At 40.8% G+C, this 144,179-nt stretch overlaps 1 protein-coding gene, 1 long non-coding RNA gene and 1 pseudogene across 4 annotated transcripts; 1 reads left to right on the forward strand and 2 right to left on the reverse strand.

Annotated features, from left to right (window-relative positions):
• Window positions 1–19,757: 19,757 nt before the first annotated feature.
• On the reverse strand, window positions 19,758–31,237 carry LOC147357345 (uncharacterized). Its single transcript, XR_015141432.1, has 2 exons — window positions 31,127–31,237; window positions 19,758–20,336 (listed from the first exon to the last, which is right to left on the reverse strand). It is a non-coding gene; the product is annotated as an uncharacterized LOC147357345 (long non-coding RNA).
• Window positions 30,941–111,103, forward strand: SESN3 (sestrin 3). 2 transcript variants are annotated; one of them, XM_086338284.1, is made up of 10 exons: window positions 30,941–31,263; window positions 86,336–86,401; window positions 89,748–89,945; window positions 91,657–91,839; window positions 94,449–94,685; window positions 95,283–95,457; window positions 99,933–100,051; window positions 100,878–101,068; window positions 103,922–104,066; window positions 106,319–111,103. In XM_086338284.1, the coding sequence occupies exons 3-10, from the start codon at window positions 89,838–89,840 to the stop codon at window positions 106,403–106,405; spliced, it is 1,245 nt and encodes a 414-aa protein (XP_086194410.1). In that variant the 5' UTR covers window positions 30,941–31,263; window positions 86,336–86,401; window positions 89,748–89,837; the 3' UTR covers window positions 106,406–111,103. The 2 variants fall into 2 exon arrangements, with proteins under 2 accessions (XP_086194410.1, XP_086194409.1); XM_086338283.1 differs by lacking the exon at window positions 30,941–31,263 and adding an exon at window positions 32,871–33,045.
• On the reverse strand, window positions 47,281–52,449 carry LOC147357347 (rRNA-processing protein FCF1 homolog pseudogene; annotated as a pseudogene). Its single transcript, XR_015141431.1, has one exon. The product of XR_015141431.1 is annotated as an rRNA-processing protein FCF1 homolog pseudogene (transcript).
• Window positions 111,104–144,179: the final 33,076 nt, after the last annotated feature.

Genomic DNA, 144,179 nt, shown 5'->3' on the forward strand with positions numbered 1-144,179 from the left:
TACATCTGTAATTAACCTATTCCCAAATAAGATTGCATTCTGAAGTACTGGGGGTTAGGATTTCAACATATTTTCAACATATTTGGAGGAGGAAGACAGGATTTAACCTATAACCCCATATCAAATTGTTCTGACACAAACTGGCACTCAGAATAAACTGGCTTCCCTGCACTGGAATACAGGGAAAGATTTGCTTTCACTGTGTGCATGTGTACAGAGGTTCAGTCAATCAAAAACAGGCAAGTCTGGACTTTTGGTTAAAGCATAGCTGCAATTTTACCCATTTCTAACTTCTCTTGCTTGGATTTGAAATGACTGTAATAGCAGAGAAAGGTCAAGGAGAGCTCACATTTCTGTTTCACTGGTTCCCGATTCAGTATCTCCACTCAACTGTTCAGAGATGGACTGATCTTTCCCAAATCTCTGAGCTTCACCCACCAGCTATCAGTTTCCCTCTCTGTAAAGTGGGAAGAAGGTGTCTTCTCATTACCTTCTCTGTGGTGCAATAAACCTCGAGGGAACAGAAAATCTACAGCATTTTATCTTAGACAGCAAATGCATTTTTCAAGACAAAGGCCCTGTGGAAATAATAGAATGTTACCATTTCTGTAGTCTTCTTGACTGCTGACTAAAGAGGAACCAAAGAGTCTAAAATAGCTGATTTAGTCTCGCCCAGGAAATACATCCCCCACCCGGACTTCCTCCTGCCTTCTCCTCCAGGCATCACAGCTGCTCTGACCTCTAACCTGCCCTGGGGTTTTCATACCCCCTGAGACTCCCAATCTGTCCAAGTCCGCAGAAATCTTTTCTAAACTCCTTTTGGCACCAGGAGCATGTACCCTTCAGGGATACCAGATGAAGAAGGGAATGAACAGGATGGGGTCAGTTACTTGACAGTGTTATCTTTCTTGCCAAGAGTGTCAGGCCTTACTAGAAGTATTAAAAAGCCTACTGAATTCATCTCAAGGCTTCCAAAAAGTGAAACTTAGATCACACTAAAGCCACCTTCATTTGGAGTTTGGGGTCATTCAAACAGAGCCTGGACTGAAATTTAATTTCACCCTAGCCATAAGGATTTGCTGAGCAAATTAATGCTAGAGTGTAAACAAGGCTTCCCAAGTAAGCCTGAGCCTGTAAAGAACGACCTGCTTTCAAGGCTTGGAAACAATCCTTTTTCATGCTAATTACCATCCCTCGGGTATTTGTGAAAGCCAGTCCCTCTGGGATTTCTATTTGCCAACAAGTTGTTTATTTCCAGTGTAAAGGGAGCAGTGGGTCTATGAATTATTGAGTAGCTACAATGTGCTTGCCTGTGCTCAGTGCGAGATTGTTTCTCTTCACTGCCATCCTTGGAGCTAGGCCTTGCCCCAGTCTGCACCTGTGGAAGGGCGCTTTGGCCCTCGGGGGCAGAGCTGGTAAGTCCTGGAACTGGGATTCAACCTTGCATGAGCCTGATCCCCAGAACCCATGTGCCTTCCTCCAGCAGCACCACCCTTTGGACATGTTAGGTCTGCCTTTCTCTAAAATATATTTCCCAAGTCAGTCTTCTCAATATTTCAGAATGGCTTGCCCCTAATTAGCCCTAATTAGCTAGCTTTTGTAAACTCTTTCTTCATCTCAGTAATGAGGGAAAAAAGAAGAGGCATTCATCCAAGAAGCAGCTGTGGAAGGCGGTTGCGGCAGGTCTGGGCTTATAAATCCTAGTCCATTCTCCTTCCTGAGACCGATGACTCTGAAAGGAGACAAGGTGAAAAATCACTCCTTCTTGGTTACATATATTTTGCTTTAGGGAAGATGTTTCCTCCACCCACAGGAGAGAGTCCTCTGGCCTTAGGACAGAGTTAGTGTAGACCGTCCCCGCACAGGGCATGCTGGGTAGGTGAGGAGCCTGCTTGGAAAGTGTAAGAAAGAGACTGTGATGCTGGGTGGGGAGGTTTAACCTTCTGAGCCCTTTTCCAGGACTACTGTCACTGTCTACTAAGGTCAAAAAAACTAACAAAATGCCAGGAGATAACCGCATGTTCTCAGCAGTACCACAAAGCTCAACCCTCCCCAGGGTGAGTGCATTTCTGCAAATCACCTCATCACCTTCCCACTTATGCTTATTTTTAAAGCATACACAAACACATTTCAGTGCAATTAGAGAACTGGAGCTTTTGACCCAGAAATGAAACAGCTGTTGACTTCCAGACTGCTTGTCATTGGAGAGGAGACTTGAAACCTAAGAAGCAAGCTCAAGCTCTGTAAGGTATTTACCTGTATATATAGCTCAAGGGCCAAGAGCCGCCCCGCAGCACATAATGCATGAAATGAAGCAGGTTTCAAACAATTATAAGGCATGCCATAGAAATCAAGCCTTTAAAATATTTATTAATTCTGAAATTTTAATTGCCGAAAATACTCGCAGGAAAACATAGCTATGACTCTTATATGACCCAGAGGACTGGCCGTTTGGATGCGAATAATCTTAACGGCCTGCACCCCCACTGGTACCCTTTCAGCTGAGGGGCCATTCCGTCTCAGCTTCAAGTGCACAGGAAGTGCAAACAGCCTCTGCGCTTCAGACCTGAGGTTGCTTTGCTAGGAGACCGTTGAGCAGAACTCCAGCTCGCTCTGATTCATGCCGCCTCCTGATTGGCGGGCCTCCGGCCGCTGACGTCATCCTGTTGCTGGGTGGAAAACTTCTGCCGCACCGCCCTCAACGCTGACTTGGAGGGGACGGTGTACCCAGCGTGAAATCAGATTACAGCTCAAACGGAATTAGAAGAGCTCCTTTTTGTGCGATCGTTCCAGCTCCCTTAGGCCTCTTAGACGATAGCGTGCTTCCCCATGCCCCGCCATCTCGCCACCTCTTTTGTGTGGCGCTGTCTCCTCCAGGCCACCCAACCCCCAGCACCCTCTAGAACACCGTTTTCCTTTGAGTGTAGGTGGAAGGTGTCTTAAACATCTCCCAGTTGAAGCTGGCTTTCTGACTGGTTTCCCTTTATCAACAGATTTGAAGTATGTCCTTACTCGCTATAATGATTGTGAAGTAGTGCTTTGGACTTTCTATAATAAACCCTTTCTAGTTTTCATTTTTTCTCCTAGTATTCTGTGAGGCACAGATAACCGAGGGAAATGAAGGCTCACTTGTCTCCTGCCCTTTACAGTTTGCAAAGCCCCTTTTATGTACATCGTCTACTTGTCCATCAGGCAACATGAATGAGGTACTGTTGTGCCTGTGTGCGTGCTCAATTGTGTCTGATTCTTTGCGACCCTTTGGATTGCAGCCCATCAGACTCCTCTGTCCAAGTAATTTTTTAGGCAAGAGTACTGGAGTGGATTGCGATATCCTCCTCCAGGGGATCTTCCCCACCTAGGGATGGAACCAGCGTCTCCCGTACCTCCTGCATTGCAGGCAGCTTATTCACCCACTCAGCCATTGGGTTCTATGACTTCCTCTATTTGAAAGATTAGGAAACAAGCCTCCAAATATTAAATTCTTTGTCAGCTACATGGCCCATCTATGCAAGGTGGAGACTCAAACCCAGACTTTCAGATCCTTGTTTCTAGTTCTTCCCACTCAGACATAGCCTCTTTTGGCCCTGGGAATTTAAGCGGGTTGCAAAAGCCAGTGCAGAGTAAGGGGCTAAAACCAGTGCCAGGACCCAGCCATCCCCTCTCTTCATACAGGGCCTTTTCTCCTAGACCTCTTGCTAGCTCTCAAGAGTTTGCCTTAAAGATGTTCTTAGATACACTTTATTTTAGAAATCTCTAAGCTTTCACAGGCTTTTACTTATTAAGTGCAGCTTTGAAGGGGAAAAAAATAGAAGACTAATAATTTAGATGCACATTTGCATACATTACATAAGGCTTCTATAAGGGGTAAGATTCTCTAGTTGCAGTCTTATTTTAACTTTTAATAGAATGACTTTGACAGAGCAGAAATAGCAGGCTTAGTACCCAGCTCAGGCACTTAGATGTCACAGACGCTTTTGCCCTGACAAGTGGGGCTCTTCCTCATCTCGAAAGAGACACTGGACTTCTCTTGTCCCTCTCCAGCTGGGATGATTAATTGCCCTTTGCTTGGCTTTCAGTTTGCCTGGCACAGATTTCTCTTTCATCTCATTCATTGCTCCAAAACCTTCTTTCTTCAACTTTTCATACACGTTTGAAATAGTTCAGCTTCCCCCACTTACTTTTACATAAGCAGACCAGTAAAACATGGAGTCCTGCCATGGAGCTAAACCACCTCTGATTTGCTCAGGTGAAAATTCTGCCTCACCCATCCTTATTTTTCAGTGAGAGTGAATCCTTCAACAAAAGACAGATGAAAATGTTGGAGGAGGGAATTGTAGGGGTGAGGGGCACAGATGACTCAGACGTGAAAGTGTAGGTTTTTAATCTTCTCTCTTGATCTTTGTGGCTGCAGCGTCCAAATACATGGCACGAGGACTTACGTTTCACAATTGACACAGCTGATTTCATGGACTTTGCGTGCTTCCATCATTTTCCCAAGAGTTGCCTTCTTTCCCTTTGGGGACACTGTGGGGCTGTGTGTCCTCCATCTTCCTGTCTCTCGCTTGCTGTGTATGACTGATACACACACGTCACTCTCGATTTCAGCATAATGCTCTCTCAGAAACTATTCGTTTCACACTGCTCACATGTTCACGCTTTCACTGACTGTGGAGGTACAAAACTATTGATTTTTGTCTTGGTGTGTTATTTTAAGGTAACGAATAATTTTTCATATTGAAAAAATAGCATTTCACTCTTACGGACTCTCCAGAGTGAACCAAGACAGTTCTTAGATCCAGATCCCCCCTCTCTGTTCCATGAACACATCACACCTTCACTACTGCTGTCCTTTTGCCCCAAATGTATGTCTTTAAAAATGCACAGTTAAGACTCAGCAAATGTTGGGGCGGCGGGGGTGGGGAATGCTATGGCTACAGAGCTAGTTATATGGTAAAGCTAAAATGTGATTCCAACCTCACTTAATTATTCAACGAAAAATTTCTCAATGAAGTAATACATTGTTGTTGTTGTTCAGTAGCCCAGTCGTGTCCGACTCTTTGCAACACCATGAACTGCAGCATACTAGGGTTCCCTGTTTCCTCACCATGTCCTGCAGTTTTCCCAAGTTCGTGTTCATTGCATTGGTGATGTCATCTGGCCATCGCATCCTCTGACACCCTCTTCTCCTTCTGCTCTCAATCTTTCCCAGCATCAGGGACTTTTCCAATGAGTCTCCTGTGCACATCAGGTGACCAGAATATTGGAGCTTCAGCTTCAGCATCAGTCCTTCCAGTGAATATTCAGGGTTGATCTCCCTCAAGATTGACTGCTTTGATCTCCTTGCTCTCCAAGGGACTTTCAGAAGTCTTCTCCAGCACCACAATTTAAGGCATCAATTCTTTGGCGTTCTGCCTTGTTTACAGTCCAGCTCTCACAGCCATACCTGACCGCTGGGAAGATCATAGCCTTGACTATACAGACCTTTGTCAGCAAAGTAATGTCTCTGCTTTTCAACAAACTGTCTAGGTTTGTCGTCACTTTACTGCCAAGAAGCAATCGTCTTCTGATTTCACGGCTGCAGTCACTGTGCACAGTGATTTTGAAGCCCAAGAAGAGGAAATCTCTCACTACTTCTGCCTTTTCCCCCTCTATCTGCCGTGCAGTAATGGGGCCAGATGCCATGATCTTAGCTTTTTTAATATTTAGTCTTAAGACAGCTCTTTCACTCTCCTCCTTCACTCTCGTCAGGAGGCTCTTAGTTCCTCTAAATACTATGGCCACATAGCTAGTTATATGGTGGTTAACGCTAAAATGTGATTCACTTAATTATTCAATGAATATTTTCTTGATGAAGTGTAATACATTAATGTAAGTTAAAGATTTATATTATATCCATTCAGTTCCAGAGCTTTGAACATGAAAGTCCTCTCTTGGGATCCTAGGAGTTAGAGTCATCCCCTCCCCCTTCCCCCACTCCTCCCATCCCCACTCAGCCTTTCAGTCTCTGTTGGGAGAATCGTTTTGCACAGAAAGTGACAGAATCAGGTCCACAAGTATAATGCTCCAAGCTAGACATTCTTAAAGGGCACTTCTGGCACAGTATTCTAACCTCTATGGGCCCTTTGCAGAATTGTGTGTGCTGGGTTAAGACTCTGGGCCCTGGAATTAAGCCTCATTCAGACCTCAGCTCTCCACACACCAGGAGCCTGGGAGGAGGGACAGAAACCAATATAAATGAGTATAGGCAATTTCAGTTCAGTTCAGTCGCTCAGTCGTGTCCAACTGTTTGCGACCTCATGAACTGCAGCATGCCAGGCCTCCCTGTCCATCACCAACTCCCAGAGTCCACCCAAACCCATGTCCATTGAGTCAGTGATGCCATCCAACCATTTCATCCTCTGTGATCCCCTTCTCCTCTTGCCCTCAATCGTTCCCAGCATCAGGATTTTTTCAGATGAGTCAGCTCTTCACATCAGGTGGCCAAAGTATTGGAGTTTCGGGTTCAACATCAGTCCTTCCAACGAACCCCAGGACTGATCTCCTTTAGGATGGACTGGTTGGATCTCCTTGCAGTCCAAGGGACTCTCAAGAGTCTCCTCCAACACCACAGTTCAAAAGCATCAATTCTTAGGCACTCAGCTTTCTTTATAATCCAACTTGCACATCCATACATGACTACTGGAAAAACTATAGCCTTGACTAGATGGACCTTTGTTGACAAAGTGATGTCTCTGCTTTTTAATATGCTGTCTAGGTTGGTCATAACTTTCCTTCCAAGGAGTAAGCGTCTTTTAATTTCATGGCTGCAATCACCATCTGCAGTGATTTTGGAGCCCCCAAAAATAATGTCTGACACTGTTTCCACTGTTTCCCCATCTATTTGCCATAAAGTGATGGGACTGGATGCCATGATCTTACTTTTCTGAATGTTGAGCTTTAAGCCAACTTTTCACTCTCCGCTTTCACTTTCATCAAGAGGCTCTTTAGTTCTTCTTCACTTTCTGCCATAAGGGTGGTACAGCTGCATATCTGAGGTTATTGATATTTCTCTCAGCAAGCTTGTGCTTCCTCTAGCCCAGTGTTTCTCATGATGGACTCTGAATATACGTTAAATAAGCAGGGTGACAATATACAGCCTTGATGTACTCCTTTTCCTATTTGGAACCAGTCTGTTGTACCATGTCCAGTTCTAACTGTTGCTTCCTGACCTGCATATAGGTTTCTCAAGAGGCAGGTCAGGTGGTCTGGTATTCCCATCTCTTTCAGAATTTTCCACAGTTTATTGTGATCCACACAGTCAAAGGCTTTGGCATAGTCAATAAAGCAGAAGTAGATGTTCTGCTGGAACTCTCTTGCTTTTTCGATGATCCAGCAGATGTTGGCAATTTGATCTCTGGTTCCTCTGCCTTGTCTAAAACCAGCTTGAACTTCTGGAAGTTCATGGTTCACATATTGCTGAAGCCTGGCTTGGAGAATTTTGAGCATTACTTTACTAGCATGTGAGATGAGTGCAATTGTGCAGTAGTTTGAGCATTCTTTGGCATTGCCTTTCTTTGGGATTGGAATGAAAACTGACCTTTTTCAGCCCTGTGGCCACTGCTGAGTTTTCCAAATTTGCTGACATATTACGTGCAGCACTTTCACAGCATCATCTTGCAGGATTTGAAATAGCTCAGCTGGAATTCCATCATGTCCCCTAGCTTTGTTTGTAATGATGTCTCCTAAGGCCCCCTTGACTTCACAGTCCAGGATGTCTGGCTGTAGGTGAGTGATCACACCATTGTGATTATCTTGGTCATGAAGATCTTTGTTGTACAGTTCTTCTGTGTATTCTTGCCACCTCTTCTTAATATCTTCTGCTTCTGTTAGGTCCCTACCATTTCTTGGAATACAGAATGAAGCAGGGCAAAGAATAATAGAGTTTTGCCAAGAGAACGCACTGGTCATAGCAAACACCCTCTTCCAACAACACAAGAGAAGACTCTACACATGGACATCACCAGATGGTCAGCTCCAAAATCAGATTGATTATATTGTTTGCAGCCAAAGATGGAGAAGCTCTATACAGTCAGCAAAAACAAGACTGGGAGGTGATTGTGGCTCAGACCATGAACTCTTTATTGCCAAATTCAGACTGAAATTGAAGACAGTGGGGAAAACCACTAGACCATTCAGGTATGACCTAAATCAAATCCCTTATGACTATACAGTGGAAGTGAGAAATAGATTTAAGGGACTAGATCTGATAGACAGAGTGCCTGATGAACTATGGATGGAGGTTTGTGACATTATACAGGAGACAGGAATCAAGACCGTCCCCAAGAAAAAGAAATGCAAAAAAGCAAAATGGCTGTCTGAGCAGGCCTTACAAATAGCTGTGAAAAGAAGAGATGTGAAAAACAAAGGCGAAAAGGAAAGATAAACCTATTTGAATGCAGAGTTCCAAAGAATAGCAAGGAGAGATAAGAAAGTCTTCCTCAGTGATCAATGCAAAGAAATAGAGGAAAACAATAGAATGGGTAAGACTAGAGTTAGGCAATTTAATCTCCCCCATTTGTGTCATTTTTTTAAAATAATAAATCAAGGATAGTCATATACATACCTCTTATAAATAAGGATTAAATATATTGCAGAAGTGGGATGTGGAATATAGAAAATTCCCAGTAAAAGTTACCAAGTATTTATTTTTAATTTTTATACCATTTTTAAAGTTTAAAGATTATACCCTGTTTACAGTTATTACAAAATATTGCCTATATTCTCCATACAGCTTTGTAGCTTATCTTAGACCTAATGGTTTGTACCCCCTTCTCCCCACTGGTAACCACTAGTTTGTTCTCTATATCTGTGAGTCTGCTTCTTTCTTGTGAGTGTGTTTTATTTTTCAGGCTCCATGTGTAAGTGATATCATACAGTATTTTGTCTTTTTCTGTCTGACTTATCTCACTTAGCATAATGCCCTCTAAGTCCATCCATGTTGCTGCAAATGGCAAAATTTCATTCTTTTTTATGTCTGAGTAATATTCCATTGAGTGTGTACATGTATATATATATACACACATATCTCCATTCTTTATCCATTCATCTGTTGATTGACATTAGGTTACTTTCATATCTTGGCTATTGTAAACAGTGCTGTTATGAACACTGGTATGCATGTATCTTTTTAAATTAGTTTTTTGGATTTTATTTTGGGCTGGGGGGAGAGTATATACCCAGGAGATGAACTGCTGGATCGTATGGTAGTTCTATTTTTAGTTTTCTGAGACACCTCCGTACTTTTTTCCATAGTGGCTGTACCAATATACCTTCCCAACAATAGCTTGCCAGGTATTTTTGTCAAACTGACAGAAATTCAGACACAAGAAGAAAACAATCAAGGTATTAATGAAAACAAATTTCAAAAATGAGTTATCTGTAGTACCCCATGGTTAAAAAACACAAATGGAAATTCCCTAGTGGTCCAGTGGTTAGGATTCAGTGTTCTTGCTGCCAGGCCCTGGGTTTGATCTGTAGTTAGGAAACTAAGGTCTCTCAAGTTGTGCAGCATGGCCATGTAGGGATAATATGAAAAACTAGAAAGATGTCGACATGATTAACATCAAAAAGAAGGATTTTTTGGATTGTTGTTATTAATGACTTTTGCCAAATGAAACCATGGCTGTTATTATATTTGGTATATCCATTAAGCAGAGTTCTATTGGCAAAATCCAGCCAATATATTGGGCACCATACGGTATTTTTTTCCTAGAGTCTTCCTGTCTTGTGGCTAGAGGTAAGTGTATTCTTTATAAGAATGCCTAGTACTTGTGAATACTCATATCATGATATGTGTGACATTGCATTTTCATTTGTTACCTATCTGACTCTCAGTATGGGACTGACATACCCTGGCCATGAAACTGGGAGATCAATTATGTGTAGAAGTGGTTACACATCTCTTCTCTCCAGATTTCACTGCATCACTTGCAGAATCTCTAGGATAAGCTGAAGACACTAAAAACTTTTATGTAATATCAAGAAATGTTCCAGAAAGCAAAGGGTATGATACTGTGGTGCCAACTCTGGGGAATCAATGTGAGGCCTTGTTACTGACCCAACTAGAGCTAAGCTGGCCACAGACCTGGGAAAGGTCTCAAGGGCTAAACTCTATATTTCAATCCTTGAAATGTATCAAATAGCCTAGCTGTTTCTGCAAATTCATAAAATATTTTATGCAGGCTAAGTCACTGAATAAAGTGTATATTGAGTGCCCGCCATATGCAATAATACACTGTGCTCAGTGTTGGGAATAGAGTGATGAGTAAAATAGCCCCATAATGATGGTCAGAGAGGTAACAAAATTAAAATGCAATGTTACAAATACTGTAACACTGGTATTCACCAATGCTGTGGGTTCCCATAAAGAGTGCATTTATCTCTAGCTACAAGACAAAGAGACTCTTCCCAGGGGGAGAAAAAAATACTATATGGAGCCCAAGATGTATTGATCAACTAATCAATAATCACTCAGAAAGGAAACTCTATTATGACCATGTTAAGAAGCTTAAGGGCCCTCTGACATCTGTAACCAATTTTTAGCATAGGATCTTAAGTTTGTTTGTTTTTTTAAGGATATGTTCATCAGATCTGCATGTGGCATAAAGTTGGGAGAGAGAGCTGAAAAATTGATGACTGAAGCAGGATTTAAAACGGTATCACAGTTTGGGAAGATGGCCTGAAATCAAGAAAAATGTAAAATTTTGTCTAAAAAGTACATAAGAACAGAAAGAGGGAAAGCTGTCTCAGAAGCAGCCTATGTGGAAAGACCTGGGGAATGATTAACCAGAAGTTCTTCTTAGTTTGACTTTAAGCTTCTTTAATAAAGCAAAATATCATTACTAAACTGTGGTATCCTTGAGGGCAGGAATCATATCTCAAATATTGAATAGCCCTCCCTTGCCTCACATAGGGCTAACATAGAGTGCGTGCTCCATAAAGCTTTCTTAAGTGGGGTCAAAACTGAAGAAGCCCAAAGCAATAGGCTTCGTTAACCAAGGGGCTTTGGTCAGACCATTAGGGTAAGTATCAACTCTCCTCGTACATATCACCTCTTGATACTGCTCTGGGCTTTCTCCTCCAGATTTCTTCTGGCAGTGAAAATCAGACTTATCTGCGTGATTGAGCAGCTGACCTGATCCCCCCTGACTTCCAGCCTCACCTCCCAGGACCCTCCTTCTTCCTCATGTGCTGCCCCAGCTCTTTCCTCCAAGGCCCTGGCATCCCTTCCAGCCTGAACACATGCTGGCCTCTGTTGGGAGACTTCTCCCCAACCCCTCACACGAACCCATGTTCTACTTGCTCCTCCTGGTTCACCATGACTTGTCACTGAAACCTACATGGGGAAACCTCCCCTGAGCCCTGAGCCCAGGGTGTGTCTCAGTTCCTGATATGTCTCCTTGCTGATACTTACCATCACCATGCGGTGTTAATGAGGGCAAGGATCTCAGCTGCTTTGTGTCTTCACCACTGAATTCCCAGTACCCGGACCAGTGTGTTTCAAGCTTGAGTGTGTCTGTGAGTGAATGTCCTGAGGGATCTTGCTAAGCTGCAAATCATTATCCAGTAGGTCTAGGGTGGTGCCTGAGAATCTGCTTTTCTTCCAAGGGATGCTGATGCTATGGGTCCTCTAACCCACTTTGGGTAGCCAAGTCCTACCACACTGCTTGCCCATGTGTCCTCCCTGCTTGTAGTACACCGACTTCTTTCCATCCTCACAGTTGTTGCCTTATTGGAATCCTTTCTCATCTCTTATCCAGATGATCTGATCTCCCAGCTGCTCTTCCTGCCTCAGTTTCCTGGAGGTCCGACACCTGGGTCATACAGCTTCAAAACATCTTTCTATGGATGATTTATAAACCCAATCATGTTGTCTGTCTTCAGATTCCTTGTCACCTTGTAGGGAAAAAAATCCAAGCTCCTAAGTATGGCTTTCAAGGCTCTACCCTGCCTAGTTTTCTGGCCCTAACTCTTTTGCAGCGTGCTCTCACACCCCACACTCCTGCTCTATCAAAGCCTTTGCAGTTCCTGGAGCTCACTAGGCTGTTTCATTCTTCCCTACCTTTGCTCAGGCTGCTGACTCTCCCTACAAGACCATCCCCCAACTCCATCTGCCTATCACATGTCCACATGCACACTCTGACTTACTTCCCCCAGGTGGGAAGCATTTCCAAGGATTCCCCTCTCCAAGGAGGACTGGCAGCTCCCTCATTTTGTTACCAAGTCCAAGCTCATACTGCTCACAGCACAACAGGCCAACAAATCGAGAGACAAGTCGTTGGGACAAGAAATCAGGACTTCATTCAGAAAGTCGGCAGGCCAAGGAGATGGTGGACTAGCGTCCCAAAGAACCATCTTTCCTGAGTTAAATTCAGGATTCCTTAATACTAGAATGGATGGGGTAAAGTCCTGGGTCTGGATGTGTTCATTTCTTCCTTCCTGTGGCCATTTGCAGGTGGGCCTGGTCAGGAAGCTTCCTGTGGGCTAAACAAAGGTATTATAGATTAGTGCTCATTACATAGGAGGCAGGGGTCCTACATGTGGGTCATTATATATGCTTTAAACTATAGGCAACATCCCTTTACTGATTGTGTGCACACATGCTAAGTTGCTTCAGTTGTGTCTGACTCTGTGTGGCCCTGTGCACTGTAGCCCACCAGGCTCCTCTATCTGTAGGATTCTCCAGTCAAGAATACTGGAGTGTGTTTCCATGCCCTCCTCCGGGAGATCTTCCTGACCCAGGGATCGAACACAAGTCTCTTACATCTCCTGTATTGGCAGGCGGGTTCTTTACCACTAGTACCACCTGGGAAGCCCTTCTTTAGTGAGTAACTTGTAGCAAAAGCAATAGAGTACAAAGGTTAAAATAGTTTACTCTTCCCTATTACAATTTGGGTTTCACTTAGCTCCCTATCTTATTTACAAGGCAACCTCCTCTTTCTAGGGGCTTCCCAGGTGAAGTTAGTGGTAAAGAATCTGCCTGCCAATGAAGGAGACATAAGATACTTGGGTTTGATCCCTGGGTCAAGAGAATCCCACAGACAGAGGAACCTGGTGGGCTACAGTCCCTAGGGTTGCAAAGAGTCAGACAATATTGAAGCGACTTAGCACCCATGCATGCACTCCTCTTTCTGGGTGGTGAGTCCTTTGAGCACACTACTGTCCCTCATTCACTGTTACCCTCACACCTGGCACACAGTTGACACTTAAGTCATGTGTAAAATATATGAATGGGTGGTGTCATGCTTTGCTCCAGATGCTATATTTTAAGGGGGAGTCTTTGACACACTGGAGTCCTTCTAAGGAAGGGACTCCAGCGTTGGTCCAGAGTCCCTGTGACATGAGAAACAATTCAAAGGAAAATCTAAACATACATCCTAAAGATGTGGCCGCACATAGTAGGTGCTCAACAACTATTTACTGAATGAGTGAACAATGAGTCATAATAGCTCTCTTCATATGGAGCTTTCAGGTAGAAGAGAGTATACATGCATCTTGAGTCACCTGTAGGTCCAGAGGCTCCAGCATTATATCTAAGGCAGAGGTTTCCATCCAAGAAAATAATGAATTTCCTAACAAGACCAAGATGTAGCAAGTTGCACTTCCTTGGTGAGCCATCTAAAGGATTATCTTTCTTTTACAAAGATAAAAACAAATAACACAACAGAGTCTCTGGACCAAGTTAGAGTTACTTTTGTGGCAAATGACAGGAAAAAAGTTAAGTTGTGGATGTGTGTGTTAGTCACTCAGTCATGTCCAACTCTGTGATCCCATGGACTGTGGCCTGCCAGGCTCCTCTGTCCATGGGACTGTGTAGGCAAGAACACTGGAGTGGGTTGCCATTCCTGTTTCCAGGGGATCTTCCCCACCCAGGGATTGAACCCAGGTCTCCCACATTGTGGGCAGATTCTTTACCATCTGAGCCACCAGGGAAGCTAAGTTGTGGGTAGTTTATTGTCTCCAGTAATGTCATCAGGACTCTCTATCCCCCGCGATCTCCCTTTCCCTTGCTCTTCCCACCCCGCCAGTTTCTCCTGTGTCGGCTTCAGCGTAGAGGACCTCAGAACTCCACTCACTTCTCACCAGAGCAAAGACAGGACATGCTCCGCTGACGGGACCAGCTGGGATCGTGAGTGAACAAAGCCCAGTGGCCCCGGGAAGGCGGCTCTCTGCTGCACAGAGGAGCACCTACCAGTGTAGGACCCCACGTGCCTGAGGGGGAGAACAGGACAGGACTGAGCATGAAGCAGGGCCGATTTCCAAGGCTAACACTGGCTAAAAGTTACCTGAAGGCAAAATAAGAGCCGGAGGACAAAAATAGCACTTAGCCACCACAGCCTGAGCTTACTGTGCATACTAGAACTTGTAACTGCATTCACTATTACATTCACCCCTAATGTAAACTCAGCTGACAACCACCGGTTGAGCATTTCAACCCATATTTTACTAACCTGAAAAGATGTCACTATTCACATAACATAGACTAGAAGATTTTCTTTATTCGTTTCTCAAAAAAAAAAAAAGTTGTTGTTGTATTGAAGATAGGTTGAGGGGGAAAACCGTCCTCATAAAACCTATAATCTCGCAGAGAAAGCAGCCAAGTAAAACAACAATCAAAAAGCAGGTGACAAGCCCTTTAAGAAAACAACCCATCTCCATCTTGTTATATGGAGAGAGAAAAAGATACAGGGAAAGTTTCATCACACTCCTTCATGACCAAACATCAGTTTCCTTTGGTAACACAACCGGCTGCTTCTCTGGATTAGGATATAAATTGGCAGAAAGTTTATTTTGGCCAAAGTCATCTCAGTGTTTCCCTGGCATGGCAGCCGAAGAAAAGGGATCCAAGTGCTTGGAGCGCTCAGTTTCAAAGCTGGAAAAACTCAGGGATGGTAACATCACAGACACTGGAAATCAGCACCTTCAGGGCACAGAAAACAACAGATCACTTCATGTGTAATAAGCCACTCCTATCAGTGGCTGGGTCTATAACAAAAATTTTTTTAAAGGAGAAAGTAAGGAGATAGCCAATGTCCTGATTCCCACACCATTTAATCCCTTGTGCCACCCATACTTCACACTTGGTTGTCAGTTTCACTTACCTTTCTCAGGCTGATGTTTTGAACTTCTATCATGATCCCACAAAGTGTATGACCTCTCAGATGTCACCTTGGCTGTGGACATCCTTTTCCCTATCCGTAGTGACGTGGCATACAAATCGTCCTTCAGAATCTGCTGTGGCTGAAAGGTTTGGGCAGTAACTCTTTTCTCAGGCAGAGAATAACAACGCTTTCTTTTACTTGCTGCTGAGGCCTTGATGACACATTTCAGGTAATTTAGGTCTTGAGTGATGACAGTGGTCACTGAATTACAAAGCTCATCAGAAGGCTGATCTCTGCTTCTCACCTCGCTTTTAAAACTTTTCCTGTGGCTTATTAAAACCTTAGTTGCCATTGTTAAGTAGCGCACTCTACTTACACTGAGTTAAGGGATATCTGTTAAAAAAAAAAAACTGCTCTGAATTACTCTGTTATCCTTTTTTGCAGGAGGCACAGATGTGCTCCACTCAGGTGATCGAAGAGGCAAAGGGTTCCACTGTAATTACTGGCCTACAATGTGGACCCAGCTGGGCTGACATTTTAATTTCTGTCTCTTTTGTGGCTTCCATTATCCTGGGGGCCAAGGTATGAACGTGTCTGGAATCACAATTTGTGGAAAGTTTGTAAAATTCTGGAACGGGGCCAGGACCATTCAGGGCTTGGGATGGATTTCTTGGAGTCTCTCCAAATGTATGGCTTGTCCATTAGTGCTATGTGGCCAGACTTGAGTCTAGAATAGATAGTTAAGGCAAAATTATGCTTACTGCCCTGGTTGTACAATGGAAGGAAACCGAGGTGAGCGGTCTGGAGAGGGTTGCTTCAGTGCTTTAGAAGGCTGGTTCCACAGAGAAATGCTTCCTGGGTGTAGAAAGGCTTTAGGGTGTTCAGAAAGCAGTTATTATATAAATATAAAAGATGGATAACAGGGAAAATAATGGCTAAGAATGAAAAGGCTCTGGTTTCCAGAAGATGTTCTGTCTCCCAAAAAGAAAGTAGTTCTGTATAATGAATAAAAGCCTGGCACCCTGGTTCAGCCTGGGTAGGTGTCCCAGCTTCACCAGTTATCAGCTTAGAGAAAGTTATCAGTCTTTGAGAAAGTTAACTTCTCAGAAAAGCATCAGGCTTGCGAAGTTAGGGTTAAATGAGAAAATACATATAAAATGTATAGCATAATGCCTGACATACAGAAAGGGTTACTTCAAGCCTCATAAGGAAACAATCTAAAATGTTAGAATCCAGTAGCTTACAAGGTTTTGGGGGGGCGGTCTCAAACTGCCTTGGGAATTGGATGAAAACTATGGATCCTTGTTCCTCAAGGGAAGAAATATATAAAATTTTTGTACACAGTTTAAGGAATTCAAATACACAGAAGACTACAACCATAGACTTCAGGTTATTTCAGGTTTTTTTCCTTCTAGGGCTAGACTTATTCCCCTGAGAGAGAATAAAGACATCAGTTTTATTTATTTTTTTATGATTTTTGATCATTTATAATTATAGTCTCTCAACTTTTTAGAACTGGAGGGAATTTTACCTAGTATAAACACCGCTCCCACTCCTTTTTTAGGAAATAGCAATACTAAGGTCCTAGGAAAATTTGGTGTTTCAAATAAGCGGGGAAATCTATCAATTTCATATTTTTATAATTAAAAAGTTTACCTTTCTTTTTATCAACTGTCTTTCATGTTCAAGATGCTCCTTAAAATTTATTATATTTCTCCCCCATTTTCAGTCCTGTTCTCTGAAAGATATTTACAGACCTCAGAAGTTCATGTTCATTCAAAGCCCATGATACATACAAAGATCTTTTTCTCCTTTGTGTATATTAGTTAGCATATTAAAATCTGCCCTGCCATACTCATTTGATATTGCACTATTTAATGCAGCAGAGCCTTGCTGCAATGCAGTACTAGAGTACTACAGTAATAATTTCATCAGGCAGGAATTCAAATTAACAAAGACTTATCCGGACGGGCTCGGGGACAGGCTCCATTCTGTGTGCCTGGAATGAAGAGAAGCCAGACAGAAATGTGTGCTCTCAGGGTGCTTACAGTCTATGACAAATGCCCTTTGCTTTTGGGAGTATTTGGCTGGAGTTGAGATTCTGTTCTTGGACAGGACCAAAGACAACCTGGAAGGTTACAGTTATGTGAATTCCAACCGTGCCTCCAACACTGTTCCTCAAGAAAAAACAATAGCCGACTCAGCACAGGCAGCATAAAACACAGGATGGCCAAAATGTGCCTGGGCAAAATCCCACCGTTCCTTCCCCCTGGCCAGAGCATGAATCACTTCAGTTGGCAAACAGGCCATGCTTAGACAAGTCATCGCAAGGCTTCCCACTACAAAAATACTATAAGCTCTTCTACTTTGCTTCCAGGATACTTTGGGTAACTTTTGAGGGCAATGTGAAAAGGGGGGCAAAAGCCCTGGGGTTGGCCGTTTGCTCTAGCGAAAAGGGGCCAGGAAGCAGGGCTGATGATGGAGAAAAAAGCCAGATGAAATTAAAGGGATGGGACACAGGCACAGGAAAATCAGAAGTAAGTCAGATAAGTGACACACCAAAGGCGTTGTTGTTAAAAGGCTCTGAGAAATCATAATTGTCTTGTTGCATGTGTTTCTGGAGAAGCAGAGGTGACTCGAGGTTGGTAAAGCTGACATGTCATTGGGATCCTTGGGCTCTGAGAAATCAACCTGATCTCACTCAGAAATAGGGTCGAATGATGTCAGTGAAGCCCTGAAGACAAAGACCTAATAGAACAATGCTGAGACGGTGCTGAGCTGGCTCAGGAATCCACAGGTGGGGCTGGAGCCGCTCTTCACCCCACGTCCTTGTCCAGCCTTGGGGGTCACATGGCTGGACTTCACCCTGAAGCTCTTTAGGGCAGCCCCAGGGCTATAAGCCCCTGCACACCCCCAAGCATCTGCCTTCCCTTTTTTTCCATCTAGAAAAATCTTACTGTTCCTCGTAATCTTCCACATCTGGAACCTTATGTTTGCCTGGCTAAATATACTCCTCCGTTCTTTGAAAACAAAAAGGGAAGTAAACTCTTCTTGATGTTCTCAGGAGGATCCAACTCAGACTCGGCTTCAGGCCCTTTCCACCTGAGATGTCCCTGTCCAAGCAACAAAGAGCTATAGTGAAAAAGCAAAAATTATGTTTATGATATCCGAGGAAGGTGAAATCAACCTAAATGAGCTACATCATCCAAGAGAACACACTCATTTTGTCATGACATGGTACTGTGGTGACTTCTTTCATAGGTGCTCCTATTTTGCAAGCCACAATATTTTTGGCAGATGAATTGCTTATCTCTTCTCCCAGTGAATGCTTTGATAGACAACAGTATAAATATCCTGTAGTCTGGGTCCTTGGTTTTGTAAACAGCCAGGAAATAAATAAGGCATTTTGCCTGATGACCAAGGCAGACTCATAAATAGACTTCTATAAACAGAGGGCAATTGTAAAAGGCAAAGATGAAAGAATCCATGGCTTGGTCCATGCTTTATATATCCTCCCCATTTACACTTCCCAGAAGACCCTCTTAGCCCAGACCTATATTTTAAAAAAACCCAGACCTATTTATAGTATGGTTAGCTTCTTACTAGAGTCATACAAAATACATCAGGCATGTTATCTTTTGTGATATTGTCTATATTCCTAAAGGTAGTTAGTTGCCTCTTGTAGAGCAAAACTGAGATCATCAGCTATTGGCTAGCAGGCAAAAGTCTTGATGGCAAGAGCCAGGGCACTCTATCTCAGGATTCCAGCTCTTAAATGGGAATAATACTTCCTTTTCATTAGCTGACAAGCTGCAGCTCATCAGTCAAAAGCTTAAGGAATGATTATTACTCACTAGCTCTAGCTTTTTGCCTTTCCATACTCTAGGAAAAAGAATTTTGAGGGAATTACCAGGCGGGCCAGGAGTTAGAACTCCTCAATTCCACTACAGAGGGCTTGGGTTCAATTCCTGGTTGGGGAAATAAGATCCCACAAGCTGCACAGCATGGCCAAAAAAGAAAAAAAAGAGAGTTTGTTGACAGTAGGACACATAAAGGCATATATTCATGTGTGTGGATGCACTGCTATTGTTGTCTAATCACTCAGTCACGTCTGATTCTTTGCAACCACCGTGGACTGCAGCCCGCCACACTCCGCTGTCATGGGATTTCCCAGGCAAGAACACTGGAGTGGGGTGCCGCTTCCTACTCCAGTGTGGTTACATATACCTCACGTATGAGCCCAAGTCCCAGAGAAGATGGTCTTTCTTCATCTAGAGAGAGGTTAGAATGTTGTCATTTAATTGTTGTCATTTAATTTCTCCTGACACTTAGATTCTTCATTTTTCAACAGGATCTCTGACACAGAATTCTCTATCTTACAGTGGGACTGAACAGACTAATAGAAGACCAAAATGTACTTTGCAAACACAATTTCAGTAAAAATGCTTGATGATCCACCTTGCATATTACCAAGTACTTGAGCCCTTTTAAATCAAATACAGTGGTAAATGACACCAAGGAGCCCAAAACATTAAAATTCAAATAAATTTCAATTGCAGTTGAATTCAAATAAATTTCAATTGCAGTTGAACAAATATATTATTGCTGCATGAAAAGTTTTAAAAGTAATAATAATAGGTAATATTTATTGAGTGGTCATAACAGGAGGGACACTGTTCTATGCACTTTACATAAATTTTTTCATTTAATCCTCAAAAAACTCTACAAAGTAATTACTAAAAAAATGAAATTTGAAGGGCTTTTCAACAGTGACTAGATTATATAATATTAAGATAGAAAAAAAGTTTTCAATTTCTCCCTTACAGAGCTCTTAGGTAACACATTTCAGGTCATAGCTGAAGTTCCACTTGTATAATGTATTTCCATTTGTTTCCATTCCTAGGCGTTCCAGTTCCCCCAAGACATGGGAGTCTCTTGATGTTTGGGTCTTCTTGGAGAAAGAAAATGCAAAGTGACAGGTTTCAAATAGACAGAAACAACAGTAGAGTTGTTGCATCAACAGCACGTCCAGCACAACCACAGTCCTTCTGGGATGGCCCTGGGTGGGGCAACACCACTTCCTTTAATTCCCCATCCACAACATTTCCAAAGGTGTGGCAAAGAGGATCCTCACTGGTCGGGTGAAGCATCTCCTTTATTTTCCAAGATCTTGGCAAATCCTAAGAACTATTGTACCTGCAGGAGAGAGAATGGGTTCAAGGGTGGCTGAGTTTAGAACAAACCCAATATAAGTGAGAGAGAAAGAGAGAGGGAGAGGAGGAAAGAGAGAATGGAGGAAAAACGGGAGGAGAGGAAGGAGGAGGGGAAAGGAGGAGGGGGAAGGAGGGGAAGAAGTGGTGGAAAAGGGGAGGGAAGAAAAGAGGAGGGAGAAGAGGGAAGGAGGAGGAGGAAGGGAGAGGGAAGAGGGAGGAGGGAGAAGGATGTGGAGGGAAGAGGAAAAGAGGGAGAGAGAGACACTTAGAAAAGGAAGAAAAAGTAGTGGCTTCCGCAGACACAAAGCGTGTGAGGAACAGTAATGGAAAATCAAGACTATTCCAGATTTATCACGGCTACCTGAGTTAAGCTTGAGCTCCCGAAGCTAGCGATTGGCCCTACAGAAACAGATTGCTTGTTCAGACATATTTCTCATCTGGCAAGTTGAGTCAAATGAAAATATTTATACCTGTTCATAGTTACATACCTGGTCCTCTTCATTATCTCATAAAGACCACCATAGTGATTTTTAACTTTGCAAATTGACCCAAAGCTGCCCTTATTTACTTTATCTTTTTCTTCACCACTTAATTCTTTGGAAATGTTCAGAGACATTTAACTCCCATTTCTGTTTGTTTTTACTTTAAAAAAAAAATCCTTTTTGGTTCAAGAACTCTAAAAAAAATCATTAAACTGGGCCAGCAGGCATGAGGTCTGAACGAAGGATATGAGTAGAAAGAGAGAAAGCCTTTATCTCTCAAAGTTTTCTTCATGGGTGGTTGCTCAGGTAGACATTTCGGAATCACACTGATGTTAAACTTGGAGAGAAGCAGTTTAGGTAATAGATTACTGATCTTCATTCTCCAACTGGAGGCACAAAAGGTCCTAAAAATTTGAAAGCAGACTTTCTTAATGAAATGTTACACTGGAAGATTTTTTTCTATGTGAAAAAAAGCAAAATGGGGTTTTCTGGCTCGGTGCATTCTAGTTCTTTCTTTTGAATGTCAGACTTTCACATCCATTTGCTAATGAGAACTAAGAGTAATACTTCATATTTGTAAGTGCTTGACATGCAAGGGAAGAAAGAGATGGTTTCAATCAATCTCTTTTGATTGAAAGAAACAGGCACACTCAAGTTACTTCACAAAATTAATGGTGGAAAGAGATTTAGATGGGGGAAGGGGTGGAGTGGAGTGGGGGTGGATCATCACAAGGATACATGGCAGGGACCAGAACTGGAAATAGCCAAGATTGAAGGCACCTCCAAGTGTCTTAAGTGTCTTCGCTTTCTTTCTGTGCATTGCCTCCATCCTTCTTGTCCAACCTGCTTCCTCAACCTTTACTATCTGTTCTGCCCTTCATAATTTTCGGTTCCTTTTGGTTCATGGCATCCTCTCAAAATCTGACTTTGCTGCCAGCTGGCTTGGTGTTTTAGTTTCCAATTGCCGAATTTCCCAGAAAGGGAACTGATTGGCCCAGATCATCATTTTAAGCTAGTCCATCCAGATGGTTGGCCAGGTCACAGAATGGCTATTTTCCACCAAGTGCCTACTCCTTGGTCTACTCATGTGAGACAGGGAGCAAACACATAATACAGAGCATCACTGTTTAGAATGAGCCCACAGAAAGGAAGATTTCCTTAAAGGAGGATCTGGATGGGCCAGGCTGAGATAAAAACCTCTAGTTCACCAGCAGATTACATGGAAACCAGTTCATTCATCTTTGTTAGACGAGCTAGTTTCAACCAGTCACAATGGGGTTGGACCATCCTTGACACAGCATATAAGAGGAACAAGGGTAACTTCTTTCATCTCCCCTCTCCTTCAACTTCAGTATATACACCATTTTACCTCCATGACTAACCACTTGCCTAGGGATCATCAGACTTAAATATCAAAAACATTTGGAATTTCAGCATTTAGAGTGTCAACAAAAGGAATTTTCGAATCCCAGGATCATTCAATTGTTTTATTTTAGAGTAACATGCCAATGGGCAATACAATATTAGAAGAGAGAATAATGCATATTGTTTTTTCTACTCCCCTAGCATTGATTTCAATAGTAATCCAGCTACCAGAAATGCCCGCACTGTATTTGGTGGACATTGGGAGACCTAAGTCAGCAGACCTCATAGTTTGATAACCTATCACAGAGAATTATTTCAAAGAATAATTACAATATTCTGACTGTACAATGCAAAGATAGGATTGCATAATACTATCTATAAATATGGGCTATAATACTGGCATTAAGCAAATCTGGGTTCAAATCTCAAATGTCTAGTAATAACTCTGACCAAACTTTTAATCCCTATAAATTGCTTGTGAAAATGAAGATAACAATAGCCATTCATGGGCATTTTGTAAATATTAGGTAAGACAATATATAAAGGATATTGTGAAATGACTGGTACACAGTAAGCACCCAGTAAATGGTAGTGGTTGCTTCTATTACTATATCTATTATGATTATAGTATCATTACAGTGGGTGTTCTGGGAATTAGAAAATACAGATTAGAGATAGGAGGATTGCTTTCAAATACTTCAGAGTCTTAAGAGAGATAAAATAGATGTACCTCTTAGAAATGGTGCCTACATTTAACTTGCACATACAGGGATGGAACTCAGCATGGGGGTGGGCTAAGTGAGAAATATCAAGCATGAAATGATGTTAAATGATATTCTTTAATTAGGAAAAAGAAGTCAAATAAGGATAGTCCCTCATAAAAGAGAAAGGAGGCTTGCTCTCAGTATTAAAGTTTATTTGAAAGTCAGTGTTAGTCGCTCAGTCATGTCCAACTCTTTGCGACCCCATGGACTATAGCCCACTAGGCTCCTCTGTCCATGGGATTCTCCAGGCAAGAATGCTGGAGTGGGTTGCCATTCCCTTCTCCAGGGGATCTTCCTGACCCAGGGATCAAACCTGGGTCTCCTACCAGGTCTCAGCATGCAGGCAGATTCTTTACCATCTGAGCCACCAGGGAAGCCCGAGGTTTGTTTACTGTAATGTAAAAACTCAGGATTAATAGGAGTTTTATAATTGTAACGGGAACTACATTAAAAGAGGAACTGAAACATCAAGATGTGAGTTGCAGATGGAAAGGACCCACTGGCTGGCATACATGGTAGTCACTGTCATAAACTGTGGACAGTCCACTACTTGGGTTTGCATTTTACTTCCTCAGGGAAGCCCGGATTATGTTAGATTCCCATGCTGTATGTTTCCTTCCTGTGTTTCCCCTACTATAATAATCATTACAGGGACTTCCCAGGCAGTCCAGTGGTTAAGAACCCAAGCTTCCACTTCAGGGGGCACCTGATTGATCCCTGGTTGGGGAATTAAGGTCCAACATGCCACACCGTGTGGCCAAAAATAAAAATACTTACTACATATTGGTGTTACTTGTTTGAAGTCCCTCTTCTCTGGAAGATTATCTGTTATGTAAGACCCCGACTCTCATGTTCCCTAACTAACCAAGAGCCTGGTACTTGTACTCCACAGACGCACGTTGAGCAAATGAACGCATGAACACAGGAGTGAATTTCCATCACTACCACTAAGAGGCGTACAGTTACTCAAAGGAGCTTTCTAAATTCTTTGCTAATAATTCTCTTACCCTCTGTTCTCCATTTTCTATTTATCTTCTACATCAGTGCAGAGATTATACATTAGTCTCTCTATTAAATTGTAAACTTATCTTTTGTTATTTTTTTAATCACCAGGACTTACTACTTGCTCAATATCCAATAAATAAATGAGTGAATAAAAGACTATCTGGACAGCATGTATTTCGAAGCATAGTCTTCCAAAATGCTTCTAGCTTTCCAAAATCTTATGAGACGCTGTTGTGATTCCAAGCTGGCAGCTCATGTAGGAATGCCAACACTTTATCTTTGAAATTGCTGTTTGTTGTTACCATTTATATAATTATTGAAAGTTGCTTCTTGCTACCAAGGCAAATTTTACCTTTGCATGAAAATCATTTTACAATTTTAAGACAACTTGGGAACTTTTGTTGGTAAAAATGTATCTACTTTCTAGTTAACAAACTCTAATACATCCAATTATTTCATCCAACAAGCTTTTTCAAGCACTTCCTCTTAGGTTCCAAGTACTTGACATATTCAGATGAATAAAGGCTCATCCTTGAAGACGCTCAAAATCTGTATGTAACTGTCACTTTCAGAAGAGATGAAAATTGAAGTGTAGGCTGTTCCCTTCTTAGGGTCCCTTCAACTATGTGTTGATTTCCTGCAAATTCTTCACAATAGAATAAATACTGTTATATGTTATCTAAGACACTTGAGTCTAAAAATTATAACTCTTCTATACTCCAATTAACAGGATCCTTCCAAACTCCCTTACTCTAATGTGGATTTTTGTTTTATTCACCCACTTTCCTTTTTAACACCCAGACAACTAGCATATTCCACAATGATCTCTCTTTAAAATACATAAAATTATTTCTCTGTCTTAGTTTCCTCACATCTGTAAGAAAGATATTAAGAACTAGGGTGAGTACAAATAGATTAATTAAAAAAAAAAAAAGGAATAGACTCACAGAAGAAATAAGGGAACAAAGAAAACCCGGGCAACTTTGGGGATTTTTTGAGACTAGAGCTGCTTTTACTTTCTCCCTGCCTACTTGCAGATATTCTCCTGCTTCTCCTGTCTTAGTAATCCTGCTTGCACTAGATTCTCATGGAAATTGTAAGACAAAACAAATTCACAGAATTTTAGAGCTTGACTAGGTCTTTGTGATTCTCAGATATGAATTAACCACAAATTTAATGACATTTAAACCTTAGTGTCCATCACTAGCACTGGCCCCTTCCAAGGCTCTTTGGAGAGGCCAGAGAAATGTGTCCACATCGTCATTAATTAAATTTTTTAAAACAAGCTATTAACCATTATTGGTAAGGACCACACAAACTCTTTGTACTCAAGTTACCTCTTTCAAACTCTCCCTCCTGCCAGAGAAATTGGGAAGCCATGGGTATATTTGTTATTCTAGGTAAGGGGAAGTTGAGATGGAGGTACCTTTAGCTTGTGTTTAGTGGGTTATATATATAGAAAGAGATAATAGTCATTTCAGGTGTGGTTGTTGGTTTTGAGTTGTCCCAATGTAAGAATGGATTCTAGGAATATTTCTACTGCCACCAGGCCAATTCACATGCATCATGTCACAAAGATGTAGGTTGGAAAATGTTTATGATGCATAAGTGTTCTAGGGCACTAGACTAGAGAAAAAAATGAATCATCCTTCTATTTTCTCCATAGAAGATAATATTGCAAAAATCATTCTCATATGAAAAGGAAATGAAAATATACAGCCAAAAATATGGAGGGGAAAAAAGTAATATAGGGTTGTGTCAGGTAGTTGATTGATAGTTTTGTTATTTATTTGGATTTTATGATGTTTATAGTATTTTCAGCTTTTTAAAGTTTATTGATTCCATTTATTAATTTTAAATAAGTATTCACTTTCATAAATAATTTTGCATCCATAGTTTCATATTTTTTTCTTAAGGAAAGTCTCCATATTTCATAAGTTTCAATTTTCCTATAATCTGGATTGGCCCTGACCCCACTTAATGACCCTTCCACATTTAACAGAAAAGGAAGCTGAGGCCCCAGATCACTTAGTTTACAGCACTACTAAACTAAACCTTAGGTCTTCTGACTTTCTGTCCATTGCTACTTCTACAATACGTTACCTTACTTTTGAGAAGTACCTTGAAAATCATTTCGCTATTTGGCAAAACCAATACAATATTGTAAAGTTTAAACATAAAATAAAATAAAAAGAAAATCAAAGATCTTCACAGAAAAACAAAGAGGAAAATAAAAAAGATCTCCTGACCACAGTATACAATAAGAGTAAATCTTCATATAGCATTTCTTATATGCAAGACATTGTCTTACAGCGCTTTACATATAACTCCTTTAATCCTCAAAACAGCTGTCTATAACTAAGCCAATATTAATATCTTCTTTTTAGATGACAAAGATTAAGACATAGAAAAGTTAGGTAACTAGACCAATGTCAGAGCATAACATCCTTTGTATTGTGGCAGCTAGCAGCAAACACTTTTTGAGGGCTTGCAAGGTTCTAGTCACTTCCTGAACACTACGGTGCATTGTCTCATTCAGTCTTCACAATCACCCTTTGAGAAAGTACCATTATTACTCAATGTCACAGATGAGGAAACTGAAGCCTAGAGACAGTAAGTGACTTGCCCAAGGACATATATCTAGTAAGGGTCCAAGTCAGCGCTCAAATCCGTATCTGACTCCAAAGCCCCAGCTCTTAGTCCCCACATGATAATGCTTATCAAAGAAAACACTCTCATGGGCCTCCTACTATTGCCACGTTCCCCTTGGTCCCTTTCTCCTAAAGCTACAATTTGAATGGGAATTTAGACAGAGTTAGAATAAGGAATAAGGTTACCAGTGTAAAGGACATAATAGTCCCTTCTTAGACAACTGTCCTTCCCCTTGTGTGTATACACACACACACACACACACACGTATGTGTCAGAGTACCAATGTGTATACACACACACACACGTATGTGTCAGAGTACCAGAGTATTCTTTTTTAAATTTATTTTTAATTAAGGTATAATTGATATACATATCGTGATATCCTTTTTGTGAATTTGTATATTTGATATTATTTATTTTCACTAAAAGTATTCCCACAAATATCCAATTATAGAATTTTGACTGAACAGATTGTTATACATACAAATGTTAAAATATTATACAACCATTATTCTGTTTTTGTTTAAAATCCACTATTTTGAGACGTAACTTACACACAGTTAACTGCATAATAAAACTGTACAGTTTATTGCATTTTGACAGTTATGTACACCCATGAAAGTATTAGCACAATCAAGATACATATCATTTCCACAACCAGCAAAAGATTCCTCAGGCCACTTTGCAATCCATCCCTTATTTACTATCACCCAGGCAACTGCATATCATGATATTCTTTACATTGGATCCTTTTCCTCAACTTCTGCTATAGCCAAGAGATGACATGTTTCTTTTTAACTCATGTTCTATGATAAAGTTAAGAGGATCAGTCAGTAGATTAGTAATTTGAGTGCCGGAGAAAGTTCTGAGATGGCAAATCCTTACAAAGGTCAAGAAGACAATGTATATAAAGTGGCAAAATGGAACCCCAGAAGAGTGACAGAGACGTTGGTAAACCTGAAAATGCATGTCCAAATGCAGATAACAGGTGCTGGGTTCCAGCAGATGGTGGCCATATACCAGTACACATCCAGTGTAACCAGATCTAACCATTTTCAAGAGACACCAGAAATCTAGACTTGTTGGTGGGTGGGGGTGCGGGTGGCGGCAAAAATCTCCTACATCAAGTGTTTTTAAGTAATTCAATGTTAAAAAGAACTGTGCTGGCTAACATTTGCAGGCCAAACAATGATAAACCCAGATCTGTAGGCCTCTCCTTTGCAATCTGCTTTCTACAGGGTTTAATGCAGGAAACTCTGGAAGGGGAAGTTAGAAGAGAAAGCTGGCAGAAATCGGGATCTTGCTGGAATATTTGTTCCTTGGAAAATGAGCTTCGGTAAGAATAATTTTCCTGGTGGAGGTGGGCGATGGAGAGGGTGGGAGGGGAAGCGGCGCTCAAGCAGAGCCCCTTTTGGATCACATCTTCTTAATTCCTCCTTCGGAGTAGTACTGACTGGTCTTAGGCCCTAGGAAAAATTAGCAGGAATCTAATTAACAGCTCAAAGGGAGCAATCAATTTACAATTGTGTGAAGTGCAAATTCCTTTGTGCACAAAACAAATTACAGTATTTGCAAATTTGTAAATAATGCAGTACTTGCCCTGCAATCCAAGGCTTTGGGTGCCCCCAGGGGAAAGACGAAGAAGTCTGAGAAGGCAAAATATTAGAAAATGACCTATTGTCTCCAGAACTGGAATTTTTAAAATATCTTCAGTAATTTATTTTTTCAATTGAATCCTTATTTAGGAACTATAAAGGGGCCCAGTTCTTAGGTCAGTAGAATGAGAATATCTAGAGAAGTAAACAATTTCAAGTCCAAAAGTCACAGCATGTTATTAACACAGTATCTTCTTTCAAAAGTGCTGAACATAAAAATGTGCCCAACCCTCTCTCCCTATACCCTTGGTTTGTGGTAAGAGCTTTCATTTTATAAGAGAGATAGCAAGCCTCAGTCATGATCATGATGTTCAGTGTCAAGAAAGACTTGGTGACAGGTAAGGACATGAATCCAATCTCTGCTTTGCAGCAATAGTCATTCTGAACCATTCAATTCACAGATATGTGTTGGGATCCTTTTGTAAGATCCGGTAGCTATTATTAGAGATTAAAAAGAGATGACCTAGACTTACAGTATATTGAGGAAAATCAGAGTGAAAACTCCATATTTTCTCCAAGATTTTTAAAACATTTCTCTTAAAATGGGTTGAGCTAGGAGCTGGAAGTGAATAAGTGAATGCAGTCCATTCCCTGCCCTACAGGCGTTCACAGTCTAATGAGAAAATAGAATCTGAACCAGTCATATCAGTATTCAGTTTGATGCTAAGGAAAAAGTATAGGAAAGGATGCTTTGACAAATGCTTAATCTACCAAGAAATCTCTCCCCTCTATGCTTATTCGTTGAGTGTGTGAGTGCGCACGTGTGCACTCAAATTGCGTCCAACTCTTCAGGACCCATGGACTGTAGACCATCAGGCTCCTCTATCTATGGGATTTCCCAGGCAAGAATACTGGAGTGGGTTGCCATTTGCTGCTCCAGGGGATCTTCCTGACCCAGAGATTGAACCTGGGTCTCCCCCATTGGCAGGCAGGTTCTTTACCACTGAGCCACCTGGGAAGCCCTCTTATGGTGAGTTGAGTGCAAATTGGTTAAATCTTTTCACAAAACCTTTTAGTACATTATATCAAGAGTCTTAAAACATATTCACATCCTTCTGGTTAGAAATTTCATATCTAGGAATCAAAGATGCTGCCAGAAACTTACATGTAAGGAAGTTTATCAGATTATTATTTATAATCATGAGAAATGGGAAATAATCTACATGTTCCATGATGGAGTAATGGTTAAATGATTTATGGTACATCCAAGCCATGTGATTTTATGTACGACTAGGGGAAAAAAAGGTCACACTTGAAAAAATAGTTCAAAACAAGCAAAAATTATTTTTAAACAGTGTAAAATGTTTAACGAAGTATCATTCTCTATTGGTAAATAAAACCTTAAGAAAGGAATGCTCAATATTGGTTGTTAATTTTCACCGCTGTCTTACTTTCCTGAAGTTCTTTCTTGTTTTAGACAACCAGACAACAAAAGGGGTGGGGTTTTTCCTTGCTCTGAACGAAGTTCAAAGAATGGGCTTTTGTTTCCTTCTCTGTAACTAACATGAGGTCAAAGATTTGCAAGTCACTTATTTTCTAAGTCACAGTCTCCTAGTATCCAGGCTGGCTGGGAAAGAAAAAGAGGCCAGGTAAGGGATGGAAAAGAAAGGAAGAGTCCAGAAGCTGAACATTACCCAGAGAGCTGAGAAGAAGGATGATAGAATTGAGGGTGTGAGAACCGGAGGAAAGGACGGTCATTGTGTATTGAGAATGAGTTACTGGATTGGAAAGTTCAGAGGTGGGACACAAACACATATATTGTGGCTCAATAGAAGAAATATTACACATACATGGTGATTCAATAAGAGAAATGTTACATGGTTGACTGCCAAATAAATGACAGTGTAGACAATTAATTTTATAAAATTTTGGAGGAGAGGGGCATCATTTGGTCACATACATGTACATGACCATGGATCAATGAAGAGATTTTTCTAAAACCTCCTTTTAGCAATCTCTGTTAGAAGGTATAATTGTATGAAGCTGGCCTCTCTTTTCCTGCCTCTCTGGGTTATTGAATAACTTAAGGGACTTCACTGTGAAAGAATTTTAGCTATTAAATAAAAGGAAAGGATATAAAAAGTATATGATAGAAAATAATTTGAAGCTAAAATATTGTTTGAGAAAATTCAATCTCTGCACAAAAATTCATTTCATCCTTTAATTTCAACTTGCCTTTAAAATGTATTCACATAAAATCTGCTTTCCAAGCCAGGAATATAACTCAAGAAATGTACCACTAAATGGGGACACATATGTGTTTCAGTTCTTAGGACAACTGTGCCTTCCTAACTTTCTCCCTGGATTTCTTGGTTCTCTGCATTGAAGTGTATGTAAGTCATTTCTCCCTCTGCGGAATCTTCTTTTTTAGTTTCTTCTAACAGAATGTCATACACCTTCCCCACGCCATTGCTCTCCTAGGCTGTATAAATCCACACAACACCAAGAGAACTTTAGCTATCACTAAACTTTAGCTATCATTTAACTTTAGTTAAATGGATCAACACATTTACCCCACCACATCATTTAGACCCTTTGGGGATTTTCCAGTCTATTTTAATCTATTTAAACCTGACACTGGCAGATTTCCATTTCCTTTGTTCCTTGTGTAGACTTGGTTTATGCTCGTTGGTCTCTAAAAGGGACAGAGAGGGGGCAGCTGTCGAAAAATGAGGAGACTGGCAGTTTTAACCACAGAATTTGGTCTGATAGCTTTGATATGCTAAACTTGCTAGCTCCTCCAAGTGTACCTTTCTGATTTTGCATCACAACACCACACTGAATCCCTAAGGCAACCAGGGTAGTTTTTTAAATTAAAAAAGAAAGGAAAGAAAAGAAAGAAATGCAAACCAGTGAAATCATTCGTGTAAATCATCTCCACAGATTCATTCTGCCAACTGCAGGCCTTCACGGATCCTCGTACGCTAGCGACCTTTAAGAAAAGCAGAAGCCGAGAATACTGATCGCGTTCTCCAGCCCGAAAACAGGTGATGTCATAACGCACAGTCTTATGTGGTTTCAGCCAGGGCTGGGTGGGGAGCTGGGGTTCCAGTGTGCACGGAACTCGGCTCCAGTGGGCAGAGCAATCTCTGGGGCCCGGAGTACGCCGGGGAGCGTCCGGCACCAACCAGGCTCTCGCTCGGCACCTGCCTTTGTTCTCACAGGGGAGCAGGTTTCGGGGTGTCTCACGTCGGAACCCGCCTTCAACCAGCATGAGCGCGGCTAGCCCCTCCGGAGACCTTACTCTCCCACTTGTCCGTCCCCCCCACACCCTGCCAGCCTGAGTTTCCCCCAGTTACATCTGCTTTCTCTCCCCAGAACGTGAACACCAAAATCCTGAATTCATTTGTAGCTTTGCAAGAGGCAGGTCTAGCCCAAGAGCTTTAAATGGCAATTTGTTCTCTGAAGCTTCGTTCCCAGGCAGGGCTCCGAGCTCTGCGTTTATCTAACCAGCCGCCCCAGAAGGACTTTGGGGTGGAAGACAAACCCGTCTCTTTGGCCTTGTCGAGCTGGACAAATAAAAGAATTTTCGTTGCTGAGAGACTACGACGAGAAGGGGCTTTAGATGGAGGAGGAAACCGCTAACCCACAGGTTTTGAGTCTTTTGTTTCCCTCTAACCGACTAATGGTGTAAATGTACTTAGACATCTATCCCCCACCCGCTGCCGAAGCTTTAGGTAACTGGTCTTTTGCAAAACAAGGATAAGCGATGCATAAAGTTCTTTGCGATCCTTGGCTGTCAACTGCTACAGGACTGCAGTCTTCTTTCCAGCTAAGATTCTGGGTAAGAAAGAGAAAGCCTAACCACTGCCCTGGTGGATCGGTATGAACGTTTTAGCTCCCCCCACCCCCACCGTCTTTCTCAAGAAATCGGGAAACATTTAGTTGAATCTTAGACCCTCTAGCGAACTCTAGCTCCCAGCTATTTATCTCATCCCCTCCCCATTTCTGCAGGGACCTAGCGCAGGGGCTGTGTCTGGCCTTAGGGGAGGGGCTGGGTTTCACGGGGTTATTTGCATGTGACACACCCTCTTCCCCCTATTGGCGGAGCGGCACAAACTCGGTTCCCTCCCACCCGGCTACCGAACTAACCCGCCGTCTCCCTGCAGTTCAGAGCCTCGGAGACAAACTTAACTTGCCCGGAGATTCGAGGCGTCCTCGGCGCCTGTGATTGGCCGGTGCCACGCCCAGCCGACAGCAGCCGCTCATTGGCTGCAGGCTGGCGCCGGGGGGCGTGGCCGGGGCGGCCCGATTGGCGGGAGGGGGCGGTGCCGGGGCGCGGAGGTGGTGAAGGCGCTGAGGCGGCGGGGGCGGGGCCGCGCGGAGGCGCTGAGGCGCTGCGGCGGCGGCGGCGGTGGCGGCGGCGGCGGCGGCGGCGGCTGGTCCTGGCCGGGCGGGGGCGGGGGTCTGCGGGATGGGGGCGGGCGGGACGACGCGCCGCTGAGGAGCCGCCGCCGCCGTCTCCGCCGTCGCTCCGGCAGCCGCCGCGGGGGTCGCTGCGGGCAGCCGCCCGCTCTCCGGCCGTCGCCCCCCCGTCCCGTCCTCCCGCCCCGAGGAGGCTGAGGCTAGAAGCGCGGCCTGCGGGGCGTGTGTAGGGGACAGTCTGGGCCCCGCAGCGGCGCGGGCGGCCGCAGTGACAGCCCGGCCCCGGCCCGCCGCCCGCCCGCGGTGCCCGCGCGCCCGCAGCCGCGATGAACCGCGGCGGCAGCAGTCCGTCGGCCGCCGCCAGCTACCTGCTCTGTACCAACTGCCGGAAAGTGCTGCGGAAGGTACGGGCTCGGCCCGGGGCCATCCCCGAGGGGCGCTTCCTGCCCGCGGCGGCCGAGGGACCCCGGGGCCTCTCCGCCGGACCCCCAGAAGGGGGCCTGAGCCGCGAACGGAGGCTCTAGCCTGCTGGGCTTTTGATTCCTGCCGGGGCAGCGCTTGGCCCCCGGGGCTGGGGGCTTGGGGGACGGCGGTTTGGGGGTGCTTACAGTCTGTCCCTCCGTTCACCTAGCTACCTTGCCTCCCCTCCCCCCCCCCATTCCCGCTCCTCGGGCGGAGGGGTGACGGACCTGTTCGGTCCTCCTCCCGGTGTTCTGGGTGCAAGTCGGTGTGAAATCAGAACTGGTCTGGTCCAGAGGAACCTGGCTTCCTCTCGGCTGCGCCTAACTCCTGCGGGTGTTGTTTTTATTTATTTCGGTTTTACTTCTGCACGCTCTACCCGAATACTCTTCTCTTTTTTTAACCTTCTTTTTGATGGTCGTCTTGTGGCTCCGGGTCGATCCCGAAAGAAACTGGTAAAGCAGCTTGAACTTTATGCCCATGGGAACCGCTGTTCGACGTTACGGTTCCTCAGGCTGGGACTGGGGGAGGTGGAGACGAGGGTGGACGTGAATTGTCCCTTTTTAGCGCTTACCACCCCCCCCATCCCCCGTTCTCCCCCAACCCCCGCACCCCGGTGTTGATCCAGAAAAATCAGACGCGCAGTTTATTACTTCCCAGAGTGATTGAGAGAAAGTTTACTCCAGTTTTGTTTAGCTCACTTGGTTTAATCGCTCCGTTAAGGGTTGGGGCGGGGGCGGGGGCGGGGGGTGCAGTATGAAAAGACGTCGCTTTAGACCGAGAAAAGCTTTTAATCAGACTTTAACAGCCGCCATTGGGTTATATTATAATTAGCTTATTCTTCTCGAGACTATTTTTACATTTCATTAAGTGGAAACAGTAGTTGAGGTGCTTCTGTTTGTCCAGTACAAATGAATTAAAATTGCTGAGCTGTGCAAATGCGTCGGGACTGAAAGGCTAAGATGAATACGGCACCGTTTTTAGTCAATTTCTTTAACTACAGTTCAATTGAGATTGTTCTTTCTATATTAAAAAAAAGAAAGAAACATGTAAGTAAGCAAGCTCAAATATTTGCGCTCTTTGTCCAAAAACTGTTTTTCTTCCTCTGTGGGTCAGGCCAAGTGCCAATCAAAGTTGTTTTTCAAGCCTCTTTTCCCTGCAGTAGAGCCGCTGCTTTTTTTCTCCCCAGTTTTATTTGAGAGCATGAAGAAAGCAAAGGGATTGCATATTTAAAGTTAATCAAACAGTTAAATGTGCCTTAAATTGTGTTTATCGGGTATGTTTTTCTTGAAACAGATTTTTATTAAATGTGCATGTTGAGTATGTGCAGTTATTTTTTTCCATAAACTCTGGGATCAAATTACAGTTGATACTTGCTCAGCTCATTGTAGGGCAGCTTGTGAGAAATGTAAAGGATCAGAAGTGCAGAGCAGCTTAGTTGAATGTTAACTCTTTCATTTCTGGGCCAGATGTCATCTGAACTTAGCTTTTTTAAAAATGATGATGATGATGATTTTCCAGCTTTAAAAGTGATGTTATGTCTTTAATATGAAAAAAAAAAAGTTTTTTGAGACACACAAAAAACAGCTTTTTTTTTTTTAACTGAATAAGGTGGGGGGGGGGAGGGAAGACCTGTATTAACTTGGAATTTTTTTTTTTTTAATGATTCTGGCAATTTGGTAGACTAATAAAATGTTTGGAGGTAGTATTAAATTTCAAAATCTGTTTTTCTTTTGAGAGAAACAAGGCTATGATCCATGACATTTTGCTACCTTTCAAGACATCTTTTTATCTTTCTCTTGTGAACATCGTTCAGTCGCGTCTGACTCTTTGCAACTCTTTGTGAACTATACAGTCTATTGAATTCTCTAGGCCAGAATATTGAAGTGGGTAGCCTTTTGCCTTCTCCAAGGGATCTTCCCAACCCAGGGATCGAACCGGGGTCTCTTGCATTGCAGAGGGATTCTTTAGCTTTTAAGAAATTATTTCTTTTTACCTAGAAGGAAAACATCCTTCTATTATTAAAAGAAAGAATATATGGAAAATGAATATTCACCATTTTCATATCTTATAATTGCTGTGCACATCTATGCCAATTTCCAGTTTTTAGTAACTCTAAGGTATTTAATATTGATTCATGCAGTAGGATGAAATAACTTTAGATGGAAATGGGATTGTTTGAGCCAGTTATGACATGACTTGGCAACATTTGTAGCTTTTTAAGAGTGCCTTAAGTGCTCTTAAAAGATATCAAGTGTTTAGCATTTTAAATTCTTTATCATTCTAAAAATAGCATGTAAGACTTTTCTAATAAAGAAATGGGCTTTTTTTTTTTGATAGAAAGTATATAACTCTAAGCAAAATTCATCTGTAACTCTCAAAATGGGATTATCTGGATTTATCTTGTGTTTTCCACTTAATATTAAGTGTTCAGTAATAACCATGTGAGTCACAGCATTTTGAATTTTAGTTCAGTGTAGTTCATGATGGAAGAATGAAACTCATGCATACCCAGTGTGAATTACTCTTTACTGTATAATCCTCACTAATGATGGGGAAAGAGTCACTTTTATTTATGTAGCATGAGGCCTTTTTGTCTAAGTGGCTTAATTTGTTGCCATGTATTGATTTTGAGGGGGAACTTAAAAAAGAACTGGATTCTCCATCAAAGTAAATGATTTGGTTCAACCCAATATCTGAAAATTGAATTCTTTGTTTTATGAGAATCACATTTATTCTTATAAGTACCTTTATAATTTTGATTCAGTATCTTCCAAAAAAAGAGAGACTTCTTCAAGTATTGCATATACCTAATTTGGTAACCTTAGGTCAGTGGGAAGAATGGAGAGGTAAACCAGATAGGTAAAGAAATGAAGAAACAAAACTCTCTTCAAATCTATAACTCCTAATTGTTCTGACTTGCTCTGTTATCAATGAAATAATTCAATAAAGTTTTTGATAAAAAAGGAAATGCTTCTATTTACTTTGAAAAAGTTGATGAGTTCCGAAGTGTATATGTTTTGCTTGAAGAAATTCCACTGACAACTAGATAACATTTCAAAGTGGCGTGCCAATCTACATTAAGAAAGGTAGGTAACTGTCAACCCACACATCCTCCAGTAAATAAAAGGGGATATATGACAATGTATTTTGAGTGTTGAGCAGTTAGTGCTACTGAAGTGAATAAAACTCTGCACATTATGTTAAAAGGGTTTAACATTTTAAAATGCTTAATATGTTTAGGTAGTTCCAGTGATTTTTGTTGTTGGATATTGTACTTTTTCCACTTTGCTTATATATCCATTTATTTTTGACAATTTTTTGATAGTTTTATGAGTGAAGAGACTGGGAAAATAAAATGAGAAATATTAGTTTAAGCCATATGAACCTTATTTTTATAGTCAAAATTGTCAGTTAATGGCAGTTTTATATGGTTCAACCAAAAGAGTGGTATTGCTTTGACTGTGAAATAGTAATCATACTTATTAATCAGGTTTCTTATATACATTTTTTGGATTGTCAAAGTAGGTTTTAGTTTTATCTCAAAATGAGCCAAGTGGAGAGCAAGCAAGTGAATTTATGACAGCAAGTCATTATGCAGTGGTTTTCAGACTGCTTTTTATGGAGCCCTATGATGCTTCAGTGGGAGAAGGCAATGACACCCCACTCTAGTACTCTTGCCTGTAAAGTCCCATGGACGGAGAAGCCTGGTAGGCTGCAGTCCATGGGGTCTCGAAGAGTCAGACAGGACTCAGCGACTTCCCTTTCACTTTTCACTTTCATGCATTGGAGAAGGAAATGGCAACCCACTCCAGTGTTCTTGCCTGGAGAATTCCAAGGACGGTGGAGCCTGGTGGGCTGCCGTCAATGGGGTCGCACAGAGTCGGACACAACTGAAGCAACTTAGCAGCAGCAGCAGCATGATGCTTCAGTATTCGAAAATGTTTGAGTTGGATTAAATTTTAAGTACAAAATTACAGCTACCCAAGATCATTCATTACAAGACTACTCTTGTGCAGGCCTTGACACATTTGTTCTGTTCACTTTGTACATGTATTTGAACACTTTTGCTAATAAGACATTGATGAGAAAGACTCTCATTGATTATGAAGGCACAGGCCTTTAGAAAAACCTTCCTCTACATATCTGCTCATGATCAATTTTCTTTTGTGAGAACACAAACTTATTATCAGTAGTTGTTAGTTTATAATTAAACACTTATAAAAGCCCTTTAGTGTATTTATGTGTCTCACAGTTCAGGTTCAATATAAGATTTCATTTATAAAAGGGATGGTACTGCTTCCACAGCCTCTCCACCACCAGATAAATTGTTGTTGTTTAGTCATTAAGTCGTGTCCTGCTCTTTGCAACCCTTTGTAGCCCACCAGGCTCCTCTGTCTATGGGATTTCCCAGGCAAGAATACTGGAGTGCGTTGATTGACATTTTCTTCTCCAGGGGATCTTCTCGACCCAGGGATCAAACCCAGGTCTTCTGCTTGGCAGGTGGACTCTACTACAGAGCCACCAGGGAAGACCCCACCAAATAAATTGCTAAAATATAACTACAAATATAGTAACACTGGAAGTCACAAGATATGCTCATCCTTAGGTCTCTGACAGGTCTGTGAGTATTGGGTAACTTAGTTAACTTCTTGGAGTCTAGTTTTCTCTGGAAAATGTAGATCCTTTCTACTTGCCTTGCTGTTTGCTGCATAGCTAGAGAGAGGTAATGTGTGTTAAAGTACTTTGTAAACCATAAGGTACAACTACGAATATAAGAAGGACAAGCCTATGTGTTTTCCCTATTCCTAGAGTAGGACCTTTGTATGTTTTGGCAATATATATCAATACATACTGAGTAATTTGGTTAGTCTTCACTTTTCTGTCTTATCTAATTATTGTCTGCAAATGAGAGGTAATGACATTATGCTTTTAATTAGGGTGATCAACTACTAATTTTTATTTGCATATTTATATTTGTATTCTACCCCTCCCTTTCCTTAAATGATTAATGTGTTTCTGGTATTTCAAATTTAAAAATTGCCTTTTGGACACTTCAGCAGATGAGGGAAATTGGTATTTGATTTGAAAAGACTTAAGAGTTAAGGAAGATTGTGCTTACTAGAATTTGGGGCAAATCTAGGATAAAGCAAAGAATGGTTAACTTTTAATTTAGGAGAAGAGCTAGGGAAATAAAATGCATTAACCTTTTTCTCCCCATGTCTTTATCTTCTTTTTCCCCTTTGAACGGACTGGATTATAACTTACGTTTGTGTAGACCTTGGCTTCCCTAGTAGCTCAGTTGGTAAAGAATCCGCCTGCAATGCAGGAGACCCCAGTTCAATTCCTGGGTCGGGAAGATCTCCTGGAGAAGGGATAATCTACCCGCTCCAGTATTCTTGGACTTCCCTTGTGGCTCAGCTGCTAAAGAATCTGCCTGCAATGCAGGAGACCTGGGTTTGATCCCTGGGCTGGAAAGATCCCCTGGAGAAGGGAAAGGCTACCCACCCCAGTATTCTGCCCTGGATAATGCCATGGACACGACTGAGAGACTTTCACTTTTCACAATTTTTACAGTGCTTTCACATTATCAGTTGGTTCTCACAAACTGAGAAAATTTAAGAGGAATGGACTCTGTCATGCAACTAGTATAAAGTCCATTTAATTTTTAATATGCCTCTAATAAAACTACGTTCGAATTGTCCCCTGCAGTATTGATGCTATCAGGGAACGTCCATCCCAGCTCTGCCAGCTTTAGCATCTGTGGAATGCTTAAAGTCCTGAAACTCTCCAGGTAATAATAGTCAGAAATTTGACTTTTAGCCACTCTTTGAAGCATGACTGCAGATCAACTGGAGGGGAAGGAGAAGAGTTAGTTGGCTATTTTTATTATCTCTTTAACTGTTGTTTGGTTAATTCTTGAATGATATAAAGCAGCAAATCTCAAATACAGTCTTCAGACCTTGGGAGTATCCAGAACCATTTCAGAGGGTCTGGGAAGTCAAAACTTTTTTTATGATCTTGTGTGTATGTGTGTGTGTGTGCGTGTGCGTGCACACGTGCATGCATGTGTACGCTCAGTTGATCAGTCATTTCTGACTCTGTGGCCCCATGGACTGTAGCCCATCAGACTCCTCTGTCCATGGGATTTTCCAGGCAAGAATACTGGAGCAGGTTGCCATTTACTACTCCAGCAGATCTTCCCAACTCAGGGATTGAACATGTCTGTTGCGTCTTTTGCATTGGCAGGTGGATTATTTACTACTAGTACCCCCTGGGAGGCCCTTTTATGATCATACAAGACTTTATAGCTTTTTTTCACTGTGTAAAAGCAATGGATGTAAAACTGTACTGGCCCCTTAGAATAAGTAAAGGTAGTGGCACCCAACAGTAATCACTGTTAAATTTTGTTAAACCCTGATCCTTGAGTGATGAGAAGTATACTAGGTGTTTTTACTGCACAGCGGTCTAGGATTTGTGTAGTTGTTTCAGTTGCAGGCCAAACTAGCCACTTTTAAAATGAACCCCATTTTTACTTAACACCTGTCAGGCTGACTTTAGTTTTTCAAAATCGTGCATGGGTAAAAGATCCATTCAAAGTACAAGATAGACAAATGAATTTTAAGATAGGAAGTTAAGTTTACTGGTTGGGGTTAAGAGTCCACATTGCAGCTAACCTTTCAGAAGTTCTGCTTGTCGAGTTTTGGTGTAGTATCAAAGCAGAACATTCACAATTATCTTTTGCATCATCCAACTACATATCTGTGTGAGACAAGATTTTCCTTACATACCTTCAATCAAAACCTATCACAACAGATTGAATGTAGAAGAGATATGAAATCTAGCTGTCTTATTTTAAATAGACATTGAAGAGATTTGCAAAAATGTTTTTTAAGGTGTTTTTAAGTGTGGAGGAGTTCCAAGACCAAAACTTTTGAGAACTGCTGAGTCAGTTCCTGGCAGCAACATATGATGCATATGCATGTAATTCTCTGGAGTGACTATGGGAGAAATAAAAGGCTAATACCACTGGCAGAAAGCATAGATAAACCCAACCCAGCCATCTCTGTTCTATGTGGGACTCACTTCCAGATGCTGCCTAGCACTTGTCAGTGATACACTAGAAGCTTCTCTAATACCACAGTACAGATGGTCCTTGATTGAGGACGGTTCAGTACAGTTTTTGTGGTGCAAAGGTGATTGGAAAAAAACTGGAAAAGATTGAATGCAGAAGGACAAGGGGGTGGCAGAGGATGAGAAGGTTAGATAGCATACTGACTCAATGGACATGAATCTGAGCAAACTCCTTGTGATAGTGGAGGACAGGAGTCTGGAAAGCTGCAGTCCATGGGGTCACAAAGATTTGGATAGGACTTAGTGACTGACCAGCAACAAAATGTGGTAGACTTTCAGTAGAAACTGTATCTTTGAATTTTGAGCTTTGATCTTTTCTTGAGATAGCCATATGTTTTATGATGCACTGAGTGGAGTTCCAGGTCTGCCATGTGATCATAAACTAACCAACTCACTGTGCAACGTTTTCAGACCCATACAGCCATTCTGTTTTTCACCTGCAGTACAGTGTCTGATAAATTACGTGAGATATTTAACACTATTATAAAACAGGCTTTGTGTTAGCTGATTTTGCCCAACTGTAGACTCAGATGATTGTTCTAAGCACATTGAAGATAGGCTAGGTATATTAAATGCATTTTTGACTTATAATATTTTTCAACTTGCAGTGAGTTTATTGGGATGTATCCCAATAAATGGAGTAAAAGCTTAGACTAGCTAGAGATGATCTTTCTCTAAGTTTTGTGAGCATCCTTTTACCTGGTAGAAACCAAAGATGGACAAAAACAAAGTTCTTTGGCTCTAAAGAAATGTTCTGCTTAGTATTTACTATGCAACAAGCAAAGAATGGTCAGATCCAAAGATAATGGCCATTGTGCTCTAATTGGTCGGTTTTTGGCTGGAGAGGAAATAAAGGCCCTGAGTAGCAAGGTTAGCCTACTTTTCTTGAAAGCCGAGAAGTGTGGGAGAAGCAATACAGAAGAAGGGAAAAGAATCAGAAGAAAGAGGTGTATCAGTGTAGACAACTGATAACTAGATTGCTTCAATAAAGAAAAAGAAAACCACTACAGTAATAGGAGATAGGACAGCTCTAAATGTGGAAGTCCCTAAATATTGCAGCCTGCTAAGGTATAGTGCATTTTCTATTTAGGGTGTGGGTGTGGGGGTGTGATTGGGCGGTTGGTTTACACTGTACACAAAGCTATGGCAGCTGTAATTCAGTGTGGTCTTGAAGGCATGGGCGTGAGGATCTACCTGATTAGATCTGGTAAGGCCTACAAATGATTACCAGTAGCTGACCTGTCCCTTTTAGGCATCACTGTGGTGGGAGTAGGGATAGAAGGAGGAGGTGGAATTCATAATATATAATACATACATTGCCAAACCAAGACATTTAGTCCTGTGTTGCATAACAGTTACCTTAAATCTATAAGTAGCTGCATTATAAACTATTTGAAAATATCTGTCCTGTCCCATCTAAGGGCTTCCCAGGTGGCACAGTGGTAAAGAATCTGCCTGCCAGTGCAGGAGATGTGAGTTCAACCCCTGGGTTGGGAAAATGCCCAGGAGTAGGAAATGGCAACCCACCCCAGTCTTCTTGCCTGGAGAATTCCATAGACAGAGGAGCCTGGCGGGCTATAGTCCATAAGTTACAAAGAATTGAACACAGCTGAACAACTGGGCACACACACACACATACCATCTAAACCTACAATTAACATGTAGAATTTCTATTTGTTGCTCAAAAGTTTTCTTCAAAACTCTTGTGACATCTCCAAAAAGTCTTTCCTAATCTTCAAATTCTTTTTTTCTTCTGTGGTCTGGACTGCCATGCTGCTCAAGTATACTGCATTTGTTGTATTTTGTGTGTGTGTATATATATATATATGTATATTTCCTCTACTGGGTTGCCTCTTATTTGTGATATAGTTATTGGAAAGCTTGTTTTTAGCAAATATTGGCAGTACATTTATATTGGATACAGTATAATCTAAGAAAATGACAATTATTTTTCTCATTTTCCAGGATATGTCTATTCTTTGTAGCCATACTTTGCCCTCTTTATTAATAAGGTTTATCTGAACACTTTGAGAATTTTAATAACAGAAGTTGAAATTTTCTATTTGTTGCTCAAAAGTTTTCTTCAAAACTCTTGTGACATCTCCACTTTGAGAAGTTGTGACCATGGTCATTTTTGTGACCATGAGAATGTTTCTATTAAATATCATACCCCTTTTTGGAGGGAGTCAGGATGTTAATTCACTAAGAGGATCAGGACACAGCCCTTAGGGACTGGTTCTTCTCAGAAATGTGAAATGGTGATTGCTTTGATGAGGACACATCCCGCACCTCCTGGAGTCAGCTGGAGCTCTCTCAGAGAAGGCTGTTTTAGAGGTATGATCTTAAAACCTCAAGCTTCACAGCAAGTCTTCTCCTGGGGTTTGTTTCACTGGATAATTCTGGCTAAGCCTTTCCCTCTCCTACCACCCTCCCCACCAGGAGTCTTTTACTTTGGGATATTCCAGAGTTGGCTGTGATCTCTTCATCCAGCAGGCAGTCCCTTGGCAACTGTGAACCAGAGACTTGTTTTTGGCCTGGACTACCCTTTAGCTAGCCTTTGCTTTTTAGATCCTCCCAGAAGTCGTTTGTTGGTCTATGGAACAAAATATTGACTGCCACTTAAGGAGCACATGAATATTACAGGTTATTCAACAGTGGGTTGAAACACCTTGAATTTTGCTGCTCAAAGTTAGTAAGGAATGACAGGCATTTTGCCTATGTTTCACAAAGAATGTATTGAACATATCCTGTGTATAACAAGTATGGCCATAAAACTGGCTGACTAGAGCCATATTATTTCTTGTAACAGGGATTTCTTAAAGTATAGCTTTGAACTACTTGTACTAGAGGTATATGTTTTCATTTCTAGATTTATATTTTATTTTTGCATCTTCCTATGTTGCGAAGATGGAACTTGGCACTTAAATATCTGTTTCTTTATATGCAGAATTTAAAAGGTCAAATTTACCTCACTAGGAACTAAAACCAGATTTTGTGGAAGATTATGATAATTACCTGAGACTGTAACTCTTAGTTTTGAAATATATTTTTAATATCAACAACAATAATAGCTTCTATTGAATCTCTCGTATGTGCAGTGGACTGTGCTAAGTCTTTAAGCCCTACGTGTGTATTACAGTTAATTGTCACAACAAACCCATAAAGAATTATTACTCATACGTTATGGATGAAGAAACTGGAACTCAGAGAACCTTGGTTACTTGCTTAAGATCATAGTACCAATAAGTGGCAGGCTCAGGATTTGAAACCAGTCTGACTCCAAAACCTGGCTTTTATACACCTATAAACCCTGTATTCCCTTATCCTCCACATGTTTTCCTTATCTACAAGACTCAGAAAATGTAAAAATTAACAAAACTTAATAGAACTTGGTTACTAAGAGATTACTAGGAGTGAGTTCAAGTTCGGATATTTTCTACTTTAATTTTACATGAAAAATGTAAATTTTTCTCTATAAGGTTAAATTGAGGTCAAACAGTTTTGACCTATCTACTTTGCTATTTTATCTATGTAAATCTGTTGTTAATCGTGTGACCATTCTTTCCTAATCCCAGGATATATTTTTCCTAATTTCCTACCAAACTTTGATCCACTCCTTTTGCCAACCAGCCATTCATTAGTTCACTAATACTGATTCATTCAATACTGCTACGATGTCTGTGACAAAAGATGCTGTCTAGGAGCATTTTGAGCTTAAGTATTGTATCTCTTAAAGAGGACCTCTAAGAAACTGTCTCACTTTTTGGTAAACTTTTTGCAGTAAAGAGTTAATCTACAGAGATAAGTAGCATGAACGTTTATTCCTGCTATTCATTTTGGCTTTTTGTGTTAAGGAAAAAATGATGATTATAAAAAAAGCAAAGAAACCCTAGGACTTTATCCTTCCCCTACCATTATCCCTACAATACTGTGTCTCCAGAAGAATTTTTTAGTTTTACAAAGGGTTTATGTTAGGGAGGGGGGTATGTGGGAAGATGTGGTTTTGCTATTTCTTAGTTGACACTCTGAGAATTTTCCATAGAAACACAGTAAGATATCTAATTTAGTTCCAGAGGACTATTAATATAACTAGTATATTCAATAGGCTTTTACTGTTGAGGCAAGAAACCTAACCACTAGAGGTAACATCGTTTCCAGGGAAAAAAATACATTGTGAAATCTAAGTAAATGCTTCACAGGAGCTATCTTTCCTAATTTGTGTGCTTAACACCAAGAAGGTTAATGATTTAGTATGTTGACTCTGAGGATATTTTTGGCTATTGGTTGTTGTGTCTCATAAGAAAGCTGTGTTAATGCAGTTTTATCCAACATTCAAGTAACAGTTGATGGGAGGGATAAAAATTGGGTGATAATCAGAGTGTTGAGATAACCAAGGGCCACCATCAAGCTTGCCCATTTTTACTCACTTTGTACTCAGTCAGACTGGACCAGAATGGTTCATTACAAGCTGGGTGGCATATGCTGGCATATGGTATGGCATATCACTACCTGCTGCTGCTGCTAAGTCACTTCCGACCCTGTGCGACCCCATAGATGGCAGCCCACCAGACTCCCCCATCCCTGGGATTCTCCAGGCAAGAACACTGGAGTGGGTTGCCATTTCCTTCTCCAATACGTGAAAGTGAAAAGTGAAAGTGAAGTCCCTCAGTCGTCTGACCCTCAGCGACCCCATGGACTGAAGCCTTCCAGGCTCCTCCGTCCATGGGATTTTCCAGGCAAGAGTACTGGAGTGGGGTGCCATTGCATTCTCCTATCACTACCTACTGATGTCTTTAAAGTAATATAAATGAAACAAATAATTTTAACTCCCAAGAAAGTTTCCTTTTTATTTGCGATTAGGAGTGTAATATGTGTATCTTAATTCTTTTGGTGTAAACAAAGAAAACAAATTACGCCAGCAAATTTACTCCACTCAGAAAGAATTAAAAAATCAGTAAGCTATAGGTATCTTAGCACTAAACTCCAAGTAGTGTTCAAATTCTTTTATCAAAGCTTTTTTGTTTAATATATTACTTGAAATTAATGAATTCTCAGCTGAAGTGTGGAATCCTATTTATAGGATTGTGTTATAGTTTTTTTTTAAATATGACAATATAGTTAATAATCTTGTGATATATTATTTTATATTGTATAGCTATTAAAATGACTACAAGGTCCTGGTTCTAATATTCTTTATGCAAATATTGAGTACTCAAAGTTAACATGAACTTATAAACATTTTTTTGACTATGCAAGAGAACTATTTAGTATTCAGTGCCGTTAAAATGAGGGAAAATATTTATTTTGGCAAATAACAATGTAGAAACAATTGTCCTTTTTTGGTTAAAATGTATGGATTGCCATTTTACACTTATTCTAGGTCTCACTGATATTACTGTTTAATGGCTTCCATATTCTTAAGCAGGCAAGATATATAAAAGCTGTAAACATTTAGAAACCATTCACATACTTTGTGAATATCTTTCATGTATTTGTTCATTCAAAAGACATTAAGTTTGCTTGCCTCTTAGACACAGAAAAAGCACAAAGGGAGCACATGAGGGTTCTTGCCTAAGCAGTGTGATCATTTGCGTCAAACCTCTGGATCTCACAAAGACATCCTCAAGATTATGCCCCTTACTTGGTAGATAGTATAGATCAGGGTTTGGCAACTTTTTCTACAAAGAGGTGGGTAGTAAGCACTGGAGGCTTGCTGGTCTAGAGTAAGGCCTACATAGCTCTCTTTGTGACAGCTACTCAGATCTGCCTCTGCACTGTGAAACCAACCATAGACATGACTGAGAATGAATGGATGTGACTTTATTCCAATACAGCTTTATTTAGGGGTCTTGAAATTTTTATTTTATATAATTTTGACATTGTAAACCTTCTTTTGACTTTTTTCCCAATTATTTACAAATATAAACCTCATGCTTAGCACTCAAGCAGTAGAGGGGGAGAGGGGGCTTCTCTGATAGCTCAGTTGATAAAGAATCCCCCTGCAATGCAGGAGACCCCAGTTTGATTCCTGGGTCAGAAGATCCACTGGAGAAGGAATAGGCTACCCACTCCAGTATTCTTGGGCTTCCCTTTTGGCTCAGCGGATAAAGAATCCACCTGCAATGCAGGAGACCTGGGTTCAATCTCTGGGTTGGGAATAACCCCTGGAAAGGCTACCTACTCCAGTATTCTGGCCTGGAGAATTCCATGGACTGTACAATCCATGGGGTCACAAAGAGTCGGACATGACTAAGTGACTTTCACTTCACACATAGTAGCAAAACAGATGGCAGGCCAGATTTAGGCAGCAGTTAGGAGTTTGCTGACCTCTTGGTATAGAGTTAGTACACGGAATTTTTGCATCACTTCGTTAGGTGACCTTTCTGAATTGTGCTTTGCTTACTATTAAAATATCAATAGTAATAGGACCTATTAAAGTATTTTTCTATGTATTCTATCATAGGTCTACTTTCACTGGTGTACAAAATTAATCAGAAGCCAACTATGTTATAAGCACTACCATTTGTAAAATCATGTAACTGGGATGACCTGCCTATTTAGTACCTAGAAAGATAGCATGTAATTTGGATGGATCCACATCTGTAGATATTGAATATACTTGAAAGCATATTTGTCAGGTCAGTTGGCATCTGTCAACAGTGCTGTGTACCTGTTTTAAAGTTGTCACACCTTGTTTGAATTCAGTGCAAGTGCTCTTATATATTACAGAGGCTTAAATCTTAATTTTAGGTACATTTCAAGAGTTTTCCAAAATCTAATATGAGTTGTTTGGATTGATATGTCTTAATGCATAACTAATTAAGAATCTCTTTTTGTGCTGGTCAGAAAACCCGTGTTAGGATCTCAGAGCTCTGTTAACTCTTACTATCTTTGAGGTCTCACATAAAGAGCGTATATGGTAACTCCATAGACGTTCCTTACGACTACAAACTGGCAGTACAGTTTTTTTTTTTTTTTTAACATTAAAAAGTATATTTAACTGTAACTCAGCTCATTATAGAGCAAGTGGGTGAGTGCAATAGTAATTCACACTATAGCATGTTTAATGAACTTGCAAAAGAGAAAACAGGTCAAAGGAAGGTGGACAAAGTTTCCCTTTTCATTAGAACCGAGGGGCTCCGTAATCATCTGGCATCCGCTCAATGTTGTACCTATGGTTAGAAATGTACATGATGGGAACTCCAGGGATCTTCCGGATTCTTCGTTTAAGGTCCCGGTCAACTGTGGCCACAATGTAACACTTGTGCTGAGTTACTCTTTGTACTAAGCAGTCATCTGCATAGGTTCCTTTGTGTGTACACAGTAATCGTTCAAATCTTGGATCCTTGGCAATCCTTAAAGCCACTCTATATTTCTGCCCCAATTTCTCAATTTCAGCCATTACGCAGTCAGTTATACAAGGGATACACTTGGCATACAGACAGTCCATCATTGACTGCACTAAGTCCAGTTTGGCCTTAATGGAAAAGTTGATAAAGTTGGTATCGACCAGGATGTGGTAAGGTGGGCCCAGCTGTGTGTTATATTGGAAGAATAAGCAGGAAGGGTGTTGGGGGACTTCTCTTTCCTTGAGTGCACTGGGATCTTTCTTTTCTTTCTTTTTCGGTTTTAATCTATCCTTTTCTTTAAGCCTCTGATCTCTGAGACTAAGCATTCGCTTCATGGTCGCATACTTCCGTGTTTTCTTTTGCTTCCCCATGTTCACGCCGCGCTCTTGTTTCTTCCGGAATCACCGGCGGCGCGGCTCGTTTACTAGCTGTAAAACTAGTTTTTATAGTAAATAATTAAATATAAAAATATAAAAACTGTAGTTTTTATAGTAAATAATTTTAAAGTGTTGACCTCATTGTCTTATTCCATTAAAGTCCTGATTCCCTACCTACCTTCCACAAACATGCACAGAGTGACACTTGAGAAAAATACATGGTCCATAGCTGACAAGGGTGGTATCTGAGTGCAGTGATACCTGAATGTTGGTGTTGGAGGCTGTGTGAGGGGAGGATGATTCTGTCAAAACAGAACCCTTCTATGGTGAGTGGAAGTGATGACTGTCAATAATTTAAGCATGGAAAATCATTAGCTATTCAGAATACTTATTATGGAGATGAACTTAAAAAAATTTTCACACTGAGCATTTGATCAGTGAATATAGTATTGACACCATTTATCCAAATCACACATTTTAGAAGCATCAGTATGTGATGTTTTCCGTGGTTGAGATCTATTGATACCCACGGCAATGACCCAGCCAGTGTCGTGGGCAAGATTCAAACCCTGGTCAGTCAATCAGAGTTTTCATTGAAATGATGATTGGTAATGTGTCCTTCACACTTTTAGTAATGTGTCCTTCAAACTAAATCTGATAGAGAGTTCTCTTGACCAGCCCTTGTTACAATTGCTTGGTTATGATTATATACAGGAGAATTAAATTACATAACCCATGTATTGATATAAAATGATCATTCTGATTCTTTTATCTTATGAAGTAATCCTGAATCTTATGCACTTGATTAAAAAAAAAAACAAATTTCCGTAATGTCTAAGCAGCCATTAATGGAAAATATTTTACTTTTAATTGATGTTAAACTTCTAATGGTAAGTACATGACGTCTATATGTTTTTCTGTTTCTTCCTTTATTAATGGTCTGTACTAAAGATTCTGCAGGGAATGTATTTGCCACAATGGTGAATGGAAAGAACTGAAAATTAATGACTACCTGGATGATAGCTTCATTTAACTTCAGATATTTATAGAAGCTGTTTCTTACTGAGAAACTGAGGATCCTGCCACCAGTGTGCTATAGGGTGTTGCGTCTTTTAGAGTGCCAGTAAAATTTGAATCTTATGTGGCAGTGTGCATTTAGTAACTTTAGCTTTTAACAAACCACTGTGTTACCTTTTCTGAAAGGTACTCTAATGTCATAAAAATGAAGTAATTTGTCCTCTAGAACTCCGGACTTGTCCATCACTTTTTTTGTTCAGTGACAGGTATGCTTTTCATGACCATAAAAAAGGAGAGGAGCACATTGTTACTATAAAAAGGTCTTTTCTTTTTATTCTATCTTTATAGTCATTTTAATGCATTTTAGTGTTTATGGGTAATTAACTGTCTGACAGAGCTGTAGAGCACGTGAAAACTAAAATATAAAGTGCTGTCCAAGGCATTATTAGAGATGGGTAAAGCATGTGGTACATTGAAGGATAACCAAAGTAGCAACAAACCCAAACCTAGATTATCTCCTAAGTGCTGCTGCTGCTACTAAGTCACTGCAGTTGTGTCCGACTCTGTGTCCGACATAGACTGTGTCTGTGTCTGTCGTCTGTGTCTGATCCCACAGACGGCGGCCCGCCAGGCTCCCCCGTCCCTGGGATTCTCCAGACAAGAACACTGGGGTGGGTTGCCAACTAGATAAACCCAAATGCCAACAGTAACAGTGTCACAGAAGGAACAAGTCCGTTTTCATATTAATTGTGCCTGCCTCAGTGTCTCTGTCTATATCCATGATGTCTTTCATTACATTAAAATGAGACACAAAGAAAAATATATATATATAATGTGTTGTCAGTTGTGGATCAATCAATCCAAGATCAAAGATTTCTAAAATGAAGATGTAAATCAGTGGAAAAGTTACACTGGACTCACAGAAACTCAATACACATACATTTTTCTGGAACCTATGTAATTGGCATAATTGGCTTGCAGTTATTTCTAAGAAAAATTTACATTCAAGTACTAAGTTCCTCTGCATGATTTAATAGTAGATACTTGTTTTTCTAGGATTCACAGGGAACACAAGCTATTTATTGCTGGTCAGGGGTTTATTTTCCTGAATGTCACTGTAACCTCACAGCAGTTATCCAGCCACTAGATAGCAATTTTTAGGAATTAACATAGTCTTGATTGAATGAATAGCCTCTCCAAATTGCTGTGATTAACTGTTTTTCCCCAGGGACTGAAGATGTTGTTCTATTTAAAATAGTTCATTTGGGGAAAGATTGAAGTATTTTATTAATAAGGAATAACTTCTCTAGTCTGAGAAGTTTGTTTAAGGTCTATGACAATGGTTCTTAAAGGGTGATCTTGGAACCAGCAGTATCAGCATCACCTGGGACTTTTGTTAGAAATACAGATTCTTGGACCCCATCCCAGACCTGCTGAATTAGAAATTCTGGAGGAGGGACCCATCAATCTGGATTTGAATAAGACCCTCAGGTGATCATGAAGCACTCTTGGACTGAAAATTGCTAATCTAGGATTAATAACTAAATACTTCTGCAAATTAAAATTTATATATCCATTTTATGTTCAGTATGTGTTATCAATTATTTGAGAAATATCATAAAAGGAAGAAATTGTTTCCAATTAAGTCAATACTAAATCTCTACTTTTTAGAGATAATAATGATAAGTACCAGCTCGAAAATCAGTAAGATTTCTTTTGCCTTTTTAAAAAATATAGATTTCAGACTTTTAGGTACAATATTCTCTCACCTTGAGAAAAATATATCATTATATTGTTGCCAGATACTGAATTCTAAGAAAAAAAAAGATGGATTTTGTAAACTTGTTTATGACTGAAATCAAGTGAAAATATCTCTTGGAATCCCTCCTCTACATAAAAATAAGTGTTTTAGTGCTAACATTGGTAGACTCTGATGGGTTTTACCATCTTCGGTTACTTTTATTTCAAGGAAGATTGATGTTTTATTTTCATGGAAAATAAAATTATCTTGAATGTCTTTTCTTAAATAGAAGGAAAAATGACTATATTTGTCTCCAAGACAGATTTAAAATAGGCACATTTTTTTAATAGTTTTGAGTCTCTTAGACAAGATTAAATATGTATATGAATTATGAATATATATATTTTTTTACTTGTAAACTGGTAGCTTACTCTTCAATTACAAATGGGATGTCTGGAAGCCTGAAAATTAAAGCAAACTTAAGGAATTATACATGGGCCCTAGCTAGATGAAAAGAATAAAAAAGATTACCCTTTGAAAAGGAAAGATCATTTCAGTTAGTTGCAGTTCTATCTAGGATAGTGAATATAAGAAATTTTATTTTGCTATCTGGTTGCATCTAATTTTGAGGAAATGGAGTTTTCCTCATACTTTCTCTGCTTTTAGTACTAAAATTTAACCTGTGTTGATCTTACTCAGGAAGAGTAATGGACCATATTAAATTGTCCCTTCCTACCCCACTCCCAAATTTCTCTATGCTGCCTGCCCAAGAAGCATTTTTACTGACTTAATTCTCAACCATGGAGAGTGATGCTTTTTTATTGACCACTTTTTTATCCTCCTTCTGTGAGGAAAGGACTAATATAGTACCTTAAATAGAACTGTCTCCATGGCAATGGCCAGTCAGCTTTTGACTCTGAGACTTATATAAAAGGAAATTTTAAAAGGCATTTTCATGGTCTAAAATAGCAGTACAGCAAAAGTAAGGTATGAGAATATTTCCTGTCAGTTCTTGCATGACTGATTAAGCTAACATATCTTTTTTTCACATAGCACTTTTTGTCTGAATATTTCAAATGCTATAGAATGATTCCTTCACTTAATTAATGAATGATAATCATTATCTTCAGATTAATAGAAAATTTGAGGAGCTGAGGTCCAAGATTAGAATTGGGACCCTGAGAGAAAAAATTTGCCTAGGACTGGCTGTAATTTTATTCTCATAAGGAATAAAAATACTGACTAAATTATGAGCCATTCTTGATTATATTTAAACCGAATTATCTCTGGAACACTGGAAGCAATGACAAGATTAAAAACAAAAGTTTAACAAATTATGCGATTTTTTTTTCTAACCAGTTCCTACAATTTGGGATTTTGGGGTTACTTCTCTTGTTAAAGACACCCTTGGCAACTTGCCACCCTTGTTACCTCTTGTGTCCACACCCACTGAAGAGGAAAAGCCCTATAGTTCTCACCACTAGGCCACCTAGCCTTCAGGAAATGTCGGTCAGTGTGCGGTGTATTAGAGGCTAAGGAAAAAGACCACATTATCCTTTGTAATCTTTTGTCCTTTACTATATTCATTTCCTCCTTGAGTAAGCCTTATCTAACTATGGGATTAATTTCCAGCTGAATCATCTCTCAAAAGTTCAGTTCAGTGGCTCAGTCATGTCAGACTCTGTGACCCCATGGACTGCAGCACGCCAGGCTTCCTGATCCATCACCAACTCCCAGAATGTGCTCAAACTCATGTCCATCGAGTCGCTGATGCCATCCAACCATCTCATCCTCTGTTGTCCCCTTCTCCTCCTGCCTTCAATCTTTCCAAGCATCAGAGTATCTTCCATTGAGTTGGCTCTTCGCATCAGGTGGCCAAAGTATTCGAACTTCAGCATCAGTCCTTCCAAAGAATATTCAGGACTGATTTTCTTTAGGATTGCCTGGTTTGATCTCCTTGCAGTCCAAGGGACTCTCAAGAGTCTCCTCCAACACCACAGTTCAAAAGTATCAATTCTTTGGCACTCACTCTTCTTTATGGTCCAACTCTCACATCCATACATAACTGCTGGAAAAACCATACCTTTGATTGTATGGATCTTTGTCGGCAAAGTAATGTTTTGCCGGGGACCAGCCCCGGCTGATCCAGGGTACTCGAAGGAGAGACGGCGTCGGCGAGGGTCAGGATACGATAGTTTCAATTAGATATTAATTAGAGATATAAAGAGTAATAGAATAAGGATAGCTCAGTAGGAAAATTCAGTGGAGAAAAGAGGCTGAGTAGCTTGGTTTACGCGGGGGACCAATAAAACTTCAAGACAAGAAGCTTGCACCACTTACGTAGGCCGCAGGCGTCCTTCCGTTCTCCCGAGGGAGAGGAGACACTGAGGCCTCCCCGGTCGGATCTTAGAAGCCCAGGCAAAATTAGTAAGCTTGGTGGGTTCCACGCTCCAGATGGAGACTCAGCCAGAAGGAGAGAGAGACATGGGGAGACCAGTATTTTGAGAAACTGATCCCAATTCTTTATTTTCCAGAGTCTGTTTTTATACACTAAGATGTTATACAAAAGTCACGTGGGGACAGCAGTCCTGACTTTTATTAAAGTCAGGTGCTTCACACAAATGTATACAGAGGTCTTAGGGGTGTTACATCATCTTCTGGCCAGGGGGGCCTGCTGACAATTTACGACCCTCTCCTTGTGACAGCGGTCAGTCAATCAGGACACTTATTTCTCCAGGGCTGATTATTCTCAAAACAGACGCCACCCAAGTAAAGTTACACTCCTACAGGGTGAGGGTGTAGTGGGTTTTAGTTAAGGAAAGAATTTACTTAGCCTAAGGTCTAACGTGATTAATATCAAAGGTCAATTCTATGTATTCATTAATGTGTGTAAGGGCAGGGGATATGGAGACTTAGCAACAAACATTGGCCAACAAATGAAAAACCCTTCACCAACACAATTTCTAATTAGCCCATTATACTTATACTAATAGTTTTCTAACTTTTCTAAGGAACCTGTTTTTAGAAGGTTTAAAGCATCTCGTGCCTCTCACGGTTGGGAGGCTGTGAGCAATCACATGTGGCCGGACGAGCCTGTCAGGCAGGCCAGAGAACCTTCAGAGGAGTTTGTAGGTTAAAACACTCTTGTCACACCCAAGAGTTTTTATTGACTGGAGCTCTAGGTTAACTCCTTCTCCGAAAGAGGTGGTGGGGGACAGCCCCCCGTAAAGTCAGAGGTGTAGGTAAGAGCACAAAGTAGTAAAGTAGGCAGGCTCTGGTTATGGGGGTAGACGCTCGAGGATTTCCAGGGGGACTCCTGAGGCTCGATCCCGCCTTTGCGTATGTCGAGCCTCCTTCCTCATGACCTTTGCCATGGGCGGAGTACCTCACTCTGGCCCCCAACAATGTTTCTGCTTTTTAATACGTTGTTTAGGTTGGTTATAGCTTTTCTTCCAAGGAGCAAGCATCTTTTAATTTCAGTCACCATCTGCAGTGATTTTGGAGCCCAAGAAAATAAAGTCTGTCACGTTTCCATGGTTTCCCCATTTCTTTGTTATGAAGTGATGGGACTGGATGCCATGACGTTTGTTTTTTGAATGTTGAGTTTTAGGCCAGCTTTTTCACTCTCCTCTTTGACTTTCATCAAGAAGTTCTTTATTTCCTCTTCACTTTCTGTCATAAGGGTGGTGTCATCTGCATATCTGAGCTTGTTGACATTTCTCCCAGCAATCTTGATTCCAGCTTGTGCTTCATCCAGTCTGGCATTTGACATGGTGTACTCTGCACATAAGTTAAACAAGCAGGGTGACAATATACAGCCTTGACTACTCCTTTCCCAACTTGGAATCAGTCTGTTGTTACATGTCCAGTTCTAACTTGCTACTTGACCTGCATACAGATGTCTCAGGAGGCAAGTCAGGTAGTCTTGTATTTCCATTTCAATGAAGCAGAAGTAGATGTTTTTTTGGAACTCTCTTGCTTTTTCGATGATCCAATGGTTGTTGGCAATTGCTCTCTGATTCCTCTGCCTTTTCTAAATCCAGCTTGAAATCTGGAAGTTCTCTGTTCTCATATTGTTGAAGCCTGGCTTGGAGAATTTTGAGCATTGCTTTGCTAGCATGTGAGATGAGTGCAGTTGTGTGGTAGTTGGAACATTCTTTGGCTTTGCCTTTCTTTGGGATTGAAATGAAAACTGACCTTTTCCAGTCCTGTGACCACAGCTGTGTTTTCCCAATTTGCTGGCATATTGAGTGCAGCACTTTCACAGCATCATCATTTTGGAGTTGAAATAGCTTAGCTGGAATTCCATCACCTCTACTAGCTTGTTCGTAGTGATGCATCCTAAGCCCCACTTGACTTTGCACTCCTGGATGTCTGACTTTAGGTGAGTGATCACACCATTGGGGTTATCTGGTCATAAGATCTTTTTTTGCATACAGGTTTCTTTTTTGTAGGATATCATCAGTAAATACTTAATACTCTGATGTTATTATTAAGAAGGGAGTTGATTAAAATCGGTGGCATAAGTACCATGGAATAGTGGACAACGCTTAGGATGTGTTGACATGAACTGATGTCCATAATAGATTACTGAGTGGAAAAGACCTTTTTAAATGATATTAAGTTTTTTTTTTAATTTTTTAAAATGTAAAAAGATAATACAGAAGGATTGACTCCAAAATAAATAGTATTTATTTCTGGGTAGTGAGGTTACTGAAGCTTATTTTACCGTATCTTTCTCTTCATTACCTTTTGTTCCCTTTAACAATATGTATTTCACAAAAATATTAAGAGCTCTTAGCATTTTGAAATAATAGACTAGAACAAATTAAGGGAAGGATAGTACAGAGAGCAAGTCCAAGTGAGATGGAAAATTGAAGATGCTTTGAGGTGAAAACAGAAGTTCATGGATTTAATAGATATCCACAGAAGCTAAGCAAACTGATCACATGGACCACAACCTTGTTTAACTCAATGAAACTATGAGCCATGCCATGTAGGGCCACCCAAGATGGATGAGTCATGGTGGAGAGTTCTGACAAAATGTGGTCCGCTGGAGAAGGGAATGGCAAACCACTTCAATATTCTTGCCTTGAGAACTCCGTGAACAGTATAAAAAGGCAAAAAGATAGGACACTGAAAGATGAACTCCCCAGGTGGGTAGGTGCCCAATATGCTATTGGAGATCAGTGGAGAAATAACTCCAGAAAGAATGAAGAGATGGAGCCAAAGCAAAAACAACACCCAGTTATGGATGTGACTGGTGATGGAAGTAAAGTCCAGTGCTATAAAAAGCAATATTGCATAGGAGCCTGAAATGTTAGGTCCATGAATCAAGGCAAGTTGGAAGTGATCAAGCAGGAGATGGCAAGAGTGAATGTCGACATTTTAGGAATCAGTGAACTAAAATGGAGTTGGAATCAGTGAACGAAAATGAACTAAAATGGACTGGAATGGGTGAATTTAACTCAGATGACCATTACATCTACTACTGTGGGCAAGAATCCCTTAGAAGAAATGGAGTAGCCATCATAGTAAACAAGAGTCCAAAATACAGTACTTGGATGCAATCTCAAAAATGACAGAATGATCTCTGTTCATTTCTAAGGCAAACCATTCGGTATCAAAAGTAATCCAAGTCTATGCCACAACCAGTAATGCTGAAGAAGCTGAAATTGAATGGTTCTATGAAAACCTACAAGACCTTCTAGAACTAACACCCAAAAAAAGATGTCCTTTTCATTATAGGGGACTGGAATGCAAAGTAGGAAGTTAAGAGATACCTGGAGTAACAGGCAAAGTAGGCCTTGGAGTACAAAACTAAGCAGGTTGAAGGCTAACAGAGTTTTGCCCAGAGATCACACTCTTCATAACAAACACCCTTTTTGAACAACCTAAGTGAAGACTCTACACATGGACATCACCAGATGGTCAATACTGAAATCAGATTGATCATATTCTTTGCAGCCTAAGATGGAGAAGCTCTATATAGTCAGCAAAAACAAGGCTGGGAGCTGACGGTAGCTCATATGAACTCCTTATTGCCAAATTCAGACTTAAATCATAGAAAGTAGGGAAAACCACTAGACCATTCAGGTATGACCTAAATCAAATACCTTGGAGAAGGCAATAGCAACCCACTCCAGTACTCTTGCCTGAAAAATCCCATGGATGGAGGAGCCTGGTAGGCTGCAGTCCATTGGGTTGCTAAGAGTCAGACACAACTGAGTGACTTCACTTTCTCTTTTCACTTTCATGCATTGGAGAAGGAAATGGCAACCCACTCCAGTGTTCTTGCATGGAGAATCCCAGGGAGGGGGCAGCCTGGTGGGCTGCCGTCTGCGGGGCTGCACAGAGTCGGACACAACTGAAAAGACTTAGCAGCAGCAGTAGCAGCAGCAAATAACCTTACAATTATACAGCGAAAGTGACAAATAGAGTCAAGGGATTAGATCTGATAGACAGTGACTGAAAAACTATGGACGGAGGTTAATGACATTGTACAAGAGGCAGTGATCAAGACCATCCCCAAGAAAAAGAAATGCAAAAAGGCAAAATGGTTGTCTGAGGAGGCCTTACAAATAGCTGAAAAAAGAAGAGAAGCTGAAGGCAAGGAAAAGGAAAGATATACGCATTTGAATGCAGAGTTCCAAAGAATAGCAAGAAGAGGTAAGACAGCCTTCCTCAGTGATCAGTGCAAAGATATAGAGCAATATAATAGAATGGGAAAGACTAGAGATCTCTTCAAGAAAATTAGAGATACCAAGGGAACTTTTCATGCAAAGATGGGAACAATAAAGGACAGAAATGGTATGGACCTAACAGAAGCAGAAGATATTAAGAAGAGGTGGCAAGAATACACAGAAGAACTATACAAAAAAGATCTCCATGACCCAGATAACCATGATGGTGTGATCACTCACCTAGAGCCGGACATCCTGGAATGCAAATTCAAGTGGGCTTTAGGAAGCATCACTATGAACAAAGCTAGTGGAGGTGATGGAATTCCAGGTGAGCTATTTCAAATCCTATAAGATGATGCTGTGAAAGTGCTGCACTCAATATGCTAGGAAATTTGGAAAAATTTGTGGCCACAGGACTGGAAAAGGTCAGTTTTCATTTCAATCCCAAAGAAAGGTAATGCCAAAGAATGTGCAGACTACTGCACAATTGCACTCATCTCACACACTAGCACAGTAATGCTCAAAATTCTCCAAGCCAGGCTTCAACAGTACGTGAACCATGAACTTCCAAATGTTCAAGGTGATTTCAGAAAAGGCAGAGGAACCAGAGATCAAATTGCCAACATCCGTTGGATCGTCGGAAAAGCAAGAGAGTTCCAGAAAAACATCTTCTGCTTTATTGACTACCCCACAGACTTTGACTGTTTGGATCCAACAAACTGTGAAATATTCTTAAAGAGATGGGAAGACCAGCCCACCTGACGTGCCTTCTGAGAAATCTGTATGTAGGTCAAGAAGCAACATTTAGAGTTATACCAGTTATCATTCCAAATGGAATAACAGACTGGCTCCAAATCAGGAAAGGAGTACGTCAAGGCTGTATATTGTCATCTTGCTTATTTAACTTATGTGCAGAGTACATCATGTGAAATGCCAGACTGGATGAAGCACAAGCTGGAATCAAGATTGCTGGGAGAAATATCAATAACTTCAGATATGCAGATGACACCACCCTTAATGGCAGAAAGTGGAGAAGAACTAAAGAGCCTTTTGATGAAAGTGAAAGAGGAGAGTGAATAAGTTGGCTTAAAACTCAACATTCAGAAAACTAAGATCATGACATCCAGTCCCATCACTTCATGGCAAACAGATGGGGAAACACTGGAAACCATGAGAGACTTTATTTTCTTAGGCTCCAAAATCACTGCAGTTGGTGACTGAAATTAAAAGACGCTTGATCCTTGGAAGAAAAGCTGTGACCAACCTAGACAGCATATTAAAAAGCAGAGACATTACTTTGCCAACAAAAGTCCATCAGCCAAAGCTATGGTTTTTCCAGTAGTCATGTATGGATGTGCAAGTTGGACTATAAAGAAAGCTGAGCACCGAAGAATTGATGCTTTTGAACTGTGGTGTTGGAGGAGACTCTTGAGAGTCCCTTGGACTGCAGGGAGATCCAACGAGTCAATCCTAAAGGAAATCAGTCCTGAATGTTCATTGGAAGGTTCTTCATTGAAGTTGAAACTCCAATACTTTGGCCACCTGATGCAAAGAACTGACTCATTTGAAAAGACCCTGATGCTGGAAAATATTGAAGGTGGGAGGAGAAGCGGATGACAGAGGATGAGATGGTTGGATGCCATCACTGACTTGATGAACATGAATTTGTTTACACTCTAGGAGTTGCTGATGGACAGGGAAGCCTGGTGTACTACAGTCCATGGCATCCCAGAGTCAGACACAAATGAGTTACTGAACTAATAGAAGCTATGGATAGATTGCTGAGGGAAAAATAAGGTGTGTAGGTGGCTCATGTTGACTAAAAGAGATGTACCACTTGAGAGTTGTGAGTTAAGTTTTTTTGCTGCAAAATGAGGACTGCAGCCTGGGAGGCAGAGTCTCAGATAGCTCTGAGAGACTGCTCCAAAATGGCAGTGGGGAAAGTCTGTATATAAGGTTTTGGTGAAAGGGGAGTTCAATACCATGAAGCACTTATTTTACAAAAGGTTTTTTGTTAGTCATGAGGATCTGATGTCACCATGAAGAGTTTTAGTGCTTCTCTAGATTTGAGGAGATGCAAGGATTGAAATCATAAAATGTGTTCCTAAAAACATCCAACTATCTAAAGACTTGTCCCACCAGATTCCCTGGAACACAGAATGCCTCACTCCACCCTGATCTCCCTCAGGGGTTGTTGAAGGTCAACAGCTATAGCAGCATGGGGTTCAGTCTCCATGGCAGATGGCAAATGCCCTTACAGTTCAGTCATTGGCAACACTCTTGGTAAGTGCCAATTTGAAGTTGACACTAACGAGTGCTCAGATATGTAGACACAGATATATACAATCTGGAAATGAATGACAGTATTGTAGCTATCTCTATACAGTATTCCTTTATGTTATAGCAGTCATTTCAGAATTTTCTTTTTTATGTAGTTACTAATATTTAATCAGAAAACTACTTTTTCTCTTTAATTTAGAATTCAAAAGATAGCTACAACTGTATTCTGCTTTTGTATACTGTATGGTAGATGAGACTTGTATAATTTTCAGAAATGTGTGAAATCTGTAATTTGAACATTATATATTCATCTAGATGTGTTTTCAATTAGGACCTGAAGATAAGAAAAGTTAATTAATTTGTGAAGTAATTTAATTTATAGCTTAATGAGTATTTATATATTTATTTAATAGTATTTAATTAGTACTTATGTTTTAGGGCATTTGAAGAATACAAAAGTATACAGAATATGAACTAGATTTTGGAGAACTTACTGTGTGGTTGGAAAGGAAGACCTTTACTAAATTATTATGAAGGCAGGTAAAAATAGAAAATATGTATGCTTTTGGTTTTTTTATAAATTTTCATAGATTATTATTTATCTTATTATTTATGAAGGCATGAATAAAACTTCAGTTACCCAAATATGCTAGTGTATGGCCAAGAAGGTTAGTCAAGTATTAAATATCAAATACTTGTTCTTACTTTTAAGGTGGAGTGATGTGATCTTGATGACTTTCTACATTTTTAATTATTTTAATTCTTGAAAATGATCATCTTATTATAGAGTATAATCAATTATTTTGTAAATGAGTATTTCTCACTTAAGTAGCTTTGTTTTATTTTCCATTTTTAATTTGTTTTTTTGTTGAGCAAAATACTGAACTAAGGGACTACTGTGAGTCAATTGATAGCTTTCTAAATCCAGTCTATTCTATAAATCTTTTCTTTAACTTAATATTTAAACTCTTTGGCTAGTTACACTGAACTTTGTGAACTCAGTGTTGCATAATTATAATAGCAAGCACATATATAATAGATAATATGACACTGTTTTAAGAGCTTGACAGGTATTAGCTCATATAGTATTTTTACTACCTGTTTCAATAGCCTCCTATTCATGCCATTAGTGAGGAAGGGATTCCTAGCTTTAGGTCATGGGGATCACCAAAGAAACAACACTCAAAACTAGACAGATGAGATCAACAGCTTATTAGTTATGTATACCACAGCCCAGGGAAAGAAAAAATTGAATGTCTTACAGGCCATATGGAGGTTGTATTCAGGAGTGAGCAATCAGGGGCTGTGGGAGGGAGAGTTTGTAGTATCAAGAGAGTGAGCTACCTCCTGGTTCCTGTGGGAATCTGTGCATGTCTTGCTTGAATAATTCCATGGGCTGGTAGGGAACTGAAACCTGCTACTCTGGGATCAGCAGGAATTGCACCTGATCCATTTGATAAGAAGGGTTATTTGGCTAAGAGACCTTATCTTCATGAGCAAAGTGAGGAGAAGAACTTGCAAATTGGGCCATTTGAGGTCTTCCTGAAGACTCTTGAGTGTCCCTTGGACTACAAGGAGATCCAACCAGTCCATCCTAAAGGAAATCAGTCCTGAATATTCATTGGAAGCTCTGATGCTGAAGCTGAAACTCCAGTACTTTGGCCATCTGATACAAAGAACTGACTCATTGAAAAAGACCCTAGTGCTGGGGAAGATTGATGGCAGGAGGAGAAGGGGATGACAGAGGATGAGATGGTTGGATGGCATCACCAACTTGATGGACAGGAGTTTGAGTAAGCTCTGGAAGTTGGTGATGGACAGGGAAGCCTAGCATGCTGCAGTCCATGAGATTGCAAAGAGTTGGACATGACTGAGTGACAGAACTGAACTGATTTCATCGTATGCCTAAGGAGCACATAATATTGAGCCTTAATTTTAGGCTTTACACCATATGACCCTATGAGGTAGGTAGAATTATTTACCCCATTTCTTAGATGAGAATAGCAGGTACACAAGCTAACCTGCTTAACACTATGATGACCACACTTCCAACTATTCCTTATATATTCGCTTTCCCTCAATGTAGATAGAAATTCTCAATATCCAGAAATAAAAGGAAGGCATATAGAAATTCAGTGGGTCACCCCCATGTCTATCTCATAAACAGAAACGAACTGCTTTCACATTTGTTTGTTTACTAGTTGTAAAGGAGTTTTCATCTCTGTGTCATGATTTTTGTTTTTCTTTATAAATGTATAAAGTCTGAAATTAAGTAAATATGTTTTCATTTCTTGATTGAGAGTTGCTGGACACAGTCATTATCAAGAGAGGTAATAGATTTGATTTTATATTTCTAGGGCCTTTAAAGGAGAAGGCAATGGCACCCCACTCCAGTACTCTTGCCTGGAAAATCCCATGGATGGAGGAGCCTGGTGGGCTGCAGTCCATGGGGCTGCTAAGAGTCAGACACGACTGAGTGACTTCACTTTCACTTTTCACTTTCATGCCCTGGAGAAGGAAATGGCAACCCACTCCAGTGGTCTAGCCTGGAGAATCCCAGGGACGGTGGAGCCTGGTGGGCTGCCGTCTGTGGGGTCGCACAGATTCAGACAGGACTGAAGTGACTTAGCAGCAGCAGCAGCAGGATCTTTAAAAGCAGAAGAAATACTGAGATTATTTGGATTTTATTCTGTCTAGCATGAGAGGGAACAGTCACTGATCTAGTGTTTGTATGAGTAACTTAACTATACTTCTTAAAAATAACTTTTGATCAATAGAAATTTTACTGGGTTACAACTTTGGAATTTGAAAATCCTATTTGTCATTATTTCTTTTTTAACTTTTTATTTTATATTGGAGTATAGCTGATTAACCACCCCACTCCAGTACTCTTGCTTGGAAAATCCCATGGACAGAGGAGCCTGGAAGGCTGTAGTCCATGGGGTCACTGAGGGTGGGACATGACTGAGCTACTTCACTTTCACTTTTCACTTTCATGCACTGGAGAAGGAAATGGCAACCCACTCTAGTGTTCTTGCCTGGAGAATCCCAGGGACGGGGGAGCTTGGTGGGCTGCCATCTATGGGGTCGCACAGAGTCAGACATGACTGAAGCGACTTAGCAGCAGCAGCAGCAGCATAGCCAATTAACAATATTGTGACAGTTTCAGGTAGACAGCAGAGGGACTCAGCCATACACATACATGTATCCATTCTCCCCCAAACTCGATTTGTCATTATTTTTTTAACAAACATACTTTAACTATGCAACGGGAAGTAGTTGATGGTTATCTGCAATTTATATCCTATTTTATCACTCTAATAATATCAGAATATTTCAATTTTCTGGATAAAATTGGATATATTTTTCTAGATTTGGTCTTCAAGTAATGCAAATCAAATTATAAACTGCCTGAATTGAATCTAGTTTTGTTTTTACTTTTTTTTGGTACGACCAAATCTTTGATATAAGGAAGATGCTGCTGCTGCTGCTAAGTCACTTCAGCCATGTCCAACTCTGTGCGACCCCATAGACGGCAGCCCACCAGGCTCCCCCATCCCTGGGATTCTCCAGGCAAGAACACTGGAGTGGGTTGCCATTTCCTTCTCCAAGGCATGAAAGTGAAAAGTGAAAGTGAAGTCACTCAGTCGTGTCTGACTCTTAGCAGCCCCATGGAGTGCAGCCCACCAGGCTCCTCCGTCCATGGGATTTTCCAGGCAAGAGTACTGGAATGGGGTGCCATTGCCTTCTCCGATAAGGAAGATAAGTATATATTTATAGAGTATTACTTATCGGGAACTGTCTGACAATCAAAAACAGAAATTGCACGTTTCAGTTTTTCATTGCCTTCCCCTTGTCTGTGAACATTGTCAAATTAACTTTTGGAAAAAATAAAAACAATTTCACATCTACTTATTAAATAGTATTGAGTCATCTGGTCCACAGGAATAATAAACTTTTTTAGTCTTCCTTTCTGTCTTAATGAGAGCTGTGCCTCATTGATGTAGTGTCAGAGTGCAACGTGCTGTTAGTTCTACTGTAACACATCAATTTGTTCCAATTGATGTATCAGGGAATAATTTGAGCATGATGGTTAATTTTGCATTTGCTTATGGGCAGTTCCATCAGAAATGTTCAGTGAATTCAGAAAACCACACTCAGCTGACCTGAGCTGCCTAGGAATACCCTAAACACATGTTGCTCAAACCTTCACCCTCCAGGTCTGGTGTCACAGCTTTCCATCCAATTTCAGATCATCCTCCTCCTTACTGCTTTGTAACTCCCAACCCACTTCCACAAACAACCTTCAGATCTTTTTCAAGGTAATGTGCCATATTTATTTTAATCCTTATGTCATTTTTAGCAATTTAACATGTATGAAACTTTTTATAGCATTTTTATTAGGTTCCTTTTTTAAAATGTAAAACTGATGCAGTTTTTAAAGTATTGTGCCCTTAACTTCATTTTCCCTGTAAGCTGATAGTTTTATTGCATGATTTTGCACTGCTGCTGCTAAGTCGCTTCCGTCGTGTCCGACTCTGTGCGACCCCATAGACGGCAGCCCACTAGGCTCCTCTGTCCCTGGGATTCTCCAGGCAAGAATACTGGAGTGGGTTGCCATTTCCTTCTCCAATGCATGAAAGTGAAAAGTGAAAGTGAAGTCGCTCAGTCGTGCCCGACTCTTAGCGACCCCATGAACTGGAGCCTACCAGGCTCCTCCATCCATGGGATTTTCCAGGCAAGAGTACTGGAGTGGAGTGCCATTGCCTTCTCCAATGATTTTGCACAGTTCAGTGAAATTTTTAGGGGCACATATATTGTGATGCAGCAGAATGACTATAATTGAAAAGGTTATCCTTTTTTTTTCTTTCCAAATTACCCTTGGCTTTTAGTTAATTCATTGTGATAGTGTGATTAATTTAGTAAATTTACTAATTATAGATGTGATAAATTGCATATAGAAATTCAGTAGACTTTTTAAAATAATTGGACCATTGGAGATCACAGATGCCTTTAAAATATGTCACCTGTGAGGGGCCCAGAGGGAACTGTCATGAACCCATCAACCAAATTAAAGGCTAAAAGCATAATTTATTATTATAACATTATGAAAATATATGTTTGGGGTAAAAAGAAATTTAAAAATTATAAAAAATCATGATCTCTAGTACATTTGTTTTTATCCATCTGCATATATAATAAGCCTAGAAAACCATATTGGAAGGATAGAAATCACTATGTTAGCAGTAGTAGTAGTTTTAGTATGATAAAATTATGAGGAACTTTTGTTTGCTCTCTGTATTTTTTTTTCCATCATGAGTAAAAGTGTTAATAAAAAGTTTAATCCAAGAAAGAAAAACTACAGAGGTGGGGAGAGCACACAAAATGGGGGGGTATTGTACTAACAATAGTGTAATGTGTTTCTTCATGAGGCTCTTAAGGAGGACACGGTCCATAATGGGGGAAATTAGTAACCCTTGCCAGGAATTCTATCCGAAACTTAAATATAGGGCTACTTTTCATTTTGTGCCCACTATATTCTTGACACATTACTAGATTTTTTCCTTTGTACCTTATCTCATTTAATCCTCATAGCATGTAAAGTTGAGATTCCATCCCCACTTGACCAAAGAATAAATCAAGGCTTGAAGAGGTTATTTACCTGCTGCCTTGGGTGCTGCACTATTACCATTATAATGCATTACTTTTTCCTCTGAGGACAAGTGTATTTTTGAAACACTTGTTTGAAACTCATTGCCTTAAAATGTTGTAAAACATTGCCACTCAAGACTCATGAATCCATATTTCATGTTTTGCCACAATAAGAATAAATACTGCCTCAGTGTTTATCTGTGAAATTGAACTGGGGCCTCTGTTCCATATAGCATTCTTATTTGATATTTTCATATTTTTCTCTGAGAAATCAAGTAATAACATTAACTAAATATAAAAGAAATTGTTGACTATCAGAAATGCAGCTGTCCTTTGGTACCTTGAAATTGTTTAAAAATACTTGCCAACTAAATTGTACTGATTAGATAATCATATTTGTCTATTCAAATGTTATTGAAAATAATTGTATTCGCATGGGTAAATGTCTTAGCTTTGTTAAGTTCACTTCCACTCAAGCATAACATAAAATCACCATTTGATTCTTCTTTAAATCCTCTAAAAGCTATCTTTGTGACTAGTTTATTGATTTAGACATATACTTTGTCATATGGACTTAATCCTTAGATCTTGTAATCACTTATATAATTGTCCTGAAGAAACTTAAGTGTTGTTCCCACTTCTTGTACACTCCTCTTAGACAAAAGATAGTTTGGAGCATGACTAGGAAAACTAAAATTCTTTGCTTTTACAAAGTAAAATTACACTTCAAAGAGCTAACACTAAAAACTCATGAGGAAGACCTGCAGCTTCAACCTTTACATTCATAGGCTTCTTTTTGGAACCTCGCTGCCATACTTGGAGGAAGCAAATGCTGCCCAAGTGGAGAGGAAGCAAGACACCCATTAGACAACCAGCATTTGAGTGAGACATCTTGACCTGTCAGCCAACATGCTGAAAGTCGTATACATGTTTGGCATAGCAATGGTTGTTTGACTCTTCTTTTATACGAGAAAGGGGCTTTCCAGGTGGCTCAGTGGTAAAGAATCTGCCTGCCAAGCAGGAGACGTGGGTTTGACCCCTGGGTTGGGAAGATCCCCTGGAGAAGGAAATAGCAACCCACTCTAGTATTCTTGCCTGGGAAATCCCATGGACAGAGGAAACAGATGGGCTACAGTCCATGGGGTTGCAAAGAGTTGGACATGTCTTAGCAAATAAACAGCAGCAAAAGCATAGAAGAGAAAAATCCTGTATCTTTTGGTGACTGTGTTCCAGGGAAGAAACAGCTAAAGACCTCTTAAGATTGTGTAAATTCCCTAAAAATACATTAGGGAAAATTAAAATTCATGAATATACACAGGCCTGTGCTGTGCTGTGCTGAATCGCTCAGTCGTGTCTGACTCTCTGCGACCCCATAGACTGTAGTCCACCATGTTTCTCTGTCCATGGGGATTCTCCAGGCAAGAAGACTGGAGTGGGTTGCCATGTGCTTTGCCAGAGGATCTTCCCAACCCAGGGATCAAACCCAGGTCTCCTGCATTGCAGGCTGATTCTTTACTGTCTGAGCCACCGGGGAAGCCCAAGAATACTGGAGTGGGTAGCTTATCCCTTATCCCTTCTTCCAGGGGACCCTTAATCCCCCATGCCCAGAATCAAACCAGGGTCTCCTGCATTACAGGTGGATTCTTTACCAGCTCAGCTACCAGGGATGCCCCATAGACAGGCCTAGTAATTCTTAATGCCAAAGCCAAAACTCTGTAATACGTTGTTAAGTAGAATTATATGAGAACAACAAGTCAACAAATCCATGTATTATTTTGTGATGAATTTGAAAAATTATTTATGATATATAAAAGTATAAATCTTATGAGGATTACTTACAAGACTACTTTCATCATTCACACAAAGGAGTTTATCATGATCCCTTGATTTATTTGGCCAGGAAAAAAAAAAAAAAATGAGAGAAAGAAGAAAACCTTTAAGCAACATGGATCCTGACAAGAAATGGATCTTTTCTTCTTTAGCTTTTTTAGAGTATGGTATGTTTTCTTAACTGGATCATTGAAAAGAATCTTCGATATACTTAAAGTCATTCTGTTATAAAGATGTATACATTATATAGTATATATCTATAGGTTATCTTGGCTTATAATGTTTTACCAAAAACTCTTTCTCAGTTGATTAATAGACTATAAGAAAAATGGTTACTTTTAAAACAGTATTTGTTTTAAACTAGTGAAAGCAATGGGAAAGCAATTTTAAAGCAAATTGGTTGTTTTTCTTCTGAAAACTTTCTACCAGCTTTTAGAACCTGTCACCACATTGTGATTAACCAGAAAATGTTAATGCAAAAAGGCCCTTAGAGATCATCTTTCTCATTTTTTGTTTTTCAAATGAGAAAATTGATGCCCCAGAAACTGGTCAAGGTCTCTCAGTGCTTGAGAAGGGAAAAGAACTCAGGGTTTTTGTACTGTTTTCATTGTATCACCTAGCCTATACCATTCCGTTACATATCTGTTTATTATTGTTAGAAGTTTATATGCCTAATTTCACCAGCTAGTTTGTAAGTTTCTTTGGGGCAGCTTTTATACTTTGTATATTCCTAAAAGAGCTATTGCATAAACTGTTTAACAATGAACAGTTCAGTTAGTGCATATTGATTGGGTGGGTGGTTGATTTGAATATGTGTTTTTAACTTAGAATGCTTAGTGCAGTGTTCTGGTTCCCATTAAATATCATTTCAGTGCTTAAAAATTGGTAATACTTAAATTATATGAATGATTGTTATTTATTTCAAGGTAACTAGAAGACTGAACCCAGTCTGCTAATACTGACACCTTAAGTACAGGCCATCCTTAGTTAAAATAAGTGAAGTTAGTTCAGATAGAATAAGAAAGGACAAAAAGTTGCATGGATAACATCAGTATATAAGCCAGCTTGTAAAATGGGAGGAGCTATCAGGAGAATGACAAATTAAGGAAAGTCTTTGATTATTAGAAAATGATTATTTTCACAGGTCTCAACTGTAGCATAATTATAGCTCTTTGAAATGGCAGCCCACTCCAGTATTCTTGTCTGGAAAATCCCATGGAGGGAGGAGCCTGGTAGGCTACAGTCAGTCCATGGGGTTGCAAAGAGCTGGACACAACTGAGTGACTTCACTTTCTTTTCCATCAGAAACTACGTTATGAGAATTTTGTTGCCAAAACAAATTCAAAACCTTGGATGTTGTAAAATAATCCTATTCGTTTATAATATGTATGTGTGTATGGTGTGTTTTTTAGGACAAGAATGAGTCCAGCATGCCAAGAAACAGTTTTTAAGGAGGTGGTTGTCCAAAAATTATTGCTTGCTATAATTAAATATGTAATAGACTCAGTAATATAGAAAAATTGTGATCAACCAACATTTATTGAGCACCTGATTTGAATTAATTATTCAAGTTAATTAAAATGAAACACTTCTTTCATAATCAAATTGGTGACAGAGAAGATAAAGATATGTAAGGATATGACGAGGTATCTGTATAAGTGAGAACCTGAAGAGAGACAATTTACAGGATTTGAATGACTCAGTATGGTGAATGTAGGAACTCAGTTGGGTCTTATGAGACGAATGAGCTGTAACATTGTAATAAATATGAAGAAGGGATGTGGTAATTCCACTTGGGGGTTCCAAGGATGTAGGAGCAGAAGTCCAGGAGTTGTGGGGAGTCAGCAGATCAGTGTAGGTGAAGTGAAGTGCTCATGTCAGAAATACTTGGAAAACAAACATGGGAAAGCTCGGTATGAGCCAAAATGTTGAAAACCTTCCTTTCTTGCTTTTACTGTACTTATGCCCTCCCATCCCCCATCATAGCTGGTGATAAATCATAGCCCAGAATGGAGTAGTGATGATGGAAATGGAAAGCATATTAGAGTCACGGAGAGAAATTTTGTGAACAGGAAGTAAAGAACCTGATGTGAAGTTGTTGTTAGATATTAGGATGTTATTCATGATAGGAAATTTGGGACTTTAGATACAGATTAAAAGAATGAAACTCTTGACTCTTGGCAGCAATTTCATCTCCCTGAACCCCATATCCTTCCATACATCTACCTCATAAGCATATATCCCTAGATTATTAGAATCAACCTAAATCCAAGCTGCCTCAGTCTCTCGATTTCTTTAATACCAGCTGGTGTCACCATTGTGCATCATCCATTCATCCAGTGCCGAATTCTGTGATGCATCTTAGATGTCTCTCACTACCCTCATGGTCAGTCAATTCCATTTATTCTATCTCCTAAGTAACTCTCAACCTAATTCCTTTTTTTAAATTTATACTGCTTAGCTACATTGAATCTTTTTCCTAGAACATACAGTACAGTAGAACATTGATTTCCTTCAGCCTCCCCCATCCCAGTCCATTCTCTAACTGATGTCAGAAATGCATTCTCAAAAGATAAATATCCTTTTGATGTTGTCTATCATTTCTATGAAGTCAAAACTCTTTAGTATGACATTCATGATGTGACTCTTGCCTATGTATCAATCTTAGCCCCTAAGACAGTTTCAGGGATTATGTAGAACCAGCATATAGTTCCCCAAATGTGTCATGTCTTTGTATTTTCTATTCCTTTTGCCTGGGATGTTGTACTCTTCCAGACCTAGCCATTCTTTTCTAAGTAACCTGGCAGATTTTTATTTCTTCCTAAAGAATTATACTATCTGGAGGGCAATTTTGCTTCATCCCCTTGCAGACTTAGGTTTTCCTATCCTGTTCAACTCCATTAAAGGTCCTCACAGGTTTTTTAACTGTGCATCCAAATGTATTTACCTCATGTTTTCTTGATGTCAGTGCCTATGCTTTATTTATCTTTACACTTCCAATTTTTAGCCCAAGAACTTCCAGATAACAAATTTTTAAAAAAGGAAAAAAAAATCTGTTGAATGCATTAATAGTTCTTCTTTATAAAAGTTGCAATGTTTAATCTTAGTAAGGTTTAAAATATACTTAACACATTTTTTTCTTCAAACTCATGAAGTACTAAAATTTTATTGTAATAGATGCCATTTATTAAATGCCTATTTCATATCAGGGACTTTGCTATGCACCTTTAAAAAAAACTATAGTGAAAAATGTCCAGCTACACAAAATCAAAAAGAACAGTGTAATGAGCCTCCAAAACCCATCATCAAATTCAGTATTGACAAGATCTTGCCACTCTTTATCAATCTTGTGAATCGAATATGGCTGAAGTGACCAAGCACGCACGTTGTTGTCATTGTTGCTGAAGTAATTTAAAATTCTTTTCCTTCTACCCCTACATATGTCAGTATGCATCTCTAAAATATAGACACATTCTTGTATAGCTACAATGCCAGTGTCACACCTAACAAACTTAGCAATTATTGCTTGAAATCATCTAATTCCTCATCTTATTCAATTTCCTCCCAACTGTTTAGTGTCTTTTTAGAGGTAACTTTTTCTGAATTAGGTTCGCCATTCCATTTGGTAGTTAGGTCTTTTAAGTCTCTCTTAGGAGTTGTTCCTCCAATTGCTTTTTGTTTTTCAGGCCCTTAACTGGTTGTTGTCAGCTGTCCTCTAGAATATTTCATAACCTGGATCATTTTCTATGCTTGTTGTCCTCATGTTGTCATTTAATTTGTTCCTCTAACCTTCTGTTTCCTATCAATTTGAAGTTGGGGCTAAATGCTTGATTAAATGGGCTTCCCTTGTGGCTCAGCTGGTAGAGAATCCACCTGCAATGCAGGAGACCTGGGTTTGATCCCTGGGTTGAGAAGATCCCCTGGACAAGGGAAAGGCTACCCACTCCCGTATTCTGACCTGGACACTTCCATGGACTGTATAGTCCATGGGGTTGCAAAGAGTCTGACATAACTGATCATGTTCAAATTATTTTTGTATATAGACATTTTCTTCATCCTATTTTATGGTTGTATTGATGGATTAGAGCCCTAGTAGTGCGACTGAGTGACTTCACTTTCACTTTTCACTTTCATGCATTGGAGAGTCAGACATGACTGAAGCGACTTAGCAGCAGCAGTAGCAGTGAGACTTAAGGGTCAAAGGGCAGATTCGTGTGTAATTTTTCTAGACATTGTCAAATCCCTATCCAGAAGGTGTTTAATTTTGCATTCCCACAGTTTTTGAGAGTACCTGTTTCCCTGTAGTATTGTCAAAAAATATGTTGCCTACCTTGGATTTTTGCCAATCTGGTGTGTGAAATATAACATTTGCTTTTCTTTTTATGAGTTGTTTCTTCTGTTAATTGCCCATTCCTTGTTCGTTTTTTGATTTGGTTGTTGGTTATTCCCTTTTAATTTTCAGGAGCTCCTAATATATTAGCCATTGTGTGTTAAATTGCAACATTTGCCTTCTGATTTTTATATTTTTGTATCATACAGAAAATTTTTTTAAAGTGTGTGTATGTATATGTGTAGTTGAATTATCAATTGTTTGTTGTTTCTGGATTTTGAGTCATAATTAGTGAAGTTCCATTTGTTGTCTATTTATGTGCTAATACAGCACATAAATAAAATATTATGTTTTACTATATGGTAAGGCTAGCACCCCTCCTATGTTGCTCTTACAGGGTCTTCTTGATCATTCATGCTTAATTGTTTTATAATTAAGTTTATTTTACAAATAAAGAAATGAACACTTCCATAGAAGTTCTATGGCCATGGCAGTATGGAGAAAAGTAAAAAAAATAATAATTGTTCGTAATGATTCCTTCATACCTTGTCTTCATATGAAAGTTAATTGTAGCAATCTTTTTGCAACTGAAACTTGTTTCAGAAGGATACATAATTAGAAGGAAGAGAGGCAGAGTATATTGGAAACATTCATTTCAATAAGTGCTTCCCAAAGTGTGGCTGTGGAACTCGGGCTAAATGTTTAGCACAAAACAAAGCAGTGGCCTTCTACTGACATAGTAATCATTATTTTCCTCACTGCTCTGTATTCACAGTAAAAAAAAAAAAAAAAGTTGGTTTCACTGAAGAATATCCTTGTTAAAACAGTAAAAATTAGGCATTTTATTAAATCTTGACCATGAAATGCTTAATCATTTTCAAAATGGGGAGTATATACATAAAGATCTTCTCCATGCCAAAGTATGGTGGTTGTCTTGAGAAAATGCAGCTGTGTGACTGAGTTGTGAGCCAAACTAGTCTCTTTTTATTGAACACTATTTTATATGAAAAAATGACTGACTGATAGTTATGGTTATTCAGATGGGTATTTGGCAGACATTTCTACAAAAATAAACAAAGTGAATCCATCACTTCCAGGAAAACAACCAATAGGATTTACTGCCAAAATAAAATTTGGACTTTGAGGAGAAAACAGTTTTGGAAAACTGGTATCCTCTACCCATGAGCTTGTCCATTTCTCAAAGCTTAAAGATTTTTCTGATATGAACAGTGGTGACATTAACGTATTTTATTTTAAATAATATATTCAATGTATGAACATTTGGAAAGCCTGCCAAAGTCAGTGATCCAATATTTTCTTTTTTTTTAATATAAATTTATTTAATTAGAGGCTAATTACTTTATTGTAGTGGTTTTGCCATACATTGACATGAATCCGCTATGGTATACATGTGTTCCCCATCCTGAACCGCCCCCCCCCCACCTCCCTGATCCAATATTTTCTAAATGGCTAATCAGATCAGATCAGTCGCTCAGTCGTGTCCGACTCTTTGCGACCCCATGAATCGCAGCACGCCAGGCCTCCCTGTCCCTCACCAACTCCCGGATCGATCTCTTTAAAGTATAAGATAAACCAATGGATTTTAATGTAACAAAGTAAGATGATTACTGATGTGGTTTCAGATTCCACATTCCAACAAACTTAAAAGCTACTGTTTGTCAAGTCTTAATGTAGTATCATATCATATCCAAAATTATCTTAAAAGGTTATTAAAATACTTTTGTGAAGCTGAGTCTTCTTCATGCTATAAAACATATAGAAAGAGATTGAATATAGAATTAGATGTAAGAATCCAGTTGTCTTTAATTAAGCCAGATATTTGTGCAAATGTTTAATTATGTTACTCAGTAAAATTTTTGTTTTGATTTGGAAATTATAGTTTCAAAAAATTCATTTCTGTTAATATATAATGGATTTATTCTATTTTTATTCTTAAATGAATTAAGTATTTACATTTTTCTTTGATTTAATTTCTAGTATAATAATTACTGATAGATATCACTCACATTGGGCTTCCCTGGTGGCTCAGTGGTAAAGAATATACCTGCCAATGCAGGAAACACAGGTTCGATCCCTGGGTCAGGAAGATCCCCTGGAGAAAGAAGTGGCAACCCACCTCCAGTACTCTTGCCTGGGAAATCCCATAGACAGAGGAGCCTGGCAGGCTACAATTGATGGGGTTGCAAAAACAGTCAGACAAAAGTTAGCATCTACAACAAAACAAGAAAAAAAATCACATTAATAAAAGCTTTGGGGATCAATAATTTTTGGAATATAAAGAGTTTCTAATATCAAAAATTTTGTGAACCATCTATGTACATGAGCATAATAAGTCATGTTTTAATTTTGATTACAATGGGTTTTAAGTTTACCTGTATACATTAAAACACAGCTTTAATGTTTTTTTACAATTTCTCTAAGCTGAACAAGTGACCTTTATTTTGTTAATCATTGTGTTTTGAAAAAACTGGAAACTATCATGTCATTCTGTTTCATTAGAATAACTTAGAAGACCTTTTGATTTTGTTACAACTTGGGTAGTAGATGCTAAGTACAGAGGTTTGACTTAAAGCCCTACTTTTCTTTCATACACCAGGTAGCTACATTCACAGCATATTTTTTTATTTCTCTAAAAGGCTATCAGCCATATACTGAGTAATATTAGAATGTTCTGTAACTGTTGTTCAGTCGTATTGGACTCTTTCCACAGCCCCAGGGACTGCAGCATACCAGGCTTCCCTGTCCTTCACCATCTCACAGAGTTTGCTCAAATTCATGTCCATTGAGTCAGTGATGGCATCCAACCATCTCATTCTCTGTTGCCCCCTTCTCCTCTTGCCCTCAATCTTTCCCAGCATCAGGGTCTTTTCTAATGAGTTGGCTCTTTGCATCAAGTAGTCAAAGTATTGGAGCTTCAGCATCAGTCCTTCCAGTGAACATTCAGGGTTGATTTCCTTTAGGATGGACTAGTTTGATCTCTTTACTGTCCAAGGGACTCTGTAACTGTAATTGTTTCTAATAGGAATCTTGATTTCAAAAGTTTCCATTTTTTATTTCTTTTAATCTAATTGGGACATAATTTTAATAGGTAAAACTTTCTAAAATTAAAGCCAAGTTTTTACTACCGCACAATAAACCTCAGTGAAGTCGCTCAGTCGTGTCCGAGTCTTTGCGGCCCCATGGACTGTATTTTCCAGGCAAGAGTACTGGAGTGGGTTGCCATTTCCTTCTCCAGGGGATCTTCCCAACCCAGGGATCGAACCCTGGTCTCCCACATCACAGGCAGACGCTTTAACCTCTGAGCTACCAGCAAAACCTACACAATAGACAACATTAAAAACTGTATAAAAGTAAAGCAGTTCTTAATACTTCATGGGGAGCAATTTTATAATCAGTGGTAGAAAAGTGTATTATCTATATGTTATTAGGGAAGCACTGAATTAAGTAGTTATTATGGACTTTGTCTCAGGTGCAGAGTTTTCTGTACCTGAGAGAAATCTCATTTTCGGGGTACTTAGCCCAAAATTTTAATATATTCAACAAGTACATTTTGTCATTCTGCATCTCTAAAGAAAGTGTTTAACACTTAAAAGGTTGTATAGGAGCCTTTGTTGCTCAAGATCAGTGTCAAGGCATGAAGTATCATTACTGATTTTTAAGAAGGTAGCACAAAGTACAGGAAATTGCATGTACTGCTTGTTTTAATAACACTAGAAGATAAACAGAGAAAAGTGAATATTTGTCACATAGGGAACCCAGATGATACAAGGAAGGTCATAGATTGATGTCTAGGACTGTGGTTATTAATTTAATTTATTGGTATGTCTCAATAAGAGTACAGAGAACTGCCTCAAGTCCACAGGATACTCTTCCCCATTGAAGGAAGGAAAAGGGATGGAAGAGCCTGTACCAGACTTCTGTCTCCTCAGTTCAACTCATCATATGCATGAGGTCTACTCTTTTCATGTTGCTGTGCTATAAAGGTACAGATACTGTGTTAGAAATTGATCCTGCTGTTTAAGGTATTTATGGTCTGAAGAAAGTGATAAGATAATGATATACTTCAGTAGCTCTAAGAGAGAGAAAAACTAAATAGAATTGTGAACCTTAAGAAGAATCATTTTAATTTCCTAGAAGAACTTGGGAGTTGGTGTGAGTGGAGGAAGACCAAAGGAGTTGGTGTTTGAGCTGGGTCTTAAAGGAAGACATCAAAAAGGCAGGACAGCGCCTGGAAATACTGGTTCAAATGTCTAAATTCTGCACAACACAGAAAAGATCTGCCACGTTAGAACTCCCAAGTTTTCGTTGACAAGTGAATCTAGCTTGATTTATGCTACTCTGTGGTGTATTACATGGAAAGTGGGAAAGTAGGTGTGCTCATTGCTGCTTATTACCTCTGGATGGCACTGGACTTGAACTTGACTTTAGGTTTACTGTTTAAAGGAGTAGCTAATGTGGCCTTATGTGAATCTTTAAAAAATGGAACTGAAGTTTACCTGACACCATACTCCATACTAAAGTTGATGTACTCCAAAATGAACAAGGTACTGTCCCAGTCCACTCGCACCTGACAGTTTACTAGGGGGAAGAAGGAGGTAGAGAAGCTGACAAGTGCACTCCTTTTAGTGGGAATGTTTTGAGATTGGAAGTTAGAAATCTTAATTAGTGTGTGTTGTTGAAGAAAGCTGAAATTGATGCTCTTAGTTACAAGATCTTTTTTGCAGTGTTCCTCAAATGATCGTACCCAGCGGTAGAGCTCTTGCAGAAAGGGCTTGGTTGCTTTAGTTTTAAGAGCTCAGTTAAAAAGGGGAACCAAAGTCTCAGACCTTTAGAAGGCAACAGGATTCCCCACTTATGAAGGGGAATTTTCAGTGCTCTTTGGATCCTCAGCGAATATTTGCCACACCCTGTGTTCGGGGCTGGGCTCCTGATGCTCCTGGGGTCCCTATTACACTCAGGCTCCAAGGACTAGAAGAGATGTTGTGTAATTTGCAAGATTCTTGCCTCTGATGGTATTACAATTTTCTGCTTCCCAATCTTCTATCACTAAATGACCTTAGGTCTCAGTTACTTATTACAATACATATTTTAATTGTATTGATGGTCAATTCATATTTTAATCTAGAGTAAGAGAAGTAATAATTTTATAATCTTTTAGGCCATTTTGGAATAATGGGAAATAATGTATATTCAGGTAATGGCAGACATTTAAATATGAGTTTACTATAAAATTACACATCTATGACAAACTAATTTAAAACCCATGCTTTTCTCATTTAGGGATAGAGAGTTTTTAGAACATCTCTGTGTTCCTTTCCATTTGTCCGTTCCTTCTGAAATGTGTAATGTCATCAATTTCTATAAACCCAGTCTTTATTTCTGTAATTGTCTGCCAGGAAATAAGATGACATCAGTATTATTTCAAAGCGTTGAGCCACCTTCCCATCTCTGTCCTTTTTGCAGTGGTTTCTGCCAAAATGGAACATCTAAAAAGGAGAGGAGAGTCAACAACTGTAATTTACTGTTTGTATTGATAATTTCAGTTACTTTTCTTACAGTCACACTTAAAATGTTTGTTTGAGCATGCTTTTTATACTTAAGATATTTTGTCATTGCAGTGTGTTAAATTTTTTTGAAGCTATTAAACTATCTTCTAAGGAAGCCCTTAAAAATCTTCAAAAATTGAGGGATTAGTATGTTCAGTGGAATCAAAAATTTCTGCTTTGCCAGAATTGTTTATATGTTAAACACATTTTTTTAACCTCTTCAAGTGTCTATATGTAAAGTTAATTACACACATTATTCTCAGTATTATTCTCTCCTATAAATATAAATTCAAGAATAGATAGAATTTGTATGTTTTTCTTTTACATTTTAATGGATAGAATTTGTGGTTTGGTTTTCTTTTCTTTTTTTTTTTGCTTTTCCATTTTTTAATGAAATATACTCAAGAAGAAAAATGTAAAAATTAAATTGAATAATTTATTTTAAAGATACTTAGTAGCTTAAAATGCAGCAATTAGTTCTCTTTAACAGTTAGCCTCTTAGGGGCAAGTAATTTGCTGATTACCTCTGCTGCTGCTGCTGCTGCTGCTATGTCGCTTCACTTGTGTCCGACTCTGTGCGATCCCATAGACAGCAGCCACCAGGCTCCCCCATCCCTGGAATTCGCCAGGCATGAACACTGGAGTGGGTAGCCATTTCCTTCTCCAATGCATGAAAGTGAAAAGTGAAAGTGAAGTCACTCAGTCATGTCCGACTCTTAGCAACCCCATGGACTGCAGCCTACCAGGCTCCTCCATTCATGGGATTTTCCAGGCAAGAGTACTAGAGTGGGGTGCCACTGCCTTCTCTGGTTGATTACCTCTAAAGACTCATAATTTTAAGAATTTGTAACTTTCACATATCTTAATTTTCTAGTGGGATTAATTTACATAAAGTGATCTAGTAAATTACCTAACAGAAAAGTGTCAGAATAAGCAATTTTTAAAATACAATTCATCTTTATGCTTTTGGTCTTTTGTTTTCCAGTAGATAATTACTTAATAGGCATAATTTCAGCTGATGAATTTCAAGCATAACTTCTTTCAGTTATAACATATCTGAAAAAAGATAAAGTTTTGTACCACTCTTGAGATCATAACCTTTGTAAAATAATCTCTTAGGACACATGACACTGATATATAAAAAGTATGAGTTCTTATATTTTTAACTAGTTTTTCTCTTGATTGAAATTGTAGGATTTTATGGAAAAAATTTTAAGCAAATTCTGTGAATGTTGTCTTAAGATATTTGAAGGAAAATCAATTAAATTTACTACTGTCTAAAGTTTCTTATATATTTTATACCTCCTTTTATTTTAATAAGTCAACATACTGGAGAATTTCCTTTCTTCTTTTTAAGTTAGTGATTTGAAAATTGTCATCAAATTGAGACTCTGAATGGTATCTGCAAACTTTTCTGCCATTGTGATTAATTTGTTGGTGTTTTGGTTTTCCAGTCTTACTATCCAAATCAAATTTTTATTTCTATGAAGTTACCTTGCTGCTACTGCTAAGTCACTTCAGTCATGTCCGACTCTGTGTGACCCCATGGATGGCAGCCCACCAGGCTCCCCCATCCCTGGGATTCTCCAGGCAAGAACACTGGAGTGGGTTGCCATTTCCTTCTCCAATGCATGAAAGTGAAAAGTGAAAGTGAAGTCGCTCAGTCATGTCTGACTCTTAGCAACCCTATGGACTGCAGCCTACCAGACTCCTCCGTCCATGGGATTTTCCAGGCAAGAGTACTGGAGTGGGGTGCCATTGCCTTCTCCGATGAAGTTACCTTAATACTCGTTTATTCTGCTTGTGTTCATTCCTGAATTTTTAACCATTTTGTATCTTTACATTATCTGAGTGGCTGAAACCAAGACTAATCAATGCTATGGAGCCATGCTGTGCCATAGAACCTTTGGCAATGATAGAAGAATTCAGCTTGGTACCCACATGTGGCTGTTATATACTTTACATGTGGCTAGTGCAATCAAGACACTTAGTTTTTATCTCCTATTTAATGTTAATCAAGTTAAATTTGGGTTTCTCTGGTGGCTCAGATGGTAAACAATCTACCTGCTATGCAGGAGACCAGAGTTCAGTCCATGGGTTGGGAAGATCTCCTGGAGAAGAGAATGGCAACCTACTCCAATGTTCTTGCCTGGAGAACTCCATGGACAGAAGAGCCTGGTGGGCTATAGTCCATGGGGTCACAAAGAGTCGGACACAACTGAGCAATTAACGCAACAACAAACTTAAATTTAAATAGCCACATATGGCTAAGGGATACTATAATAGACAGTACAGTTAACAAACAAACCCGGACTTGATTTTTTGTTTTATTTTTACACAGTTATTAAACAAGATTTATGACTTAAAGTTCATTGTGTAAGATTCACTACTATGATCAAAGTCATTTATTCCCTAGGACAGGATATTAGCTTTATATTTAAGAAAGGAAAACTTCACAATATTATTACTCAAAATTAGTGCAACTGCAAGTTATTTTCACTTCTAATATAGACCAACCCTGGAATTCTTCTATTAGAGTAGTGTATGTTGAGAAAGTATATCACAGCTGTTCTAGTTTGGTGTGTTTTATTTTGTTTTAGGGAAAATTGATAGAATAAAAGTGGAATCTTCTTTTGTATTGCACTTTGTGTTTTTGGTTTTTGGGGTTTTTTTTTAAGTGTTATCTCCTCAAAAGCTAGGGCCTAGAATTGACATGACTCTCAGTTGTGAGGGGGAAATAATTCTTAGCATGAGAGACACTCTTACAGTTGAGATGGAGCTGGGGAAAGGAGAGCTGAAAGATACTGTTGGGAAAAGGCAATTATCAGATTTAGCGACTAACTAAATGCAGATTCCTAAGATAAAGGGTCAAGGATAACTCTGTAAATCAGAGCCAGGGTTACTGGTATTGTGTGGTGATTTTATAACTTAAAGAGAAAAGTAAGGACCAGCTGGTTTATGGTAGGAGACTGGTTTTAAACATGTTAATTTTAAGGTTCCAGCATGTCACAGGCAGTTCAAAATGGCCCAGGTCCGATGGAAGGGCAGAGCAGTGCTAACTCGAGCTCTTTAGCAAAGGTGCAGGAGTCTATTACAGGGCCTGCTTGCTTTTCATATCATATACCCTTCTCTCTCCTTTACCCACTCCACCCTTCTCCCACCAGTATGGTGAGGCTCACACAGTCCAGCAGAGTTTTGTTTGTATCAGGAAAATGGAAGCCATGGATCAGAATACTCACTTGAGAGAATGAATGCTGATGAAGGAGATGCAGGGAATGTCTAGGAAGAGGGTACAAGTGGTGAAAGAAATTGGAGGATTTCCTGGCTTCAGAGCCAGGAAAGCCAAACTAGGGGAGAGTTGCCTAGCAAAAGGCAGATCTGAGTTTTGCACAGAGGCAAGAAGGCTGGAGATCACAGAGGTAGCATCTCAGCTGGGATCTGAAGAGTGTGAAGAGCTGCCCTTCAGTGGGTGTAAAGTTTCAGTTATGCTAGATGACAAAGTCCTAGACATCTGTTACACATCGTTGTGCTTATAGTTAACAGTAATGTACTGTACAGTAATTACTATAATTTGTTAGGTGGGTAGAGCTCATGTTATATATTTTTTACCGTAAGTTTTAAAAGGGGAAAAGACAAAGTCCTTGATACTTTTTTGCAGACTGTACTATGTGCAGACATTGAGACAAAAGATTCTTAGAACTGGCTGATTTTTTTTTTTTTTCTTTTCCCAAATTGCTTCTGTCTGAATTCACTCTCAATATGGTTGAGAGCATTTCTGCAATTAGATTAAAATGCTTAGTTATGGGATTGAGTAGGTGTGACCATCAAACCAGTAACTCTGCAGAGGAGTCATTTAACATTTCAAAAGGCATTAAGATGCCTGAAGATGTGATTTCACAAAAATCAGATGTAGTCTTGAGTAGCATGTCTGATGGTGGAGCCTTGTCCAATGGCGATATTTCCACAGACTGTGCAGTCAGAGTCAGAGCCACAGGTGTTTGTTGGGCACTTGAAATGTGACCAGTGTGATTGAGCAACTGGACTTTGAATTATATTTAATTTTAATGAATTTAAATATAGTCACATGTGGCTGATGGCTACTGTATAAGGCAACCCAGGTCTAGAGACTTCAGGAAAGTTAATCAGAGCATAAGTAAAGTAGGAACCCAGTTCTTGGGTATTTTGGATTTGAAATGAAAGATGAGGAAAGGTTTTACAAAGTATTACTGGAGACGAGAACTCCAGCTTATGGTTGTAAATGGAATCTTTTGGATATGGTATTGAGAAAATGGAGTATTTCCTGCCATATCAGTAAAAAAGGATGTCAGGGTCATCAGTGATTTCATCTCTCCAAATGTGAATTTCTGAGCCCTGAGGGCACCCAGGAATCTGAAGTGATCTGGCAGCCATGGCTGCAGCCACTCCCTGTGGTGAGCACAGAAGCTCAGATGTAAAAAAATGCAGCATACTGGCCCAGAGAGCTGAGATGCATATGAAAGGAATGATGTCAGTGAGCCCAGGCTCTTGCATCTTCCCATATGTATAAAAACACTAAATTCCTTGACTTGAGGTATCTGGTTTTCTTTAATTCACAAAAATACTTTCAATGTTCAGACCTGCCCTTTGTTGCAAACTTCTATATAACCTGACTCCTCCCCCTGCCTCCTTGGAGCAGTTCTCTCAGGGTTACTTGAGATGCTGCCTCCTGGGCTTAAGTCCTAAAAATTTCCATCAAATAAAACATAACTCTCAACTTTTTACCAACTGAGCTACAAAGTGAAATCACTCAGTCGCATCCGACTCTTTGGACCCCATGGACTGTAGGCCGCCAGGCTCCTCCATCCATGGGATTTTCCAGGCAACAATACTGGAGTGGACTGCCATACCCTCCTCCAAGGGATCTTCCCCACCCAGGGATTGAACCTTGGTCAGGAAGATCCTCTGGAGAAGGAAATGGCAACCCACTCCAGTACTCTTGGCTGGAAAATCCCATGGACAGAGGAGCATGGTAGGCTCCTACAGTCCATGGGGTCACAAAGACTCAGACATGACTGAGAGACTTCACTCACTCACTCAACTTTTAGGTCGTGACTGTTTTTTAAGTCAGCAGTACTATCCTACTTCTTTTGTGTTTTATTTTATCAACTTTAAAAACATATAGAGATAGAAAGTAGGTGGGGAATAAATGTTCAGTAAAAGAATTTTAAGGAGAATTTATAAACTGCCTTGATCATTGAAAGAACTTTTCCACCTTCATATAAATATACAAAGCAGTTAACTGAGAGGACAGTAGTATCCTCACCAGAAAAGATGCTTCTTCTACAGAAGCAGGAAGTAGGCTGATTCTTTCAATTGTGACACCATTTTAAAACTATAACTGAAGAAGTCTACATGTTGGTATAATTTTAAAATGTTAGTTTTCCCTTCTCTTCAGTGGGCTTCCCTGGTGATTCAAGACAGTTAAGGATCTTCCTGCAATGCGGATGACCTGGGTTCAATCCCTGAGTTGGGACCATCCCCTGGAGAAGGGAACAGCTACCCACTCCAGTATTCTGGCCTGGAGAATTCCATGAACTGTAGTCCATAGGGTTGCAAAGAGTCAGACACAACTGAGCAACTCTCACTTTTCAGTGTATAAATAGCTCTCTTAGGTGAGGCCACATCATCTCTCCCCTCGGCTATTGCAGTAGCTTCCTAGCTGGGGGTTTGTTTGTTTGTTTCTTTTGGGGTATTTTTCTTTGTTTGTTTGTTTTCCCCCCCCTCTGGAGTGACTGTATCACACCAAGAATTGTATTGTTAAAAACAGAGATCTGACCCACAACTCTGCTTAGGGAATTTTTATCTGAACTATGTATACACTTGCTTCCCTGGTGGCTCAGTGGTAAAGAATCCACCTGCCAATGCAGGAGACGAGGGTTCATCCCTGGATTGGGAAGATCCCCTAGAGGAGGGCATGGCAACTCACGCCAGTATTCTTGCCTGGGGAATCCCATAGGGAGAGGGGCCTGGCGGGCCACAGTCCATGGGTTGCAAGAGTCAGACATAGCTTAGTGACTAAGTCACCACCAGTACCGTGTATACAATTAAAAGTTTCAAAAACATTTTTTGAAGGCTGTTTTTCACTTTTGAAGTTAGTGAGTTAAGTGAACATTTTCTCAACTGATGGAAATAAAATTGGTAAAACATATTGGTAGTATGCAACAAGAACTTTATAGCATATTGGTAGTATGCAACAAGAACTTTATAAAGATTTATAACCTAAACCCCAGTAAATCCACATCTGGGAATCTTTCTAAAGAAACCATCTTAAATACCACAAAATATGCCCCCAAGTCTCTATACAAAGATATTCACCATAGCGCTATTTACAATAATGAAACTGTACATACACCAATATAAACTATACACCAACATAAACCATGGTGGTTTAGTGGCTAAGTTGTGTCTAACTCTTGTGACCCCATGGACTAGAACCCACCAGGTTCCTCTGTTCATGGGATTTTCCAGGCAAGAATACTAGAATGGGTTGCCATTCCCTTCTCCAGGGGATCTTCCTGACCCAGGTATTGAACCCACATTTCCTGTGTCTCTGGCGTCACAGGCAGATTCTTTATTTGCTGAGCCATTGGGGAAGCAAATGACTAAGTAAATGATAATTCATAAAATGATGTGCTCCCATACCGCTTTGTATATGCATATACAAACTATGATATAGTTAATGCATTTCTGCCGGTCTACTACTTTTTCATGTCCCCACTGTACTTCAGTTCAGTCACTCAGTTGTGTCCAACTCTTTGTGACCCCATGGACTGCAGCACTCCAGGCTTCCCTGTCCATCGCCAACTCCCAGAGCTTACTCAAACTCATGTCCATCAAGTCGGTAATGCCATCCAACCATCTCATCCTCTGTCGTCCCCTTCTCCTCCCACCTTCAGTCTTTCCCAACATCAGGATCTTTTCCAGTGAGTCAGTTCTTCGCATCAGGTCGCCAAAGTATTGGAGTTTCAGCTTCAGCATCAGTCCTTCCAATGAATATTCAGGACTGATTTCCTTTAGGATGGACTGGTTGTATCTCTTTGCAGTCCAAGGGAATCTCAAGAGTCTTCTCCAACACCACAGTTCAAAAGCATCAGTTCTTTGGCTGTACTTAGCACATTGTGAATGCTCAGTGAATATCTGCTGGATAAATGAACAAATGAGCGTTGACACAAATGAAATCATTATCAGTTGCTTCTTATCAACTGGTTAAAATTAACATGTTATATTCTTTTAAGTATAGAAGTATGCAGTTCCACTTATAATGAAAATGTATTTCACATTTAAACCTTGGCCAATCCAGAAAATATTTTTGTAGGCAAAATAACTATTTCAGACCTTTAAAGATAAATCAGTTGATAAATATATCAAGTAATGATTTTTAAAAATAAATCATATTAGTAATAAATCATTCTCTATCTCCAAAGTCCCTTTGTACACTTTTAGTTTATTTTTCTCTCCCCATATTTTCTCTGAATTTCATGTATTTTTTGAAATAAATATATATAAAAGACTCCACTTATCTCCCTATTGACATTTTTCCCCTCAAACCTGTGATCTGTCTTCACAATCAGTTCCTCTAACTGCTTTGTTTATTTGAAGTGATCAGTTGTCAAGGAAATTGCCTTTCACATATTGGTGCCTTAGGCTGTGTTATATAGAGAGTATTCAAATTTTCATTTCCTATAATTTCCTAAGACTAGCAAGGAGAAGAAGTCTGTCATTTTCTTCTAAATTAGTTTTCTAGGTAAACCCAGATGATGGTTGATGCAGGCAAGAAATACTAATATTAGAAATTCTAAATTGTTTCTTTTGACATGGAATCTTCTAATGTACTTCACCAGCAGATTGAGATCTCTTTGTCATCCCTTCACAAATATAACCTAGATGATTAGTTCTTCCTAAAGCACTAGCAGTTTAAGATGATCATTATTTAATATATTTATCTCAGCAGCACCCTGAAAATTGTTGGAAATTGTGTGCCAGACTTCTGAGGGGCAGGGCCCATGTCCATCTTGCTCACCCTGTATCTTGAGGCTACCACAGTATCTGGTTCGGTTCTCAAAAGATTGTTGAATACTTGACTGCTTCCTAATGAAGTAAGGGATTCAAATACTTTTTTGTGTTTGGTAGGCTCTTGGATTGTAAGGAACAAAAAAGATTCAGGCTACCTTGCGGAGAAAGAAATAGGGAAAAAGGGAGCGGAGAGAAGGGCAAGCTCAATGTTAACACTCCTTTCCAGGAGACGTCTGTTCCCCTGTTCTTCAGTTTCTCACTCAGTCTTTATAATATTCATAAACCGTAGCAGAGCCGCTGTTTTTATATTACGACTTTGGAGGGCTTCTATTTCATAAACTTATTACTTTTATTATAGAAAATCAAGTGGCTGTTCCTCCTGTCTCTTCTCCTTGGTAAGAAGGATTTCAAAACCAGAGAGCCTGCCTCTGACTCTTCTTGCTCTTCCTTATACCTACAGAGGAGGAAGTTTGTTCCTGATGGGAATTTTTCTGACTCATAGATGAATGTACTTAAATGGGGACACAAAAACAATATTTTTAAAAAGTTAAAATGAACACAGACATGCCATTGGTGATCTGGCAGTTTTTACTACTAAGTAGAATAGCGACAGAACAATAAACATTATTATAGTCTCCATTTCTCAGTGAAATTAACCTCTACTTCTCCATGTTTTACATTTTTCTTACCCAAAGCTTCAGAGGTTTATATTAGATATGCTTATTCCTATTTTATTCAGAAAGAAAAACAGAAATCAGACCATTGCTTTAGGAGGTTGTGTGTAATACTCTTAGAATCCAACTTTTCCTTTAGCTTTCAAATTGAGGTTCAACAGTATGCTAGTATACTGTTAGATGTGATTTTATTATGGAGGCTGATGGTTTCCAGTCATGTCAAATATGGGCTAAAAAATCTCTGGTGCTATAGAGTACAACTGAGGGAAATAACATTTGAGGAGCCTGCCTGTGTGCCCAGCACCATGGTAGGAGCTTGTCTGTCTCGTTATCTTGTTCATGCAATGACCCCATAGTTTATTTGCTGTTGTTGTTGTTATTGTTGTTGTTTGTTATGGGGCTGGAGGGGGTGGAATCCAAGACCTAACACTTTGAGTTTACATAATTCTATTTACTTATTCCATTTATTTTATACTTTAGCAATTTATACCAATTTAACTTTTCATAGAAAGTCATCATTAATGCATAAAACTTTTCTTTTAAAAACAGGATAAAAGAATCAGAGTATCTCAACCCTTGACAAGAGGACCAAGTGCCTTTATTCCAGAGAAGGAAGTAAGTCAATCTGTCTTAATATATATAAAGTGATTTTTAAAATAACTCAATTGTGTCAAAGAATATCTGCATTTTTTAATATGGAAGTAAACATGTATTTTGCTCTTATTCTTATTTGTCAGAAAACCACAGAAGTATTTTCTTTTCAACTTCACTTGAAAGATTGTATGTGTAATAATCATCTTATTTGGAGTTAGACAGTACTGCAAGTTTAGAAAAATATAAATTTTACCATATTTGATTTCAAATATAGCATTTCTGAACAAAGCTGCTAACAGTAATAAAACTTAATATTATCATGTAGGTTTAAGGTTTTAAAATGGCCAGTGTTTCATGGTGATTATAGGTTACATAAATGTTAAGAAAAGACATTTTTAAGTGAAAAAGTAAGCTTCCCAACTAAATCTATTGAAGAAAACATGATATTCAGTTCAGTTCGGTCGCTCAGTCGTGTCCGAATCTTTGCTTCCCCATGAACCACAGCACACCAGGCCTCCCTGTCGACACATCACCAACTCCCGGAATTTACTCAAACTCATGTCCATCGAGTTGGTGATGCCATCCAGCCATCTCATCCTCTGTCGTCCCCTTCTCCTCCTGCCCCCAGTCCCTCCCAGCATCAGGGTCTTTTCCAGTGAGTCAACTTCACATGAGGTGGCCAAAATATTGGAGTTTCAGCTTTAGCATCAGTCCTTCCAATGAACATCTAGGACTGATGTCCTTTAGGATGGACTGGTTGGACCTCCTTGCAGTCCAAGGGTCTCTCAAGAGTCTTCTCCAACACCACAGTTCAAAAGCATCAATTCTTCAGCACAGCTTTCTTTATATTCCAACTCTCACATCCATACATTACCACTGGAAAAACCAGAGCCTTGACTAGACAGACCTTTGTTGGCAAAGTAATAATCACTAGTAATTCGTCTTTTCATTTGGTTCTGAGTCTCTGATGAGACAGAATGTCAGAGAATCTCCACTACAAGCTGCACTTTTGATGAAGCTGGGGGAGTCAAGATGATAAATGCAGAAAGAATGTTTGTGAAATGACACAAAAGATATTATAAGAAAATTTACATGCCTGTTCAGTGGGTATACATCTCTATGAAAGATCACAGCAATGTTTAGGACCTGGAGATTCCTAGCTGCCTTTAACTTATACTTGGGCTAAGAAAAATTTCAGGCCCACTAATTGAGTTTTTCTCTGCTTCAAGGAGTTATTAACTCATATTAACCATGGTTATATATATTGATTTACTATTGATTGCAAAAAGGTATCATTTATCTTAAAGCACTAGCATTATTCCTATATTGTTCAGAAATTAGTCAAGATATGTTTGAATACCTATGATGTTTCAGGTATCCCTTAAAGAATGAGTAGAATTTGAATAATAATACATGTCAGGTCGCACTAGAGTCAGCAGTTCCATCATGTTCATTTTGACTTTTTAGTGACCTTGCCATTTCCATGAAACTCCAAAGTTACCTGTAATGTTTCAGGAGCTCAGGGACTGTAGGTAATCATGCATTAGAGAAACTGCTGGGCTTGTCCTGTTTCCCTCATAGAGCACACGGCTGCTCTTAGCAGAGTGATTGCCTAATACATATATAAAGGCTTCCTGAAATGCTGCCATTTACACAGAATGTATTTGGAGACAATCTGGTTTGCAGAAGCAACGGCTGTTTTCAGGCTCTGTTGCATCATACGAATCTATTAATGTCTTTTAGGCATCAGTTAAGCAGAAGAATCTTCTGCTGGAAAGCAAAACAAAACAACAAATATTCTGTCCCTAATTATATAGAGTTTATCACGATCCATTCCATTTTTAACTGTCATCTTGGTTCCCTGTAGTTGACAAAATGGGAGGACATGAACAAATGTAAATACATTTGGTTTTATAGTGAGCCAAAGTGGAATTGCCTTTTTTTTTACACCATTGTAATTAACATTTCCTCACAATTAACACTTTTCAAACATTACATTTCCTTTGGGATTAAATTTTCCTCAATCAATAGTGCCTTTGTATAATTTGTACGTATCTTCAGAAGAGATTGTGAGGCCAGCCCTGAAAAGTAAACAGAGCTTCTTAAGAGCAGTGTGGATCTTTAGAAAGACCACAAGTCTAGATTTGAGGAGACCTAGATTCTAGACCCAGAGAAGGCAATGGCACCCCACTGCAGTACTCTTGCCTGGAAAATCCCATGGACAGAGGAGCCTGGTGGGCTGCAGTCCATGGGGTCACAAAGAGTCGGACACGACTGAGCGACTTCACTTTCACTTTTCACTTTCATGCATTGGAGAAGGAAATGGCAACCCACTCCAGTGTCCTTGCCTGGAGAATCCCAGGGACGGGGGAGCCTGGTGGGCTGCCGTCTGTGGGGTCGCACAGAGTCGGACACAACTGAAGCGACTTAGCAGCAGCAGATTCTAAACCAGGCTCTACTATTAAATAGCTGTATGAGCTGAAATTTAATCTTGAGTCTGTTACCTTATCTAAAATAAGGAACAAATTCTTCGTAAGTCTAGAACTCTAATTCTAAAATGCCAATAAATAAGGAACCAAGCCGAGAAACACACATCTGACGTTCATTGATTCCCACTGAAACAAGTCCTTCCATGGGGTGCTAATAAGCTCTTAACACCTTCAGAAGCCAATTATTGGTATGATGCCCAAGCTGTCATTGTTTATAAACCTGTATGTGAATAATCTATTTTTGAAAAAGTCCTTTTGATTTTCTCAGATGCTGCACGTTCATTTTAATAACTTACCTTGTTTCTAGTAATTAATATGATAGGCTCAGAATGGGAATCTAGTATCCTATTAATTTTTCAATTAACACTTTCCTACAAATTATCCTATTTTTCTTTGTCACCAAAAAAGACTGCAGAAAGCTTTTTTAATGTTGAATAACGAAAACAAGCAAGGGATCAGACTGAAAAATGTCTGTCCTAAGATATAGTCATTAAGTGTGTTCATAGGCTATTGAGAGAAAATTCTAAATGCTTTCCCTCCCCACGAATCAGTGTGACAATAGCCAGGCAAGCAGGCCCTGAAAATTTTTGCCTTATGTGCCTGGCAAAGCAGATGGAAGCTTCTTTTCTCCAACTTCATAGCTGTGTGTATAATGTTTGATAATTTGACATTTGTTGTTTAATAAATTGTGGTCCCAGAGTCAAAAATGAATGGTGCCTTCGTTTTCATTTCTGTTTCTAGTATGAAAAACTGCATTATTTCAGTGTCTGTTAATGTCAAAAGGACCTTCATCGGCTTCAGTCATGGAATAATGCGTGTAAACCACTAGTGTGTTTACTTCTCAGCCTTGATTTTGTTTTGTGTTTCTTGGTTGAAAGGTTGTCCAGGCAAACACAGTGGATGAACGTACTAACTTTCTTGTGGAAGAATACTCTACATCCGGTCGCTTGGATAACATCACCCAGGTCATGAGCCTGCACACGCAGTACCTGGAGTCCTTCCTGAGGAGCCAGTTCTACATGCTGCGCATGGATGGCCCCCTTCCTCTACCGCACCGGCACTACATCGCCATCATGGTACGCTCACTTCCGGTTCCTGTGTTCACGTGACTTGGTCCTCATTTAGTCCCTCTCCCTGCTGGTATTACTTGTGGTGCAGAGCTAAGTATAATCACACGGAAACAACAACTCAAGAAGCTTGTGACCTTTTGGATTCCAAATCCACTGGTTACATTTTGAATGTTGTAACTCACATAATATACTGAATGTTTCTGATTTATTAGTAAAGTTTTCCATGTTTAATCTCATGATCAAAGATGTTTATAGGGTCGAAAGTAATGTTCCTGCTGCTGCTACTGCTGCTAAGTCGCTTCAGTCGTGTCCGACTCTGTGCAACCCCATAGACGGCAGCCCATCAGGCTCCCCTGTCCCTGGGATTCTCCAGGCAAGAACACTGGAGTGGGTTGCCATTTCCTTCTCCAATGCATGAAAGTGAAAAGTGAAAGTGAAGTCGCTCAGTCGTATCCGACTCCCAGCAACCCCATGGACTGCAGCCCACCAGGCTCCTCCGTCCATGGGATTCTCCAGGCAAGAGTACTGGAGTGGGGTGCCATTGCCTTCTCCGAAGTAATGTTCCTAGTGTCCCTCAAATTTTCCTTTTACTGCTGATAGTTTTCTTTCAGTATTAATATAAAACAGGTTGGTTGTGACTTTTTTATTTAGTCATTCTGTACATGAAGAATATCACTAATTTGGCTAAATAAGAGCAAAGTATTAGCACTAGGCGACTCTGTCAGAGAAGAATTCTTAAATAAGTTATACTACTAAGTTTAGTACTTGGTACAAGCTAGTTAACTAGTTAATTATAAATTGGGATGATGGGCAGCAGGAATAAGAAGGTAGAAACAGTGCTACAGTTGGACTGTTGCTGGAGAAAAGAACAAGATGCAAGTGCAATATATTTGGAGAAGTTAGGGGAACATCTGGGCTGGCAGAGTGATCAAAGCCAGCCAGGAGTTAGTTTTTATCAAGTTGAATTTGTTTATGCTCTCACTGAAGTTTTAAACAACAAAAAAAGGGCTGCATCCTGTGTTTTATTAAATGATGAACTTGTCTAAGATTACTCAGCTTAAGGTTTTGACGACACTAAGTCTGAAAGCCAACTTAGAATGGTCACCAACAAAGAGAGAAATAAGATGTGGAAAACAGAGTAAAACAGTACTATTTAACTGAGAAGCAGCCCTGAGGAAACGAGCGGTGAAAAGTCTGTTTTGCATGGATTTACCAATTTATCAAGGCTGATTCTGGCTTGCCTAGGAAAGAAAGGGTCAGTGAGCTTCAGTTTCATCTCAATAGGAGGATGGGCACAGATAAGGCTGATTCACAGTTATCTCAAAGGGAATAAGAAAAATACTCAAACTAGTATATATTCTGAATTGGTACAAGTTAATCAGATTTTATTGTGTTTTAAATAGAATATAGTTGATCTTACTTACCATAATAAAATGAACATATACTTCCTTCACATAAATAGAAAATGGGTTCTAGATTGACCCCTACCACTTCTGGATGAGGAAGTAATTGGCTTCATGTGACATTTACTTATATGTCAGCTTTATGTATCGATTCAAGAATCTATGACAACATTGTGATGAAAGTTTTAGGAAGAGCATTCTCTAAGAAAAGAATATTAGCTATAAAAATGAACTTTAAATGACTGTCCTAGTAATTGTAGAATAAGACCGTACCATGACTGTTTTATCCACCAAATCTTTTCTTTGTGTTGTAGGCTGCAGCTAGACATCAGTGTTCTTACTTAATAAACATGCATGTGGATGAATTTTTAAAGACAGGAGGTATTGCTGAATGGTTGAATGGTTTGCAATATGTACCACAAAGACTGAAAAATCTTAATGAAATAAACAAGCTGTTAGCACACCGACCCTGGCTGATCACAAAAGAGCACATTCAGGTACTGAGTATTTCTTTAGGGGAGAAAGAAATTTTACTAATGATTCTTAAAGTTATTTTCAGTTAAGTATTTTGCTTAAGACTTACTTTGAAATACTTGCATGTTAGGAATTTGAAAAATAAAAAATAAATAGTGTATTGAAATGTGTAGAAAGTGTAAGTCATTGGGTTTAAGTTAAATATAAATGAATACTTCTCTGTAAGTGAAAAATCACTCAGTCATGTCCAACTCTTTGTGACCCCATGGACTATACAGTCCATGGGATTCTCTGGGCCAGAATCCTGGAGTGGGTAGCCTATCCCTTCTTCAATGTATCTTCCCCACCCAGGAATTGAACAGGGGTCTCCTGCACTGCAGGTGGATTCTTAACCAGTTGAGCTACCAGGAAAGCCCACTTCTCTTTAAGTAATCAGTAATTAGCAAATAGCTATAAGAAAAGTTGATTTCTATTTTCAAGCAGTAGGCAGAACAAAGAAAATGCATTAGGAGGATAACATACGTAGGTTCTAGTCTTTAACTCTTAACTACAAAGTATGTGACCTTTTTTAAGTTAACTTTTGTGGGCCTTGGTAGTTCACCCTTCTATAAATGAGATGCCTAGATTAAATGAGTTCTAAACTCTTTTGCAGTTCTAACATTTCATAATTTTAAGATTTTGAAAAAATGATTTTTCAAATAAAAGTGATTTGCCAACTGATGTGTATATACTTACATGCCTCTAGAGACTAGAACTTAGATAAGAAAGAGAACTGTGATTGGCTGGAGCACTTGCCCTTCAAAAGCAGCATCTGTTAAAAGCCTCCAGGATGAGGTTGTTGAATTAGTGCCATGCTTGGCACTATTCAGTTAGTTGGAGTCATCAGCTAAATGATTATCAGCAGAAGCCTTAGGTACTTAAAACCCCTTCTTCTCATGCATTAGAAATGTCCTGGGTTTAGTTTTTCCCCTCATGTTGTTAGTTATTTGCCCAATTAAACCAAACTCAGCTTTTGTCAGTCTGTATACTCTCAGATTTGTATTATCTATTAGGGCTTGTTTATAAAATATGAACAAAGCTATAGCAGAAAGGTGCTATTTATAATAGCAAATAAGAAATTTAGAAGCAATTTAAATGTGTAAGGAAATGGAACTGAAGTTCTGGGCTACAGTATGCCCATGCTTAATAATTAATTGAAGACAGTGGAGCCTCATGAAAATCAAATTTTTCAAAAAGTTAGAAAAGCAGAGAAAAATGGTTGTATACTCTGATTATTTAATTATACTTTGAAAAATAAAAGAAGATATGTAAAAGTTACATAAAAGTGGTAGAATATGATTGATTTTTCCTTTTTTTCCCCCTGAGCTTTTGGTAATGTATTAAATTTGTATGTAGTTAAATAATGGAGAGTAAAGCAAAAGCAGTTTTTTGGTTTTAGTTTTTAGATGTGAAGTAAGCCAAGTGAAAGTTTTAGATTTGAGAACAGATCCCCATCACACACTGAAAGATAGATTAATTAGATAAAGATTGATGGGGAAAACCTTGAATGGATTAATAGCTGGAATTGTGATGATTACTGTGTTTAATGGCTTCACTTATGATTCCAACATTCATCTGGGAAAAGTGAAAGTGAAAGTCATTCAGTCATGGCCAACTTTGTGACCCCATGGACTATACAGTCTGTGGAATTCTCCAGGCCAGAATACTGGAGTGGGTAGCCTAGCCTTCCCCTTCTCCAGCGGATCTTCCCAACCCAGGAATCCAACTGGGGCCTCCTGCATTGCAGACGGATTCTTTACCAACTGAGCTATCAGGGAAGCCCATTCATCTGGAGGATCCAGTAAAATAACGTGTAAAAAAAGTGCTCTGATATTTTTATTTTTTGTTGGTTTTTTTTTTAACTTTTTATTTTGTATTAGATTATAGCTAGTTAACATTGTTGTGATAGTTTCAGGTGGATAGCAAAGGGACTCAGCCATACATGTACACATATGCATTCTCCTTTAAACTCCCCTCCCATCCAGGCTGCTGCATAACATTGAGCAGAGTTACCTGTGCTGTACAGTAGGACCTTGTTGGTTATCCATTTTAAATAGAGCAGATTTTTTTTAAATGTCCCTTCAAATGTGAGGTAGTTTTCTACAGTGTCTATCATCTGCTGTAGGTTCTTCCTCTGTCAGAGACGATATCCAAGACAGTTAAAAGTTGACCTACTGAATTAAATATTTATGTTATTTTTAAGGTAGAGTCTCTACCTTTAAAACCTTCAAATAAGTGGTCTTGCTAGAGAAACTTTAAAGTCCCTTCTAGCATCAGTGTTCTTGGATTCTCTAAAATACCTTATTAAAATAGCATAATATAGAAAAGTGCTTTGGAAACAGAAACTCCATTATATGTATAAGGAATTTCAGAGAAGCTACAGTGTAATTCTAATGTTAGTTTTGATAGGTTTAATGTAATATTGTTTGACCAAAGCTGTATCTTTACTATATGAAACAGTTTAAATGGAATTTTTAGTATTATTTCTATAAATGGACATATGGAATTTTATACATTTTTCCATACTTTCTAAAATTGCTTTGTAACATTCTATGATTTTCACTTTTATTCTTGACTGGCTTTCTCATTTCAGAAACTTGTCAAAACTGGAGAAAATAATTGGTCTCTGCCTGAACTGGTACATGCTGTGGTCCTACTGGCTCATTATCACGCTTTGGCAAGCTTTGTTTTTGGTAGTGGCATCAATCCAGAAAGAGATCCAGAAATCTCCAATGGATTCAGGCTAATACCAGTCAACAACTTCTGTGTGTGTGATCTCGCTAATGACAACAACATAGAGAATGCATCCCTTACCGGCAGCAACTTCGGGGTTTGTTTTCTTAACTGTTTTTCTTTACTACTTTGCCTTTCAACTTGCTACATTAAAAACATATAGAGAAATTATCTGATTAAATGGGATATTATATGCGTGAAATATTTTGTATAATCTTTTATTACCCTAAAACTTTAACCTGTTGCTGAAGTTCTGAATTGTCTTAAGGAGGCTTTTAAAGCAATTGCAAATCATAAGGCTTGTAAGGCTGCACCAGTTTTAGAAACAAGTAATAGTATAATCTAATATATATCAAATTCTGTTGTATTGAGTTGGCCAAAAAGTTTGTTTGCATTTTTCTGAAAGCTGTTATGGGAAAACCTGAATGAACTTTTTGGCCAATCCAGTAGAATTCTAGATTAAATAAATCCATTCATATAAACTTTCTGTGTTTGTAGCTGAAGCAGAAACACTATACCTCTGAAAATGTTTTATTTTGCCATATGGTTTTCTTTGGAGTTAATGGGAAGCCCACTTAGGAAATTAATGACTATGTTAGTGCCGCTGTACATAAGGTGATATTGGGAGATGGAGACATTTACCGGAACAACTTTTAATATTAATAACACCCAATATTATCTTCTCTGGCTCCAGATTGTCGATTCGCTAAGTGAGCTAGAGGCCTTAATGGAAAGAATGAAAAGGCTTCAAGAAGAAAGGGAAGATGAAGAGGCGTCTCAGGAAGAAATGACCACTCGCTTTGAGAAGGAGAAGAAAGAAAGTCTTTTTGTGGTCTCTGGAGATACTTTTCATTCATTTCCTCATTCAGGTGCTTTTTCTCTTTCACCATCTTTGCCTTTTCTCTTTGCCTTTGACTTCCCTGGTAGCTCAGACCCTGGGTTGGGAAGGTCCCTATTGTTCTTAGAACCCTGACTGACCACCTCAGACCACCTTCAGTATTTTCCATATGGATAATGGAATGATTCCACTATCATGTTCCTTTTAGTTAGTTCTCTTCTACCTGATGCTGATGCTATTGCTTCCCCTCTTGTGTTGCTGCATCTTTGAATATATTTCAAATCCAATTGAGAGGTACTTCAGCTGTGTATGTAGTTCATGCTCTTATCCTGGATAAAATGTTATTCAGAGCAGACCAACTGCTTATAAAGTTAGATAAGAGTATTTAATCCATCCTACTTGTGTGATTTTTTTTAATGATAGGTAAAATCCTGTTTCAATAGATGTAATTTGTAAGAAATATCTCTTCCTTTTTTGTGGGTGTGGAGTATGTGGGAGGATTGTTCTCACAATGCTGCTTTTTTCCAGATTATTTCTAAAGTTACACCAAAGTAACATTGCACTTGTATTTGCATTTCTTTGCAGAAACCTTTGGAATTATATAAAAATGTATTTTAGGTCATTTTCTTAGGTTGAATTTGGAGGAATTCATCCTGTATTAAAAGTTAGGCTTTTCTGTATCAAAAGGCTTCTTTGCTTTAGTCTTTAAAATACATTTCTTTTCCTAATACTCTGAGAGACTTTTAAATAGGAGGGAAACTTTTCAATTACAACTTAAAAAGATACTAAACACCACATAGTACATGTTATTAAAATAGCATGGAGTCAGTAGACTTCAAAAGCTTAAACCCTTCCAACTCATCAATCTACACAACATTTATTTTTAAAGTAGAGCTCTGTAGGTTTAACAGAGGGCTTCAAAATGACTAGTCATAAGGTTAGTCAGTCTCATAAATCCTGAGAGTAATTGATTTGGCCATGACTGGTTTATTAATATTAAATATAACATTGACCAATAGCTTTCAGAAATTTTACCAGGAAGAGCAAGATCCCTCTTTTATCATTTCCCCAGCGATTTCTTTTATGAAAGATTTTATCTACCAAATTGAGTATATTTAATAATGATTTCTCAGAACTTCTGACCAGCAGGAAATCCCAAATATAAAGAAGTGTTTCGGTTATTGGTTTGCTATTCATACTACAGACATTTATTGTACTCCGCGTAGTCTCAGCAGGGTAGTAGGCACTAATGTTTCCAGGCTAAATGAGACGTGATTGCTGCCCTCTGCAGGCTCTCATTGCTAGTGGGAGAGAGAGAAATGCAATATGAAGCAGAATGTGAGGAATAAATGGAGCAGTGATGGAGAGTTAGGAATGTGCACAGAAGGGGGCCTAGGGAGAGACCTCCTCTAGCCGCTTGGCTCTGAGCTAAACCTTAGAGACTTGAGTGCAGGGGAGTCAGGCAGTGGCTGGGGGCGGGGGGGGGGTGGGCAGTTGGTGGTAAATAGCACACCTGCCTGAGCCAGCACACAGTGGTGAGGAAACAGGATGGTGGGTGCAGGAGCAATTGGTTCTGTGTTGTTAGGATGTGACACATGAGGTAGGTATTGTGAACAGGAAGCTGATTAGGTAGATAGAGACCTTATCATGATGACCTTTCCAGCCTTAAAGATCATGTAACCAGCCATATTTGCGACATGTTGACTTGTGATGTCTATAAAACCTCCAATCTGAAAACAGCTACAGGTGCCTCTCAGACTTTAATATGCATGTGAATCACTGAGGAATCTTGTTGAAATGCAGATTTTTGTGTTCAGTCTCTGTGCCAGGACCTGAGGAGCTACGTTTCAATCGTGGCTTCATGTAATGCCCATGCTCCTGGTCTGCACACTTGGAAAGCCAGGGTTGAACAGGAGAGGGTTTTAAGCCCGAAATGAAGTTTTGGAAGTTATCAATATATATTTGGGAGTTAAAATCAAAAGAGTTGTTTATAAAAAATCATCTAGAGAAAACAAGTGGGACAAAGGAAAGTAATGAGCGTAGGGTAAACCTTCTAGGGAAGCCAATATTTTAAAATGCAAACATTGTATTAAAGTTAGTAGTATGCATTTACTTTTAGATATTAATTTTTGTAAGTGTGAAAAACTTGGGTTTGCCTGGTGGCTCAGTGGTAAAGAACCCATTTGCAATGCAAGAGATGGAGGTTCTTATCCTGGATTAGGAAGATCCCCTGGAGAAGGAAATGGCAACCCACTCCAATATTCTTGCCTGGGAAATCCCATGGACAGAGAAGCCTGGCAGCTACAGTCCATGGGGTCACATGGGATGAAAAATTCTAATATACATCTCTTTATAACTATAAGTAGACACAAAATCCAGAAAAAGAGAGTAAACTTATTTAGCATACTTTACCTGACATAAATAAAACACTATATCCCAAACTGCAACCTATACCATTATTTTCAAGTGCACATAGAAAATTTACCAATATCAACCATATATTGTTAATGAAGCAAATATCAGCAAATTTTAAGAGATTTAAACTTTACAGGGTGTAACTTTTGACTATAACAGAAGTAAGCTAGAAATCAGTAAGGAATAACTAGAAGTTTCTCAAATGTTTAGAAATGAAACAGTATACTTCTAAATAGTTCATAGGGAAATAAAAAGTTGCAGTGGAGATTAGAAAATATTTGGAGCTGAATGGCAGTGAAAGATGGCACAGACAATATTTATTTATTATCTTTTTTTGGCCATGCTGGGCAGCTTGTAAGATCTTAGTTCCCTAACCAGGGATTGAACTCAGGTGCCCTGCAGTGGAAGCTCAGAGTCCTAACCAATGGACCACCAGGAAATTCCCTAGACATTGATTTTTTAAAGCTTCTCTAAGACAACTAGAGCTTGAAGGGCATAAATGTTTTATTTCTTTTTTTTGTTTAATTTATTTATTTTTGACTGTACGGGGTCTTCATTGCTACACAGGCTTTTTCTCTAGTTGTGGTGAGTGGGGGCTACTCTCTTTTTAAAATTTTTAAAAGATTCATCCATCTTACTATCCTTGTCTCAGATTCGTTCCTTTATGGCTGAGTAATATTCCGTTGTATATATGTACTACAACTTCTTTGCCTAAGCATCTGTTGATGGACATCTAGGTTGTTTCCATGTCCTGGCTATTGTAATAGTGGTACTCTCTAGTTGCGGTGCTCAGACTTTGCATTTCTGTGGCTTTTCTTGTAGAACATGGGTTCTAGGCACACGGGCGTTAGTAATTGCAGCACTGTCTTTAGAGCACAGGCTCAGTAGTTGAGACGCACAGGCTCAGTAGTTGAGACGCACAGGCTCAGTTGCTCCGTATCGTGTGGGATCCCCTTAGACTGGGGATCAAACCTGTACCTCCTTCGTTGGCAGGCAGATTCTTCACCACTGAGTCACTGGGGAAGCCCTTTTCTTATTATTGAAAGTATATTTTAGAATGTCAGTCTTTCTCTTCTTAGATGCTTGAGCAAGAACTTTTGCCTTCTAAAGTGAGTTTTGAATTTACTAAGCAAGTCTTAGACCTTGGTGGAAAGTTATATTCTGATTTTAACAAGAGGCTACATCATTTATAAATTAGGAAATAAATTGTTTCATTCTTTACTGTTCACCATTCCCAGTACTAAATTTGCTGGTCACACGAAGATAAGAGAAAAATGACTCAGTATGTGGCTGAGTTATTTTTGTAGACTTACCGTGTTTTAAAATGGAAATAGAATCTTATTTTTCCCTATAACAAGTTTCTTGGTTTGATCAGTATGATAAAGCATTTCAGATTCCATTTAGAGATTCTAAGAATAGTTTTTCAAGTCTTTTGAAGAAAATGTTTGAAGTTTTCTACAAGGGTACTATTCTATAGCTTGGTAACAGAGTTGACTAGCATTTATTAGTTTTTTGCTTTTCAAATTAGAATGATGTTCCATTACTGTAACATAGTATTTTTTGTATTTTATTTGTATCCATCTCTTAGGAGTAGAAGAATGTGGATAATATGCAAAGTACCAGTCCAGAGTTTGAAATATTTCTTTAAATAGAATTAAAATTGGAGTTTTAGATTTGTCAGAATATTAATTTTAACTCCTTTTAAAAAAAATTTTAACTTCTTAAGGTAAATTTAGGAAAAAAATGTTTGTATTGGGTAGGCCAAAAAGTTCATTTACATTTTTCTGTAACATCTTACAGAAAATTCCAAGTGAACTTTTTGACTAAACTAATATTTAGATATTTTAATTTAGTCAGCTTTTTGCCTGAATAGCTACAGCTAAATGTTACAGTTGCCGGCATTTAGTAATGAAATTGCATTCAAAACTTGAGCAAAAAGTATTTTATGTGACTACAAGGCATGTAGTCAATATTGACACTATGGAAATCCTTGGAAAAGCTATAGTGAAAAATTGGAAGAAAGTGCAATTAATTCATTGTTCTAACTCTGTACAGTTTCCTTAATACCAAATTGTTCATTATTGTCCTTAGATTTTGAGGATGACATGATTATAACATCTGATGTCTCCCGATATATTGAAGACCCTGGTTTTGGATATGAAGACTTTGCCAGACGAGGGGAGGAACATTTGCCAACATTCCGAGCTCAGGTATGAGACGCCTTTAATTCAGAGAAATTGGAGAAGAGATACTGTCACTTTAACTGTGAAATGTTGAATAAGTTGACTCCCATAGAAACTAATAGAACATTTTGATAGAATCTATAAATATCTTTATTTAACCTACTTTTCAGCCTTGTCTAATTTGATATCCCAGTTGATGGATTAGTATTTCAGCATCCCCTCTACCTCCAACCCCAAGAAGGCAAAAGGAAACTGCTTTATGTGGTTACTTGCATTATTGCATGGTAGTAGTATCATGTTCATGTTTTGGAGAGAAGCAGGGAGGAAACTGAGTGACACGTTCACATTTATAATAAGAAGGCATTTTTATAGAAAGGCCATATGTCTATAATTATGGGCTGAAGGGCCACCTGTTCCCCATCCCTAGATAAGAGCCACAGTAGTGATGTGGTTCATAAAGACAGTGCAGGCGAGATCAAAGACAGACTCCTCTGTGCTTGTTTCAGATGATCTGCTAGCCATCCGTGTCACTGAGTAGGTTTAGTCCTGTAGGACTATTCCAGGGCTTTCTGGGGTTCTTCCAGATGAGGGTGTAGTTTGCATAGTCCATGACCACGGGAAGTAGCCAGAGTTTATCACCAATGTCCCTCATCCTGGACCCAGTGAGGAAATAGCACGGCCCTCCCGTCTACACACTGATGTGTTGGTAAAGCAGTCTTGGTCAAGTGACAAACTCAGAATCCGTGAAAGGATTACAGACTGAAATATCTCCACTTGCTTCAGTGGTTATACTTCACAAAAACATAGACTTTAAATGGAGAGTGACCATTTTTGATACATTTTATTCTTTTAGGACTATACCTGGGAAAATCACGGGTTCTCCTTGGTGAACAGACTTTACTCTGATATTGGACATCTTCTTGACGAGAAGTTCCGCATGGTCTACAATCTCACCTATAACACTATGGCCACCCATGAGGATGTTGACACAACGATGCTGCGCAGAGCTTTATTTAACTACGTTCACTGTATGTTTGGAATCAGGTATGGTTGTCGTAGAGACAGGTGTGTGCGTGTGTGTGTGTGTGTGCTAAGTTGTTTCAGTCGTGTCCACCTCTTTGAGACCCCAAGGACTGTAGCCCTCCAGGCTCCTCTGTCCATGGGATTCTCCTGGCAAGAATACTGGTGTGGGTTGCCATGCCCTTTTCCTGGGGATTTTCCCAACCCAGGGATTAAACCCATGTCTCTAATGTCTCCTGCATTGGCAGGCAGGTTCTTTACTACTAGCACCGCCTGGAAAGCCCTATAGAGACAGTTGTACGTGTTTCTAAATGAAAATTCTGACAGGAGTCTTACCTTTTTCCTGTTAAAGAGTATATACTTCTGGGGAGAAAATTACATGTGGACTCCTGACTATAAAAAATTAACTCTATTTTCTAGAAGAGCATTTTTCTGTGTTTAAAAGGCTTAATATGCACATATAAATACAGTAGTAAAATTTTACTAAGGAGGGAAAAAACATCAGTAATCATTGGGGACAGTAGTAAAACTCTCCATTTGAGAATCCCTCCTGCAAGAACTGAACCTTTCAGAAGTATAGATGATATGCCATTGTGCAGGCATACTCAGTCGCTCCAGTCGTGTCTGACTCCGTGCGACCCCATGGACTACAGGCTGCCAGGCTCCTCTGTCCCTGGGATTCTCCAGGCAAGAATACCGGAGTGGGATACCATGCCCTCATCCAGGGAATCTTCCTGACCCAGGGATCAAACCCATTTCTCCTGTATCTCCTGCATTGCAGACAGATTCTTTACTGCTGAGCCACAGGAGAAGCCCATGATATCCTGTTAGATAACTATAGCAAGTGCTGGTTGGTTGGTTGGTTTTTGAAGGTATGGTATAATTTGGGTATAAATGAAACTAAGATAAGAGTCTGCCTTCATAAAACTTACATAAGCTCATGTAAGAATACTGAAATGAAACTGTAAGTCAGAATAAATTAGTGGCACCTAAATTTAGAAAGTTTGAATTGAGAGGACTGAGAGTGAAGGAGTGAATAAGACTGAATGGTGTAATCAGGAAAGCTCTCCTTGGAGAACATCCTTTTTGAGCTGGGTTTTGAAGACTTCTATGGAGATAGATCTGCCAAAAGAGAAAATCCCCAGTTATGAATACATTCAATTGACTCTGTACTGTATCCTTTCTGATATAGTATCACAAAGCCCTCATGGAACGGAATTAGAATTCTATTTGTTAAGCAAAGTGGTTTCTATAACTTTGACTTAAAAAAAAATCCCAAATTTCCTGGAAAAGTCAACTAATATGAAATATTCTACATAAAAGATACTATTATGATGGTAAATAGTAGCTCCGCTATTTGCCCATTTACTATTCTAGAAAGAATCATCACATTTTAAAATTTAATATACCAACCTAATTAAGAAAAATAAACAGTAATAGATTTTAATTCAAATAGATTTTAATTCAATACATGTTATAAATTAATATTATATTCAAAATAATATTATATTTAAGGCAATAAATTGGTGATATTTCTCTGCTGGGTGCTACTAAATAAAGCTTATGTAAAATCCCAGAGTTTTTTTTTTTTAACTAAGTATTATGTTTGGATTAAAAATAAACCAAAAATACAGAAGAGAAAGCCCACAAGCTCCCACCACTACATTTACTCTCATAGCTATTTCTGAGCCCGTTTATACTGTTAGTCTCTCATCTCATGAATGAACTATCTACACTCCTATGCACTAGGGCACAGAATCCCATCTCCTCTCATCTAAAGATCCCTCTTCTGGCAATTCTCCCTTCTCTCTCCTGCATAATTAGCTTTACTCTCTTAATCGAATCTTTTCCATCAATATGTAAACATGCCTTTATTTCTCTCATCATCTCAAAAAAAAATCCTTTCTTCATCCTTCATTTCCCTCTGACTGTTGCCTCACACTTCTGCTCCCATGCACAGCAGATCCGTTTGATAACATTTTGTATATCTACTGTCACCATTTTCTTATCCCCTGTTCTCTTGTGAACTGACTGCAGTGTCAGGCTTTTACTCCTGCACAGCAGCAGAACTACAAAACTACTCTTTCTAAGGTTGTGCTTCACCTCTCCATAGCTCCTTGCCTCGACCCGTTCTCTGTGGTATCTTCTTTGCCTACTTGGTAGCATCAGACATAATTGATTATTCCCTCTTCCTTGAGACACTAGGGGCTTCCTGGTGTCTCAGACAGTAAAGAATCTGCCTGCCAAGCAGGAGACCTGGGTTTGATCCCTGGGTCGGGAAGATCCCCTGGAGAAAGGGAATGGCTACACACTCCAATATTCTTGCCTTGAGAATTCCAGGGACAGAGGAGCCTGGCAGGCTACAGTTCATGGGGTCACAAAGAGGTGGACATGACTGAGCGACTTTCACTTTCACTAAGACGCTAGACTCCTACCTTAGGGTTTTACACTTGCTTCTTCTCCTCCTCCCAGTATTAGCTTAGATGTCAGTCTCTTAGAGAAGCCTTCCTGCCCACTCTATCTAAAATCACAACTCTCCTCCCAGCCCCCAGCTGTATTTTATCTCCATAGCAGTTGTCACCATCTGATATATTATATGGTGCTCTTTTTCATTTTTCTTTTTTCTCCAATAGAATACAAATTCCATGAGACTAGGGCTTTTTGTCTATTTTGTTCATTTGTGCTTCATCAGTGCCTGAAGGAGTACATGGAAACTACATGGCTTATAGTAGGCACTCAAATATTTATTATTTAAAGGAGTTAATGAATGAGCTTTTGGTATTTAATTACTAGGTAATTGTTGTGTCTTGGTATAACTTTAGAAATCAGAAATTTTGATTCTGCCATTCTAAAGCTTGTTATCATTATTGCTTCTAGGTATGATGACTACGATTATGGAGAAGTTAATCAATTACTTGAACGAAGCCTGAAGGTTTACATTAAGACAGTGACCTGCTATCCTGAGAGGACTACCAAGCGCATGTATGATAGTTACTGGCGTCAGTTCAAACACTCAGAAAAGGTGTGTTTCATGACTTAACATAGACGTATATTCCACATAAGGAGTAATGATTATGAAAAATTAAATGTGAAAATAGTAATAAATCAGCACCATCAGAGAAGTTGGAAGTGGCATCATTTGGCCATCAGTTTTTTTTTTTTTTACAATGTTTTAAAATTCAAATTTATTGAATGGTGACTAAATTTTGGTTATGTGTTTTGCCCAGTGTGGTGTATAAAGTAAAAGCTTAGCATTGGCCTTTGAAAGATTGGATCTGAAAATTGGATCTTGGCTCAGCAGACATATCCATTTAGAGAATTTTTTCATTCTAGCCATTTTACAGTTAACCTATTAGAACAATAGTTCTCATTCCAATTTGGTAATTTAGTGATTTGACAATATAATGCAGACCTTTGAGCCAAGTATATTATTATATGAGGAATTTTTTGGATTGAAATATCAATATATAGGAAACATTATTTAAGACCTAATAAATGACCATTATAATGGTATAGTATAAGTATGGCCTTAAATCATGAGTCTATTGACGTTTAAATCCAAGAATCTTCCATTTATACCACAGTTCCTAAGCTTGAGAGTAAGAAAACCTTTTTAGAGTCCTAATATTCACTAATTAACTATATGACTTTGATAGAGAATGTTATGACTTCGATCCCTAGCAGTCTTTCTTGAAGTCTTAGAGCCAATCACACATCAGATAAACACCCATTTACCTCCAGCATCTCTCCTTGATAAATCTGTATGCTCTACTTACAAGTTTGTATTACAATTTTTCCCTTTGCTCAGTGGTATCTAGAAATTCTCCTTACTCATCAAGAGAATAGATCCAATGATATATCTAACCTGTAGAAAGATATCAAAATAATTTAAATATATCATACTTCTTTGTAAAAGCTTTTGAAGATATGTGGGTGCTTATTTTAACCTGTCAGGTGAAATGAATCCCCCTCAAAAATTCCCCCAGGTGCTTGTTCACAGCTGTATATGAAAGACTCTAGGCAAGCTAAGCGTATCTAAGTTGTTCAATCCCTTAATCGTGTCTGACTCTTTTCGACCCCATGGACTGCGGCACTCCAGGCTTCCCTGTCCTTCACTATCTCCCAGAGTTTGCTCACATTCATGTCCTTTGAGTCAGTGATACCATCTGACCATCTCATATTCTGGCACCCCCTTCTCCTCTTGCCCTCAATCTCCCAGCATCAGGGTCAGATCCAATACTTCAAAGCCCAGTGCTAAACTTTTACTTTATACTCCACATTGAACAAAACACATAACCAAAATTTAGCCACCACTCAGTAAATTACCAGATACTAATTTCAGATTGCTTTAAGCTTCAGATTTTCACCTTGGTTTCTCCCAGGTACAGGCATACCTCAAAGATATTCTGGGTTTGGTTCTAGACCACTGCAGCAAAGTTAATATCACAATAAAGCAAGACACATGAATTTTTGGTTTCCCAGTGCATGTAAAAGTTGAGTTTATAATACAGTGTAGCCTATTAAGTGTATAAGAGCATCATGTCTTTAAAAACAAAACAGTATGTGTACCTTAATTAAAAAATAGTTTATTGATAAAAAAAAAATGCTAACCATCATTTGAGCCTAAAGTGTCATAATCTTTTTTGTGGTGGAGGGTTTGAAATGTTGTGAGGATTATCAGATGTGACAAAGAAGTGAGCAAATGCTGTTGAAAAATGACGCCAGTAGACTTGCTCAATGCAGGGTTGCCACAAACCTTCATCAGTTTGTGAAAAAAGAAAGAAAAGCAGTGTCTATGTGGTGCATTAAAGCAAAAGCTCAATAAAATGAGGTATGCCTGTAAATAGTAAAAAATGTTTTTAAGAACTTTCCAAGGAATAAATACAGGCTGATTTTCAGCCATATAAAATTTTACATCTGGAAGAAAGTATTTTTTGTAGGAGAACTGTAATTTGCAAAAAGTATTTTTGTTTTACAACCCAAAGGATTATCTGGCTTTACAGCTCTCCTAAGAAAATTACTGGACTTTTTAAGATTCTAGGGGTCATTTTTACTGCTCACATTTTTTTAATAAACAGTTTTCTTATGAGTCTTACATCATGTGCACACATAAACATGCACAGGCATGTGTGTTTGTATGTGTGTCTGTAAAACTGGTGAGGTTATAATATCTAATGTTAGAATACATTTGTGAATGTCTGATTATATGAAATAAATTAAAGTTTTTTCAGTTGTTTATAATGGTCACTAAATTGGTAACACTTTGATTTCTAGGTTCATGTCAATTTACTTCTAATGGAAGCACGGATGCAAGCTGAGCTTCTCTATGCTCTTCGTGCCATAACTCGGCATTTGACCTGAAGCATCACCCAGGGAAGATATCATATATGTGTAAAGACCTTTTCGCATAGGATATACATCAGAAGCTGTTTGTGATGTAGCATCAAACATTATTCAATTCTCTAGTGTCAAAGTTTTAGCCGTTTCTTGGGGGCGGCTGTAATGTGCAATGATGTGTTTTCTTTTCCTTGATGCTTAACATGACTAACAATTGCAAAAATAATACTGAGGAGCACTACTTGGCATTGTTTGTAGTTGGGTTTTTGGATACTGATCATAAATCATGAACCTGGTTTGTTAATGCTTAACTTCAGTGCTTTGGGGTTTGTATGTGTATTTTTGTTCTTTCCTTTTTTTTTTTTTTTCTAATAAGGAAAAGCGCTTACAATCTGCTCGAGCAATTGTTTTTCAGATATCGGAATTCAGCAATGAATGACCTCCTCTGGCCATTCTAGAACTTTAAGGTTGTGTCCTACACCTGGTGGAGGAGAAGCATGCGCTGTTGGACTAAGCTGCTCACAGGACACGCATCTGTGTCTCCAGGAGTTTATTTGTCAGGCACTGTTTATTTTTTTGTTTGTTTGTTTTTTTTTTACTGCTATTGGCGATAACATGAAATGTGATACAGCCATTGTCCATAATTTAATGTGAAATTGATCATGATGAATTCTATAGCATGCTACTGAAATGCCAAATTCAGCTAGTTCCTTTCTCTTCTGAAACAGAAGCTTCCGTTTTCCATATCAGATGTATATATTCAAAGTGGAATTATGCACACTCCTTTCTATCACTGACAGTAATCCTCAGTCATCAGAGTAATCAGTGCTCACAGGACTGCTTACAGTTCATTTAGTTGGCACATAGAAACATGTACCCACACAAGACTGACCAAAAATTTTCTTTGCACATTTTTCTTTTCTCATAGTGTTTTCTATATTACAGTAAGCAGAGGAAGGTTAATATGCCTATATTTTTTTCCTGTTAGGCTTCTAGAACTTACTTTCCACGGTTTTTCTTATGATAGGTTAAACAGTTGATTATTCAAAGGTAAAAATTGTGTTTCTATGCATTAATGTGATTGAACAACAACAACACAAGAGTGCAATATGTAAAAAAAAAAAGAGAGAGAGAGAAAAAGACTCAACAAACTTTTCCCCTATTATGTATGTCACTGCAGAAGTGTCCTTTTACCACAGAGCTATAAAGAAATTTAGTTCAGATTTCTTTATCGCACAAGGCTTTTGCCTTCCTGGGGTTGAACAATGTTCCTTTTACAATGCCAAAGCATCCCCATTCCCAGAACAATCTCTTTGGACAACTGGTTTAAAAAAGATCTCAAGTCTTACGGGAGGAAAAAGCATCCCCAAAGTCACATTTTTGCATTGGTTTATGTTGCTTGATTAGACTATCTTCACAGAGCACAATGCTGTACATTTATAGCTTTAATTTGTATTATGTTAATGAACCAGTGAAGTGCCTAAAGAGATGCTCACAGCTATCCGGTAGGACACGACTGCACTGCTTAAACACTTTTTGGTTAACTAAGGGTGACTTGAATTTTACACAAACATACTAATTTTTTTTTAAAAAATCCATTTTTTTCACAGTAAAGAAGATAAATTTTTCCGTTAGCATTCCCACAAAGATTGCATTTTAGACTTGTAATCTAGGACTTAACTTTGTCTTTCCTCTCATGAAAGAATTGTGGGCTAGTGTTCTCGTCAATCATTTTCCCCTTCCATTTATCATTCTTTTCTGGTACAATCCATTAGGTTGCTTTCTGTTAGGCTTTGTTCTAGGTAAGAAAATAGCAAGATGACTGTACACCTATGAATATAAGGTAGTTCTGCATTTTTAGATTCCAGGATCTTGTTTGAAATCTTCCATGTGAGGGAAAAAACTGCTAATATTTTTCAAGACAGGGTGGTTTATTTAAAAAGATTATTCAAAGAACTCATGCCAGATCGAGTCTGTTTTGTTTATTGCATATACCATATGTTGATGTTATTCCATATCACATTATATAGATAGGTACTAACTACAAAGAAAGTATTTAGGGGAATGGCAAAATATGAATGACAACATGCATGTCCATTTGACTTCCCTAATTTTAGAACTTTCAAGTTGAGGATACCCTTTACTCTTGACATTTTGTTTTTTTTAACTAGAATTCTTTCAGCTAATATCCCTTTGTTTTTGTGCAGGTGACCTGTATTAGAGGTTGAAAAATAATTTATATATTGAAAAGGAGGAAAAATTCTCATAGAACATCATAAGAGCTTTAAACCAAAAGGGGAAACAAGGTTTAAGTAACTAAAATGGCCACTTAGTTTTTGTTTTTGCATTGCCCACCCCAGAAATGTAAGTAGTTGAAGTTTGGGTTATGGGAATATTATTAGTGCCTTTACTAGATCTCTTTCCTAGCAAAGTTTCTTTTTAGCTTAGCATAGATGTATCTTATCGCTAATCAGGAAAATCAGTTGACTTGGAACTATAAACAAAAATAAAACAAGATATTTATGAACCTCACTGAATCAGCCTAGAAAAATTGACTTTGGAGGTGCCAAAGCACCTGCCAAGATGCAGCCTGCACAGCCTTCTAGGTTGTGAATACCGTTTGTACAGCGAGTTTGCTGTGAATTTCAGCTACTGCAAACTTGAAATTCTGATGCGGTTTTCCAGGGTGGTATTTTTTCAGAGTATTGAATTTACTATGTAGTAATTTATAGTATAGCTTTTTATATTAAAATGTGATATTTTTTAAAAGAGCTCTCTGGTTCAATTGGTGTCATGATGTGACTATACGATCTGCTAACCTACCCCTTGGGCTCACATTGTGCCAAACTGAGATGTACACATGTACGTGAAAAAAACAAAAAGCACATGTGAATGTGAAGTCTCTAACTCCGTTGCTTATTATTTTCAAATTAGTCTAATAATCCATTGATGTATATGCTTGAAATGGTTCTCTGTTTACTTTCGAATTTCGAGTTTTCCCGCTAGAGTTAGAATGCTCAGTTTTCTCGGATCACCTTAAGAAAATCCAAATACTCTTCTCTCTGAAAGTAAATGGTGAACCCAGTCCCTTGACTATGGGAGTGGCCAGACAGGTGCCTCCTTAAATCCTTCGGATTCGGCTTCCTCAGATGGACTCGTGATAATTAGAGGAAAGCAGGCTTTTGAGATGGGACAACTTGTAACTTTCTTCACCTTTTTGAGCTAAGGATATTGTCTCAGTCTCAGGAAGAACCTTTGTCCCATTTGGGATACCTTTTAACTAAAAGATGGCTAATGTGGAACCTGGGGCATGGTCTTGGCTTTTAATTATAGCTTTAAACCCAAATGATAACAACACAAGACTGTCTTAGAATAGAACTCTCAATGTCAGCTCTATATCAAAATCATATTTGAACCAGAGCCCCTATTTTAATTGTGCTATAAAGTCCCTTAAAGATTTCAAATGCTTCTAAAACCTAGTTAACATTATTCCTGAGCAACTTTTTTCCCCACCTTACAGAGTTTTTAAATCCAAACTATTAAATTTTTATGCTACAGCAAAATGAAATTATCAACCAGCAGTTAAAAATGTGTACTTAAAAATAGTTCACCATTTTTGTGCAGAGTACATGCCTATATGGTGGTAAGATTCTTTTAAACTCTAAGGGCAGTTCATCAGGGAAAAAAATAAATTTCAGTGCATGTTATGAAAATTATTTGCACTGTGCTAGTAAAATGAGGTTTTCATTTTTGTTTTATGTTGTGTTTTAAAGACAATTCTAAATCATTCCTCTGGAAAGCAAGACCTTAAACTCTTTATCTAGGGGGACTTTTTCTTCTTTTATGCAAATAGACGGTCTTGCATGGAGTGAAAATTATGCAACTATAATGTTATATAAATAGTATATGAAATTTGCTAATAGTATAATTTAACAGGAAACTGAAAGATATGTGGCTCCTCTATTCAGACTGAGTTTTAAATTACCTAATTTCATAGTCAGAACCTATTCTAGGTGGCCATCATCATAAACTCTGTTTCCCGATTATATCCATCTGAAGACTGAGAATCAAATTAGTCTTTCCTTAAAACAGTACTGTAACATGAATGTATTCATCTCAGTCAACAGAACTTCAGTGCCCCCTCCATGTGGAACTTACTTCCATGCTAATTTGGCTTCATCAGTAGTGTCTGCTCAGGTGAGACCTAGAACAAAAACAGCTGGAGTGAAATGGATCGCAGGGGTAGAGGTACCTGTCGAGGCAGAGCCCTGTGAGGAAGGAAGAGTTTTTCAAAGAACACATGGACCATAACTCTACTGGCGTGGCTGCCCTCAGCATCACACACCCGGTCTGAAGGAGCCTTTCCTGTTGCGGGAGCTCCTGCCTACATTCAGCCCACCCTTTCCTGCCTGCTTATTCTTCCTCCCAAGTGCCTCAGCCTCAACCGTGCTCACTCTCCTCCCCTCCCCTCGGCCCATCTTGGTGTGAACGCTGTTTCACAAACCAGACATCACCAGCCACCTGCTGATCATCACCAGCATTTACTTTTCCCAGTTACTTTTTCTCCATTCATGAGGAATAATACAACTTGTCCCAACTCCCTTGAAATTCCTCAATCATCTAGGTATATTTTGGCTCACCTTTGCCCTCGATCCCCTACCGGAAATTATGTAGCACCACGTGTGATCGCGTCCATCCCATACTGTTCTGCCCTTTCCCAGCTGCCAGAATATCTTGCTCTCCTCTACCTCATCCCCAAAGAGCCTATAAACTCAGAGTATCCAACCATTTTCATGGATTCACTCTCTGTTGTTCAGAAGTACTACTTCCATATTTTAAATAAATCATAGAAGAGTTTTGCCTTCTATCAAAGTAGGAATCTTTATATTTATACATGATAAGAAATCGAACTATTTCTACCATGCAGAATTTAGCATTTAGCAGGATTTTAAAGTGATTGAAATGCCATCCTAACCTGGATCTGTATTAGGTAGTAAATACCTGCATTAGTCCACGTTATTTGAATGTAAAGTGAAAATTCTCCAGCAGTCCAGACTAATCTGTAACCAATCAGTGGAACAGGAAATTTCTGGCATAGACATGGGTGGTGTTTCTGACATTTGTTTTATGGGTGTCATTTGGGCCTTGAAACATATTTCAAATAGAAGAACATATGATACACGGTGTTTAGGTAGTCCCATTGGATCACAGAAGCCTACTGGATTTATAATATAGATAAAATACCACAAAATTGGCTACCTAAGGGTTTGATCAAGCTTCCCTCATTGGACTAAGCTTGGAGCCCCTGTTCCTACCCTGTTTCTCGCTGGGGAAAATGAGCTGTGAGATGAAAAGGGAATGCACTTCCTTTGTAGTCCTTATTCCCCTGGCGTACTTCCAGGATATCCAGGCAGTATCATCCAGGAACAGGAAGCGCACAGAAGGGGAAGAAGCCACAGCACTTCCGGTCTGGCCAGTGCCTGCTTAGCGCGGTCCATAGACAAATGCTGTCAGGTTTCTAACGGGGGGGTGTGTTCATCTGTAGACAGTTGTCTGACCTGAAGACAAACCCCACCCTGTTTGAAAGTACAGATTAAAATATTATGATCTGTGGTGGTATCCGGGTGCCTTCCACGCCCATTTGTGAACACCCCAACAAAAAACAGAGTCCAGTAAATACCTTTAAGGGCCCAGGAATGAATATATGCCTAGTTAAGAAATGAGACTTGAAAAAGTAGAGCCTGAAGGAATAGTTTTTCTTAAATCCTATGTTATAAAATGTTCCTTCTAGCTTTAAATTAATTATGAGTGCACCACCGTGAGGTCCAGAGTTGAAAAAGAAGGAATATGAGGGTGGTGGGGGGTGGGGGGGACAGGTTGGGGGATGAATACCTGATTCTTTTCAATGCTTGTGGAAATCTTTGAAGTAATGAAATTCATACTATAGAATGGCCATTAGAACAAACACCCTATTTTACAGCTCATAGTACAACATCAAATGTTAGTAAGTCTAACTATGATAAATGTAATTTTGGGTATATAAATTTGCTAAAGCAGTCTATTTTCTTGCATTCCTCAGTTTAACTTCATAAAAAAATCAAAAGGAGAGAGGCTCTCTAGTCTTTAATGCTGAAGTATTATCAATCCTGATTAGCTTAAGTTTATGCATTATGACACCTACTGAATGAAACTGATTATACATCTCCTTTTAAGTTAATCAGTCTTTACAAGTTGTCGACTGATTCCCAAATCTGATAAGGAAGGATCAAAAAGTAGGATCAAGGAAATTCATCAGTTGGTAGCCAAGAAATTTCCTTTGTAATGTTGAGACTTGTTTTCTCCTTCCTGAATTTTACTGATTCTCTAAAATAAAGGGAAAGAGTTAAATGCTACCCTTGTTCACCAAGGGAAGTCATCCCAACTCTATACCTAGTGCAGATATTCCCTTTACATCTATATATCTTCCCTGGAAAGAAAATACCTTTTTTTCCCTTCCTCTTTTCTCTTTTCACATCTACTCTTTTTAATCAGATAAGATAGACAAAGAAAGCAAACCACAAGCCAGTTTGGCATCTTCTCCATGCTGATAGAATACTCACAGCCACATGCACAGTTGGAGCAAGGTTACACAGAACCCTGTCAGGTCAGCGTGGAGCATGGCCTTGCTACTTGGATTAGCTCCTTCAACCCTGAAAATAACTTTCCTGGTCATGGAACAACTGGATGTATCCTTTAGCTTATGAAATAGGATTTGAACTTGAAATCTCTCTTTTTTAAAAAGAACCTGATTTTGCAGGGCAGCTACATCATGAATGTATATATTAAGACTTTGTAGCTGAATTGCACACGAAATCAGATTGCCAACTTCTTATCTTTCAATTTTAGACATCATTTTATCCTTAAGTTGTGAGTGATATATGTAGCATGCTGTGAAATGTCTGTTATAGTTCTTTAATTCATCAGTATTAATACAGAATTATCTTTTTGCGTTCCTTGGTACTTTTTATTCCATGTAATCAGAAGCTGTGATGTTTTGCCTTTGTAGTCCTGTGCTTTGTTACTGTAATTTTTTTCTTTTTTACGAAGCACGTGACTTTGGACTAATGTGAGGCGGATGACGTGATCTTTAAGACTGCTATATATCTATCAGTCTCTTACTATATAAGGTTTCAATTAGAATAAGCTTTTATCAAATAGATCATTGATGCAATTTAGGATTCACACGATTTTCAGTGTCAAATGGCGATCTTACATTTATAGCTTCAATTCTGAAGACAACAAACTTGATAAACAGCCACTTTAAACTTGTTCTGGCAAATCAGACCCTGCTGTAGATGTAGTCTAAGTTAGTTAACCATATAAGCCTTTTCGACTATTATGCCCTCCACATGAGTCAGCAGTTAAGAAGAGTATAGAACCCATGAAAGCTTTTTGTATGTATAACTAGGTTTTATTTTTCTTATGTTGCTGATTTTACAATTCTGACTAAAGCTGACCTCAATGGATCAGTTTATGTGTAATATTCTAGTGCTTTAATGCCTCTTTTTTTTTTTGGAGGGATGGGTAATATTATTTGAACAGCTACAGAAGGAACTGTTGGTGAGTCAAGGCAAACACATTTGAAATAAAGCAACTGTGTATTAACATGTTAACAATTCATAACTGCACTTTTTATGACATTTTGAAAATCTATTTATAGGTACAGAACAATGGGTTTTGTTAAACTGTATCACATTTATACTTGCAGAAATTTATTTCATTGTTATTAGTAGGAATTTTATTGGTTCAATAAAATTGGCAAAACTGAACACTGACTATTTGCTTTTATATATATATATATATTTAATTGAATATTCAAGAAGCATTCTAGTGTAGGTTTTGTTTGTTAATTATTGGATATGCATTCTGAAAGATATCAGCATTGTTGTAAGAGTCATTTTCCCTCTTGTTTCTTTCTGACCCACAGTTTTCTTGTAACATTTATTACAACCACTTAATATTGCATTAATGGAATAGTGTAAATTGTGCAAAATATAGAGTTATTATTACTTTGAAACTGTCCATTGTGATCTCAGCAATAGGAAAATTAATTTCACTATTATCTTTTATTAACCAAAAATAGTAAGGTAGAATGGGAAAAGGGGCATTTAACCTGGGGCAGAGCCTGAATTCAAAGCTTATTCTTTTTCACTTAAGCTTTGTGACCTTAAGTAACTTGATATCTAGGATCCATGATTTCTGTACCACAATCTGAGGGAGATAATTGCCTTCTTGAGATAGTTGCTTGAGATTGGGTGATGTGTAAGAAGGGATTTGAAATACGCAGTACAGTGATGAGTCTGACTGGATGCCTGAGAAAACCCAGAGAATAGTGCTGTTGCTAATTGAAATAAAGAGTTAGGAAGGAGAGTTTCGGAGGCGGGGGTGTATATACACGTGTAATGAGGTGATAGTAAGACTGTCAAGTAGAAATGTAAAGTAGTCTTTGGGAAAGCTAGAGAGGATGTGCAAAGTCTTTTGTGCAAGGTATTCCAAGGAGAGCCCTAACTTTCTATTTTTCTTAGCTCACTAATTACACAAAAACTCAGAGCAAAGGCAAGAACTCTCCTTTGTGCCATGTGTCCAGCTGTACTGCGCACATGTGTGCTAAGTTGTTTAAGCCGTGTGCAACTCTTTGTGATCCCATAGGCTGTAGCCCACCAGGCTTCTCCGTCCACAGGATTCTCTAGGCAAGAAGACTGAGGTGGGTGGCTGTGCCCTCCTCTAGGGGATTTTCCTGACCCAGGATGGAACCCGCATCTTCTGCAGCTCCTGCATTGGCAGGTGGGTTCTTGACCACTAGTGCCACCTGGGAAGCCCCCAGCTGTACTGGGAGATCAGCAAAAACCAGCTTCTTCCTGATTAGAGTCTGTCATTTTCAATAATATGTGACCTCTAGGGGAGATAATGGAGAAGGAAATTGCAACCCACTCCAGTACTCTTGACTGGTTAATCCCGTGAACAGAGGAGACTGGCGGGCTACAGTCTATGGGGTCACAAAGAGTCAGACAAGACTTGGCAAGCAAACAGCAGCAGCAGTAGCAGGAGAGAGAAAGGACAGGGCATGTCAGACCACACTCAGCCAACAGCTAAATTTCCACTTCTTCCCCAATTCAAGATCCAGCTTTTTGACCCTAGTTCCCTAGGAACTGATTAATAACTTTGGCCATTTTTAAAAGTAAAATGAAACCCCTTATGTGTGTACTTGGTCTTTTCACATATACGGTCTCATTTAATCCTCATAATAACTTTGTAAAGAACTGGTAATATTTTACACAAGAGGAAACAGTCTTGAGAGCTTTGCCCAAGAGTTGGTGCCTTAGAATCAGCACAGTGGGGGATCTGAATTCCATCTTTCTGACACCACTTTTACACTGAACTTCACTACCTTAATCCAGCCTACGTTTCTTGGTTAATGATGTAAATGACTATGCTTGCAACATGACATCTTGCTTGAAAAATTAAAGAATAGTTCAAACTCCCAAACAAAATTTAGATAACTTACTTTTCTGGCTAACTTGCAACTTTTTTTAAATTTTAAAAAATAGGGTCTTTTTTCCCCCCTCCAGTCCTGAATAAGCCTTTTGATTTAAAAGATGATATCTTAGGGGGGAGGTTCACCTGTCAGCTTAAAGGTTGGAAGTTTTTCCCAAGAGAACAATAAACCTGATCCTGAAGAAGACTTGGGCTTCCCTGGGGGCTCAGATGGTAAAGAATCTGCCTCCAGTGCAGGAGACCCAGCTGCGATCCCTGGGTCAAGACGATCCCCCGGAGAAGGGAATGGCTACCGCTCCAGGATTCTTGCCTGGAGAATTCCATGGACAGAGAAGACTTGTGAGCTACAGTTCATGCGGTTGCAAAGAACGACTGACCCTTTTCTTAAAGAAGACCCAGAAAAACTTAAAACTGTGTTGTTGTTGTTTTTTATTTTTAGGACCTTTCTATGTGGTGGAAGTTACCAATACAAAGGCATAGTTTCTAACTCAGGTAATTTTCTAATTGAATTGAAAAGAAAATCTGTCTCAGAAAAATGTCTCTTCTCCCATAATCTCACATACTTGACATGTTTCAAAACACAGGTGAGTCCACACCTTTCCATAAAACTCTTATTTTAATTCACCCATAGCATTCTTTAAAGGGATCTGAGACAAGAATGCTTAATAATCCATCTTGCACTAGCCTGCTTCTAAAATAAACAAACGAACCCTTCATCCTCATATCAACGTGAAATTCAGGAAGACTCCTAGTTACGCTTTTACCACCCATTGACTATTTCCTTTATTTGCTGAGGCATTAGTGCCAACTGCTTCACACACACCAGCCACTTCACACACCAACCACTTTACCATGTGCTGTGGCCACCAGCTTCACACAGGCTGGGGCCAGGTTTTCCCAGAGACAGTGGGAAAACACCTCTTAGGTCTGGCTTCCTGCCCTGGGGCTGCCCTGAGTTCTTGTGGCAGGGTACCAGAAGGACCTTTTTGTTATTCAGATTCTCAGTCGTGTTCGACTCTTTGTGACCCCGTGGACTAGAGCACTCCAGGCTTCCCTGTCCTTCACTGTCTCCCAGAGCTTGTCAAACTCATGTCCATTGAGTTGGTGATGCCATCCAACCATCTCATCCTCTGTCATCCCCTTCTCTTCCTGCCCTCAATCTTTCCCAGCATCAGGGTCTTTCCCAAGGAGCCGAATCTTACCATCAGGTGGCCAAAGTGCTGGAGCTTCAGCTTCAGCATCGGTCCTTCCAGTGAATATTCAGGGTTGATTTCCTTTGGGAGTAACTGGTTTGATCTCCTTGGTGTCCAAGGGACTCTCAAGAGTCTTCTCCAGACCTCCATGCTGATCGCATACAACCGCAAGGGTGAGGAGTTAGCAGTCAACCCCTGCACAGTGACTAACTGGAGACCAGGGGTGACTGTTTGCTTCTTTCCATCTGCTGGGTCTCAGTTCAGAAACTCAGAGGACCTGGTAGAACTGAGTACCAGTCCACTCTTTCCTCCTTTTCCTGCTTTACTCCCCCTGTCCTCCACTTCTGCCCCTCAAGCTCAAATAAACTTTAATCTCAGGCTTTGCTTCCTGGAAGTCCACATCAAGATAAGGCAGTGCAGTGCAGGGGTTTAGGTGGCAGGTCCTAGAATAAATTCAAATCTCAGCTCCACCACGGCAAACTATTTGGCCATGAACAAATCACCAGATCTTATGGTTCCTCCATTTTCTCATCTATACTTGGAGATAACAGGAATAAGAAGGAAGACATGGCCCTTGTCGTTAAAAGGTGGGGGAGGGGGGAGGCCGAATGTGGGTAAGAGAGGTAACATGAGACAACGTAGGAAAGAAGAAGATAATAACTTGTAACGTGGTATAAAAAGAGCCATCATTTATCAAGTTATCATGTATCCTATCTAAACATTAAGAACTTTAAATACATTATTTTATCCTAATCCCCTTGAAAGCGGGTATCTTCCCCATTTTAGAGAGATAAAAATAGAGGTAGAGCAAAATGAAGCAACTTGTCTGAGGCTGAACAAGTGGATGATAGAACTATCCTCAGATTTGTCTGGCTTTAACCACTCGTCTTTTCCCTTGATGCCAAATAAAGAGATGTGTGAGTGAGTGAGTCACTAAGTCATGTCCAACTTTTTGCGACCCCATGGACTGACCCACCAGGCTCCCCTGTCCCTGGGATTCTCCAGGCAAGAATACTGGAGTGGGTTGCCAATTACTTGGGAGAATCATGCATTTTTGTTAGCTGTTAATGGTGATGATTTTTCAAGCAGCCAGTATTGAAACAGGTGCTGGTAGAATTGCTAAGATTTGGATTGCAGTGATGGAGGAGCTATGCCTTTAGAAGGGAGGACAGGGGCAAGCGTCCACTGCAGTGTGCATGTGCAGGATCTACATTAGAAGATGGATTTGGAAGCTGTAATTTGGTCAGACTGCAGGGTCTGAAAGGTCAGGCTAAAGAACTTGTATATGTTCATTTGGAAAAGGAGATGGAAACCATTTTCCAGCACTGGCATGGAGTTGTCCCTTATTTTGAAACAATAGCATCTCCTTGGCAACCAGAGCCTGACTAGAATTTCAGGGCAGTGTAGAAACAGAAGGGCCTCCCTGGTGGCTTAGCGGTGAAGAATCCACCTGCAGAGCAGGAAATGCAGGTTCAATCCCTGGGTCGGGAAGATCCCCTGGAGGAGGGCATGGCGACCCACCCCAGTATTCTTGCCTGGAGAGTTCCAGGGACAGAGGAGCTTGCCAGGCTGCAGTGCACAGGGATGAACAGACTCGGACATGACTAAAGTGACTGAGCATGCACGCACGCATAGAGACAGCATCTGCCAGGTGACTGTGATGCCTTCTTTGGGATGTTTTCTGAATGCCTTGAGTAATTTCTCGAATGCTTTTGCACATCCCCCTCAGTGATATACTCCAGGCCATGACTGGTAAAGCCTAAGACACACAAAGCAAACTGTTGGGGTGCAGGTTGGCGTACCCTCCCACCTGTGTGCACACAGACACTCCTGATGTCTAGAACCAATGTAAGACCCTTCAGAGCTTGGTGCTTTCTAACCATGTGGTACCTAAGGAGAAAAAGATTCAGTGATCAATGTGTTTGCATAAATGGCACCAACGGATGTCCTCCCTATAGCCACATGCTTTGGAACATGACTTGACAACTTCACTTGTCAAAAGGGAGGGTCTGTTTCTCCTCCTCGAACGTGGGCTCCTTCGGTGGCTGAGCCGACCAACAGTGTGGCAGAGGTGCAGTGTGCAAGTCACAGACACAGGTTCTAAGAGGCCTTGCACATTTCCACTCTCTCAGAGGATGAGCCACTTGGAGCAAGCTGAATTGCCCCAGTGGTTCTAGCTAAGATGTGAGAAAGCTCACCCAAGATTCAGTCAGTTCAGTTCAGTCGCTAAGTTGTGTCCGACTCTTTGAGACCCCATGGACTGCAGCACTCCAGGCTTCCCTGTCCATCACTAACTCCTGGAATTTACTCAAACTCATGTCCACTGAGTCGGTGATGCTATCCAACCATCTCATTCTCTGTCATCCCCTTCTCCTCCTGCCTTCAATCTTTGCCAGCATCAGGCTCTTTTCACCCATGATCAGTTAAGTCTTTTAGCCTGGATGCTAGCCTGACAACTGACTCCTGACTTGGGGGTGGCGCCTCACCCAGCCCAGTTAAGGTCAGCAAAATCACCCCACCAACCCAGAGGCTCATGAGCAGAGCTCAGTATGCATTGTGAGCCATTGAGGTTTTGCAGTTGTATGTCGCACAGCATGTCTGTGGCAATGGATAACTGATAGAACGCCAGTGTTGGAGGCAGTTAGCTCTTCACCCTCCGAGAAACTGGATCGGGAAATTTCTTCTTATATCACAGTCGATGAAGGGGAGCCTTGAAAACAGTCATAGGAGTTTCCACCTATAATCTCTAGAGTCAATGTAATTGGTAACCTAATAATCAGCCCTTTGTTCATCCTTGTCCTCAGAATGTCCATCTTCACAGGGTAAAATGTATGGCATTCCTGTTAAGCTTGTTCTTAAGACTTCATCCTCAATATTTTGGATCCAAAGTATGACTGTACTCATAACTGGGCTGGTGAGGTTAGGGCCAAAATACCCAAACTCTAGACTATAAAAATCACTGAAGGACTTGCTAAAAATCCAGGTTCGTGGAACCATCCCCAGAAATTCTGATTTAATGAATATGGGGCAGATACCAGGAATCTCCATTTTTAAAAAGCATCCGTGGTAACTGGGAGGCCACATGCTCAGACTTTGAGGGGAAAATGGTTGGGTTACAAGATGAGCTTTCCAGTTCTGAATGGAATGAAGCTACAATACAGAGTCATGCATTCGTGCATGCTAAGTCACTTCAGTGGTGTCCAACTTTGTGCAGCCCCATGGACCATAGCCCGCCAGGCTCCTCCATCATAGGATTCTCCAGGCAGGAATACTGGAGTGAGTTGCCGTGCCCTCCTCTGGGGGAATCTTCCCAACCCAGGTATCAAAGCCATGCCCCTTAGGTCTCCTGCATTGGCAGGTGGGTTCTTTACCACTAGCACCACCTGGAAAATCCACAGGGTGATACGACAGGGTAATAATCGAAGTCTGTGAAAAGAAAAGCAAACCAGTCAACAGGAAGACAAGTGAACACAGAAAATAATCATAAATAAGGTACAAGGAAAAGAAATGCTTTTCTCCAGGCTTTTCAATAAAGTTTCCTGCACTACTTTGATTTCTGCCTCAAGTGAAATTTAGGCCAAATTAGTAGTTCTCAACCACACTGATCTCTGAGAACCCCAATCCTACCCCGAGATTCTAGTGGCGTTAGTCTGAGGTGCATGCAAGACATTTGGTTTTGAAAAGTTCTCCTGGTCATTCCAATGTCCAGCACATTTTGAGAACCAGTGAGCGAAGTTAATAACCCCTCCCACCAAGTAGACCCCTTCCTAACAGTGGAAAGAACTGCAGCCTGATTTCCCACCTCCAGGCAGAATAGAGAGAAGGGAGCCAGATTAGGGAGAGACAAAAAGGAATTCCAAGCTCCTTCTAAAATCACTCTTTATGGCAGAGTCTTAGAAGTGCTGAGATGGGTGGTGAACATGGAAACATACAACCAGTTCGCGTGACCCCAGGAAAAGAAGGCCGTGCCCACGCTTGCTTGTGAGCAGAGCAAGTTTTGCAGACTGAAGTCATTCTAGATGTCTGTCTCTGTATGCAGTGTGTACCCTTGAAAGCGTGGTATACCAGTTACGTGGTGTCTTTCATAATTAACTCTTCTCTCTCTAACTTTGTGGTAAGAATGCTTGTCTGGTATTTCAGTATTTATTGAATGCACAGATCCTGTATGACATAAAATAGTTCCATGAAAATAAGGCCTAGGGGAATTTTAAAAACGAAATGGACTCTGGGGGATTACAAGTGTGAAGAATGGTGTTCAAATTACCTCCCTGTGCGATGAAATTTACAGGGAAGCTTCTTAAAAACAGACGTTCCTGGAAACCACCCAAACTTACTGAATCAGAATGGGAGGTAAGGGGCCAATACAATGTCCCTTTTTACAAGCTCCCCACACAACTTTTATGCACTCTGCACCACAAGAGGCTCCTTTTGAGAACCATCTATCTTTGGGGACACCCCCTCCCTCGGACAACTTTATACACAGAGTTACACAGTGTTAAATCCACTGTCTTCACCCACTCTGGATGTTCAGTATATGACAGAGAAACCAAAGAAGACTACATGTTAACAAAGCAGCTAGTCCAAAGGCCTCCAGAAGAAGCTGTATCAGAGACGGGTTCCCCATAGTGAAAATGAACCCCTGCCATTAACTCCAGATACAAACATCTCCTGAAGTGGAAATTCCTGAAACGGAACTTCTCGGCCAGAAGGCAAAACCACTCTTAATGTTCTTCATTGCCGAATTGCTTTCCAGAAAGGCTGTGCAGCAGAAGAGCCCATCTTGAGAAACTCAGTAGTCGAGGCCAACATGAGGAGAAGGCCAGGAAGGAGGTGGGGCAGGAGCTTCCAGTCACTGGACCCACACGCCACGTGCAGAGCCTGTTCTCAACGCCGCCAGTGGGCAACAGACGATAAAACAAGAGCTCCCTGCCCTCAAGATGTTTACAGTCAGGAGCAGGGGGCAGGGAATAGTAAGCAAGAAAATCTTAGTATCATAGCCTAGAAATTGCAATAAACGTTGTCAAGGGAAAGATAGGAAATAAGAGTGAATTGTGGTCTGGCAGGGTTCTCAGAGGAGGTTACATTTATGCAAATTAGCTCACTTGCACAGGATGTTAATTTGGGGCAGCTGTCCCAGGGCCAAGGTCACCGGTTCCTCTGTGATTTCTTAAAGCCTTGGCATTGGTGGCATCGGGGAACAATGATGAGGGAGGTGTTAGAGGAAGGGGAATTCCCGGGTGCCTGCCACTTGCTTCCCCACTAGAGAATGTTCTTTCCTCCCCAGCATCTTCCCTGAGGTTGCTGGGGGCCCAGGGACTAAGTGTCCTCACCCAGTGAGTCTCCCCAAAGAACAGGAGACTACCTACAGAACTGTGACCCCAGACACAAAGGCCTGGCCAGTCGTGAATGGGTGGGAGAGAAGCTGTCACAGGCCCTGTGCCAATCAGAAGATGTTTGGGCTCTTGTCTGAGCCTGGAGACCTGATGACCTGGCCTGCACTGGCCCCTAAGGGAGCCAAGCCCTTGCTCAAAGCTGAGTGCCCCAGAGGGTGTCAAGTACCACTCAGCCTGTCTGCAAAGAAATGCTAACCAGGGTTGCCATGGTGATTTTTGTGCTGCAGGCATTGGGGGTTAGATGGGAAGGCCTTGGGGCCTGGCCTTGAGTATACAGCCCAAGAGTTCCCTGCCTGGGAAGGCTGTCTGAAAGACACCCCAACCGAAGGGTGCATTTATTCTCTCAAGGCCCCTGTCAGACTCCTCTATTGGATCTCTTTAATTAAATTTCTTACACAGTAAACAGTATGGTATTATTCATATGTGTGTGTGTGTGCTCACTAATGTCCTATTCTTTGCAACCCCATGGACTGCAGCCCGCCAGGCTCCTCTGTCTATGGGATTCTCCAGGCAAGAATACTGGAGTGGGTTGCCATTGCCTTCTCCAGTGTGTGCTCAGTCGTGTCTGACTCTTTGCAACCCTATGGACTGTAGCCCGCCAGGTTCCTCTGTCCATGGGATTCTCCAGGCAATACTGGAGAGGGTTGCCATTTCCTACTCCAAGGGATCTTCCTGACCCAGGGATCGAACCCATGTCTCTTGCGCCTCCTGCATTGGCAGGCAGATTCTTTACCACTGCACCACCCGGGAAGCCCCAGTCATTCATATACAATCCCATTAACTACACACATGGGAAGCCCTGTTTGAAGGCATCCTCCTTAAGCACTGTGAGAAAGCACAAAGTCACGGGGAAGAGCTTAGACTCTGGGGTCAAACAAACTCAAGTTCAAAATCCAGCTCCAGCACCCACTGGCTCCACTCTACAGGTTCAGAGATGCTGGGCAGGTTCTGAAACTTTCTTCTGCCTTCCTTCTTGGTTTTACAGAATGGGGATGAAAGAACCTACTTTTCAGGGGTGTTGTAAGAATTCAGTGAGATGATATCTGTAGAAGACTTGAAAATCATCGTAATAATGACAATGCTAATATTTATTGAGCACTTCAAGTACATCACATGTGGTCACAGGGACTTAACAACCAAATGAATGGAACTGGGGGCCTTTCCCAATCCAGCCTGACCCCGCATTTCCAGACTCCTTTTGTGATTTTCACTCCCTCCCCAGGCCAGATACAAGTCCTCGGCTACAGCCACCCCGGCCTCCCGGCCCTCCTTCCAGCCAGTTCACGCCTCTGACCACGCTCCCCTCTCCCTGGGTTCAGCCGGCACCACCTTGGTCTACCGAACTCCTCCTCACCTTTCCGGGCGCAGTTCAAATGTCACCTGCTCTTTGAAGCCACCCCTGCCACCTCCAGGCAATCAGCTGCATGCTCCTCCACACTCCCACACACTTCCTCCCCACCCTCTGAATGATCATAATAAACACGAGGACCAAGCACTGGGTAGAAGCACTTTATTTGAGCTCATTCAACGGATGTAGGTATTGCAATGAACCCCATTTTAGCATGCAAAACTTAAGGCCCAGAGAAGCTAAGTAACTTGCCCAATGCCACACAGCCCAGCAACAGCCAAGCCAGGGCACAGGCCTTCCGACCCAGAGCCGGCATCAGTAACCATTGCACATCCCGTTTCTGCCCACAAGCCCATCTCCTCCGGCGGGCAGGGAGAGCCAGGGATTGCGCCTCGTGCATTTCGGCGACCCTGGGTCCCAGCAGCAGCTGGCACACAGGCGAGTGCAAACGCCCCCTCCCCCCCTCTCCCCACCCCCAGACAGCAAACCAGAGACTATTTTAGGAAAAACCACTAATGCAGGAAAACTCACCCATGTGTCCTGGTCTCCTTTTCTTTCTGCCCGTGATTAGGAAACTGCTCTGAGTCCTGTCCAAGGGGCCCAGGCCAGTCTCTTTGAAGTTGATGAATAATAATGAGCTTCTCCAAGTTTATTGAACTTAAAAAAAAAAAAACAGCTATTTTCCCCCATGGAGAGGTCTGAAGCCTAATGATAAAACAGAGACATAGTCTTTGTCATGAGATCTCTTCCTGTTGAAAGGAAGAGAATTCACATTGTTGTACAGAAAAAACTAACACAACAACATTGTAAAGAAACTATATTCCAATTTTAAAAAGCATATATTAAAAAAGAGTAATAACAGAATTCAAAGGCAACCAGGCTTCCAGAAAGTTCCCTGTCAGGGCAGGTCCCAGAGCAAGTCTTAAGAAGGAGCTTGTGAAGAAGGTGCCACTGGCTACAAAGGCATGCCCAAGCGGCAGCCTGGGTCCCCAGCCCAGCTCCGCACCTCTCAGTTAGCCCTGGGGTCAGGGGGAGGCCAGGAGTCCCAGGGAAGGAACATTTGAGAAATTTTTGGAGCTAGGAAGACTGGAAGGTTGCCTAGCCAGTGCTTGTGCCTTTTTTCTTTTTCCAAGCCTAAATCAGGTGTTTCCAGGATTCTTGTCCTTTTCCCATTGGAAACAGATCACGCCTGGGGCCAACTGGCCCTTTGCCCCAAGTCACCCATGTTCCTCAGGACTTTTTTCTTCTTAGAAATAAAAAGATGGGGCTTTGTCAAGATGAAACGACATTCCTCTCAAAGCCCCAGGTCTGACTCACTGCACAAGAGGAGGTCTTTAAGATGCTCCGGTTAATTCCCTAATAAAACTAACCTTTTTTGGATGGAGGTCAAAAAGAGAATCAATATCTTTCCAACTCAGGTCCTCATCAGCTCTGTAAAAGATGGATGTGTAAGCCAAGGCTTCAACTTGGGCAAGCCTCAAATTAGAAAAATGCTTGAAACTAGGCTTGGGAGGGGACGGGGATGTGGTGAGGAAATGCGGGGGTGGGGAGGCACTGGGACCTTGCCTCCAGCCTGCAGTTACTGAGGTCACGAGTTTGTACCTTCCTGACCCCACTGCTCAGTGTATTCTGAGCACATATTTATATCAAAATGCAATACGGAAATCAAAGGTGGATGTCACGGGGTTGCGGTTCTCGAGTGATTCACCATCCTACAAAGGACAGGAGACCAAACAGAAGCAAAGATCTGTATGTAAAGATCTTGATATATGGTAGGGGGCCTCTCAAAGTCACTCCCTGGCCTCCTCTGGGCTCTGGATACGATCGCAGGGAGGGTTCCTGGGAGGAGAAGAACACTTGGAACTTGGAAAGAGAAAGATCACTGGGGATCTGAGTGGCCAGTGGGGCTGGCAGGTTGGAAGACGGCCAGGGGTATGTGATGAGCAAGAAGGAGCTGATGGGGACATGGGGAGACAGGAGAGGAGGGAGGAAGGGGAGGGCAGAACATGTGATCGGGGGCCACCAAGGCCAACCCGGTGGTTCAGCCCAGCCTGGGCTTCAAGAAGAAGCCAGACTCCGACCGTCATGTGTGCGCCTGTGTGCGTGTTGGCTTGCTTTTCCCTTCAATGTTTTATTTAAAATATTTAATGATATTATAAAACTCTGAATTTGAAAGTCTGGAGTGGGAGAACATCCGCTCTTCACTTTTCAGCTCAGCTCCATAACCATTCCTCCTACTCATCGCCCAATGCAGACACTGACGTTCCCTGCCCAGGCACCACAGGCACTTGTGACCCCCACCCAATGGATTCCTGGGAAACTGGACATTTTCAGTATGATGGAAATGGTGTTCAGGACAGTCACCCGCATGTAGAGTTGCCAGATAAAATGTAGACACCCAGTTCAATTTGAGCTTCAGATAAATAGAAACATTTTAATATGTCCCTACAATAAAAATTAATTTTCTTCATTTCAAACTGAACTGAGCATCTCTTTTTGTTTGTTTGTTTTTTGTTTAGTCTGGCAACCCTACTCCTATGGCATATATCAAACCAACAGGGAGAAAGAAAGGATGAGACCAAATGCAGAGGCTGAACAGTCCTAGAAAGAGTCAGATAATAATAGCTCCTATATGAAGGCAGATGGCGAGATTAGAGATGAGCGATGTTCTGGAAAAAGAAGAAGCAGATCATGTAGCCTGGTTAAAGATGTGGACCCAAAGCAGAGAATAATCCATCACAGAAACACAACTGATACTATAGCTCCATGGTAAGCGGACAGGTAGACGAGATGCTCCCAGCTTCAGTTTCCCCATTACCACCTCCTAGTGTGTGGAGAGAAGTAAAGAGATCATGGAAGTGCCTTGCAAGTGCTGCCCAAACGGGAGTTGTAATCACAAAAGCCTCAGCCCCGTTCTTCCCCACATACACCACTGCTCCAGCCACGCCACTTCCGTGCAGTGCCCCTCTCCAGTTACTTTGCATGCATGCGTGCTCAGTAGCTCAATTGCTCAGTTGTGGTTGACTCTTCGCAACCCCATGAACTGTAGCCCACTAGGCTCCACTGTCCATGGAATTCTCCAGGCAAGAATACTGGAGTGGGTTGCCATTTCATCCTCCAGGGGATCTTCTCGACCCAGGGATTTAACCCGTGTCTCCTGCAGTTTCTGCATTGGCAGGCAGATTCTTTACCCCTGAGCTACCTGGGAAGCTCCCGGCTATTTTAAGTATAGGGCAAATGTCCCCTTGTTCCATCTTCCGCTGACCACTCTTCCGTCTGGGTACTATAGGACTCAGAGTTTCCTGTCCTGGCAAAACTAATGACCTTTCCTTTGCTGTTTAGTGAGCCTTGGGTAAATATGTACAAGGCCAGAGATGGGGACACAGACTCACAAGCCAGAAGCTCTGATGGTCCAGGTGGCCTTCAGCTGATGACCAAACAGCCTCTGGGTCACGTCAAATGTCCTCGAACCTACCCCTGGTTCCTCTGATTTCAGCCACCAGACAGAAACCTGCTCTGCAGATAACAAGGCATAGTGGTCCAGAAACTGACCCTCACTGTCCCACGTTCTGTAACTTGGGGTGGATTCTGAGGCTTTTCCATCTAAACATAAGGTTTCACTTTGTTATCTGATGTCCTCTTATTTCTGTTGCCTTTTCCGTTTCGTCATATTGCACGTTTCTCCACGTTAGGACCAGTGCTATTCCTGAAAGTGTTTAAACAGCTTCTGAGTTCAACGCGATGGGGCATAGGGTGTTCTTTCTTGCTTGGATTTCTACAAGTCACCTTGCTCCCCTTGTAGAAAACTCTGCCTTCCTTACACCTCCAGACCAGCTCGGGCCAGGACACTGCACCTTTCCTTAGCTTCTGTTGCCACCTGCAGGATCATTTGGGGGAGAGTTCAAGGACCCTGGATGGCATCACAAAGAGAAAGCAAGGCTGGTGTGGAACCTTTGGGCTTCACCAGTTGTCAAGAGATTTCACAAGACACAACCTCATCACCTCTCTGGCGCTCAGGCCCCAATATTTAATTAGCTGAATGGCTTTGGGCAGTCACTTCTGTGAGTCTATTTCCTCATCTCTGAAATAGTATTTGATATCCAGAAAATCATTTTGATGGTGACTATTGAAAGTCACTCATTCATTTATGTGTTTCAGAAGCAAAGACCACATCAGATACAAAGTCATGAAAAAGTAAGTTCTCCTAAAAAAAAAAGATCACATTCTTAGGGTGGTATCAGTCAAATGCACAGAAGACTCTTCACTGTTGTGACACAGGTGGGAACAAAGTGTCATGGGAACAAAGCAGTGACTACCTCTGTCCCGTACAAGCAGAGAAGGTGTCACAGTAGAGCTGGATTTGGAAAAACACCCAGGAGCTCCCCAGAATTCCAAAGACCACACATCAAGAAGGGAAAGAACATTTCAAAGAGAGGGAGCAATGACCCAAAATGCTTTTCCCTAGCTTGCTCTAGAAAGTTCCCAAGAAGTGAATGAACTTTCACATCCTGCAGCAGGCTTGGTAGAAGAGAAAGTAAGGAGAGAGGATCAGGCCAACTCCAAAGCCAGGAGACAGCCACTCTTGCTGCCCATGGCGAGGCCCTGCTCTGGACAGAGTCTAGGATGCCAACCATGAAAAGGACCTGGGAGGATGCGAACAGATCATTCAAGGCAAGGACCGGGAGGTCTGCTTCATGACCTGGCTCTGCCACCCACTCACCTCGTGGCCTTGACTAAGCGCGCCATCCTCTTCAGGCTTCAGTGCTCTTATTTGCAAAAGAGGGTAAAATACCCACCTCAGGGTGTTGTTGCAAGATGCAAGCGAGATCATCAACCCAGTGCCTGCACAGACATGCCCAGATACACTAGCCGCTGGGGTCACTATCAGAGGTGAGCCTTCAGGAAATCACTACCTTTCCAAACCTACATTCCTCATCCATAAAATGACAGTAACAGTGTTTACCATGCACACATCAGGAATTATTAATAATTGTGAAGACACCATCAAGAGATATAAACCGTAAAGTTCATACAAACCTGAGTTACAAAAAAGAGAGATGATGAGGTCCTCAAACCTGTATCTTTAAAATACAACGGAGTGCCTACTACTTGTAAGGCATTTTCCCTTTCATTACCTCATTTAACTTTTCAAGGACAACCCTACGAAGTGGGCCCCAGGTTTATGTTCATTTGAGGCCTGATGGCAAGAGTCAGAGAGGCTGCTGCTGCTGCTAAGTCGCTTCAGTCGTGTCTGACTCTGTGCGATCCCATAGACAGCAGCCCACCAGGCTCCACTGTCCCTGGGATTCTCCAGGCAAAAATACTGGAGTGGGTTGCCATGTCTTTCTCCAAGGCATGAAAGTGAAAAGTGAAAGTAAAGTCACTCAGTCGTGTCCAACTCTTTGAGACCCCATGGACTGCAGCCCACCAGGCTCCTCCATCCATGGGATTTTCCAGACAAGAGTACTGGAGTGGGGTGCCATTTCCTTCTCCAGTCAGACAAGCTAGGCTTGTCCATTTAACAGATGCTTCCTGAGCAGATCTATGCCTGAGCCACAATCCAGGGGGTTCATGGGAGTTGGGGCCAAGCATTAACAGGTTCCCCTGTGATGTGTGCAACGGTGGCCCAGGCTCCGGGCATGGACTCCTGCACCCCACTCATCCTCACACTCATCTCTCCAGCCTTAGGCCTTTCAGCACGGCGTGCATGCATCCCGACACTCCCCTCATTTCTATCCCCAGCCCAGCCCTCCCGAGACATGAGTGTCTGCCTAGCCAACCTTTTCGCTCGCTTTTCTAATTGACACCGCACCATGAATATGTCCAAAATTGAGCTCTACTCCCCCTTTTCTCCACAGTCTTCAAGTCCCAGCGGCAGCTCTATCCTTCCAGCTGCACGGAGTCATCTCCAATTTCCCTCACATCCTACAGGAGGGCATGCTAAGTTTCTTCAGTCATTTCTGACTCTTAGCAACCTTAGGGACTGTATCCCACCAGGTTCCTCTGTCCATGGGATTCTCCAGGCAAGAATAATGTAATGAGTTGCCATGCCCTCCTCCAGGGGATCTTCTCCACCCAGGGATCAAACACAGGAGGGCAGGAATCTTTTTTCTCCTACCTTGAAAACCACATGCAGAATCTGAGCACTTCTCTTCACCCCTGGCCCTAAAGAAGCTCCCCGGATCACCACCATGGTCCCCATTTTGTTGTTCCTCCCTAATCACAGCCAAGTGCAATCCTTGTGATGAGTAAGTACCTACCTGCTGAGCAAAATGCTTGAATGGCTCCCCACTTCTTTCACATTCAGATCAGATCAGATCAGATCAGTCGCTCAGTCATGTACGACTCTTTGCAACCCCATGAACCGCAGCAAGCCAGGCCTCCCTGTCCATCACCAACTCCCGGAGTTCACTCAGACTCACGTCCATCAAGTCAGTGATGCCATCCAGCCATCTCATCCTCTGTCGTCCCCTTCTCCTCCTGCCCCCAATCCCTCCCAGCATCAGGGTCTTTTCCAATGAGTCAACTCTTCACATGAGGTGGTCAAAGTACTGGAGTTTCAGCTTTAGCATCATTCCTTCCAAAGAAATCCCAGGGCTGATCTCCTTCAGAATGGACTGGTTGGATCTCCTTGCAGTCCAAGGGACTCTCAAGAGTCTTCTCCAACACCACAGTTCAAAAGCATCAATTCTTCGGCACTCAGCCTTCTTCACAGTCCAACTCTCACATCCATACATGACCACTGGAAAAACCATAGCCTTGACTAGACGAACGTTTGTTGGCAAAGTAATGTCTCTGCTTTTGAAGATGCTATCTAGGTTGGTCATAACTTTCCTTCCAAGGAGTAAGCGTCTTTTAATTTTATGGCTGCAGTCACCATCTGCAGTGATTTTGGAGCCCAGAAAAATAACGTCTGACACTGTTTCCACAGTTTCCCCATCTATTTCCCATGAAGTGGTGGGACGGATGCCATAAGCTTCGTTTTCTGAATGTTGAGCTTTAAGCCAACTTTTTCACTCTCCACTTTCACTTTCATCAAGAGGCTTTTGAGTTCCTCTTCACTTTCTGCCATAAGGGCGGTGTCATCTGCATATCTGAGGTTATTGAGATTTCTCCTGGCAATCTTGATTCCAGCTTGTGTTTCTTCCAGTCCAGCATTTCTCATGATGTATTCTGCATATAAGTTAAGTAAGCAGGGTGACAATATACAGCCTTGACATACTCCTTTTCCTATTTGGAACCAGTCTGTTGTTCCATGTCCAGTTCTAACTGTTGCTTCCTGACCTGCATACAAATTTCTCAAGAGGCAGATCAGCTGGTCTGGTATTCCCATCTCTTTCAGAATTTTCCACAGTTTATTGTGATCCACACAGTCAAAGGCTTTGGCATAGTCAATAAAGCAGAAATAGATGTTTTTATGGAACTCTTGCTTTTTCTATGATCCAGCGGATGTTGGCAATTTGATCTCTGGTTCCTCTGCCTTTTCTAAAACCAGCTTGAACATCAGGAAGTTCACGGTTCACATATTGCTGAAGCCTGGCTTGGAGAATTTTGAGCATTACTTTACTAGCATGTGAGATGAGTGCAATTGTGCGGTAGTTTGAGCATTCTTTGGCATTGCCTTTCTTTGGGATTGGAATGAAAACTGACCTTTTCCAGTCCTGTGGCCACTGCTGAGTTTTCCAAATTTGCTGGCATATTGAGTGCAGCACTTTCACAGCATCATCTTTCAGGATTTGGAATAGCTCAACTGGAATTCCATCACCTCCACTAGCTTTGTTCGTAGTCATGTTTCTAAGGCCCACTTGACTTCACATTCCAGGATGTCTGGCTCTAGGTCAGTGATCACACCATCGTGATTATCTGGGTCGTGAAGATCTTTTTTGTACAGTTCTTCTGTGTATTCTTGCCATCTCTTCTTAATATCTTCTGCTTCTGTTAAGTCCATACCATTTCTGTCCTTTATCAAGCTCATCTTTGCATGAAATGTTCCTTTGGTATCTCTGATTTTCTTGAAGAGATTCCTAGTCTTTCCCATTCTGTTGTTTTCCTCTATTTCTTTGCATTATCCCTGAAGAAGGCTTTCTTATCTCTTCTTGCTATTCTTTGGAACTCTGCATTCAGATGTTTATAACTTTCCTTTTCTCCTTTGCTTTTCGCTTCTCTTCTTTTCACAGCTATTTGTAAGGCCTCCCCAGACAGCCATTTTGCTTTTTTGCATTTCTTTTCTATGGGGATGGTCTTGATCCCTGTCTCCTGTACAATGTCACGAACCTCATTCCATAGTTCATCAGGCACTCTATCTATCAGATCTAGGCCCTTAAATCTATTTCTCACTTCCACTGTATAATCATAAGGGATTTGATTTAGGTCATACCTGAATGGTCTAGTGGTTTTCCCTACTTTCTTCAATTTCAGTCTGAATTTGGCAATAAGGAGTTCATGGTCTGAGCCACAGTCAGCTCCCGGTCTTGTTTTTGTTGACTGTATAGAGCTTCTCCATCTTTGGCTGCAAAGAATATAATCAATCTGATTTCGGTGTTGACCATCTGGTGATGTCCACGTATAGAGTCTTCTCTTGTGTTGTTGGAAGAGGGTGTTTGTTATGACCAGTGCATTTTCTTGGCAAAAGTCTATTAGTCTTTGCCCTGCTTCATTCCGTATTCCAAGGCCAAATTTGCCTGTTACTCCAGATGTTTCTTGACTTCCTACTTTTGCATTCCAGTCCCCTATAATGAAAAGGACATCTTTTTTGGGTGTTAGTTCTAAAAGGTCTTGTAGGTCTTCATAGAACCGTTCAACTTCAGCTTCTTCAGCGTTACTGGTTGGGGCATAGACTTGGATTAATGTGATATTGAATGGTTTGCCTTGGAAACAAACAGAGATCATTCTGTCGTTTTTGAGATTGCATCCAAGTACTGCATTTCACATTAAAGCTCATAAAATGTCTGCAAAACCCTGTACAACCGGCCCCCTTCTAACACACACAGTATAGTTATTGTATTTATTGCTTATTTTCTGACTACAAGCTTGGCAAGGGGACATATATTGGCACACAGGAATATGTCTTGAATGGATAAACTGATGTACTTAATTGCATAGTGGGAAGTGCAATAAATAGGAGGTGCTTCTCTAAAAGGAAATTCATAGGGAGAGAAAGAGCCAGAATCCAGTTAAGATCTCACAGCTGCAAGCCCAGAGCTTGTTCCACTAAGGAAGACAGTGTGCAAGTGAGTGCCTGGGGCAGAGCAGGGGCTCCTACACACCAACAAAACTGGAAGCTGAGGGGATGTCAGAAAGCAGGAAAAGCCTTGGCTCACCCTCTGCCACAGGCTAACCAGCCGTCGTCCTCCCTCTCTCTGTCCACACCCAAGCACACCTCGCCACACTCCCCGCCTTCCCAGGCCTGCTTTCCTTTGGCTGGCGATTCTGTGGCTCCTTCAAACTTAAACAGGTCTCAGTGTCAGTAGCTCAGTTGTGTCCGACTCTTTGTGACTCCATGGACTGCAGCCTGCAGGCTCCTCTGTCCGTGGAATTCTCCAGAATACTGGAGTGGGTAGCCATTTCCGCTCTCCAGGGTTTCTTCTCCACTCAGGGATACAACCTGGGTCTCCTGCATTGCAGGCAGATTTTTTTAACCCTCTGAGCCACCAAGGAAACCCAAAAATAAGTGGTAAGGGGAAGAAAAAAAGCACAGTTATCTGGACAGATGGCAGCTCATACTGTGCTAGGGATACATAGGACCCTCTCCTCTAGGCCTTACTGCAGGTGAGGAAGGCCGGCTCGGGAGAATTTTCTGAGAGACCCGGATGAGGACGGCTGTAAACAGGCAAAACAGAAGCCCCACCTCGTGGGCCGGTGGAGAATGGACACAGGGCTGGGGGTCCACAAGAACTTGGAATGGGGTTGCCCTCTGCCGGTGACCCTGTGAAATCAACCCACGGGGAAAGCGTGCCCAGATCGCGTGCATGAGGTAACCCGAGTTCATGTCTTTCAGCGGGGGTGCAGCACAGAGAAGAGGAGGGAAGGGGACACTTCGGTAAGGACGCGCCTCACGGGGCTCACAGGAGATCTGGTCACGTGGGGACAGATGGGTTAGCGGAGGGTCGGAGCCGTCTGTCCCCATACTTGAGATTCATCCGGCTTCACCGCTCTGGGCTCACTGTCTTCCAATTTCGCCGGCTCCCGCCTTCCCGCGGGTTTCCCGAAGAGCCGCACCTGCAAGTGGACTCACGGGTGTGGGCGCTGCCTCCCTTTCCCGGCGTCCGGGAATAAAGGATACTCCGCGCGCGGCCTTTCCAGGGGGGTCCCGGGCGGAGGCCGCGGCGGCTGCGCCCGTAGGGGCAAACGAGGGGGGGCGAATGAATGAATGTGAATGTGAAGTCGCTCAGTCGTGTCCGATTCTTTGCGACCTCATGGACTATAGCCCGCCAGGCTCCTCCGTCCATGGAGATTCTCCAGAAGGCAAGACTACTGGGGTGGGTTGCCATGCCTTCGTCCAGGGAATCTTCCCGACCCAGGGATCGAACCCAGGTCTCCCGCATTGTAGGCAGACACTTTACCACCTGAGCCACAGTGGCGCCGGGGTCGAGCGGCGCGCTCTGGCCGCTGGCGTGCCCTCCAGGGCTGCTCTCTCTCTCTCTCCCCACCCTGGTCGTCAGCGGGTCCAGAGAGGCCCCGAGGTTCACGCAGAAATGGACAGATGCGAGCGCAACTTTCCCGGGAGAATCTGAAGCTGCCCTCTGAGGCCCAAAGGCTCCCAGCCCGAGGGGAGGAAAGACGCTATCCGGCCACCGGGAAGGAACCTGGCTATCCGGGCTTCACTCGGTCTACTTCTTTGAGCTCATCCTCCTAACGAATGTCACCAGAGACGCAGGGAGCGGGTGGGTGGCGGGGGTGGCGGGAGCAGGGAAACCGAAAGTACTCCTGACTCGTGTTAACGTTGAATGTGTTGATCGCTCCTTAATTCCATGGACTGTAGCCCACCAGCCACCTCTGTCCTTGGGATGCTCCAGACAAGAATACTGCCTTGGGCTCACCATTCCCTTGTCCAAAGGATCTTCCCGACCCAGGCATCAAACCCGCTTCTCCCTCATTGCCGGGAAGATACTTTACGGTCTGAGCCACCAGGGAGGCCGCCTGGGACGGGATTCCAAACTGGGGCTATCACCTTACGACTGCGTCCCCTGCCCAGGCTGAGAGAGCCACCTGGAGGCGAGCGCGGGGGACAGCGATCCCAGAGAAGAAAGTCTTTCAAACCTCGGTCCCCTTCTCTTTCGAGCCCCGACTATGGAAGAGGCGCCTGGAGACAGCGGAGGACCCCCACGTGGAGACCTGAGCGGCGAATCCAGGAGTCCTTCTTCCAGCGGAGAAGCTCTTTGCACCACAAGGGGGCGCGGGGTTTCCCAAAGTGTGTGTGTGTGTGTGTGTGTGTGTGTGTCTGTGTGTCTGTGTCTGTGTGTGTGTGTGTCTGTGTGTGTGTGTCTGTGTGTCTGTGTGTCTGTGTATATGTCTGTGTGTGCGTCTGTGTCTCCTCTGGGAGCATCTGCAGGATTGCCTGCTCTGGGGACCAACCACCGCTCCATCTTTGGATACTGGAGCTGGGTAAGAGTGGCTTCCCACGTGGCCCAGTGGTAAAGAATCCGCCAGCCAATGCACGAGACGCGGGTTCCATCCCCGGGTTAGGAAGATCCCCTGGAACAGAGAATGGCAACCCACTCCAGTATTCTTGCCCGGAACATTCTATGGACAGAGGAGCCTGGCGACCTACAGTCCACGGGGTCGCAAAGAGTCAGCCAAGCCTGAACACCCTCTCAGCCATGTGGACTGTTTATCCGGGTTTCGGGCCTGGGAATCTGAGCGTCTCTTTTTAGCGCCAGAGAAAATGATTGCGGCTGGGAAAGGTGCGCTGTCTCCTAAGGGAAGGGGCAGATGGTCACCGGCCTCCTCCCTGGAGACCTGGGAACTGGCACTGTGCTGCAAGCAGGGACAGCACTCGGTCCCGCTCAAGAAAGGGAGCGGCTTTCCCTCTGTCCCACCCCAAAGGAAAATAAACGGTCTCTGGCACGTTCCTGCATTCCTGATTTTTAACAAAACTATTGTTGGAGGCTGGCCACAGTGTTTGCTCCTGGGCGGGACCAAACCTGCCCCCTCCCAGGCCCGCCCCAGCGCGTCCTCCCGGAACAAAGCCTCTTTGTAGCGCGCCGCTAGCAGAAACTGCCCTCCACACCCAGGGCCCTCCCCTTAGAGAATTCCAAAAGACCTTCGCAAGCCTGGCTCCTCCTCGAGGTCTGGACCTGGGAAGAAAGCCAAGCATCTTTCCTAACCCTTTGGGCTTAAGAACAGCGAAGTGGGTAACCATTCCCTTCTCCAGGGGATCTTCCCGACCCACAGATCCGGCCCGCGTCTCCCGCATCTCCTGCTTGGCAGGCAGATTCTTTACCACTGAACCACAGGGGATCTCAAACTCAGTGCTGTTTCAGAGAAACTATACATACATTTTTTTTTTCACCACCAAGGGCTGAAGATGAATGCCATTTTGACACTGACCCTGGCATTTGCTTGTCAGAGCTCTTCCATCTGCCCCATAAATAACATCTCTCCACCCACTCCTTCGCCCACCCCCTTGATTGTCTGGCAGCACTGGTCACAGTGTGACTGTTTGGGGGCCCTCTGTCTTCTCCTTGGGTTCTGAGAGGACACTTCCTTTTTATTAGGTGTGCTTCCAGAATGGTCCTTTCCCCTCCAGCTCTGACTTGTCCGCCCTCTCCCAATGCTTACTCCCATCCCTCAGTGCACTGCCGGGACCCAGGAGCCTCAGGTTCCTCCCGGCCGGCTTGCGGAAGGGCAGAGCCCCCCAGGAGCTGTGGGCCGTGGTTAACCATCCACGGTCCTTTCAGGAACTCTGGGAGGCACCCACAGGTGTCCACACAAGATAGAGTCATTCCCAGGCCCAGGATGACTGCCAAAGGCACAGGGCAGGGATGCTGGCTGTGGGGCTGCTAAGGAACTACAGACTCAAAGTAGAGAAAGAATGGTTCCTGTTGGGCAAACGGTAATGTGGGAGTGCTGGTTTTTAGTGGGAGGTGAAGATGAGATGTTTTCACTCACGAGTGCATGCTAAGTTGAGTCATGTGTGACTCTCTGCGACCCTATCGACTGTAGCCTGTCAAGCTCCTCTGTCTATGGGATTCGCCAGGCAAAAGTACTGGAGTGGGTTGCCATTTCCTCCTCCAGGGGATCTTCCCCACCCTGGGATCGAACCAGAGTCTCTTGAGCCTCCTGAAATGACAGGCAGATTCTTTACCACTTGCGCCACCTGGGAAGCTTTCATAGCTCCGTACATTTAAACCTTCTTCTCCCAGGTCGCCCACCACCACCTTTTCCTGCACTCTTCTTATATTTGCATTGGCTATGGACCACTTCTTGCCAAATGATTCAGTACAGATGGGAAGTTTAATTTATTTGAGAGAAGCACCCCACTCCAGGACTCTTGCCTGGAAAATCCCATGGACGGAGGAGCCTGGAAGGCTGCAGTCCATGGGGTCGCTGAGGGTCGGACACGACTGAGCAACTTCACTTTCACTTTTCACTTTCATGCATTGGAGAAGGAAAGGGCAACCCACTCCAGTGTTCTTGTCTGGAGAATCCCAGGGACAGGGGAGCCTGGTGGGCTGCCGTCTATGGGGTCGCACAGAGTCAGACACGACTGAAGTGACTTAGCAGCAGCAGTATGCTATCTGGGCACCCACAGTCACCCCCTCCCACCCAAAAAAGAAAAACTAAATCTGCCAAATAAGAATAAAATGCCCAATATTGGGTAACGGATTCATGCAAAATGTGCACCCCCCTGATGGACCCTGAATGTGTGGGTCAACCAAAAGTAAGGCCAGAGTGATATATGTGGAATTCACAGACCTCAGTAACTTTGAAGCAGGATAAGTAAGTGAAAAGAGTGTGTAGGCAAAAACCTGGCTTAGAATTCCAGTTCTGACACAAGCTGTGTGATCTTGGATCAGTTGCTCAACCTCTCAGAGTTTCAGATTCATCTTCTACAAAAATAGAAATAATTCTTTATTTTGGCAGGGTTATTGGGCTTCCCAGATGGTGCAGTGGTGAAGAATCTGCCTGCCAATGCAAGAGATGCAAGAGATGCAGGTTTGATTCCTGAATTGGGAAGATCCCCTAGAGGAGGAAACGGCAACCCACTCCAGTACTCTAGCCTGGAAAACCCCATGGGCAGAGGAGCCTGGCTGGTGGGATACAGTCAGTCCACGGGGTCACAAAGAGTCGGACACGACTGAGCACGCACGCATTATTGTTCAGGGTAAATGAAATAAACGTGAAATGAAATCTTTTGAAAGTTCCTATCCTACAGAAAATGGATAAATTTCATTGTTGAAAATTCTATTAGAACTGAAGCCAAAACTGATTTCTGTGATGACATGTTTAGAATCTCTGGAAAGACAGGCCATCAGAGGTCTCAGGGCACCATGAGCAGGATCGGCTTACTTGCAGAGAAAGAAAGCAGAATGAAGTCTGGGCTTCAAGGACTTACTTCCCTCTCGGCTTCCCAGTTGGGTGCACAGGCAGGAAGTGTGGTGTTTTGGCAGCATGAGTATGTTTTGGCAACATTTTTTAAATTGTCCCCCTTTTCTGATCAATGTGCCCAACTCTAGTCTCTTCCCTTGCCTCCTCCCTTCACTCCTTTCTCCTCTCTCCGTTTCTTCCCACATGTATGAGATCTCAATTACTCCTTTTGAATCTCAGTTTCCTCCTTTGAAAAGTTTGTAATGAGTAGTTCAAAGATCTAAATATAAGGCCAGACACTACAAAACTCTTAGAAGAAAACATAGGCATAACACTCTGACATAAATCACAGCAACATCATTTTTGATCCACCTCCTTAGACTAATGAAGATAAAAACAAAAATAAATAAATAGGACCTAATTAAACTTAAAAGTTTCTGGACAGCAAAGGAAATCATAAACAAAATGAAGACAACCCATAGAATGGGAGAAAATATTTGCAAACAAAGTGACTAACAAGCGATTAATCTCGAAAATATACAAACAGCTCATGAAGCTCTATGTCAATGAAACAAACAGCACAATCCAAAACCGGGCAGATCTAAGTAGACATTTCTCTAAAGAAGACAGATGGCCAAAAACACATGAAAAGATGCTGAATGTTACTTATTATCAGATAAATGCAAATCAAAAGTACAATGAAGCATCACCTCACACAAGTTGGAATGACCATCTTCAAAAAGTCTATAACTATTAAATGCCAGAGAGGGTGTGGAGAAAAGGGAACCTTCCTACATTGTTGGTGGGGACCTAAAATTGTGCAGCTACTGTGGAGAACAGTATGGAGGTTCCTTTAAAAACTAAGAATAGAACTACCATATGATCCAGCAGGAAAAGGAAATGGCAACCCACTCCACTCTTCTTGCCTGGAGAATCCCATGGACAGAGGAGCCTGGCGGGCTACAGTTCATGGGGTCACAAAGAGTCAGACATGACTGAGCAACTAACACACATACACACACACACACACACACATACACGATCCAGCAATCCCACTCTTGAGCATACATCCAGAGAAAATAATAATTCAAAAAGGTACATGCACCCCAGTATTCATTGCAGCATTATTTACAATAGCCAGGACATGGAAGTAACCTAAATGTCCATCTACAAAGGAATGGATATATACAATGGAAAATTACTCAGCCATAAAAAAGAATGAAATGATGCCATTTACAGTGACATGGATGGATCTAGAGATTATCATATTAAGCGAAGTAAGACAGAGAAAAGCAAATGCCATATGATATCACTTTATATGTGGAATCTAAAAAAATGATACAAGTGAACTTATTCACAGAACAGAAATAGAGTCACAAATGTAGAAAACAAACTTACGGTTACCAAGGGGGAAAGTGAGGAGAGGGATAAACTGGGAAATTGTGATTGACAGATACTCACACTATTACATGTTAATATACAGTAGACAACTAATAAAGACCTACTGTATAGCACAGGCCACGTTCTGTAACAGCCTCTATGGGAAACTCACCTTACAAAGAGTGAATATATGTATATGTGTAACTGAGTCGCTTTGCTATTCAGTGGAAATACCATAAAGCAGCTGTTTGTTGTTCAGTTGCTAAGTCGTGTCTGACTCTTTGTGACCCCGTGGACATTAGCACCCTGTCTTCTCTGTCCTCCGCTATCTCCCAGAGTTTGTAAAGCAACTATACTCCACTAACAATGTTTTAAAAAACAGTAGCTCTCATGGTTGTAATAAGGATTAAGGGCTTCCCTGGTGGCTCAGTTGTAAAGAAGCTACCTGCCAATGCAGTTCCCTGGGTTTGATCCCTGGGTCAGGAAGATGCCCTGGAGAAGGAAATAGCAACCCACTCCAGTATTCTTGCCTGGGAAATCCCATGGACAGAGGAGCTGGCAGGCCATAGGTCATTGGGTTGCGAAAGAGCCAGACACAATTTAGCGACTAAATAGCAACAATAAGGATTAAATGAGATAACATATATTTGATAAACCAGTCCTATTTTCCTCAAGTTGTCTCATTTCTCCTCTTCCCCCTTGACCTCTGACCTCCCCACTCTCCTCTTCCCCTTTCCCATGGAGATCGAAGGCGAGGCTGGATCAGACAGAGGACAGGAAAGATGCGCTTCCTTTCTTCATCCCAGCCTCGTAAGTGGCGGCCTTTGATGATGCCTGTCTTTGTGACTGGCTGTTAATCTCTTATCAGCCAACCATCTCCCAGCACTGGCCTCTCTGAGTGAACATCTCCTGAATTATTTACTTTCAGGAACTCCTCAGTGGGTGTGTATCACCACTTGGCATCCTCCGGTGAATAAATTCAATACTGTAAGTTGATTCAATGTGGGGCCTAAACCCAACAACATTAAAAATGTAGCAGGCTGCCCTTACCCCTGTGGGCCCTCGCCTCTGCCAGGCGCCTCCCTTGACAGTTCTGTCTGGTTTGACCACTGATGCGTTTGCTTATTCTGCAGCCATTTGCCTTGATGCCTGCCATGGGGTTGGGGGGTAATAAAGGCCCCGACCCCTTCCCTCTAACTGGGATGACTCTGAAGGGCCTGCTGCATTCTCTTCTCTGACCGCATCATAGCCCGCTTCTCCCGTGCCTGGTCCTGTGCCTTTACCTTCCGTCATGGGTGTGATCCCTGAGCACTCCTGAGTTAACTTCCTTCTCACTCATCTCATCTCAGAGCCTGATTGCTGGCTGCTGTACTGTGGAGCCACATGGAAAGCACATAGAAAGAGGACTGAGACACATCTGTGTTTAAACCCTGCCTCTGTCACTGAGTGGCCATGTGACTTTAGGCACGTTATTTAACCTCCCAAAATTTCATTTTTCACCTGAGAGAAAAAAATTATTGTGAGAATTAACTGAGTTTATATAGAGTGTGTAAGAACCTGGATCACTGAAGCCACTCAACAAATGTTAGTCCTTCTTTCAATAGTATTTCTCAAACATAACATCCCAAAGCCCACTAGAACTATGTTTCTAATTGACTATATTTCTAGTTTATAAATTTTTACTAGAATTTATGTTTTTATATTTTTGAAAATAATACTGCATATTTGAGAGGGGTGACTCTTTTGTTATCGAAGTTTTAGAAACTGTCTTAGGTAAAGCATCATGGTAAAGAAGTCAGAGGGACTGTGGAGCCCACTCCTGGGCATATACCCTGTGTGTGTCAGTTGCTCAGTCATGTCCGACTCTATGTGACCCCATGGACTGCAGCCCATCAGCTTTCCCTGTCCATGGAATTCTCCAGGCAAGACTGCTGGAGTGGGTTGCCATTTCCTTGTCCAATATAGCCTGCTGCTGCTGCTGCTAAGTCGCTTTAGTCGTGTCCGACTCTGTGCGACCCCATAGATGGCAGCCCACTAGGCTCCTCCATCCCTGGGATTCTCCAGGCAAGAATACTGGAGTGGGTTGCCAGTTCCTTCTCCAATGCAGGAAAGTGAAAAGTGAAAGTGAAGTTGCTCAGTCGTGTCCGACTCTTAGCAACCCCATGGACCGCAGCCTACCAGGCTCCTCCATCCATGAGATTTGCCAAGCAAGAGTACTGGAGTGGGGTGCCATTGCCTTCTCCAAATATAGCCTGAGAAAACCATAATTCAAAAGGACTCATGTACGCTAATGTTCATAGCAGCACTGTTTACAATAGCCAGGACATGGAAACAACCTAAAGGTCCATGGACAGATGAAAGGATAAAGAAGATGTGGTACATATATACAATGGAATATTACTCAGGCATAAAAAGTAACAAAATAGAGTTGGGTTAGGTCATTTGTAGAGATATGTATGAACGTAGAGTCTGTCATTCAGAGTAAAGTAAGTAGAAAAGAGAAAAGCAAATATTGTATATTAATGCATATATGTAGAATCTAGAAAAATGATACAGATGAACCTATTTTCAGGGCAGGAATTCTCCAGGCCAGAATACTAGAGTGGGTAGCCTTTCCCTTCTCCAGGGGATCTTCCCAACCCAGGTATCAAACCCAGGTATCCCACCTTGCAAGCACATTCTTTACCAGCTGAGCCACAAGGGAAGCCCAAGAATACTGGATTGGGTAACCTATCCCTTCTCCACTGAATTTTCCTGACCCAGGAATCAAACTGCGGTCTCATGAATTTCAGGTGGATTCTTTACCAACTGAGCTATCAGGGAAGTCCCATGGCCATTCACGTATGACCTAAATCAAATCCCTTACAATCATACAATTGAAGTGACAAATAGATTCAAGGTATTAGATCTGCTAGACAGAGTGTCTGAAGAATTATGGACAGAAGTTTGTGACATTGTACCGGAGGCGGTAATCAAAACCATCCCCAAGAAAAAGAAATGCAAAAAGGAAAAATAGCTGTCTGAGGAGGCCTTACAAAAAGCTGAGAAAAGAAGAGAAGCTAAAGGCAAAGGAGAAAAGGAAAGATATACCCATCTGAATGCAGGGTTCCAAAGAATAGCAAGGAGAGAAAAGAAAGCCTTCCTCAGCGATCAATGCAAAGATACAGAGGAACAGAATAGATGGCAAACACTAGAGATCTCTTCAAGAAAATTAGAGATACCAAGGGAACATTTCATGCAAAGATGGGAACAATAAAGGACAGAAATGGTATGGACCTAATAGAAGCAGAAGATATTAAGAAGAGGTGGAAAGAATACACAGAAGAACTATACAAAAAAGATCTTCATTACCCAGATAACCACAATGGTGTGATCAGTCACCTAGAGCCAGACATCCTGGAATGCGAAGTCAAGTGGGCCTTAGGAAGCATCACTATAAACAAAGCTAGTGGAGGGGATGGAATTCCAGATGAGCTATTTCAAATCCTAAAAGATGATGCTGTTAAAGTGCTGCACTCAATATGCCAGCAAGTTTGGAAAACTCAGCAGTGGCCACAGGACTGGAAAAGGTCAGTTTTCATTCCAATCCCAAAGAAAGGCAATGCCAAAGAATATTCAAACTACTGCACAATTGCACTCATCTCACATGCTAGCAAAGTAATGCTCAAAATTCTCCAAGCGAGGCTTCAACAATACGTGAACTGAGAACTTCAAGATGTTCCAGCTGGATTTAGAAAAGGCAGAGGAGCCAGAGATCAAATTGCCAACATCTGTTGGATCATTGAAAAAGCAAGAAAATTCCAGAAAAACATCTGCTTCATTGACTACACTAAAGCCTTTGACTGTATGGATCACAACAAATTGGAAAATTCTGAGAGATGGGAATACCAGACCACCTGCCCTGCTTCATGAGAAATCTGTATGCAGGTCAAGAAGCAACAGTTAGAATGGGAAATGGAACAACAGACCAGTTCCAAATTGGGAAAGGAGTACATCAAGGCTGTATATTGTCATCCTGCTTATTTAACTTCTATGCAGAGTACATCATGAGAAATGCCAGGCTGGGTGAAGCACAAGCTGGAATCAAGATTGCTGGGAGAAATATCAATAAGCTCAGATACGTGGATGACACCACCCTTATGGCAGAAGGCAAAGAAGAACTAAAGAACCTCTTGATGAAAGTGAAAGAAGAGAGTGAAAAAGCTGGCTACAAATTCAACATTCAAAAAATGAAGATCATGGCATCCAGTCCCATCACTTCATGGAAAATAGATGGGGAAACAATGAATATAGTGAAAGACTATTTTATTGGGCTCCAAAATCACTGCAGATGGTGACTGCAGATGTGAAATTAAAAGACACTTGCTCCTTGGAAGAAAAGCTATGGCAAAACATAGACAACATATTAAACTGCCAAGACA

Source organism: Bos grunniens, chromosome 15, assembly GCF_055505025.1.
Source record: "Bos grunniens cultivar Pamir isolate PY7600 chromosome 15, Bosgru_T2T1.0, whole genome shotgun sequence".
NCBI lineage: Eukaryota > Metazoa > Chordata > Mammalia > Artiodactyla > Bovidae > Bos > Bos grunniens.

What these genes read in the sequence shown, in the direction of transcription:
- SESN3 (XM_086338283.1), top strand. Translation starts at nt 32,968, where the DNA reads ATGAACCGCGGCGGCAGCAGTCCGTCGGCCGCCGCCAGCTACCTGCTC. An exon ending in TTACCGGCAGCAACTTCGGG is followed by an intron (nt 94,686 to 95,282) that starts GTTTGTTTTCTT and finishes CTCTGGCTCCAG; the next exon opens with ATTGTCGATTCGCTAAGTGA. An exon ending in TCATTCATTTCCTCATTCAG is followed by an intron (nt 95,458 to 99,932) that starts GTGCTTTTTCTC and finishes TATTGTCCTTAG; the next exon opens with ATTTTGAGGATGACATGATT.